This window comes from Scatophagus argus, chromosome 3 (genome assembly GCF_020382885.2).
Source record: "Scatophagus argus isolate fScaArg1 chromosome 3, fScaArg1.pri, whole genome shotgun sequence".
NCBI lineage: Eukaryota > Metazoa > Chordata > Actinopteri > Scatophagidae > Scatophagus > Scatophagus argus.
In genome coordinates, this window is record NC_058495.1 from 3,290,424 (window position 1) to 3,413,838 (window position 123,415).

At 39.8% G+C, this 123,415-nt stretch overlaps 1 protein-coding gene across 3 annotated transcripts; it reads left to right on the forward strand.

Annotated features, from left to right (window-relative positions):
* Positions 1–9,099: 9,099 nt before the first annotated feature.
* fbln2 (fibulin 2) lies at positions 9,100–68,868 on the forward strand. 3 transcript variants are annotated; one of them, XM_046381656.1, is made up of 17 exons: positions 9,100–9,182; positions 11,291–13,057; positions 35,788–35,911; positions 38,747–38,876; positions 39,849–40,035; positions 44,066–44,275; positions 46,984–47,109; positions 48,480–48,581; positions 55,756–55,890; positions 57,701–57,838; positions 59,036–59,179; positions 60,054–60,182; positions 61,771–61,896; positions 63,076–63,192; positions 64,089–64,217; positions 65,813–65,936; positions 67,224–68,868. In XM_046381656.1, exons 2-17 carry the CDS (start codon positions 11,398–11,400, stop codon positions 67,582–67,584), a joined length of 3,942 nt encoding a protein of 1,313 aa, XP_046237612.1. In that variant the 5' UTR covers positions 9,100–9,182; positions 11,291–11,397; the 3' UTR covers positions 67,585–68,868. The 3 variants fall into 3 exon arrangements, with proteins under 3 accessions (XP_046237612.1, XP_046237606.1, XP_046237621.1); XM_046381650.1 differs by having other exon boundaries at positions 9,128–9,290; XM_046381665.1 differs by lacking the exon at positions 55,756–55,890 and having other exon boundaries at positions 9,128–9,290.
* Positions 68,869–123,415: the final 54,547 nt, after the last annotated feature.

Consider the following 123,415-nt stretch of genomic DNA (forward strand, 5'->3'; position numbering starts at 1 on the left):
CATGATCAACTTCAAATCTAAACACATAGAAATGACGATGATATAATGTTCATACATTTGCTCAGTGGCCATAGAAACATTACGCTCCTTCCAACTCTAGAAGCTGAAAATGATCGAGTTGAGTGAAGTTTTCAGACAAGATATACATTATGTATCCAAAGCATTATGGGAGCTGTAGTTCCAACACTATGAGTATGATCATCCTCCAAATAAAAGACAAGTCTTGGTTATTACGAGGATTGTTCCAATTTTTTTTGTTCCTTCAATAGCATTATTAACAACTTATGACTTCTGGTGTCTGTGAATGAACTCAACAATGTCTTTTTCTTTTTTAGTACAAATTTTAACATTTAAATGTTTTACATTTAGTGTTCATGTGGCTGACTGGAGTTGTGTTACGTCTTCTAAAACCATTTTTATCATCATGTTTGAGTGTCCTGATGCAAATAAGTCAGATTAACATTTGTTGAAATCACATTTACAGTCAACAGTTCTAAATGTTATGTAATTATTACACTGAGATATTTTTGTGCAGGTTCTGCTTTAACAGTGTGTAAATTTTGCATATCATTAAGCTGAACACAAACTTAGGATGGGTTATGGGACTGCTCAGGCAGAGCTGAGCCAACCCATTGGGTTACACTGTTACTTACTAAACTTTACATCATGTGTTCTGAAACAGTCTTAGAAAAAGGATATGCAGAATACCAAGTAAATACTTCTCTGGGGACTTGGTGTTGTGCTGCCTGGAAGAAAAAGGTGATGCAACATGGTCCTCACATGCTGGTGTAACAACATGACTCTGGATGAGAACAACAGCAGTTTTAAGAGGATTTGTTATTATTTCTCCCTGTAGTTCCTCTGTAGCAGACTGAGGTATAGCCCTTGAGGCTGGTTCATGTGGATCTGCCGACCATATGGGAAGAGATCTGTTGTCCTATTTTATAAACAATCACTGCTTTTTCAAAAGGCTTTCAGGGCTGCACAGAACAATGGCGCGCTGTTGACACTCAGTGTAACTGCTGATTGGGTTGACATTTGTCGAGTTCAAGGGCGACTCATTTGAATATCAGTTATAGTGTTTTAAATTATGGGAGAAAAACACGCATCCTGGCAAAGCAAAGAAACAGTTCTTTACAGCTGAGCCAAAATGGCCCCGCTTTGTGTTTTAGTTTCAGTAACATAACAAGAAGGATTCAAAGGGCTTTTAGCAAATCAATATTACTGTATTATCTGTACAGATTAAAATAATTTGATGAGGATTCTGAAGACTGCGGGGAGGAATTTTCCAAACTAAACAGGATAATATCTAGCATTTACAGAGCACTAACTTTTTTTTTTTTTTTTCACTAATCTTAATCTTTCTTTTCATTCGAGGTAAAGGTCAGGGTATTTGGACAAGATGAACTTTTCCACGTGGCAGTGGTGTTGTTTTTCTACAGCCAGAAACCTTGCTGAGCGAAGGAACAGCTGACTCTACTTCAGGTGTTGTTTATTTTCATGTTTAAAGGCTGGCTTTGTCCACTGGCTTAGCGTTGACTTCCATCACCATAAAGGGAGATGACAACAGAGACTGTGAATGTTCATGTCACCTGAGGGTCCATTCATCAGCTCGTGATAGGAATGCATCTTCCTGTCAACACATGGGGTTGAATTCTTCAGCCTTCAGAGCCACTCGGGTTAAAAGGGTGAAGGAACATGTGAGGTAACATGTAGGACTTTCAGAGTTTCAGGGTCTGAAACTTTTGAGCTGTAAAGCCATGACTGAGTTTTTGCTGCAGTTTAGAACACTGAAGACACAGGGAGCCAATTTGGAGCAATGCATAATTTGGATGCCTCCTTCGTATCGAGCAGCATCCCTTGGAAACCAAAGCTCCCTGCTGAGCACCTGCCGGTAGTCCATGCATATTTCATGAAATCAGCAGCTGATTAACTGAATGGGTGCGAATAGTTGCATTCAACAAAACAATGACTGATGGAGAGAAACATCTTTTTTAGTTAAAATCCAAATCGAACAAAGTTTTAAAAAAGACATAGCCACACACTCCATGACCTCTGCTTTTCAGACATACAAGATGCCTTAAACTTATTTTAGAGCATGATACAGAGGTAAATGTTGAAGCTGAAGCTGACCTGAAGCTTAACTCTTTTGCAGTTTAGGGGAAAAATGTGCACGTAGTTGTGTATGCATTATAACACATTCTGCAAGGAAATTTATCTACAATTTAAGGTAATGCAAAAAGTCAAGGCATATATAGAATGTTTAAACTGCAGCTACATTTGCCAAGTAATTCCTTTAAGCTGCACTAATGAACATTTCTGTTAAGAATGGATCAGACAACTGTGTAATGGGAAATGGATCGCAGGTTCCAACCCCACAAAGACTGTGATCAACCACATCTGCAGTTTCTCTCAGTTCCAGGCAAAATAACATAGATTGCTGTTATTATTATTCAAAAAAAGACCGATAATAATTAATCAAATTACCAAAAAGTAATTGTATGGTCCTGACAGGCCACAGGAGGCATTAGAGCAACATAAGGGTCTGTAGCCTCAGGGCAGTTGTTCACAGTTGCCCCTGTTGGTAATCTAACCTTGGAACTATGGAGCATTTTAGCAACTTTGTTGGACATCCTTCACGTTTTCTCAGCTATACAACCCATTGCACACTACCTGCCCAACACCAAACATTACCAACTAGCTAGAAACGCTGTGATAGTTACTGACAAACAGTAATTAGCCTCAGTTACTAGTTAACTCATGAGAGCTTTAATGCAACACTATGTTTTGTTCATAGCCTCTCACAATTTTTATGGCCACTGTGTTTGCAAATAGTTGCCTATACACCCAAAACACAAGGAGCAACCTTAGTTATGATGGCTTCTATGACCTTGATGACTCCAATACTTAATTTACTTTTTCGTTCTTTTTGAACTTCCTGGGCGCCTGAGAAAAACATGTTCCTTTAGGAGCTAGATACTCCACATTTGTCATAGCAACACCCCCATTAATTAGTATGTTTCTATCAAAGCCTTCAGAGCTGGAGCCAGTGAATATGCATGACAACTGCACAGTCATTTGACCACTACTGATGTACCACTGTACTCTTTTCCTCTGAAGACAAAAGCCAGATGTTAGCGGGTGGTTTTTTTTGTCCAGTGTAAAAGGGATATAATCATTCCTATGAATCTCACTAAATATGAATACTTTATATACTCCTATTATATGTTGCATGCATGACCACATAAACCTCAAGTTCAGTAAAAGTCTTTTCTCTTTTTGACTATTTTGTTCAGCTCCAAACAAAGACACATCATCTGGCCGGTTTTAATCTTGCTTTTAATCCTTAAAAGTTGAATTTCCTTCACAGTTGTTAATTCCTCAAAAGTCAACAACGTGCTATTAATCTCAATCAGTGCAGGAAAGATAAAAGTGTCTAGCATCCTGCTGACTGGCAGAGGCAGCAGGCAGGGCACATGTCAATGTCCTACTCTTTGCTCACCCTGCTCTGTCCAAACACACTGTGCTGCCCAACAAGACAGGTCAGCCAGTAACTAAGAGAAGCTGACACACTGGCAAGTACAGGCGAGGCATTAGGACGTCTGTTTGCCCATTTGGCAAGTTTTATTCAGACAAATTAGTTTAGATTTGGTTTGGTGAGTCACTGTTAATTAATTTAAGTGGAAAGTTTCATTCCATTTTGTACAGCACAACAGCCTGAGGGAGCAACAGGTGATCAAGGCATTAAGCTTTTGTTTATCCTGCCAGGGTAACAGTTTTGTTTTAGTCAGGCCTTAAAAGAGTTCACTCAGAAATTAAATGTGTGGGAGTAGATAATGACTGAATTTTCATTTGATGATGAACTTCCTTTAATGATCTTGCATGTGCAGCCTATTTTCAGATCGAGATTAAACGTGTACAGATGCAAATACAGATGGAACACAGTATGGGTTAGGTCAGTAAAAAGTCTTTTAAAGTCTTGCTTTCAGCACATATTATTCTTATAAAACAGTCTACTGACCGTGTGCTTTGCATTTGCTTTTAAAAAGGCCCTTGGTTACCTTCCTCTCCGTGCTAAGAGGGCAGGGCTGTTCTGACCCCTACAGTGCTTAGCTAATGGAGATTCCAGAGCATGACACCACCCCTTCCTTCTCCAGAGTTCACTTTTGTCCTGCAAACCACTGTGCTGGAGCTCTCAGATAACCCTGTATATTGAGGCCCATGTGGAGGTCTCTGCTTCAAGCCCTGGGAACACTGAAGAAGACACAGTATTTTCTTATTTTGCACAAGCAGGTAAGTTTCTGTGCTGTTGGCAGAAAAAAATCAGTGATACTTTGATGCTTTGACCAGGTATTCACGTCTCCTGTATATAATACACTGGAGGATATGCAGCGTTCTTTGTTCTGTAGGAAACATGAATATGCACTTGAACTGGTGCCAGAAGTTAATTGCAACATGCTGCACATTTCATAGTCCTTCACAGAGAGGCAGTTTTTTCCAAAACTTATAATCTCCAAGTCAGTCTGTGATGGGGAAAAGCATTCCCAAAATATTCTATTTGTGCTTTCAATACATGTTACTGTCTGACTATAGTGAGCCTGGAAGTAATTTGATGCATTTATTCACAAAAATATTTTAGCCAGCGACAGACTGACTGAATAAAGAACATTCCAGAAATTAAAAATCTCCATTTTGTTTCACTGTAGTTAATTTCCCATCACAATTATATCGTGTCACTCAAGGACAAATCAAAATTCATATGCTGAGATATTATCAGAACTGTATACTACATTATGATACAGCTACATAACACAGTGCATTAAAGACAGTGTTTTTGCAGATCATTTGCATAATAATCATTTCTGTTGAAGCCAAACAGGATAGGCTGTAGGATACTGTGTGTGAGCTCCTCAGCAGATGGAGATGGTATGTTGTATGTGTAATGAAGTGCCTGCATCATTAGGTGGCTAATGTGCTTCATCCTGCCTTTTGTGTGTTGTCCTGGCAAAGGGTCTGAATTTACGGTCCAAAAAACCCCAAACAAAACAAGGATACACTGTACCATGAGTAGACAATAGCTAGTTAGTCCCCTAATCACCGGAGGCACACAAACACACAGCATGACAGGGCAAAGATGTTATGAGTATTGCAGTAAAAGTCTCAGTATATTTCAAACAAAGTACTTACAGCTTCATCATGTAGTGTATGACATGCCGTGTCCTTGTCCCTGCACCTTTCTGGGTCAGAGTTAGGGACACTGCTGCCTGATGTTACACCAAAGTGTCCCAGCACCATAGGAAAGTAACTATAGGTTTTTCTCCTCGTTGGTTCCTGCTCACAGCTTGACATCAGTGTTAGAGGTCTGATGGAATATTAGAAGAGTGTTTTTGAAACACAGTTCTTCAGTTTCTGTAAAGTAACATCACAGAAAGGTCGACTGTAAATCTTTAGTAACATATTTGCTGCTGCAGGATCACTGTTCTTCATTGTGCTTCTTTGAGTTGCTTTTAATATTTGTGGGCCCTGCGATAAGCGGTATAGAAAATGGATGGATGGATGGATGGATGGATGGATTTGTGGGCATGATTGTTAGTGGCACTGTTACGATTGGGACCTTTGTGTGTGTGTGTGTGAGTTTGAGCCTGTATCAAGGAGAGCTTATAGTGTCTCATCAGTCCTGCCTGTGGCTGTTACTGGCTTGCCAAAGAAATTAGAGTATTATGTTACAGTCCAAACAAATCAGCTGAGTAGAGCAACTTGAGGGCCGGACAAGGAGTGCTGTATACATAACGCTCTTAACTTTCACACTCAATGATAAAAAACATACTGTCGCTGTGATGAAAGCTGTGAAGTCTGACCTTAAAATCTGTTTCCTGATACCAACAGTACATTTCTACAGTGCATCAACATACTTCGAAAGACCTAATCCATTATTTGGCCCTTTTGAAATGTGCTCTCTCTCTCTATATATATATATCTATATCTATATATATATATAGAGAGAGAGAGAGATAGATACATATATTTTAATTGATGCGACCTTGAAGCACAATAAACTTTGGGTACATCTCCTGAGAGCTGTGAGAACTCTGAGTACTTTTTATTTTTGAGAAAATGTTCGTTCCAACCGCTCTAATGATATTAGGTGAATATCGTTGAGTACATCTTGTTCATATATAACATGATCTCACTTTCCTCAAGCTCCAGTTGTTTTGGAGAAGTGATAGTGATCTAAATTTTGAGCCAATAAAGGAAACAAAATTTATCTTAATTTATCTATTTTCCTGTAGACTTTCTGTTCTGGTAAATGGACTGAACTAATACCCACTCTGAGCAGTCTTTATACAGGTACAGTATGTGTCACTCGCATGTTATGTATTGATACATGCAGCCAATTTCCAAATGGTACTCAAAAATGGCCCCAGACATGATGTCAAAGCCATTTGGGAGGCCCCTGCCAAGCTTCTCTTTGATAAACCATACATGAGAGAGCCCTGAGCCACATGCTCCCCGCTGACCCCACACATGAAGTCTTCCTCCGTGGTTATTTCAAAGCCTTGTCTGCGTTTGACGGCTTTCCCTGGAGATCACACTGGGATTCCACAAATCTCACCCATGCGTTGTCGAGTCCCACTCCCTGTTTTATAGCAGGCTGAGCCTTATCCTGTTATGCGCATGCAAAATCCATGTTTGCTCACTACACTATGGCAACCCCTCTCTGATCTTGTTATCCTACACTGTGTCATCTGTGTGACTTCAGACAATACTGCACTTAACTCCAGGGAGCCATGCTGTCACAGCCAAGCCTATTTTTATATGTGAAAAATAAGGCAGCTGGGTCACAGTAGATTACATTTTTGAAAAAAAGTAGGCCTACAAGCAAGTTTTGACATGTCCTTCCACTGACCCAGCCGGCATTGTGAGTCCTCTCTATTGTTTTACCTCATCTCTCATCTCTAGTTGAAAGCCTGCCCACTCCCCTGACAGTGGTCTTATCTGTGATCAGAACTGATCTGTTTATCTCAGCACCAACCACCACTTCTCCCCAGGCCCTGATAGACCCTCATTAGGAACTTCATATGGTCCAGACTCCTGATCAGGTCACTGTGCTCGAACATGATGAGTGAGTCCATTCAAACCTGAATGCCAAATCTTACTCCAAACAACAGTCACACTCCCTACACTCTTTGAACTCGTTCTGAATTTACGATGCTCTCCAAGGGGGCTAATTCAGATAAAGGAAGGGGTGTCGTGGAAGTGAGACACAAGAATGGTCTGAAGTTGTAAAGTTACGCACACTCCTGCCATTTGCTTTTGCGGGGTCGTGCTCCCTCCAAAAGGTAAAGGTATGCCACAATGAGAAAAGATGAATTATTTCTTTACCACATGTGAATTCAAAGACATGCTCACTTGGATGACATAAATCTTTATCCCTCCAGGGAGTAGAGCTCAGTATCAGATCAAACAGGTAATTAAAAATAAGCCTGTGTTTGAAGGATATGTGTTCTTTTGCTCCGAGTAGCTGAGATAGCCTATGGCCTTGTGTGATGTATGGACTGCAACTGGCAGGACACTGACAGACAGCCGCATGAGTAATGATGTGAACGTAAGGCTCTTGTTTAACCAAGGTTATGGCCTTCCTTTTAAAAAGTACATGCAATATCCTAAGAACACAGCAGTGGACAGCAGCTTAAGTTTACCCTGGGGGCCAACAACATGGCTCTAAAGGAAATATAAGAGAATGCAGCAGCACAGTAACTCTTATAATATGACTATATGCTACAATAAGCTAAATGTGAGAGGACATATAAAGTGGAATAATAACCTCAGCGCAGCTTATTTTACTTTCCGGGCTGGTATGAACCTCATGTGAATTCAAATTGTCCACAGTGCAGTTTTAGGAATATTAAGAAGAAAAACACAGATTTTTGTACCTGAAAGTCACAGATTTCTGGGAAGGAGCAGTTCAAAATGTAGGGGAATGTGTTTATTCACTTTCTTGCAGAGGCTTAAATGAGAAGGTGCCTCTCTCAGGTCTGTGTATTGTGTACAGAGCTGGAGCTGGGAATCAATGAGCCTAACTTAGCATAAAGAGGGAAACAGTGACCCTGACTGGCACAAATTTACTATTAGCACATTTCTTGGCTGTTTAATGTTCAATAACATGTAAAATGTAAAAATGTTTCTTGAGGAGTTTCATGATGTAACCAGACTTGTGAAAGAAGAGAGTTGAGACATATAATCTAGCTGCCACATCGTGTGTTAAAACGGCAAAATCAACTTAAGATAAAGCAAATACCAGAATCACTGAACGTGAAAGAATTTCAGTGCTGTAATTCTGACATTGTAACTACTGGTTGCCCCATGACATTGTTTTCCATCTCTTCTGATTACAACAGCAGTCTGTGGACATGTCACAACTCTCTTTGTCAGATTTGACAGTAAACAGCAGGCAAGACTTTAACAGGCAACCAGCGGTGACTGCACTAGTTAGTTACAACACATAACTTCAAGTAAACCACAACTTGTCTTTCTCACACTTCTGTTTGTGAGTAAAGAGTGGACAACTGACAGCCCCGTCAATTAATATGGTTTAAATGTGCATGTAGGCAGGCATGTTTTTGACTTTGTAAGTCAAACTTGATACTATTCTATCAATATACTGTAAAGTATAAAAAAATAATAAATAGCATAGTAAGTAAAATAAATGCAAAGTATATTTATATGCAAAGTTATATTTTGAAATGTTTTGACAGACCAAGGACGGCTGCTAACTGTCTTTAAGCTGTCCTATAGGGTAATCTAAATGCTTGCTGGTTCTAGCTTCATAATTAATTAATGAACAGATATGAAATTGGTATCAATCTGTTTTTCTATATAATAAACTTCAATTTACCAGCTAGTGAAGTTCTGTTAACAATTCTTCATTTTGTCTTCCTTTATTACAAATGACATTTTTCCATTACATTTAACTTGTTCCAATTCTGTCCAAGCTTAACAAAACTCCCTTTTTGTACCTGTTGTATTGTGTGGGCTGGCCCTGGGATCTCCTCCGGAATATCCAGCAGGAGAAAACTTTTTGGACCTCCCCCTCCGCCCGCCTGCCTGCCCGCAGCGCTGCGAGGTTCACACTTGAGGCGCTCAGAGGACCGGCAGCCCATCAGTCCGTACGTGACGTGAAGGTAACACTGACCGGTGTTCACAAACTGCGTCACTCGCTAAATCGTCCGAAGTGTCCGCAGACTCTGTTCGCCTGTTTCAAACATGCAGCTTAGTCCATGGATGTTGTGGTAAGAACTTTTGACTTTTTGAAGAAACTTTACTCTCATTGGGGACCCTGCTGGACGCTTGGACGGCAGTCTTGCACTCAGTGTTCGGACTTTTCCCAGTTATCAGGTGGAAAGAATAAGTAACAGGTTGCAGCGCGGTTTGTGCTCCGGGTCACTGAAGAACATACAAAGTCTGTATTTATTGTTTATTTTAGTCGAATTTATTGTAAACAGTGGCAGTTTACTTGAGTAAATATTTGTTATTTTGCTGATAGCATATATTAGTGACAAATGTGCCACAACGGCAGTTAAAGTTCATCAGACTTGTTGAAGGTTTCTGTAACATTCGTACTGTTACAGAGTGTGTGTTACGGAAGATAATCACAAGTTTAAAGCTACATAACGCTGTATGTCTAATATGTCACTGTATATTGGCTAATAATTTACACGAAAGATTCCTTTTCGCGAGGTACATGACATCTTCCTGAGAAGAAGTTATTCTTAACTTGAAAAGAATCGCCTTACTTTAGTCCAAGCTGGCAGAGCTGCATGACATCAGGGATTGTTTAGAGATCAGCTGAGTGTGTGTGTGTGTGTGTGTGTGTGTGTCAGGAAGAGAGAAAACAGAGGAATCCCCCATCCCTCACTACTCTGGGAAACACTGCGCTGTATAGACCACTCTGTTTAATTTATTTTGCATTTTATTATATTTTATTTTGTCATCTTTTATTATGTGACACTGGCAGAGCTGCTGTGATGCCCACTTCTCAGTTCAGTGACAAAGAGGCTTTGGGGCGGGCTGGGGCTAGTTATCACCCCCAGAAATCAACTCTGAAAGCAAGAAATGACAGTTAGAAAATATATGTTAGGAAATATCAAAACCAGCCTTAGTCATATGGTCAGGAAAGCTTCAAAACAAAAAGCCTTATGATAGAGCTTGTGAAGGCTTTTATAGCAAAACAGAGTGCTTTTACATTTAATTTTGCATGAGGAAACTGATAACAAACAAAGATTTTTTTTTTTTTGGTTCCTAAATGAAGTGCTTTAAAATAAAAGTCATTACCCCATAAATTGAACAATTTAGCTGCACTTCCATTGTGTCACAATATTCTCAAAAGGCAAGTGTCAAATTGTTGATGTGTTTGTATTACATTAAGCATGGCAAAGGTAAAAAAATCAGTTGATATAATAATTAATATGTGATTAATATAATTCACGGCTGAGTAAAATGCATCAACTCCCAAGCTGTTGAGGTGATTCTCTGCTTGCCTCTTTAATTGTGTAGCTCATGACTGAGATCACAGATGACAATGTGAATAACTGTCCTCATTCAGAGCACATTTACTGACTTCTGACTGCACCATTTGGGACAAATCAGCACTTCATAGATACTTCACGAATATCAGGCCAGGAAATTTTCTCAAACTTGGAAAAAGATAGCAGAGCCCTGTTGATTTGCTTTTAAAAAATTAACAAAAAAATAATAATAATAATATTATCTTTGATTGAAATTAACTAATGAACTGTGTCTAGAGCAGCACAGTGTCTGAAACTCTTATCAGACACATCATTTACAGCAAAAATCATTAGTCAAAGAAAACTTTACATTTTGCGCTCTACTCCACTAATTACTTAGGAGAATGTACTTTCCTTAAAGTATAATCAGTTTCCATCACAATCAACTGCTAAAGCACTATAAAGTCTCTGTGTTCAGCAGTTAGCCTTTAGGATTGATTGCAACACAAGATTATCTCCATTTTTCCAGTGGAGATAATCAGGGACAGAGTAGAAATGCGAGACTTGGGCAGGTTCCAGGTTCCATCATGACATCTTGCATAATGATTTTGAATGTTGTACTGCAGCTGATGTTAATGAGGAGTATGTAGCCTTAATGTTAGGACAGCTATGAGGCTGTAAAATTTGGACTCTTGTGAGCTCAGCTATGAGGCCAGATGTTGCTCTGTTTTCATTTTCAGAAATAAGCATCTGTGTGCCTGTCTGTCTGTCTGTCTCTCTTGCAGAGCAGAATTGGTTCACGTGGGCAGAATGTGCCAGAGTCCTTGAAGACACACTAAAGGCTGAGGACGACACCTGATCTCCTGCGATTGCCGTACATACACCTGGTGCCATGGCTGGTCTTTTCATAGCTGAAGTAACACTGCTGAGGTGTACATTTTTCGTTCTTTACTTGACTGTCTGCTTGTGCCAGCGTGACTGCACTGGTGTGGACTGTCCCCAGCTGGACAACTGTATCGAAGAAGTGCTGGAGAGTGGTGCCTGTTGTGCTTCATGCCTGCAAAAAGGATGCACATGTGAGGGTTATCAATACTATGATTGCATCAATGCTGGATTCAAGAATGGCAAGGTGCCCGAGGGAGACTCTTACTTTGTTGACTATGGCAGTACTGAGTGCTCCTGCCCTGCAGGAGGGGGCCGAATCAGCTGCAATTTCATCAGCTGTCCTGATATCCCGCCAAACTGCATTGAGGTTTCAGAGCCTGCAGATGGTTGCATGCAATGCGAGCGTGTAGGATGCGTTTATGATGGGCATAAATATGATGCCGGACACTCCTTCCATATTAACTCCTGCCAGGTCTGCCATTGCCCCAATGAAGGGGGGAAGCTAATGTGCTACCCTGTGCCAGACTGTGATCCGCTTAAAGTCCAGAAACCAATGTTAGGTTCACCAACAGTGGAGGGCAACAGGGGCAACAAATACCCTTATAGGTTTGACCAACAAGGGAATCTTAGACTTTTCAAATTGTCACCTTTGGACAAGGAAGAGTCTGAGGATTATGATTATGACCCTACAGACTTTCCGGAGACCTACCCTCTGCTCTTCCCCACCCAGTCCTCCACCTCTAGCAAGGTCATCCCTCTATCCCAAGGCTCCGACAGACCTGACAGAAACATTGCTCTTCAGAGCTTTGGCCAACATGACAAGCTAGAGTTAAAAGAGCGATATGGAGTTCATGACCATCCTACAGACCAAGAAGTGACAGGAACCCCCCTGAGAGCAGAACAGAGTACTGTCAGGCCACATATACCCAAGGACGGCACTGCTTCTTGGCTGCCCTCACAGGATCTAAGAAGTGTCACATTCAGTGATCCTACCACACAGACAGATTTTGAAAATTCGGCAGATGCACAAAAAAGTTCAGATGGTGTTATATTTCCACTAAGCCAAGGATTAGGGAGTGAAAAAGACCCTGTGTATCCGCCTTTGGTCTCAGAGAGTGCAGTTCATCATCAGAGAAGCTCTGAATCTGAGACACATCACCCAAATTTACCAGATGTACCAGAAAGCCCATTCCATCCCCAGGCAAGTTCACCCGATCACAAATCGGGAACAGTCACACCAGGCCTTAAGGAAAGGGTGGAACAAGAGGAAAAGGAAGAGGAGGAGGAGGAGGAAGAAATCGTAACACTTCACAGTGTCACTCCCTCTCAAGGGAGGGATGTACCCTACAAGATAAAGTCAGCACAACAGGAGAGAAGCCATGAGGACTCAGAAAGCAGTGATCCAACCAGCAGCTATGAAAAGACCACACCTGAGCCCAGCACGAGCTCCCCCATTAGGTCTGAGTACCTGACAACCCCCATGGTCCGTTTCATTACCACGACCACCACCCAGCTGCCAGTGAGGTTCACGCTGGATGAGCGCGAGGCCAGCAGAGAGCCAGGTCAGAGGCTGCTTAACCTTCACAGTGAAGACAAGGAAGAGGTGAAGGAAGAGAACGACGATGAGAGGAAAGGTCGTCGTGTTGTCCTGGTCAAACCTGATGCAGGTAAGTCAAAAGATGCCTTCACGGCACAGAGCATCATGCTATTTCACAGCGTAAACTGTATCAGTTACCGACATTTACTGGCTACGGGTTAGTTTACAACTTGACCGTATTAGTGGTTTTTTTTTCTTTTTTTGTCCAACTGCTGATGCAGTGGCTCTGAAACAGTATAATCACGCTCTGATCTCACTCAATGTCTCGCCCACAGCATTATCCGAGTAGTCACAAGTAATGACCTGTCAGCACTGAATAATCTGAGTCCACATCCTCAGAGTCACTACAAAATAATGTTATTATAAATGTAAAGAAGCAAAAAGTAGTATTATTAGTATTGTTAGTAGTATTGGTCCCCCGAAATGTAGAGGAGTGGAATTATAATGTAGCATAAAATGAAAATACTCAAGTAAAGTACATGTGCCGTAAATCTGCATGTACATTGATTACAAATGATCAGAATTGGTTTCAGGACCGAAAAAAAAAACATACTGGTTGTTCCAGAAATTTGGAAAAACAAAATATAAAAAAAAAGATTTTATGTTTGGCTGTGAGGCAATACATTTTCAGTACTTTCACATTACATTACCTGTAATGTAACATGTTTCCCTTTTATTTGTGCTATATTAGAAATTGCAATACAGAAATGTCAAACTAGGTTAGAGGTAATTAACAAACAGAGTTATGTCAACCATGACATGGTTTGTCCAACAGACAGCACTGATAAGATGGGTTTTTCCACTGTAATGCTCAACTCAGTATGGATACTGGCCACAAGATATCAAGATCATAATTTATCTCATGAGTCCCGAATATCAATGTTGGTCTGGTTATACTTTTTAGTTTACTGTTCTGATTGTATTCACTGCCAATCTGACACGAACAGTTATTGTGGCTGTGCTACTGGGATCTTAAAATGGTTAAAACGGGTTCCTTTGTTGTACGTCACCCACCTCTCTAGCACCACGGCGGCGCTACTACCTTCAGTAGGAAGCAGCTGTGAAACGCCGTGATGGATCACAGTTACAGCTACTTGGGCATGTAATCTTGTCACCTCTTCTTGCATGTGTTCGTATAAAGGTAGAATGTTAATGAAAGCAGTGGGGCTGGGAAGAAACAATACATTTTTGTGACTTCTGTAGCACTTCATCTTAATTATATTGCTTCAGTTCTGAGAATTACTTCTGCAGTCCTGCGTTTAACGCCCCATTTTGAATCTATTTAACATAAATCATTTAGAACTTAGTCTTCCTAATGTTTAACTATCCAACATTGACATAACAGAACAATACTCTCTCTGTCCTGTGCTAAAAACCAAGCCAAGTCGTATGTCATGACTGCATGGAGACACTCGCTGGTCCCCCAGGTATCTGAACAGGAACATAAATAGTTAGCCCAGGGTCTGTCTGGAGCAGGGAGTCAAACTCTCTTCCTGTGGCGAACATCCTCTCATAACAGTCACCACCATCCCTCACCCAGCACACAAGGCCTGGCCACTGCTTTAATGCATGTTGCCTAAGCTCTCCCACAGGAGGCAGACACAGGAGCTTGGCAACCTGGATTTGGTAATAAATTCTCTCTGGCCTCTTGCCTTGAAATGCTTTTATTTCAGAGGTGTGTCTTAGACTTGAAATTTTTCATTTTAAACATCCAGAAACTGTATATCAGTGTATTTTTAGTATCCTGATGCTTGAGGTGTTTGTGGTATGAATCAAACATTGCGAGCGGTTATGCTTCTTGGATTTTCTTTGTTAAAGAAAGCGGAGAAGTGAAACACATCTGTTCCTGTACACTTTCTTCATAACAGCAAATCTAAAAGCTCTCATGAAGTGGCTATAGATTGGATCACAGAGTGTGTTATATAAACTGATGGTGTAGAGAGCATGATGGAAACGTCATGGAATAGTATTTAAACATTTGCTTGAAACAGTTTAGCAGGTCAATACACTTTATGTGGAATAGCTGAAGTATTTGATCTGTTGCTGACTGACATGAAATGGCTTTTTAAAAGGTGGCAGTAGCAGATCCAGATGTTGCTGCCTTGAGGGTTACTCAGACTCTACACTGTAGATACATAAACCAATAAACAAAAATCGTTCAGTAAACAATAGTTTCTGGGGACAAAATAAAGGCATTTTTGTTGTGTAAATTATCAGCTGATTTATTTATTCAAACATTTTTATCCCTTGAAAACAGCTGTTACTATTTGCGTCAGTGTATTTTTGTATTAAATGTAAAGATTTTCTGCTTTTCTGTTTTATTTTTCATTTTTTAAATTGACACCTGTCTGTCTCGAGCCGCAGATGTAGATTGTTTTCATTACTGGTTAATCTGCTAATTATTGTTGCAAATAATCATCATATTGTTTCCTCTTTATATATAAAATATAATATGAATGATCCCAGAATGATCCCAAAGCCCAAGGTCTTCAAATTGCTTGCTTCGCTCTAATATTTAGTTAATATATGACATTCTTTGACAAAGAAAAGCAACAGATCCTTGCATTTCAATAGCTGGAACAGGTGACTGTTTTTTTGAAAATACAAAGTGAAATGTTTACTTAATTTTCAAAATGGTTGCTGATGAATTTCAAAGCCATTTTCACATCAGCAGTGTAAGAAAGCACCTCACACTGTATTCTCCATAGACCTCAGAGCTGAACTGACTCCTCTCTAAGGTCTACAAATACACTTTGTAAATTAGTATAGTGAACTGTATTGGGGTGCATTGTACAGGTGTTGCTTGACTGTGTGTAAAGCCCCCCTCCAAAACAACACCATGTGACACATAATGTATACACTTAACACATTTACTCAAAGTGCTCTTTAAATAGAGCATGAGCATGATAAAATGGTCCAGTCGTTCATCTATTAGAGACTGGTCTGAATCAATTAATCCTTTGATGAGATAATGTAATTACATAATCACTGCATGCCACATTTGATTTATTCTCAGGCCATTTGTGTATTGATTCACAGTAGCAAGGAGGAATGTGTGCTGTGTGGACTGAGGAATGTGGACTGGCTAGTGGATCAGGCCCTGATCCCAAAGTTTCTTCCTAAAAATGACACAGTGCTGTGTCCTCTGTACCGTATGCACGAGGAGAAAGCCAAGGAGGAGTTATCTGTCAGGGTGGCAGGGTGCTCTTATTCCAGATAAACTGCTTCCTCCAGATAGAAACGCCCTGGACCAAAGACAACTGTCTGCTCACAATCTTATGTAGAGATAGGGGGAAGGGCCTCTCTATGGGCCGCTGATAATGAAGTTTATCATCTCAGGATAGCGTCAGTAAGGCACACAGCATTTCAAGTCTTTAACACCTGACACATGAGGCCCGATTTTCTTTTTTGTCTTGTCTTTTTTGAAGATGAAAAGTTAGTCCTGCACGTTATCTGCTAGAAATACGGTAAAAATACTAGTTAGCTTTGGCATTTGTGACTCTTTCTGAAGTATATTGCTGAACGTCATACTGAAGTAAATAAACAAAAATGACTTTTGCCTTTAAACCTTGGTGTATTAACAGTCAGTGTCAGTGAATTAGTGATAGTGATGCACTATGTGACACATCACTTTGAGACTGAGGAAAGATGATGCAGCTGAACAAGACGATGAAGTTAGTCAACTTATTCAGCATTGGCAGCAAACTGACACATGTTAAAGAAAAAAGTCGATTTTGTCAAGACAGCAAAAAATCTACTCAGAAAAGGTTTTTCTTTTTGTTTTTCTTCAGTGCAGTTCTTCACCTAGACCCTGCCTACAGTGAGTTATAGAAATGATGCTCAGCCAGTCAGACATCTTAAACAGCAGTGTCAGGGTGATAGAGCAGCTGGTCAGTCAAACAAGAATGATTTATCTGTCAGATAGCTGTTTCACACTCTGTTCCTCGACTCAGGTGAGTCAAACATGAGGTGGCTTTTCAAAGGTTACTGTTATGATAAATCAGTCTTGATAACAGCAGCCATCTGTGGTGTATGTGTGGTCTACGTTTCCGTCTTTGGACTTTTTGCTTTTTTCCTTTAAACACAATTTAAAAAATAAACTTAAAAAGTACAGTTTTTGTGGTTTAATTTCTGGTGTATCGATTGCATTTATTTGAATAAATTAAAGAGACATTATGTCATTTAATATTAGTTGCAGCTCACTTATAAAGTTGGGAGATTTACCACTCAGGTGTGTTAAAGCAGGCTTTTTTTTATTAAATATTAGCTGAATACATGAGGGGATTTGTTCATTTGTAACCATCTAGAGAATGTTACAGATACAAGACAAATCTGACATAAGGGTGGGATTCAGAGAGAGAAAAAAAAATTCAAATAGGTTCACTTTGAGAAAATTTTCTCAAGCAAACGTCCAGAAGATTTGCCATTTAGTGTTACATAAAATATTTTATTTTCTGTGCCCTCAGTTTGGATTTGAGTGGATACGTTTGCTTAAAAGATGCACTGTGCTTTGCCATCTGGTAATGGACCACATAAAGCAATCGCCACAGACTCAGATATGACACACACTGTTTTTGAACTGGAAGAATGAATATATGAGTGTCTGTCACTTCTTGACCAAAAGCTGTTTTTACTCATTTATTTCTCCAACTGTTGTCTCTTGTCACCTCTCTCCTGTGTGTGTGTGTTTCTGTGTATCTGTCTCATTGACAGACTCAAATTGCAGTTCTTATCAGAATATCAGTGGCTGAGAAGCATCATGTGAGATGATTTACAATGCATGCAGTTTGTCTGTGAGTTTCCTGGGCTGCTGGTCTCATAAAGGTTATAAAAGCAGCCTGGATTAAAATGGAAACACTACATCAAAACTGAATAATTCTCAAAAATGAGGAGATACAGTTTGGTCATTTTGCTAAGTAGGTGAATGGGGTTCCTCTTCATCGCCCTTAAATTGTCTGCTGGTTGAAGACCATCAGTTTTGCCTACTAAAATGGCTGTTTCTCACAATTTTTTTTATCAGCTTTAGCTATCTATAGAGTATAGACTACTGTTGGCAGGATAGGCTTGTTAGATCCACTCCATATCTACATACATGATGTTAGCTACAAGGCTAAAGCTACAGTACACATCAGTCATGTAGTAACATGCACACCTGTCTCCTGAATGGAGCTTTTTAGAACATAATCACAAAATAACACAGTTGTAAGCATTGTGTTAGCATTATCACTGTAGCTGTTAAGTTTATTATAGTATGGAGAGGTCCTCAGCTCATATTTAAACTGAAAAACAGAAAGTTTAATCCAGTCCTGTAACTTATACTGTTGTTTTTTTAGATTTGGAAAAAAAACCTTACAAACTATTTATATAGAATATATATTGCTTTGTACAGACCTGCTGGTTCTGCCAAGTTTGTTTGAACATTCACAAGGCAGGTTTAGCAAACAGCCTGTCACAACTAAGATCTAAACCATGATCTAACATAGAAACATGCCAAAATAGTGCAATAACAACAGTGGTTTTTCAATTACTGTTTTTACCAGAGAAAAGAAATGTCCCTCTCTTCAGTTTGTTTTGCAGCATTAGTCCTCCTGGGAGAGTCTTGACTCTCCAATAGCTGGTGACTATTTGTTCAATGCAAGCAGGTAAAGTGTGCTAAAAAAAAGGCCTGGAATATCAGCTCTTAGTCATTAGTATAGATAAACAGCCACAACATATTTATGTTACTTATCTGCTATGGAGCAGGGAAGCATTAGTTATTACACCTTCAAAAACAACAATAATAATTCTCCCTAGCTGAAAACAGTTTTTTCCTTAAGACAAGCCCCCACTGGACCAACCAACCACTGTGTGTGATCCAGATTCAAGGTCCTAGACAGTCCCCTGAGAAAAACTGCAATCAGAATGCCAGTCACACTCTCAGGCTCTGATAGATAGGATGGTCATGCAATATGCTTCACACAATCTGGACTGCTTTTGGCTGTCCATTCTGCCACCCTGCAAAGACAAAGAGAGAGTTTTCACTTCTTCATTTCCACAGAATCTCTTTCAGCTATATGAACTGAGCTCATCTATCTGATGAATAGCCTTAATGTGCTCAGTGAATACCAGACAAAAGTTTCCATCTGTCCATCCTATAATCGCCCTGCTTCCTCTGGGATATACTATAGCAAACACTGAGCTTGTGAGTTTTGGAAATATTTGACTTTGATCTGAAATCTGGACTGTATCCAAGCAGCAGAGTATATGCACAAAGCTTTAAGGACACATGTCTGTATGTCTAGATTAGTGACAGTAATTTTTCACCACTTTGAAGGAATTAACCCCATAAGCTGTTCAAACTAAACAATGTATAACATATGATTGATGAAATGCCATACCGCTTGTGATTTTGACTGAAGTGACATGTATCTTTTTCATACATTAAGCGTTTGAATGTGATTTTAATCCGCATGGAAAGTGAGGAGTTTGTGCAGTTTGTCGTCGTATTATTTCATCTTGTCTCGTCTTGTCTGGTCTTCCTCCGCTTATCCAAGTCTGGGTCTGGCCCATACTGTCCTCTGTCTGGCCACTTCCAACAGCTCGTCCGGGGGGACACCAATGCATTCCCAGGCCGGAGGAGAGATACATACTTTGTGTCCTGGGTCTGGTTCTCCTGGATGGACATGCCCAAAACAACTCCCTAGGGAGATGCTAATAGGACCACATCATCTGCAAAAAGCAGAGATGGAATCCTAAGGCCACCAAACCTGACACCCTCCTCCACTTGGCTGCCCCTAGAAATTCTGTCCATAAAGATTATGAGTTGGAAAAGCCACATTTAGAGTACTGGCCAGAGTGCCTACCTATCATACTATTGTATTCTTATTTCTCGTCATTTTTAAAAGGTCCCAAGTGCATGTTAATATTTAAAGTGTGCGGAGGACAGTGTCGCCAACGAGATGAATTACATGTTAGATCTGGTGATTTAAAAGACCTTTGCTATAAAAGTGACAAATCTAGTTACTTTTCCTTTAAGCTGAAATTAAAATTTCCGTGCCTACATAATATGACGTTCCACCATTAGAGGGTACATACATAACCTTTGCAGACATCTTCATGCATCCACTCTTTTATTTATTTTTACAGAATGCATCTTGTGAATGCGTGTAACACGTCCTCCAGGTGGACTACAAAAGCAGTATAAACTGCAACATCTCACATCCATTTGCAAGTATATTCAGACCTTTAAAGAAAGTTGCCAATATTGTTTAGTGAATGCGTTCTGATGTGGCCATGCTTCTCTGGACTGTAAAGTCTGCATATTTAACCTGACCAATCACTGATTCTTAGTGTTTGTCTACGGAACTTATTCTCTTTTGTTGTTATTGTAAATGAATGAGTTACTCCATTACAGGGTCTGGATTATCTGTATTTGTGATACATCAGTTCCACACAAAAGGTTTCGAAATTAGCGTACGACTTAGGTTCAGCTGGTGGCATGTGTAAAAATAGCTAGTGCTGGAGTTAATCCTTTATATTTAGCTTGACTTCATTTTTACAAAATCTTAATAATTACATTGTACCCTCACAAATACACACATTACCAGGTGGCCTCAAGACGCGACACAGTGACGCCAACTTGCGTCCTCACTGTCACTGACAGGTGAAAGATGAAAAACGGCGTTAGCCCGAATAAAATTACAGATTTCTCTGGATTTTAACATTGTTGGAAACATTTAAGACAACTCAACAAAATAAATAACAAAAGTCAAACTAGTCATTTTACATATTTTAATGCAGAGCTCTTGCGTATTATATATCTTTAATGTTTATAGGAAGAATAAATACACATTCATAGACATCTGTCACATTCCTTTAGTTTCAGTGAGGACACTGGCTGTAAAACATGTAACTTGTCCCATTAACGTATTAATTTTTTTCAAAATCAAACCATCAAACCCTTTTAAGATAAATTATTGTATATGTTCACATGGCAACATCAAATAGATCCAACAAATAGATCCAACAAACACAAGCAGCATTATCAAATCGGTAAATCGGTAACCACTTTACAGTACATGCAACCATGGCGATATGTTGAGGCAGAGTTGAACCAGGAAGTCAGTCTGTAAACCGTGATGCTTTGTTTATCTTCTTGATGCAACCATTTAACTGTAAGTGTGTTAATACCAATGTGAATGGTCAGCTGCAAAATCGACAACTTGTGATAAAGTATTGTTTTATTTAGCAAGTGCTGCTGTTGGGACTTACTATGATTTTCTTATGTGATGTTACACAAAATGAAATTCGAATATGTGTGTTCATCAGAGTTTTTCATTTCCTGTTTCTTCAGCTCAGCAGTCTTTCACCTTGCTAACAGATCAATCATAGCAAAAGGCAGAGGGAAGAGATTTCTTTGTGACACAAACCAAAGACTTAATCACTATTAGGGTTCTCAGAGATACAGTGATTGTTTTTTGGACCAGCTCCATGTCGTTAAGGTGAACTCATCCTGTCTGTAAGTCCTGTCCCAGTATGGCCCTGGCACCTGATTCTGTACGCCTCTGCTTCCAGTTTCTTTATCACACCAAGGTCACTCTAAAAAAACTTGCAAAGGACTATTTTTACATTACAAAAATCAACAAATAGAGGAGAATTTGTGTCTCTAGAGCCATGTGCAGTTTGTCTTTGGCTCTGTTGCCTGCAATTTATGTCATGGCTGGTTTTATTACCTAAATGTTTCCTTCAACACCAGTATTCATTAGGGCCATTCATACAAGATTATTTATAATTACTTCCTCAAAATGGAAAATTAATTAGTATTGGAGGTTGAGAGGGAGAAGGGTTATTTTGAGACAGGCACAGTATTTGAATGGTTTTCAATCAGAGGCAATTAAAGTCTGTGACATTTTTCTACAACTGAAAGTCAGTTTGTTAGTTCATGTAAAACAAAGAAATGTTAGGTGCTTGGAAGCTTTTTTTGTTTTGCTTGAGTTAGGTTTTCTTGGAATAAGCCTGTTGTGCACAGAAGTTGATGAGTTATATGTTGTTAGGTTGGAATAATTGGGTAGCTAGCATGAGTAGCATGAACTAAAAAGAAAAAAATGCAGGGATCCACTTACAGCTTCAACTGTAGTCATCTCCAAAGCTCCTATTTGATTTCTTCAGACAAAAAAGTAGTCAAAAAAGCAGCTTCCCTCTGTGCTCAGATGTCTGTCTCTGCGCTGTCCGGAATTTCCCAGTATGGCAGCTTTCCAGCTTGATGTCATGCTGCTTGCACCTCATACAAAAGAAATGGGCTGGAGTCCTTCAGCAAGTTTGTGGTGTTCAATTTACCAATCTATGATATAGTATGTATATATATATGTACACATTGCATGGAAGAGGGTGCTGTTAGTTTTTGCTAATTACATAATTTTATGCACTCTAAAGTGCTCTGGGTTTCATATACCAATTTTTTTAAAGTCAGACAAGACATGTAAAATGAGAAAAAGTCTGATAAGGACATTCTGTGTACTCATCATTATATCAGTATGTTAGGCTCAATCAGTTATGGCTGCTTTTCCAGGACCAGTATTGGTCATTCAAACACAGCTCAAAAGGCAGATTTGATTCCACAATATTTGATTACATGCTGAACATATTCAATTTATACCCACATGATAATTAGGTATAGGGTGGAAAAACAAATCTGACCCCATAATTGGACTGGCATTAGGAAATTCAAATGAATGACACAGAAATAGAGATTCTGTGTGTGTTTGTGTGGGAGCCAAAGTATTTAACTCAGGTGGCATTTAGAGGAAAACAGCAGTTGGTGCCTGCTGAAGTGATAAATTCTAAACTCAGCCGAAACAAACTTTGACAAACACATCCAAAACAAACACACTGGTTTCTTCCAGATGGTCATGTAATCATCTTCCATTACCTGAAATGATTTGTGCAATTTCAAAGCAAGGCAGCTTTCTTGTTTTCAGATTCATTGTGTCTACCTATATTCACATGACTTTGGGGATTTTCAGTTCCATTTCAATTATTTAAGAAATAAATCAATTAAATAAAATTCAAAAACCTATCATCACATCTGAGCTATGGTTTTGTAACTCAGTGCAGTATCTCAGGTTTTCTTATCTGATCCATTGTAATGCTCTAGCATGATATTCTAAAAAGTTATAGAATGATCACACAAAGAGGTGTGGAGGGGATGAAAAGTTTAAGCTAACACCGGGCCACACTGCCTCAGTGCATCTTTGACAAGGTTTATTATAGACCTTGTACTGCTGTCTCTAATAGTCAGTCCAGGTTAATTATGAATATGTTATAGTTGTCTTCATGAACATTTCTTTTATTCATTCTACTCTGAGAATATGCAGGTTGCAATCTGTTGTGACAAAGGCCAACAACATCTGACAATTGTCTAATTTTTTCCAAATTATACTCGGAAATTTGACTAACATATCTGGTAATGTTCCTGCTTTACTGAAAACATAGACTGCAACCCTAAAACAAAGGTATGTTATGATCTATGAATTTCTTTTCCCATCCTCCATTGTCATTAATTTACTAGTGTTTCTCACTTATCCATGATGTCTGCCCTCACTTAGTTGTCATTTTTTCAGCTTTTTCTTGTTATCTACATTGCTGCCCCCCCCCCAATCCCCCCAATCCATTCTCACAGCTCATAAACAAAATATTTTAAGAGGCTGACCTTGGAATGTGAATCTGTCTTGGGCTTGTGGGAAATGGTGCTGGTTTTAGGCTGCTAAAACCAGAAATATTATATCATTTTTCAGAATATTTTACCCCGCCAGACAAAGGGAGTGAACTATAAGACAAACTGTTGAGTAACACTGTAGCTTAGTTTTTTTTTTTTTAAGACAATATATGCAGAATTTGTTGCTGTTTATACACTTCACAACACACATTTCAATTTAAATATTGACGTTTTGGGCTGTCAGCGATTTGATGACCCAGGAATGAAACTCAAGAATCGACTATCTTTCTTTCTGAGAAAATAGGAAACCAACATCAGTCTCTGCAGATACAGACACCGCTGTACATTTCTAGCGGGTCATAAGTGATAAATGAGAGGGATTATATTGTAATAGTCTATACATTGTTTTTTAGGATGTTCCCACATATTATAGCTTGAGGTATTTGTCATTAGGGATGCACTGATTGTGAAATTCTGAGCCCTAGCCAATGCTGACACTGATACATTTTCGTTTTTTTTTCTTCACTCTTTTGTGGCAGGAACACAGAAATATCCTCTGTATAAAAAAGTAACCAAATTGTTTCAGTCATTCACTTCTTCATTACACTGTCTTTGAAAAATAAGAATAAAAACACAAAGTAGATCCAACAAATTTATGAAAGAAGCTTTAATATAACCTTCGTTCAGATGAAATCAGTTTCTCATGAATGGTGTGGGACACCAGATCAGCGCGATAGTGGTTGTCATTTTATATTCCAGTAACAGTAAACAAGATAAATACCTGCAAATACGGATGTTCAACTGGTAAAACAGAAATCATTTATGGTTATTTTGGTTTTATTCTCCTGGTTGCCATTTCTTAGTTGGAGTATGCTTTTGTCCTTCAGTGGACTCCAAATAAGTAGGGTCTGCTCTTGGTAAATTGACCTTTGCCAGATCCAGCTATTGAGGTCAGAAGGTCAAGAGGAAAACCTTAAATGAAGTCACCCAGGCTCAGCAGCAGGTACAAATCATCAGGCACTCTAATCGTGTTGCCATCAGTGTAGACTTCACCAAGGCAGGGTGTCAGTAACTTGAAGGTAGAGGGAGGACAGACAGGGCCACAATCCCAATTATTTACGATGTCAGTGGAAGCTTTGTCTGATTATCAGCTCCACAGTGGAGGACCCTTAGGTGTCGTTTGTCTAGGAGCTCTCAAATCCTCCACTGAGCACAAGAGCTTCAAGTAGCCTGAGCTTGTGTGGTTTGTTTTAATGTTTTGTGTTGTGTGGTGTATGGGTGTGAATGCAGAGTTACATGTGATAGATGGGAAGCTTGTGTTATTGCTTTGGCCCCAAAGGGGAGCCAGTATGATCCCCTGGAGCCTCAACAGTTCTTGCGTCATGCTGTTCCATCATAATAACGCTGTTATGAAGGTCCACTCCTCTGCACGTTCCCGCCCTAGTGTTAGCCCAACCTACTGTATGACCCCAATCACCAAAACAACGCTGCATTCTCTGCAGCTCAGCACAAGACTACGCAGATGACTGCCTAGAAATATGGCCCCAGAAGATTTCACATTGCAGTATCCAGTACATATGCCAAAAGGGTGTGCCAGTGTATACATAGAAGCCCCCAAAAAATACTGATCCTGACTTAGACTGATCCCATTTGTGTCACTGTATCATACTGTCTGAGCAGAATGTACGACTCCAGTGTTTTTCCTTGGCTGTGAATGGAATAACGCTCAGCTCTTTGCTGAACGACTGGGTGGAAAATCAGAGACGGATTTATTTTTTATGATGTTATTGTTATCCTCAACAATGGAGAGAGCGTCTCTTAAGATGTTGGCATTAAAAGCAACAGGCATAGATATTGTGAATAATGGACGATGCTGATTCTCATCTCCTTTTATATTTCTTGCATGTAATGCTGCTTGATGGCTTTCTTTTACATATCTTAAATGGATCTGTGAAGGCTTTCACCTCTTAGCCTGTTATCTTTCACTTTGTTCTCAGACAGTATCAGAACCATTTTGCTTATGGGGTTCAGCGGCAAGCATCTAAATAAAAGTGAATGACGATGTAGAATGGTCCCCTCATCTCTCACTGATGTCATGCTCCTTATCTCTGAATGTGGAGATATAGTTTGGTCATGAGCATGGGCTGCCTACTTTTGTTATGACCCCAGTCATTGTGTTTTCAGCGTCGCCTGCCAGGGCAAAAATGGAGCATCAAGCAGCTAATCATGCAAAAATTTCATTAGTTTCTGTGTTTGTGGGACTCGTAGGCATGAGACAAAGTCAACAAACACTTGAATCTGCTTTGGGTACAGAAAAAATCTTTGTTTCTTTTTTAGGAGGAGTGGATGTAATTAGAGAAACAGAAAGTTGTTATTTTTGCAACTAATCAAGGCATCAAGCGCTCTTGTAATAACACAGTTTTGTGAGAAGAGCCTTTGAAACAGAAACAAGAACCAGAGCAGACAGGTTTTTTTTTTCCTGCCAAAGGAGTCAGAACTGAAGGGGGAAGAAACAATGAGACAGTGTTCATTTTCTTTTTCAAACAATCTCATGTATTACATGTCAGCTTTAAAGGGTCAATCCACCCAAATAACAAAAAAAAAAAACTTCCGTCTAGTGCAGCTAAGCAGATATCCTTTGTTTTATATCAGCCTTCATTCAGTATAATGGAGGGGGAAAGAATTGCGTTTGGATTTTGCTTGGTTTTCACGGTACTGGAAAATCCCCTGAAAAAAGACATCATCAACATGTCTTTAAAGAAATAGCGCTCTTATTGCACAAAAGACACAAACAGTTTTCATAGGGACTATTTATTCAGTATAAAGTATACTTTATAGAGGAAAAGGTTCACAACAAGATGTTCTGTGAAGATGTTCTTTCATCCACCTCCTTTATACCATTATTTTAGAGGGTTGTAGAAATTTTGGCAAAATTAAACCCAAACTACCATAACCAGTACTTTAAATCTTCATTAACAAGAGCAGACAATTTAGTTGTACCTCACCGTACCTATTGAAAAGTGCTATCTATTATGTATGTAACCTGTGTAATCTGATTTCACAAACCAAGTGAATCAAGCCTAATGAGTCCTGAAGAATACCATACTGTGCAGTGAACTTACTTAACATACAGAACTTAAAAAACATTTAGAGCCTAGAGAGGATTTCACAGTCACAGGTGGAAACCTTGTATGTGCCAGTTTTCCTGAACAAATCTCTCTTGTTTTGTTACCTGTTTCAGAAAATTATATTCTGACCTTGAAGTCTGGATTTTGTTCTTTTATATGCCAGGATATGTGTCCTTTGACTGCTAAAACATTTCTTGGGTTTTATTCACATTTTCAACACTGGGACCAAAACTGGCAGGTGTGAGAGGTAATTTTAAAAGAGGACGTGGCATTATGCTGCCAGGAGGGCAGCTCTTTCAAACACTTTCAAGGCTGGTCTGGTCCACTGCTCAAATCTAATCCAGATTGCTGCTTCTGGTGGATTCCTAGCAGAATGATCTTGCCTGATGCTGGCACCATTGAGCATAAGGAAGTCTGACAGAGAGAGAATATCCCAGAATATAAAGGAAATTCACAAGTCATTACTCACTTTGGGTGTAAATAAGTCTTTATGAACCAGCGTAACGTGTTTATAAACCATGTTAGCACACTGGCAATGTAGCATTTTATTCATACTTTTAAAAGCTAAATCAGATGTAGACTCTATTAAACTTCCCTGCTTATCAAAAAGTGAAATAAAGGTATGAGCTCAAGTTTGGAACGTTGACTTAGATTTTGTGTTTGAGCTGCCCTGCTGTCTCACATTTAGAGAAAAGCAGCAGCAGACATTTCTCACGAGGCGGCTGGAACTGGTCCCAGGGTGCCGCTGTGGACGAGCTGCCGTTGACGGGTGTCTGGGCCTGATATATTGCCAGTTGTGAATAGGACTGACTGGTGGTGGGAGGCCGGATAGGCACGCTGGGCATTGCAGGAGATTAACATTTTTAGGCAAAGAGGAATAACTGTTGAGAACAACAACATGCCACTAACTCTATTGTTTAATAAACAAGAGGCAAAGGATGAGTGGAAAATACTGTATTTCTGGCTTTGTCCCTGAGGAAAGCAGAGTGTGAGACAAAGAGAATGCAGGGATGTACTGTACAGGCTTCTCTTTTTCTATTTTAGTGAAACCATATATTTCAAAGACAGCTCTGACTCAGTGTAAGGACAGTGCTTTCAAGTCTACAGTCCATTATATTCTCATCTGCTTTACAGATGAGACCCTGGGGGGAGGGGGTCGCAGAGTGAGAAGAAAGGCAGAGAAAAAATGGAGATGATACTTGGATATTGCAGGGGTCATATTCAAACTTCAAACCTCATTTCGATTTGGGAAATTCAAGAATCCTTGAGCTGACCTTAAAAAGTGTGACTAAAAACAAGGCTGTTGCTCACCAGGTGACATTGTAGAGATACAGAAATTTCACTGGAGACCACAATACACCGACCGACTGTTTATACAGGAAGCGGCTGTTTCTAAAGCAATGTGCAATTTTTATGTAAAAATACAACTGGCTTTCCAAGCAAACTTAAAATGTGACCAAATTGAAATTACTGCAATGGATGTGAGCTCTAGCTGGAAAGGTATTCCTCTCACAGGAGGCAGCAAATTAAAACTTAGTGAGTTAAATACACATACTGCACAAACATACAGAAACAGCTGAACTAAGCAGCTTGTTTTTCTTCTGGTTGGAATAAAGACAAACACAAGCATTTGTACAGTTTATTACTTTGCAATTTCAACAGAGGCTAAACAGGGACCTGAAACCGAGTCAACCTAGCTAGACCCAAACCCCAGGCTATGCATTACTGTAACTTAACTGGATAAAATGAGACCTTCCTCAAATGATTTCCAGTCACAGCCAGTGGATTGATTTCCATTTTTGTAATCACTCACATCACATGTACACACAGAGTCAAAGTTACCAATTTAATGAACACTTTTTAAGCTGAAAACTTCTACTGATTATTTGAAAAAATGAGCAGCCTGACTGTGAGGACATGAAAACTGCCTTCCGGCTGGTGCTCAGTCTTGCCAAATTGGACTGACCAAAAGTAGCCCAGTAGGAGCCATAACCCACTAAATCAACATAAAAGTAGCCCAATTTTTAAATTTCATGAAGGAAAGACTTTGGATTTTGGAAATTCTATTATCACAGAGATATAACAGAATAATTGGATTGGAATAAAAATTATTTTTAACCTTGTTTAACTTGTTTGTAATAAACTGAAGTGATTTGATTTAGATGGTCATCATCAGTCAGTGCATACTGAGCTCAGATAATGAATTCTCAGTATCAATCATACTACTCAAATGAGAGGAGGGGCAGATTTATTGGAATACAGTCCAACTTTAAGTTGGTTGAAAAAGCCCCTGTTTTTTATGTGCAAAATACATTAAAAGGAGCCCAGCTGGTGGAAAATCACCACTGTTGCTGCCAATATGTGTGACTGGGGCTGAGCAACAAGAGTGCACAGGGAAAGGAAGGGACTTTGTTCTTTGTTCCATTCAAACATTGAAACCACAAAGATTCCTGTGAAGATCTGGGTTTAGTACAACAAATTTCACATGTGATGAACAGAAAGACTCATACTGCCCATACAAAACACAATGAGTGAGAGGTATAACAGACATTAAAGACTCAAAAATTAACATCTTACAATAGTTGGATCTCCTAACATGTCATATGTTAATGGAAGAACAATCAGATTAAAAAAACAAACCAAAGACTAAAAAACAAATTAAAACAAAGAACAACTTGAATAAAACCAGGGAGCTAATGCCAAAACACAAGGATAAATGTAAATGCAATCCTCACACTCAGGAACTCAGGAAGAGAAAGGAAGAATAAAAAAGGCTAAAAAAGAAGAGAAATAAAAAAGAGAAAAAGACATGTATGTGTGTGTGTTTGTGTGTGGGAATGTGTATGAACAGAAAGAATTAATGATTAATACTAAACCAAACCCGTACTGCAAAATATCTGCTGAAATGCATCCAAACCCACACTGATCACGCCCTGCTTGAATTTAGTTTTATTTCTTAACTCCCTCTTGATTTTCTCTTCGTCTTCTCTTTTTCTTCTGCTTTATGTTTCATTGGGATTTTGTCTTTGTGTTTTCCTTTCACTTGTAGACATTTATGTAAGTCAGTGTCATCTTTTGTTGCCTTTGTATCTGTTAGCATGTCTGTACTCTCTATATTGCGTAAAGATTGCATGTTTTTTGGGTTTTTCACACACCTCACATAACGATACTCTGCACCTCCAGACTGTGGTCAGACTAGACTTAAAAGGTCAAAGTCACAATACTTTGAAACTGTTTCTAGTCCTTTAGTAAAACTTTGTATTCCGGTGCCTTTAGACTTAAAGTACCACTGAATATTGAAGAATATTCCTGCCAGTCTGCTGCATTGTATGCAGTGTATAATTTCGACAGGGTGCTCACATTGTTGTCGAGAAGGAGTAAGTTGGTTCCTCTCTGCTTGGCTCATTTGTTTGGGAAACATATTGATGAATGACCGTCACTATGTGTTTCAAGGGGGCAGGGGGTGGGGGGGGGGAGGACTCATGACTGTGTTAGAGCAGCATCCTTGCATTGTTCTAAGCCATTACCCGCTCTGGCCTACTTGTATTATTACATCGTAAAAACAACACTCCTTGAAGGCCTTGAGTGCTCCAGCAGCATATTCATACCAGTTGCACAAATAAACACACTGAAAGAGCGAGCACTCAGAGGCGGGAAAGATAGAATCCATCATGTTTTACATCTGAGAAAGTTTAACAAGAATGAAAGGGGTTTTTCTTTTCAAAAAGTAAGTGGTTGTCTTAGTCCGGCTGGTTTGTTTGCATATGCATTTCCCCTTCACTCTCAACTGTTACTCCCCTCCCTTTTGGAACTCAATTTTAACAACTTATGAATACATCAGGATTCTTTGTAAAAAGTTAGCTTACAATGCATATTTTCTCATCCATTAAAAGCGCCTTAATATTGCAGTGCAGTCTCTACGACAAACTGATTTTAGTGAAAAAGCAATGATAGCAAACAGCAGACAGACGCAGTTAGAGACTAACTCGCAAACATAGTGATACTTTTAGCAGCTAAAGACAAACCCACCTTTATCCAGGGTTAGCCAGAGACACGATTCCAAAAAAATACTAATATTACACCGTGCCTATAAACTGTCAATTGTTTGCATATTAGCCGATCATGTTTACCGCTTGTTGTGCTGTAAACACAACATATGTAGCAATGGTGACAAGCGTAATTAAATAATTCATCTGGTCATTCCAGCAAATTAGAGCTCTACCACAAGCTGGAAGTGCAAAATTATGGCAGATGTGTGGGCAAAATTTTTGGTGAAATACTTATTAGCTAAAGTTTAGTAATTATTCTAAATTTCTTTGTTTTTTCTTGCTAAACCCAAGATGTCTCCTGCTTCACTGTGGAGTTCATTCTCAGTGTTTGCACACTGGAGGCTTCAAGTTTCCACATCACACTCGTGTAAGCTGAATACTGGGCCAGGATTGGCTTCCAAACTGTGATGTCACAAATCAAGACTCGTAGGCTCCGCCTCTTAAAAGTCAGATTTTCAGTGAGCACAGGAAATTTACGCTTGCAGTAATGAATGTGAAAACTGCATTGTAGTGTCAGAGTGGACAGACTTCATTCTACACAGTGAAACTCAAACATTGCACTGTTTTCAGAATTTATTGCGGTATAATGACAATAAAGCATATTCTGATTCTAATTCTAATTTTGGAACTGTTAAGTGCAGTTTTCGCAGGCTGGTTCTGTTTATTTTAAGGTCATCATTCATAGAGGAACCTCCATCATATCAGTACTGGTTAACACTTACCATACTACAGAGACATTAGTGACTGCAAACATTAATTACATTACATGCTGTGGTTGGTGTCATACATTGTCAGACAGCACAGATGTGTGTGACATGTGTCTCAGTGTGGTGTGAGACAGGATTGTGTTTGACCAGACAGAATAATGATGTGCGAGCAGTGTGAGGCCAGGCTAATCAGTCCTGACAAACCCCATGGGAGCTCCTGAACCGAACAGGAGTCTCTTCCTTTTGGTCTGTCTGCTACACGACAGGCCAGTTTGGAGCAGAGGCTGTGCTGTCTTTCTAGCAAACCTGCTGGCTGTTTCAGCAATAAAAATGTGTTTGTCTCTATTGTTTCTTTGGTAATTAGTAGGCAACTCCTAGTCCTAGGCTGCATCTCACCTTCCTGTTGAACCTCATGTTTGGCCAATGACAAGCGCTCTTGGAACATCATGTAACAGTGGGAAATTGCACTTTAGTGTTGACTGTGACAAATACAGTCCCACGGTCTGTTAAGCCTCTGTGCAAAATCCTACAGGGATGATGTTTTTGTTTCTTGAAAACATTCAGAAAATCTAAGAAAAGCACATCAGTAGAGATGTTGCGTGAATGATTTTTTCCTGTTGTATTTGTTTGTCTATCCTCAGAGCTGATGTGATAATAAAAGGAAACATACCTCAATTAGCAATGTTCTTTGTTGGGATTATCAATAGATTTCATAGATTGAGACTCTTTTATAAAACATGGATACGTCAGCTTCAGACATTGATGTGTCTGAGATAAGTCTTTTTAAAGTAGGCTGTCTACAACAACATAAATTCTACAATAATAACGCTTTACATTGTGAAAACACAAATGTTTTAGGGGGAAAATAATTGCTTTAATTTTCAAGCATTTTCCTCTCTGAGCTTGATACTATTTTCTGAAGACAGTGCTTATAAAATATGCAAAATAAGCTGCAGACAGCATTTGCTTTAAATAATTGTTTACTGAGCTTTAAAGGAGGCTGGGACTGAATGCAGCGAAGGAAAATAAGAGGAGTTTCAAAGTGAAGCTCAAAGTAGGGGATATTTGAGGCATTTCTGGCTTTATGGTTCTTAGAGTAGAGACTGTGCCGTATGGGATTAGCATAGTTTAGATGTATTACACTTCAAGGTGAATACAATAGATCTTGCATCAAGGAGACAATGCATTCAGGAAACTGCTAAATCTGATCACAGTGCTTTATTTGACACCCTGCAGAGCAAAATTCTCTGATGTAGCTTAATTATAAGAAATAAGCTTCTTGTTTCAACTGGAACTCTCACAATGCCTAAAGAACTCTGCTATGTGTGTATGTGTATAGCACAAGTGTAGTCGGGATGCTTTTAAACATTACAACAGTATGAGAGTTATTAATTTTTTGTTGTTGTTGTTATGCTTTTTTTTTTAGTTTTTACATAAATTAGGTTCATGTCCTCAAAGTCATAAAACAAAGCTTCATTTCATGGCAGCGTGAAAATGAAGAATATGCAAATGTACTGTACTGTATATAAGCCAGCGAAGGTTTATTGAGTTCAGAAACAAAAGCTCTTTGTCAGTGGCTTTTCTTCAAAGGGCACAGAGAGAAGTTTGGTGTGTGCGTGTAGGTGTGTGTACTTGCGCGTTCATGCTAATACGTGGATAAAAGCAGCAGGGTGAGACAGCTTTGGGTGTGACGTTGATGCGATAGGGAGGCTGTCGAGCTCTCGGTGCTCCACATTGCCAAGAAACAGCAGCTCTCGGTGTGTTCATCCACCGACTGTACTCCATGCAGAGCAGCTGGGCTCGCTGCTACACACTCAGCAGTGGGGGGACATTTCAGTCTCTGTGGGACCCCGCAGTGCGGGGAAGAATGTCACTGATCACCATGACGGCTGCCACGTCAACAGCTTCTTGACGTAGGCAAGGTTTGCTGCACATCAGCTAATTGGAAGCAAAAAAAGTGCGACTGCATCAACAGAAATGTGAGGTTTAGAACTATGAAATGCTTTGATTTAATTATGGGGATTTAATGGGTTCCTGGTTTAACACATGTTTTATGCTCATTTCCTTCAGTTGCTGATATTGAAATGATGCCAATTTTCCTCTGTTGAAGTGAACTGCAAAATGCAGATGGTTTTAAAGAGAAGCCATTACTGGAATTTGATTTTTGCTATTCTTTAACCGAATGACTAAAATGGCCAGTTAATAATGACAACTGATTTAATTTATGAAGCTATTCATAAAGCCATTTAATGTCAGCTTCATTAACCAATATTACTTTCATAGCGATGAACAATTAGCTTTGTGTCAGTGAATAGAACAGTGCCTCCACTCCAGATAACATTTTTTCTCAAACCTCTTCTTCCAACTCATCTAAGCGCAGAAGCCTCTGATTCTGGAAATATTTTTCCCGTTATAGATTCCCATTTCAAAGTTTTCTTTCTTTGATAGTGTTGTTATGGTTCATAAACATAGTAAGACAGATGTTTCTTGGATAATCCTACAATACTGCAGGTCTCTGATATGCCTCTCAGTGTTTTTCACCCACCTTCCTGAAAAACTGAAACTCAGTTTCATATTTCCAGTGTTTTAACAACAATACATGGCTGATAAAGTTTTTATTAGGCTTTTACAAAGTTCAGATATTAGTTTCCACCTGCTGTTAGTGCCATAAAAAAATTGTATGATCAAATATTGAAAGATTAAGATATTAATTTTAAGCTCAGTGAAAACATTTTTTTTCTCTGAGATGATCTTTGGGAATAGCTGCCAAGGTAGGAAGTCTTACTCATTCGGTCGTTCCACCACTAGTCCAGACTGAAAAATCTTGGGAAACATTGGATGGATTGCAATTAAATTTTGGTCTAGTGTTTCCAGGGGATGGATCTTCCCAGTGAAATATCACACCTACTACCACCTACTAGAATATTATTTAGTACAGGCATCTTAAACTGACGAACAGCTTAAGTTCCCCCTCATCATGTCATCTAACACAATTACTGCAGATAGCTCACATGTTTCAGCACACACTGACTGCAGGACTAAACTCTGTATGCCTGTTGTAAGCATATGCCTCAGCCAGAACCTATGCTCTTACACATAAAACCATACATCAATAAGGGCGCCAAGAGGGCACATGGTCGTTCCAAAAGACACACACAACCAAGCTTAACAAATTATTTATTTAAAAAAGGAATAGCATAAGAGGGGAATTTAACATTGGCATGTGTAGTGCGTGAGATTAGCACTGTGGGTGAGTGGTGAAGTGTATGATTACAATGTTGCATGTTGCAGTCAACACAACCCAAAACCAAATTAGTGTCTCAGGAAGGAGAGCACGAACCAACAGACCTCCAACAGAGTATGTTAGGGGAGTACTACCACACGGGGCTCAGGTGTTGTCAGTGTTCTATCATGCCCACCCCCAGCACCTGCAGATAAAGCAAATACACATAACAGGCCCACAGGGTAGTCCCACCATCTTCATGATCTGAATTTTTTATTTATGATCCAATACCTGCAAAAATAATGATATCCCCATCAGCCTGTCTGTACTTTGTACATATTGCTAATTAGCAAATATTAGTATGCTAGCATGCTAAACTAAGATAATTAAAGATTAAGCCCGCAAAATCCAAAGCCATGCTGTGGGTGAGTACAGTCTCACAGACATGCTAATGTGTTTGTGAACCAAATGCTTTCTGATACTCTTCTTCATTTTTTGTACTGAAGATTGGACCTTGACAGTTTTTTGTCCATCTTAAACTTGGAAGTGCTACAGCTGCCTGCTAGCAGACATGCAGAAAATGACTGACCTCCTGCTCCCTTGTTGCTCCGCTGTGGCTTGTGGCAGTCCATATGTTCATAAATACCGACTGTACATCACACTTGTTGTTAACCATCTGTGGACTGCCATTCCACACAGATTGAAGATCGACATTCCCCAAACCTGAATAAAAAACGTTTCCAATCATAAAATGGGCTACTGTATTCTGGTAACGTGATTGCACCTCTTAGCCAGCTGCAGAAATCTTAAAGGCGCCTTAGAGACCTGGTGTAGTCTACCATATGTCCGACTGCTCACTGGATTCACTACACTCATCAGACTTCTGTCTGTTCCATGCAGCGTAGCTTTGCAGACACAGAGGATTTACTGCAGAACTGTTTTTATTCCATCAGTCTTATGTGTGCTGATGTATGCATACCTGCATGTCTCTTGGCTGCAGGTCCAGGTGCCTCTGCTGAAGACCTTCTGCAGAGCTGCTGTGCTGCTGGCCAGAAATGGGCCACAGAAAATCATCAGTGCAACCACATGCCGCTGCTGAACACTGACAAGGACTCCATGTGCAGGTAAGTGACCTGGCCTGAGGTGTGAGATTGTAATTTTAGGTTTTTTAGAAGCTACTTCAGAGGAAGAAATTGATTGATGAACCATCAGTCATGGAGCAACTGAGCAACAACCACAATTCCTGTTGTTAGGTCTATTTCCTTTTTCACAGAACTGCAGCGTAAAATTACAACTATTTTAAAGGGCACACATCAGTTTTACTCATGAAGATCAGTTACTTAAATGATCAATTGGAGTATGACACTGAAAACTGTTGTAGTTTTCTGCAGCGCTGAAGAGAGCTAGGAGAATAAGCAAGATATTCTCCACCGGACCATCAAAAGCATACTCCCAATGGCAGGGCAATAACGTGAGAATAGAGCCACCCAGAGATGAGACTGAACAGTACTGGAAGAACTTATGGGAGGAGGAGACATTGCATAACATCAATGCTCAGTGGTTTGTGGATCTAAGAGCAGACCACAGCAGTCTCCCAGAACAAGACCCAGTAACCATCACAATGACAGACATCCAACAAAAAGTATCAGGCATGAAGAGATGGACGGCACCAAGCCCTGACATGATCCATGCCTACTGGCTAAAGAAGCTAACTGCACTCTACGAATGCCAAGCAGCACAAATGAACAAGCTGCTGTTAAAGGGACTCAGCTAAGATAAGTAGGCACATAGATCCATACAAGATTGGGGCCCGCAAGGGAATTAGTAGCAATACCAAGGGAGCCAAGCACCAGTTACTGGTCGACAGAGCAGTCACTCGGGACTGCAAGATCAGGCAGAGCAACCTGTGTACCACCTGGATTGACTACAAGAAAGCCTACAACTCCATGCCAAACACATGGATACTAGAATGTTTGGAAATGCACAAAATCAACAGGACACTAAGATCCTTCATAAAGAACTCAATGGGGCTGTGGAACACAACTCTAGAGGTCAACTCAAAGCCAACTGCACAAGTTACCATCAAGTACAACATAAACCAAGTTGATGTACTAGTCCCACTGCTGTTCTGCATAGGCCTGAACCCCCTTAGCCAGATCATCACAATGAGTGGTTACAGATACTGGTTCCAAAGTGGGGCAACCATCAGCCACCTCCTCTACATGGTTGACATCAAGCTGTATGCCAAGAGTGAGCAAGACATTGACCAGGATCTACATCAGTGACATCAGAACGTCATTTGGACGAGTGTCAAAGTGTCAAGTCAAAGTCAACATTATTGTCAATTCGGCCATATGTGCAGCACATATAGAGCATTGCAACTGCGTTACTCTACTACCCATGGTGCAGTACTAGAACACCTTTGGTATAAAAATGTAAACATATAAAATATAATAAAGCTAAGTTCATGCAACATAAACTAAGTAGGGTAATAGTCAAGAAATACAAATGCAGCAGACTGAAGAAGCTGTGATGGGTGGGAGGGATCACCCGCAATACAGAAGGCTTTGCAGGTCAGGCGGGTGCTGTAGATGTCCTGAAGTGAGGGGAGACAGGTGCAGACAATGTTCTCAGCTGCCCTCCTATGCATTGGAGGGTCTTGTGGAAGGATGCAGTGCAAGTGCACATGATAGGTGCCAGGGCTCAGGCTCTTCTCCATTTGTGGAGGAAGCAGAGAGGCTGGTGAGCTTTCTTGGCCCTTGGTTGTTGGCCCAGTAGAGGTCCTCTGTCACATGCACACCCAGGAACCTGGTGCTGCTCTGGTCCAGTTTGTGAATGAGCTACTGGGGGTTGATTGTGTTGAACACTGAACTGAAATCTTTAAACAGCATTCTAACGTATGAGTCGATGTGTGGTCAGATTGTGGTCGGATGGTAACAAAGATAGGGAAGATGACATGATCAAAAATGAGGGGGCTGAACTACCAGAAGGTGACATCACAGATGTTCACGACAGCAACAAAATGAAAACCATAATGAGGCCACAAGGAAGTCAGCTGCAGTCAAATACCTAAGCAGGGAGAGTCATCTGAATGGTAAGAACAAGATGCGGACTATCAACACGTATGCCCTGTCAGTTATCATATACCCCACTGGCATAATAAATTGACCAAAGGAGGAGATAAAGGCCACTGACATCAAGACAAGGAAGCTCCTCACGATGCATGGAGGGTTCCACCCCAAGTCCAACACCCTGAGACTGTACACTTAGCGGAGGCCAAGGACCAGTGAGGGTCAGAGCCACTGTCCAGGGCGAAATAACAAAGATCCAGGAATACATCATGAAGATAGTCCCCAGTGATGAACTGCTAAGTGAATACCTCTGGCAACAGAAGGCAATGATGATGAGGAAGAGGATGAACTATCATAGACGGGCAAGCCCCTGCATGGCATGTGCCACCGACAGATAGAAGAAGTGGGTAATATCAAGAAATCCTACCAATGGCTAGAGAAGGCTGGACTGAAGGACAGCACATAAGCACTAATCATGGCAGCACAAGAACAGTCACTCAGTACAAGATCAATAGAGGCTGGAGTCTACCACACCAGGTGCAGGCTGTGCAAAGATGTCCCTGAGATATACAGCTTGCATGGAGTGCCATAACCAAGTGGCTGGCATAGTATAGGAACATCTGTAGTGAGTATGGGCTGGAAGTCTCAAAATCAAGATATTAAATGACAGCTGATCAGTGACTGTAGCATGAAATATTAAACCAATTAGCCCAATGAGTACAATACAGATGCAGGATAAAATGATATGTTCAATCACTTAACTTCACTTATCTTTATTGTTAGATCTCTTGTTCCTCACTGAAGTCACCACTGAGCAGAATGTCTCCTCCGTCAGTTCATGTTTGCCACTTGTCTATCTTGCTCTTTATGTGCGTGTGTTTGTGTCAGTGTTGCGCAGAAGCAGTGCTGCCTCAGCTCTGTAAAGGAGAGCCAGTGTGAATCTGGTATGATTTCTGCCAGAGGAGGGGTCACCTGTGAAGGGGCTGAGGGGAAGCAGTGCATGGATGACTTCCACCAGGTACATTACTGTCTCAAAACCATATGACAACTCTTACAGCGGTGTTGTTTTCAAAAAGTCAAAGCATCCACCAAAGATGTTCTTTATTAAACGGCACGTAGTGGAAAGGGACATGAAACAAAAGGAAGATGGCTGAGTCATGACTGAAAGACATGATGCCATGGCTGGATGGCACACACATTTTCTGGTCACTGAGTTCTCCATTAAACAAACACTGAACTGATTAAATGAAGTTACATTTTCTTGTAGAACACAACATGAGCTCGTTTTGTGAGTTAGGTAGTGTATGACTAGTAGGATATACTGTGAATCTTTTGGAACTGCCATGATAATGGTGAAACGCAAGTGTATTTCAGACTGTTTAAACATCCTCAGGAATGCATCGTTGTTTTGGCCAGAGTGAGATTTCAATTTCAGATACCTGTGCCAGCAGAGAGGCTTTTGTAAAGGTCAGACAATTTATTTGTGTTTATTGGCAAACATCTTGAAGTATGTTAGTGAAGAACGGCCAACGTCTCCCATTTCTGTATGCATCCTTCAAACCTGTGAATACTTCCATATGGAAATGGGAATCATGCCTCTGCTCACAGTCAGATCAAATAGCACTGCCTGTTTCTCCAAGAGGAAACCCAGTGGTTTGGCCCTCGAGCCAACTGTTCATGTGTTGAGGCAGCTGAGCCGAACCATTGTGCCAAGTCATTGTTTTACAGGAAGGTATAAAAAAGGTGAAAGTCTGGTTTTCTTTGCATGGCATGTGTTTCAGCTTGAGGCAGCAGCTGAAATCCTTTGCAGTGTGTTTGCGGGGATGAACTGGCCTACTTGCCTGTTTAACTATTATGTCTCCCCCTCCCCTGCTGTTTACTGAACAGGGCTAAAAGTGAAGGATTGTATAAAGAGGTGGTGATTAGAGATGTGAAAGGCACCCCAGTGACACACTCCTAATAAGTTCTGCTGTTTTGTCTGGATGGGCAGGTGTGCTGCAGCTGCTGTGCCCTTGGCTTAAGAGTGCGCAGTGAAGGACGGGGTTGTGTTGCCCACCAATACCTGGGCTATCCATGTGGTCATGTCTTCCTCACCTGCTGCGAGGAAGAGGAAGGTCCAAGCCAGATGCCTCTGAGGAGAAAGCAGATGCCCAGTCCAACATCTGTGCCCAGAAAAGGTATCTGTTCCCCACTGCACAGCAATGTTTAACTGCCATGGAGCTTTCAACATGGAAAACACATTCATCATGCATATTGGTAGGGTTAGGATTTACTGTATGCTTCAAACAGCCCTTGGAGCCAAAGCTGCTCTGGAGAAAAGGGCAAGAGAAGAAGGAGCTCATAAGCTCACCTAACAAAAAATATAGAACTCATTGTCCATCTAGCAGGCAATCAACCACATGATCACTTGATCGCATGATCTTCATAAGCAAATGGAATTTGCCTACTTGTCATAAAACAAAACCCCAAAAAGTTAACTTTTAAGCCACATAGATGAGAAGTCCTGAAAGTGCTGGAAAATTTGATTTTTAGGCAAAGGATGAACTTTGAGGTGTGTAATTTAGCAGGATTAGCTATGTGGGCTTGAGATTGATCCCTGTTCCATACAGCACATTAATTGTATTAAGTATGTACTATCCTAATTGTCATAGTATATTGTTTTCTAAGTAGAAATCAACAGTTGGCTGGAGAACTGAGAAAAAGTGCTGTCACATTGGATAGTTTCCAGCAGACTTTCCAGTCTATGCAGGATAAACCTTAACTGGATCCTGACTGAATCATTTATTTAACTTAGTCCTTAGTCACAGATACTTGTTCCTTAATGGCTATAGAATAATGACACCATCGATGTTTAGAATGGTCCCCCCCACCCAAACCTCACTTTCACTATGTAATTCTATCAGCCACATGTCACAGAATCTTCTAGGAAACTGAAGGCTGATTGATGGTGATCAGGTTGGCAGTGCTATTTCTACCTGGTCTCCATTTTAGACTAAATGAATGAATAAACTTGCTGTTTTCCGGTGAGATTGGTAGCACTCCAGTTGTCTTTGCAACATTGCAAGCAACAAAAGTGGAGAACAAATACAAGACATAGGTTATGTTTCCTTAACTGATATGTCATAAGTCAGCATATGTGGTATGCTTCATAATATGGGCGAGAATTAAATACAAATGAGACTCTTTTGTTATATATTATATTTGGAATTCATTTATTCAGTCTCTTTAGACTCATTAGAAATGATCAACTTCACTACATTTATTCTTTTGTCGACTTCTCTGGTATACTATCATAAGACTTGAAATGCATCATTGTTCCCATCAAGCACTGAGGTCTTGCTGTTGGTGGAGAAATCATACAAGCTGAGAGCAGTATCAGATAGGCACCTGATACAGCCTAAAATGCTAGATCGGTACACAAGTCTATGTACCAATCTGATAGTTCCTAATTTATTTATTAGTAACAAGATCTTGCGTCTTCCCAAAAGCACCTTGTACACCTGTATGCAACTTAAGATGTTTTTTTTTACTGTGCAAGCAGCCAATACTTCAAGCACATTCCTAGCATTCATACATGGTTAACAGCTGTTTAGAAACTTAATAATTTATACCTCTTTTTGAAACACAGTGGTAATGGCTCAGTACTCAATACTGGCAGATAAACAAAGTTCAGGTATTCGAATTGGTATTGTGAAAGAAAAAACTGTGTAGGAACATCTCTCCTTCACAATATTGATCTGACTGGATGGGATGTTGTATCAGTTAAATGACTGGAATGTTACTGCCAGTCAAAGTTTCTTTAAAAAAATGCCAAGAAGTAAAAGATTTAATATTTTGCTTTCGGAGATCATTCTTAAGAGGACGTAACCGCAACCTGCCATTTGTGTAATGTTTTGCAGCTGTGAATAGTTTCTTCTATTTCTCCACAGGAATCTTTGAACCAGTTGTACTATTATAGTGCTATTAAGGGAAACCAGTTAGGACATTTTCTCACACTCACAAAAACAATTCTGCCTCTTTACTTACAAAATATATTTACTGTAACTAGCTTCGACAAACTGTGCACTGTACTGGGTCATCAGTACTTTGTTCTTATTGAAGTTTGTGTCAAGGGTAGCGTGTGGGCCGAGTTTGAGCTTCCCAAAAGACAGATGCTCATGGCTGATTGGTCAGGAGTCACGTTACCATTCAGAGTAATGGGGAAAGATTTATGCAAGCTGCGATGAATCAGGAACAGATGGCAGCTCAGGCTGTTGTCTCTTTACTTGTGCCAGCAAAGTTTTCCTCTGTCTCTGATCCATCAAGTACCTAATGCCAGTGACATTTACATCAATGAGTTTTCAAGCAGCTGAGGTTCAGGATAAACATGCCTCAATGCAAAAAACTTTCCAACACCCATTTGTATCTTCCTATCCCTACAACACCGTGGCTGAACCAGTTTGTGAGCACTTCTGCTTCTGTTCAGTGCACTGCCCTCTGAACATGACCCACATATCTTGTTTGCAGCTGTAAGCTCCATGAGAAAGGATCCACATGTTTTCCATTAATGACATCAGAGGTGTGATGGGTGAAATAAGATTTAAAAAGATTACAGCATTACAATGCATTTGTTAGTATGTTTGTACTCCCCTGTAGAATTAGAGCATTAAATCCCCCTCACGAAAGCACAGGAAGTTCAAGAGCAAAGTGTTTTCACCAAAATCATTGATTAGAGCCTTGCTAGACTTGTTCAGCTATCTAGATTGTGTAGTGGGACCAGACGCACAGTGTGGAGTTGCAGTTTCTTATTAGTCAACCTTCGTGGTTGTCCTCTAATGGTAGTTGTGTCCAAGTATGATGATGAGGTAAGGTCAGCCTCCTCACTGCTTTCCTTAACCTGTTATTTCATTCACAACATCAGAGGAATTCCTCCTAATCCTGCCCTTTAATAGGCTCTGTTCTAACCATTGACTGCAGCTCATTTCCTTGAGCTATAAAGGGGAAATTTGAATGATGTCATCCTGAAGTGGGAATAAATTAACCTGCTGAAAGCTGTGAAAGGTTTAGGAGCTGCAAAAACTGTTCAAGCTCTCAGTTACTGTGTGTGTATAACTCTCTCTCTTTCTCTCTCTCTCTCTCTCATACACACACACAAACACACACACATACACACACAAACACATGCACACATTTTCTCTCTCTGTCTCTCTCTCTGAAAGGATGCATGAAGGATGCATTTACTTTGAGTGTTTTATGGATGAAAATATGGATGAGATGCACTGTAATTATTTCCATGAGGGATATTTTTTCAGTCTTATGACTCACCGCTTTTTAATTAAAACAGGAAACATTTTATCGCCTTGCTCCTCTGAATTTAAACCCCAGGTAAGGACTGTGAGAAATATTTACTTAAATACCACAACTGGACCCATCACCCCTTCCCGTATGTATACTGAAGTGACATGTTCATGTGCAGTGTGTTTTGAGTGTTTTGAGGCAGTATGGATCAGACAATATTCCCACTGCACCAATTTGACACATGAAGATCAGTTTACTAGTCATAGTTACCTCCTCATTAACATGAGGAAGGTCAAGTCTGAGGATGGCAGGATGGCTGAAATAACACTGCTTGAATTACTTCTTCTTGGGCTCAGAGATTACAGGTTTGTAAGAGAAGGTCTGCACAGCAAACTGTGGACGTCAAGTTTGAAAGATGTGTGTATGTACGACCCTAGCAGTCAGAGAAAACCTCATGGAAATTGTTTAAGCACAGAAGTTGTATATTTTGGACATGCAGTGATTAAATTGTGATAGAAGCAGTAAGCTAAAAAACATATTTTCAGTAAGTGCCTCGTGTCATTCCCATAAATGATTATCCCTCTCTACTCACTCTAATTGCTCTCTAAAAGTGCTTAGCATTTCACGCATTTCTTTTCCCAGCACTTCACTCTCACATTAGTGTCCTGCTGTCATAACAGTTCCACTACATCCCTGACCATTGCACTTGTTAGTGGTGGTGGTTTCTTGTAATGATAGTAATTTAGGAATAGAAGCATCACTTAAATGCTCTGAATGTAAATGCAAAGCAGGAGCAGATGTTATTTTGTGTCTTCAAGTCAGTTTCATGAGGTAAGTGTGCAGGATAAATTCTACAGCCAATCTGGTGCTGTATCTAATTGGAGACCCCACCACCACCACCACTTCCTTTTTTTCTCTCACTCCTTCAAGTCTTAGATAGCAAGTTCCCCAAGGAGGCCTTCTCCATCAGTGCTACAGATGAAACTGCTAATGCAGTGGAGGAGCATGAGGATGTGGATGAGTGTCAGCTCTACCTGGGCCAGCTATGCCAGCACACATGCACCAACATCTGGGGCTCCTACCGCTGTGGTTGTCACCAGGGCTACATCCTGCAGCAAGATGGACACTCTTGTGCACCAGGTACTGTAACTCACCATGCAAGGTTTCAAACGGGTACTCTCTGACCTGAGTCATCTGGTTTTGCTTGTACAATCAAGAATTTGGTGAAAATAAATAAATAAATGAACCAGGTATGCTCCGTCCTGCAAAAACTCATAGAAGAAGCCTGGTTTATTCCAAGAAAAAAATGGATTTTGTGACATGTAAACATTGCTCTCTAAAATTCTGGTTTGCACAAACTCATCATTGATGCGTTTAGATGTCATCAAAACATGGCAGTGAGCAATGCTTCTCTTTAGTATTTTTTGGACTGGTTACACAGCAGACTTTTTGAGAAGTCGTGGCAGGAATCTCACAGTATTAACCATTATGATATTCCTCTTAGAGGAAGGCTTGCTGTTGTACATGCTGGTTCACTGTTACTGGGACCATTAAAGGACCTGCACCATCATTATTGTCATCGAGTCCACTTGTGTTTTTCCTGTTGTGACAATTAAGTTAAAAATATTAGTGCAACCAGTCCAGTGGGATTACACTAACTGAAAGAGTACAAGTACCTGGTGACTGTACACTTTAAATATTTTCCCACTGAACCAGTAAGAGGTACCCAAGGGATTTACTATTGGACTTCCATTAAGTTTGGGGTCCCCCCTTGAGACGGTGAAGATTATCAAAATTCAAACTGAGGTGTCCTTGTCCAAAAACACTGGCTGTTACATAATACAACCAGATATCTGGAAGTCTAATCTGAAAATAATGCCAGGGTAACACTACCCTGTACCTCTGATGACAAACTAATCTGTTTTTATCTCTATAGATGGATTTCAGAAGGAATTACTTAAGTAACTTGTACTTAGTTATTGTATACTGTATTCCATCATATGTTATTCTAAACATTGATGATGAGATTATTATTTTATATTTTACTGCAACTTTTAGTCTGTTCCAAACGCCAACAAGTAATCAGTCCTGTATACTAGGGCTAACCTTGTGCTTGAACCATGTATCATTAAAGTTATCCTATTTGTAAGTCACTTGTTGTCTATTTTAGAAAAGTATGATTCTAAAAAAAGAAAAGAAAAAGTGAAATTAAATGATAATGAATAGTCAGGTTACACCGTGACACCTGAAGCATGTAAGATTTGTACATGTCACATGAGCTATGGTGGCAAGTAATTTAATAGGTTCTTACTTAATATTTTGGTATAACATTACTCAAACTTAGGGATGTGCACCTTTGTGTTTTGAAATGGTGGAATTAATTAAAGGCTGCAAGTGTAGGTGTGATGCTGTCCATAGTACTGAAAATCAATTCAATTCAATTTGCTCAGTGGGAGAAAAGTTTACTTATAGACAAACTGACCAGCAATTCAGTTTCAGCTCAGTTTATTTATATAGCGCCAGTTTACAACAAATGTTATCTCCTGACACTTTCCAATTAGAGCAGGTCTAGACCAAACTCTTTACTTAAATTGTAATATAGAGAACCCAAAATTCCCCCTTGAGCAAGCACTTGGCGATAGCGTCAAGGAAAAACTGCCTTTTAGAAGGCAGAAACCTCAGAGCAGACCCCGGCTCTGTATGGGCGGCCATTTGCCTTGACAGACATCACTGCGTTCTTTTCTTTTGCCTGCTGATGCTCTGCCATCAGTATGTATTTAACGTTGACTTGAGTGCAGGTGACGCAGAAGACTTTGAAATCCAAGTCTTTGAGCATCCAGACTGAGGCCCATATGCAGAAAACCAGCCTGTAACCCATTTCAAAACTCCAAATGTTTATCACAAACAAAAATCACATTTCAGGCTGTTTTTTGCTCTCCAAACTTTCTGAAATCAATTTGGACACAATGTAAATATGCCAAAAGTGAATTTGAGCTGGCAGTATGAACAGGGCTATAGAGTTTGTTCTGTTACTGTTGTGTTCAAACTGTTTGGGTAGTCTTTTTCACATTTTCTGAAATGGTGTCTCCTGTTTGACCTTTACTAAAATACAAATGTCTGAATGGAATTTTATGACAGAAGATGAGGGAACTGCCAAACAATAAAAGTTGTGATTATTATACCGTGATTACGCTGTGGTTAAGCTAACAACAGATTTCATCATCATACTTATGGCGTTGAGCATAAGCCATTTAACCAGGCTCATTAAAATTCCACACAACCTCAAATGAAAGACCATTTATTCACAGACCTCTCTGCTTTATATAAAGTTTAATGACAAAAACATTCAACGTGTGGCAAATTATATGTTGTCATTAGGAAATAGATGTTATGTGGAATATTCCTCTTTTACATAATTGCCGTCATCAGGAACATGTGAGTTGAACTGCTTTCATTCATTGTGCAGTGTCCTCTGTGGGTTTTTAAGTATGCCACCACCATCACCATCAACCCAGTATCACAGCAGCTCAGTAAGATTCATTCTGAGCATTTTTTTTATGGGACAGTCAGTACAACAAGTGCAAGAATCCTTAAGATTAAATATTATCAGTACTTCATGAGCTCACTACTAACATCACTATCTATCTAAATGCAAAAAAGAGGCACAAAAGAGGGTCGTGATGAGTCAACGCAAAATGGAATTTGTGTCCATATAGACTATCCTGTATTTTGTTTTGACCCACAGTAAAACTGTGTTGGACGTATTTATTCCTTTAGCACTTTTGCATGTTAACTCTTCAGTCAGGTGGAGTGCCTCACATGGTCTCTGCTGTGTTTCTGATGTGCAGTGAGCCCCGATGAGGACAATGCAGTCAGAGAGGACAGACCTGATGTGGTCCCAACACAAACCACAACTACCACTACCACAACCAGTAGAGCCACCACAAACCCTGGGCACCTCAGTCCTTGTGCAGGTAATGGCAACCTTACACTGCAATGCAGGTGACATCAGTGTATGCAGCAGTTGTCACAGTGATGTCACCCTGAATGATAAATGCTCACTTTTCTGCATTCATATTAAATTTACATATTAGATCATAGCTGATTTCAGAAAGGTTCAGGCTCATGTTTTACAGACTGCTTAACACAAAAAAGAGAAGAGAGCCACCTCAGGTAAAATCATACTGTGTAGTAGTGTACGCCATGAAAAATTCATTTGCCCTTTCTGGTGTATATGCCTTTAGGATTTGTTTAGTACAGCATTTTTCCCAGGTTTGGAAATATGGTTCATATATGTCAGAGTATGGATTATTTATTGTGATGGTCCCTAGTCTTCCACTCCTCCTTCCCTGTTTTTGTTTATTTTGGTTCTCAACCAAGGTTTGAGGTGAATATATTCAACTATACATATTTAACTAGAGTTACAAATGCCGACGTTGTTTCTGAAAGAATGTCTAGAGTTAACTTTTTTAATATTAAAGTCATTATTTATATAAAAAATATCACAGCATGTTCCAAGTTTGACTAGAACAATAGTCACTTGTTTTGTAGCTCCACCACTGCAGTGTTTCTTAAAGCTAATATCCATACATTTTGTTGATATATAGCACTTCTTATGCTTGTTCAGTTTTGTGCGCTAAATGAAATAGGTATAACTGAGAATGGCTGACATGATGTGTCCAAGTGCCGTCTAACTGCCCCAAACTACTGCCTTATCAACAGAAATAAAAACTGGGACAGTTTCTTGTCTGCATGCTCTTTCACTGATAATCTGCTCAGTCATAGTTGATCTGCTGTGTTGCTTCTTCATAAGCTGAATTTTGATCAAGTCAGAGAGATCAGAAGTGTAAACTAAGTGTAAACTCTGCTAGAGTCTTTACTAGAGGCTCCAACAAAAGCCCAGCTCCTTCAGTGGCTCTGATTGTTAGTTATAAGAATGTCCTGATCAATGTATCGAACGGCCTTCCGACACTTCACCACCGCAGAGCTTTAGTGGGGAATGTATTGGTGAGAAATTGTGGGGAAACAGTTCCTGGCCCATGCCTCTTTGTGACAGGACCATCGAGCTGTTAAATAGAGAGAATTGATTCTGTTGTGTTGAATGTGATAGCTCATGAGAGGCTCCTTCCTGCAGGGAGTGATGATCAGTGTGAGGGTGTGAAGGCGGGGTTCGTGAGAGCCTCAGGGAGCAAGACAACAGAGAAATGAATTATCAGGACAGCAGAGAAACAGCACAGGGATGAGGAATTTAAGACATAATGAGTGAATGACTGTCCTGGAGGCGTAGCTGTGTGGAATCCGGAGATGATTGTGCTCATGCTGCTCATATTTTTGTCCCTTGCAGAAAATGGCCCTTGCAGTCAGCAGTGTACTGAGATGACAGGCCAGGCTCACTGCTCCTGCTTCCCAGGGTTCTCACTGATGACAGATGGACACACGTGTGAAGGTAAGAGCTGCCCTTCTGTTTGCTGTGGTACCATTGGCAGTAATTGGAGCAATTCACATTGCTCATATGTATCCCTTAAGCTGTGTCCCTCAAGCAGGGTTTGAATAAGGTAACAAACAACCCAACACCATCAACTTTACCATTCTCTGCTATAAAACAACAAAAGTGCAATGGAGCAGGTTGCCCAAAGACTGTGGAACCTTTTAATTGGAGGCAGTCACTCATGAAGGAGGAAAATGCAGGTCTTGTGATACTAAACAATGCATCCACTGATTGGGCTTCCACTTCCTGGTAGTTGAGACCGTTGCCTGGAGCATTAGTCAACCATAGCCAATTACTCTGTGGCAGCTGTAGGTGCAATAACAAACACTGCTGATAGCATCTGTGTACTTAGCTACCTTCTTTCATACAGCTCCATGTGATTACTTTGCACAACTTTGGCACCTCTGACAGGTAAAGGTCACAATTCACAGCTGTGGTTTGTTGTAGTTTAAATGACAATAATTGAGTGTGTGCTTCCAGACATGTGAAGAACCACATGGTAACACAACTGATATTATAATATCTTCAGAAATAAAAAGTCAGCTGGGATAGGCTCCAACTCCCCCGCGACCCTGACGGATAAGCGGTATAGAAAATGGATGGATGGATGGACTAAGTGCCCTGACACACCAAGCCATCAGCCAATGTCGTAGAGCAGTCGTAGTTTCTGGCACTAGTCGGCCCTTGTTGGTGGCTTTTGAAAAGCCCACCAGTGAGAGAAATTACTCTGACTGACTGTTCAGCTAGGAAGAATCTAGAATATCACCAGACTTATCATTTAAGCACAGTTCCAGTGTTCTCATACTTCCCTTTCTCCACTTTCTACACTACTGCATTTATGGTATGTAGTTTGTATAGGTATTATATATTCCATAGATTAAAGCTGCACAACTCAGTAATTTTTAAATAAACACTGAGGTAATTGGTGTGTGTAATGTGGAAAGGATTGCTCATAGTGGCAAAGCATGACAGAATTATCACCCAACTCTGAAGCTTTACAGTTTTTTTTGCCTTTTTTTGGGTTGATGTTTGTCTTTTCTGCCTTGGAAACACAGTTATAGTCATTTTGGAAGCTGTAGTTTGTGCTGTTGTTGAATTTATTACATAATACTGAGAGGTGTGTCTGGCATTTCAGCTACCCTCACAGATACTAATTACAGGCTGATATATCATATTGCTGCTCTCCAAGATACAGTCAATACAAAGAGGCAACTCTCGTTAAGCTAAATGCTTCTTTACAACTTGAAGTCTACATTGCTCACCACGGCTCACCAAGCAATGTTGTCTTGGGGTCATTGAAGCTGGTAATCAATATAAAATGACATGATTAAACATTTGCACACAAGTTAACATTTTATCGTGGGAAAATTCATCACAAAAATACATCATCAACTCCCCAGAAGAAAATGCTATTGTTACCATGCCAAAGACCATTTTCCACGAGTGGCCTTACAGTAACATATTTGCTGCAGTAGTTAATAAATGGATTCATGAATTTGAAACAGGGTGAAAACTTGTCAGCAATTTGTCTTTGTGAAAAAAAGTGATATATGGTCCACCTCTGGAATTCAATATACACCAGCTCGATGAGTGTTGTTTGTGTGTATCTCACATTAGAGTGCATGTACTTTTGAGCGTACAATCCAGTAATAGAAAGGCAGTGATGTGAACAGTTAAATTAAACAGTTTGATTGTATGAATGCTTTTTCTCAGATCATCTGCTGCTTAAATTGTGAAGGCTTGAATGTACACATTGGAAGTGCATTCCTGGCTCAGTTTATTTAATCTGTCTGTCAGCAGATGGGATAATACCTCAGGATGCATAAGAACTGCATAAGAGTTAGAGTTCCCCCTCCTATCGCTGCATTCAGTGAGCAGAGTGAGGACTTCACTCCCCAAAAGTGTTCCCACATGTGAAGACGTGGGTGGGCAACTTTAGGGTTTAGACTGGAATGAAACAAAGCAAGATTTGAGTGTGAGCGGGATATTTAAGGATTTAAGGTATAAGTAAACTATGGAGGACTGTATATCATACAGCCTGTGAAAACATTGTGAAGGACCTAGAATGTTTGCAGTAGAGTAATCTGACATTTGTTGAGCAAATGGAAGCATTTCAATGGGATGCGGATGTGATTAATCCAATATCATGACTGTGATTCTTTGATTCACAGGGCTTCAGAGTAAATAAAGCTGCTCCTTTCTCTTTTCAGCTACATGTGAATGCACATGAATGTAAGATTTTAACAAACAACTGTTCCCATGGTGATAAGTGTGAATAAGTGAGAGTTTTTCCATTGTATCAACCAGGACATGATGTGCAGGTTCAATACCCAACATTACACACTTGATCAGTGCTCTGACATTAACTCTGCTCATCATTAGGTTGTGAAGTGATATTCTTTCCCAGGCAAACACACGCACTCACACACACACAAAAGTCCACTGACAACGTAGAGTCAAACATCATGGTGGTTTCTTCCTTCAACAGATATGGTTGCCACCTTCACCTGTTTATGAAATTCCCTCAGAGGACAAAAACAAACTGTTGCAGACAGGGCTAGATTTGTTTTGTATTCCTCAAAATAGTGCATGCAGTTCATATTGCCTGGATGAGATCCTGTACTAAGGCCAGGTTCTTTTTGTAGACACATTACAAAGACATTTAGGTTTGGGATGCTGGAAAAAATTTTACCCTGCTCCACCAAACCTTGTGGAGGATGTTACAGTTTTTTTGTCTGTCGCTAACAAGCATCAATCAGCGCTAAAGACCAGTGGCGGGATCAGGGCCAGCAAGGCCTTCTCTGCTGGCCTAAACACATTTACAACCTAAATTCTAATATTTGTTCCATGAAATTATATTAATTTATTCCCAACAGTTTATTCTCCTCACTTCGTAGCATTTCTCTCGGCTGCACCGCTTCCTGTACGTGTATGTGGATGTTCGATTTTTGTCCAATCAGATTTCAGCCTCTATGTGTTGCCGTGTCCGTCTAATCTGCCCAGGGCCATCAGAATCAGTAGTGCTGGCCCACGCAATTTAAACTATATTAGCCATTGACCATTTCTTTAACCAATCAGATCAGAATCCTCACTGTGATGCTTCCCAGGGCTCAGCTAGCTGGCTCTGTGAAGCGTCAGCATTCTTCCGTCATGTGATTGGTCGGTTATAATTGGGTTGTGAAGAGGTGGACTAAGTCAGGTATGTCCCCACTGAAGGCCCAGGCACCAAATGCACGCCGTGCCACTGCTAGAGACTCTCTTCATACAGTGTGCATTACTGACATTACTGTGCACAAAGAAGGGGAGGGGGTTTATCTATGTGGGATCATTGTTAATAATGGCTGAAAGGTGCTGCTGGGATTCACGCACTCTGAGACACTGAGACTCATAACACAATGATCTAAAAGCACTAACAACACAGAGTATTACATAAATGATGAACTGATAAAATTCAGTTCTTTCACATAAGTCAGTGTTTCATTATAGAGCATGTTTTCACGTTCACTCTGCAGCAGTTTGTTTCAGTATTCTTTTCTGTATGTTCTGCATATAGTAAGACAGACAGACAGACAGCTGTTTCAAGAAACTGATAAACCCCCCCCCCCCCCCCCCCCCCCCCCCCCCCCCCAATAGCTTGACAATAGTTTGTTCATGTCTGGTATAACAACTTAATACAGTGGTAATATGTCAGTGGTTTGTTTACAGGTTATTCCACATCCATTAAAGGTGCTATAATAACATAGCATTTAGCATCTAAACTGGATGGCACTGCCTTGGTCAGGTAGCTGCACAATGCCGTACCTGGACACAAATACAGCTGGAAAAATTTTACAGTACATTTATTGTTGTTTTGTGAATGTGAAATGATAAAACATAACTGTGACTCAGCTGTTAAAAGATATGAGATGGAAAATGTGAATGGTAGGGAGGATGATAATTAATCACCACACCCTCTGGTTTGTATCTGGCCTCATCCAGCCCTTTTGGGCATTCTGCATGTGTATGAATGAAAGTTGCAGGTGTTGGACCTTCAGTGACCTTGTGGACTTGTGCTTTGTGCTGGTCTCTGGGATTAATTTAGAGCCCTGAGTCTTTTTTATGGATAAACCATAAAAAACAGTTGTTCACATGTTTACCTGTGTTTATCTACACCCTTTGTAGGAAACATTCTTCTGACTTCTCCTGTCACTGATGATTGAGAAATCATGTTTCCAGTACGTGATCCTCACCCCTCCTCCAATCTGCATCTGTGTAACCCTAACCCTCCTATCTCAAACCAAAGCTGGAAATCAGCCAAGGCTGACTTCTTCCACCTCAGCTTCAACTTATCAAAAAATCTCATAGTCTGTGGGTCCAATGTGAAAAATTAAGAGGGTGTGTGTTTGTTTCTTTGTCTAATGGTGTTGCCTCTCAGTGCGTCACCTCTTCTGGCCTCTAATGGAATTCTTCTCAAACTTCTATTTCTCCTCTCCATTCGACTGAACATTTGTATTTTTCAAAAAACTGAGTCTTTATTTCCACTTTGTTTTGGATCACTTCACTCCTCACTACTGTGTAATGTGGCTGCTTCTGGGGACCAGACGAAGGTAGGGACCTTGAGGCAATAGGCACTTTTTCCTTGCATTTCTCCACCCCCCCACCCCCTTTTCAAATGACGCACTGGAAATAATGCTGGCCACCAGAGTAGAAGGAGAAGGCGACTTTCTGCACCACTGGCAATACGCAAACATTGGAAACATTCCCGTCCATCCCTAGGCTTGGCGGAGAGCAGGGCCCAGAGGACGAGGCGGTCCTCAGTGTGATTTGCCCCTGGAAATATCCTCCCAACGAAGACAACAGATGTCTCTCGGTTGGGGAACAAACAGGGACATTTGCATAGGCAGGCCCTAAAACAAAAACATGTCACCACTGCAATTACAGCACGAGTCCTGTAGACACTACAGTGTTACACAGAAGGGGAAATTGTTAATTTTAGTGAGTAAAATGAATGTTTTTTTTGCTGCAGCTCCACAGAGACTTTATATACTACAATAATAAAAAATAAATAAATTAAAAATGTATGTCCTGTGCTTTTAGAGCTGATACTTATGTAGTTGTATGAGGTGAAAAACCTTGCGGGAAAAGAGCTGCAGGATGTTCCTCATGCAGCAGGCAAAACCTCAGATCAGTGTTTTTCCTCACCCTGCTCTCTGTGGAAAGGTGTTGTAAGGCACACTGTTCATTCAAATTCCCTGTAGCAAATGCTTTGAAATCCGAAAAAGACATTTCAGCAAGGGACTGCCAATAGATACACGGGCAACACAGGAGAATATGTTCCCCTCTTGTTCCTGACTTTTGTTTTATAGCCTTGGCTCCTTCATGCAGATTTGTACAAGACCTTTCATCAGGTTCCCTGTGGAATGCACCATATTTCGGAGTGATCTTCAAATCTGGATGACTGCCACACTCCTGCACACACACACACGCACACACGCATACACAATAATCCCAGTCCAGTACTATCAGAGCATCCAGCTAATCGGCCATGCACTGCAATGCATGATAAGAGAATGCATTAGTTTGATAAAGATGAGCCACAACAGAGCAACGATCCACTGGCTCGTCATGAGCCCACCAGTGTCATAAATCAACAGTGCCTGTTTACTGGCTTCACTGCTGTTCCACTGATAAAGATTTAAAGGTTTGCAACTGTGTATTCTATTTCATCCTAATAGGCATAACAAGCAAAATTTTATCTAGCTTTTGCCAGGATCTGTTATTTTAAATGTGCTTTGGGATTTACAAAACAGTCATTGTCCAAAGTTGGTATAATGGCTCATCAAACAGCACTCCAGGGCACATTTTCTGAAAGTAATGTGTGCAGTGTCAGTGGGAATAAGAACAAACCTCATTTAGTCCAGACAGAACTGCCATTTTTTTCTGCCTGTACTCTGTTTGGAGAAAAAATATGGAACAGGAGAAACCTGAATTTCAACCACTTTGGTGGCACATCCTGTCTGTGGACCAGAAAACCATTGTTTCTTTGCCCTTGGCCAATCAAATCAATTCATTTTGTCATTTTGAACATATCTAAATTAAGTGGAAGAGCATCTGTGTTACTATCATTGCTGATATTTTGCTCATACTAGGAACCTCTGCCCATGTTAACTCTTGAGGTCATGCAGCTACTGGAGACTGTGTTGAGGAATGAGCTAACAAATAGTATTTGCAGTGTGTGTGCGTATGTGTGTGTGTGTAGACTAGATCATCTACTATTTAGCTGTATCATTGTGCAGCTACCTGACCAAGGCAGTGCCATCCAGTTTAGATGCGAAATGCTATGTTATTATAGCACCTTTAATGGATGTGGAATAACCTGTAAACAAACCACTGACATATTATCACTGCATTAAGTTGTTATAACAGACATGAACAAACTATTGTCAAACTATGGGGGGGGGGGGGGGTTTATCAGTTTCTTGAAACAGCTGTCTGTCTGTATATGGATAAGAGACCGAACATCTGAACCAAATCTGAGCCAAGACATTAAATTTGCAGGGTTATGAGGGGTGATTGAGTGTGTCAGTGACCCTTTTAACTGTATACATTACATAGCAATTTGATCCATAAAATTATTGATTAGTGCAGCTTTAATCTTCAGAATTACTACTAGAACTTGTTTTGTACATGCAAGTTCCCAGTGCTCTGTTCTCCTGCCGATCAGCTCCTTTAGAGATTCGTTTTTTCTTCATTTTACTAGTAAAGAAAATATTCACCATGAATTTGAAATCCATTTTCCTGAGTTTGCTGCACAAATGGCTGTGTTTTCAGCTGAATTTTAGTGCAAGTGTCTCAGGCTGAGGGTGTCATGACAAACTTTCAGCTAGTGATTGTCACACAGGCACAAGCAAAACATGCAATTTCCTGGTATGTCTCTAACTGCTAGATGTAAAAATGGCTTCCTTTGTTCGCTTTTTTATTTTGCTGACGTCCATCCGCTGCTGACTCATTGAGCTTTGTCATGGGTGACAGTCAGAGCCTGTCCATCAACAACGTCTGAGCGTCTGCTTCACCTCCACCTCATGGTCATACACCCCTCTGTGCCCCCCTCCCTGACATTTCACACACAGTCACCCTTGTTCCTTCTCTGCAGATGTGGACGAGTGTGCGACCAACACCCACAGTTGTCAGCCCAGAGAGCAATGTATGAACACAGTAGGTTCATTTGTATGCGAGCTGCAAGTCACTTGTCCTGCAGGCTACCAGCTGAGGAACAGTGTTTGTGAGGGTGAGTTCATTGTTTCTGATGTATTTCATTAAGCCAATTTACCCAGCAGTCATTTCCAGAGCCACTAAAGTCGTAGTCAGTAACGCTGATGATGTCTTGTTCAGTATGCAGCACAGGAATTTTTACTTCTTTTTAGTGGTAAGAGAAAAGAAATAAGACGGAAAGGACAGTAAAGCAAAACCTCAGCACTTCTGACAGACAGTAGCGTCAATTTTGAACAATTCTGAAAATGCCTGGATTGTTTTCTGCATTTTCCAATACCGATGTTTCTTAAAAAGACAAGATTTTTTTTATAGAAAGAAAATGTGGTTACAACAGATATGACAGGTCTGTGATGATCTCCAGTCTCTTGCATGAAAACATAAGGGCTACTACACATGCACATCCATATTCATCACCTCACTACATGAAGGCCACTGCCTTCACTGGTATTGGACACGATGACTTCTGCTGCAACCAGCTGAAACCCAAAATAGTCATTCATATGTAGCTGCAGCCTTCACATTGTGAGGTTCTCAACTTTACCTTCATTGTATTTACACCTCATAACACAACTTGGCACTTATGTTTGGCCGAGGCTCATGATGGAGTGTGTTACTTAGTGTTGCCAGAGGATCCAGCAACCAGCAGCACAAAAGTCCAACAGCCCTGGTTCAAACTGAAGCACTGTGTAATAGATGCTCATGCACGCACACACAAGCTATTCTGGCCCTAAAGTTTGTCATCACATCCCCCCTATTGCTCTTCCTAATTGTACCAACGGAAACCACGAATAATATGTCATTAAAGGGCCCCTTGGGCACCTGCAAATCCCTGAGTACAAGAGCAGTGTAGTGTAGTGCATCATGGTGTTGGGGTTATTTAAGTGTCCTGGCATTACTGATGGTGTTATTGAGGCTTTTTAACAGAAGTAGGATATGTTTACACAGCTTAGGTTCAGTTTAGATTAATACAGTCAACAAAAATCTGCACAAGTCCTGTAGAAACCAGAGAGCTGTATGGATTGTTTGCATTCTAAGGTTCCATATTGTTCTGTGACGTTGTGTCTGAGGTCATCATTTCAGCACAGCTCAGTCAGAAAGGCTGCTTTAAGATTTATGATTAAGTTTTTTGGCCCTACTATGATATTTGTGTTTCAGCAGATGCCCAGGTTCAGTATGTGATAAGATAATCACACAGAGAGGCAGCATTGCACTGGTGTAAAAGCTTTTTAAAGCTCTGTGACTCGTGTCATCAACACTTGGCACCAGGGAGGACTAATCAGTGTGGCTAGATAATGAAGGTAATATTTAGTCGACCATCCAACAGGGGAAAAACTAATTAGCTGCATGAAAGAAAGGAGGGATATGCGCATCTGATGATGATTGCTAGAGAAAAACCCAAATTAAGACCTTCCGCCTATGTGCCACAGGACGTGTCTCAGATGAGCCAATATAATGTGAACCCCTGAGAAATTTACTTGCTGTGCAACAGAACAGTTCTTCCATTTAAACTCCACCAATCGCTCATGAGATTCAATAACTGTCATTTATCAAGTTTTGTTCAACTTCTGTTAATTTCAGAGTTGAAACAAGTGATGTTTTAACAAGAGCGGAATTCTTCCCCGATCTAAACACTGTCAGAGTGAAAGTTTGAATTCCTGGGATGCTGCACATGATCATTCTGTGCTTGGGTCACAGTGCCACCTTCTGTTTTGGGACTGAACCTCAGACAGTTGGCAGCACATTTAAACCCTTCACAGTTTAATAAAATGTAGATTAATTTGTCAAGATGACACATTGAATGTGTGTTTATCTGTTCTGTCTTCCAGACATCGATGAATGTGTTCTGCGGGCCCATAACTGTGGTACGGGCTTTGTGTGTGAGAACACAGTGGGCTCTTTCCTGTGTAATCCCAAAAATAAGTGTGTCAGCGGCTTCACACAGGACTCCCATGGCAATTGTATTGGTAAGAGACTATCAGTGCTGCTCTCCGCTGGCTAACAGAAACTCAAGAGATGAATGATAGCCAGGAGGCTCAAGTTGCTGGCTAAGAGGTAGCTAGCGTCAGTGAAAGAGCCCCCACATGTGAGAAAGGGGATCAGGTGAATAACAGTGAAGACGGTCATGTGTTTATGTTGGAGAGCATGCATGTGCATCCATATGGACCTTCGCACAAGCCCATTCATTTTATATGGAGGGCCTGGCTGGGGAGCTAAACAATGAGTTTCATCTCAAAGCTCTGTAAAGATTCAACTGCTAGTTCTCTTCTGGTTTACTACCAGAGACACATTTCCCATTGTTTTTTGGTACGTTGTTTGGTACGTAACTATAGTCGCTTTAAATCAAAAGTTCAGGGCAGCCTGGTGCTCTAATCATAATGCATACTTAGAGATATCAGGCATATCTATCAATTAAACATGAAATTACTTCAACTACTGAAGACTCTAGGCAAGGGGAAACAAACAAACAGTGTAAAAACAAAGAAGTTATGGACTTGTCTGTCTCTGTCTGTCTCTTTCTTTGGCTGGTAACCTCACAACGAGAGGACAATTCAGGAAATAGTCTAGCACATAATCCCCAATAACAGCCACAAATGAAACACTTGACATCTTGCTTTTCATTAAATTACTTTGAGTTTGTTTAGCAGTGCATAGGGAAACATCATATCATGATGCTCACCCCTGAGTGCTTCTGACATCTTAAAAGTGTGTCATACTTCAGCTGATGTAAAGTAATTACCAAGCCTAATGTCTCCCAGTAGATGATTGCACATTGTACTTTACACATCTATCATTGAGAATGGAAGGCTCCAAATGTAAACTTTGTGTTTTGGAAACGTGTTATTAGTTTTCAGACTAACCCCTCTCTCTAACCCCATGATTTTGCAAATTTTGTGACTTATGCATCTGCTATTCAAGCACTGTTTGGCGTTCGTTCCTTGAGGATGTGAACCACTAGACATTAGGGAGACATGATTACTGTCAGGTAAATGCACAGTTACATAATTGTTCTGTTAAAATGACTGGACGGGAAGTGGACATAGTTAGGTCTGTCAATCAGGATTAAACCTGGTAACAATCATTCTCCAGTGGAAATGTCATTGTTTTGTCTTGAGGCTTCATTCTGTGTGTGTGTGTGTGTGTGTGTGTGTGTGTGTCTGCAGACATAAATGAGTGCAGCAGCCTGAGTGAAGCGTGCAGCTCGGGTTTTAACTGTATCAACACAGTGGGCTCTTACACATGCAAGAAGAAAGTCATAATGTGCAGCCACGGCTACCAAACCAGCCCTGATGGAGCCAAGTGTGTCGGTGAGATTTACCTCTTAACACACACAACACAACAGCAAGGAAGAGGCAGGCTGGTAACTATGGAAAGATGTGAATGAAACCACTGATGATGTTTTTGATTTGACAAAGACACAAGAGCTCAATAACATAATTACAAAATGCCAGGGATGAATAAGCCTAAATATTAACCAGCTAGGGTCAGATATATAGAGACCAAATTCTAGAAAGTATATAAATATACACATACATAATACATGACAAAATAAGTAAAAATTGGAATAAACACTGAAACTGAAAAAAGAAATTCTAAAAATTCTAAGTACCAAGAGTGTTCAGTGTTAAAAAAGTAAAAATAAAGTTAGTATTGTAATGAAATTACATTTTTTAATAACTGAATTTCACTCAGTATCATCATGATTTCATTATAAAATGTCCCTCCTGGCATCAAAGGGAAGAGCCATTGTTGGCATTGTCAGCTAGTTCCCGTTGGCTTGAGAAACAATGCCAAAGGTGTATTCTGGAGCTTTTGGACTCAGTCCCATTATATTAATCAGCAGATAAAATCCTTAAAGTTCTCAGGATAAACTAATCTGTGACAACTGGGTAAATGCCAGCTTTACATTACTTCAGTCTTTTAGTTTTCTGATAATCAGTCTATTGATTAATCACGTTAGAACTAGTTGATATGTTATGCAGTTTGTTTAGTACACAGTAGTCTTCCAAGTGTCAAGTAAAAACCTGAAGGACAAAAGTTGTGACACAGAGAGTGAGCATGAGCAAGAAACGTGTATTTCGGGGTGTATGTTTGTTCTATGTCTGGTGGTGTAAGCTAGACTCAGTCAGGTGCAGAGTGGGGCATTGCTGAAGTGCTTTATCTTCCTCTCTGCCTGTCCAGACATTGATGAGTGTCAGATGGGTACTCACCGCTGTGGAGTGGGCCAGATCTGTCACAACCTTCCTGGCAGCTACCGCTGTGACTGTCAGACGGGCTACCAGTACGATGCCCTCCGCAAAGTCTGCACTGGTACGTATCGCTGTGTCATGTCTATGAGATGATGACGAACAGATTGGGGGTTTGGTCATCCAAACAGCTTTTGAAGCCAGAGCTGCTCCGGTCTCACCTGCTCAGAGAGTGTCTCAGTGTGAAGATCCAAAGTGTGAGCACTAAGGTTAGTCATTTGACTAAATAGGATGGGGTCAGGGCACTTCCTGTCAGCCTTTCACTTTTAATTATGTGAGGATTTGAAGAATTTTTGAGACTGCAACACTAATAAAAATCTAATTGATGCCAAAGCACTGACACAGAAAGGTTCTTCTGCTGTTTATTGTGGTTTCATATTTACGCATTCAAAGAAGTTTGGAAATGGTTTAGATTAGATTTCCCATTACATTTTTTTCTTCATTCAACACATAACAAACAAACTAAAAAAGATTAGTCAAAAACCTAGTGAAAAAGGAGTAAAAATCTAAGGCAGATAAAAACATCACAAACAGACACAAATGCCATATTTCTGTCACGTTTTCGGCATTATTTTCAATTTAAGGCTTGACTGGCACTCTTTTAATTACATCCTCATATTTTGCAATGGTTATATGGCACAGCAGCACAGGTGACTGGTAAAGGTGGGAACACACTGAGGACATGGAGACTGACTGACAGAGTTTGGATAGGTACATGAAAACACAGGGCCTAGGGGAGCACACTGGTAGGAGGACAGAAAGGGGAAGAAAGGGAGGATTCCTCGTGACAGGACATTTCACCTCTTTCCTGTAGTTCTGTTTATGCATCTAGATTGTTTTGATCAGTAACTGCTATACTTATGATTTATTAGAAACTATTCACAGCTTCAGATAAATGTTTTTGATGGCAAGAGTAAGTGAACTATTCACAGAACCAGTTTTTTTTATAAACTTGTGATGAATGAATGAATAAACTTCAGTCAGCTATGAGGATTTTCCTTCATCACGAGCACTGATATTGGACCATTTTACTCTGTTGATAGTTGAGTAATCACTCAGCTATTATTTTATGTACGCTGACATGTTTTTCTGCACTCTTAAGCTGTATTACATGTTAACGATTGGGGACCTACCAACAGTTCATTCTTCATTAGTTAGAGCAACTTATGTGGGGAAAATAGGTTTCAAACAAATTCACCTCTTAAAATAGACTATATAGACAAATGTATTGGGGCATACCTGGGTGTGGTATGTGGCTACTTTTCATGCTTCAGCATACCAAGACAATTTGGACAAGATTGGAGCTTCATTTCTACCGATTGGTGTAGAAGAACTTAACTGGCCTGTACACACAGAGTCCTGACCTCAACCCCATCCAACACCTTTGGGATGAAGTGGACCAGAGACAGTGAGCCAGGCCTTTTGGTCCAACATCGGTGCCTGACCTCAATTGAGTGACATTTAAATTGAAAAACCTGTGAACGTTTTTGGCTTATTTTTAAATAGATACTCATAGTGTTATGGAAAATTAGTAAACAGGGTGGAAAAGTCAAAGTCAGTTTGCACATCATTGGGTGAGAACAGGTGTCATGTCCTTAGTGGCCCGGAGGTATCCGTCCATTGTCTAATGGCTTCCACTCGTGCACTGACAGATGTAAATGAGTGCTGGCGCTATCCTGGCAGGCTGTGTGCCCAGACCTGTGAAAACACCCCAGGCTCCTACCACTGCTCGTGCACAGCCGGCTTCTCCCTAGCATTTGATGGCAAGAACTGTGAAGGTAGGCTTGACTGTTTTCACTCTAACATATTGAGAATTTAAATGCCACCTTGTTTAGATGGATTGTCTTGTTTTTCGTGATGAACTTAAGGTGTGGAGGTGAGCCTCTGGGGAAAGTGCTGGCATCAAAAGTTAAATGTGTCCTTGGAGATTCTATATTGATAGAAAATGGTTTAAGTCTTTTATAGGTATTTGTTATCAGCAAAAAAAAGTGTTTTCTCTGGAATTTAATTTAGCCTCCATCTCTCAGATGCGGGGGTGTCTGACGTGCATTCGTAATGGTTTCCAGGCTCAGGTGCCGTCAGTCATCAGTGTGTTGAAGATGTGGCTGTGCTTTAAAGAGCAAAGCTGACGGGAAGTGTGATTCACATTACCTTCAGCTTGTCACAGTCATTATTCAGGGAACCTAATCAAGTTGAGAACGTTTCTGTTCACGATTCAAAGGTGAAGCCTTGCATTTATCAGGGCGTTTTATAAAAGCTTGTCTCAGCGACATGATTAAATTTTGATTAGTGCTTTTCAGATTAATTTGTTCCACTTGAAGCTTGTCTTTCTTGGAAGGAAAGCAGTTTCATAACAAATAGCATTAGAAACTATCATTGTTGTTTTTCCATATCGCACTTCCCTGGAAACACTACATTAACTCTTTTTAATCTAGATTCTCAACATATACAAAATGCATTTTTCAGAGCAATCTTAACAACATGGAAAACAAGACAAAGCAAAGCAAAGCACACACATTTCCCACACTCATCAGACAAACAATCTCAAATTCACTATCTTCATATCTGATCATACAGCACACAACTGTGAGGAGGTAGTTCTGGTTTATCTACTCAATACTCGTAATATTTCTCCCTGTGTGATTTCAGATTGAGTCCGTGTGTTCTTTCCGGTGTTGTTTCTATGCTCAAACAGTGATATGTTTCTTTTTTTCCAGTGTGGAGGGTGTGTAGATCCAGTGTTGGAGTAGCAGTTTCATTAATACAGTTGCAGATGAAAAAAGAATAATCCGACTAATCCACAACTGTATCATTATAATACTGTAATGCATTTTTAATTTTTCCCATTTCATAGGATTTGTCGACAGTGAGAAAAATGCAGAATAAAGCCACCCTTTCTTTTACGAAGATAACAACTAAGAAGAATTCTAACCATGTTTTTTCTTTTCTGTGTCCAGATGTCAATGAATGTGACAACAACCCCTGTAGTCAAGAATGTGCCAACATCTACGGCTCATATCAATGTTACTGCCGCCAAGGCTACTACCTGAAAGAGGATGGACACACCTGTGAAGGTACTTTCCACAAAGGTCACTGGGTCGAACCAAAACAAGCCTGAAAGGAGAGTAAATATTCGGCTAGACACCACTATTACAAACACATTTGATATAATGCACTCCAGTACAACACCAACACTATACCCCCTCAGTACTGAACATACAGCTCAATTAACTGACCATTATAAAGGCCAGACACACAATGTAGATGAAAGCAGTTTTAAAATTGTAGACTCTGGTGTCCCATAGTGTAAAAGAACACAAGCACACATCAATCTTGTCATTAGATTGAATTAGCCTTCAACAGTAGTTAATACTGTTTCAGTATCAAACCACCAATATCGACCAAAGCTGGAAGTGTTATTGAAATGTCAGTTTTAATGTCTTGTTTGTAAAACTAATGTATGTAAGGCAGTGAGGTTATGCACCTTCAGCTTTCCACATTTTTAAAGACACAAAGCATTTTGCACAAAACTGGTTTATGTAAGTCACATCAGTAACTATCTGCATTTCAGATCGTGATCATTATCATCTCCGCAGGGCTTAGAACATATGAACGTGCATGGTGTGCCAGAGGTGTGAAGGGACAGAACAGCTGTGCAGCACTCTCTTGCTTCAGCACCCAGTAAATTCTCTGGCAGAGTGTGTAGTTGTTGTGTGTGCAGCAGTATAAGCTGAATGATTTTCAACACTGAAGCTCTTTAAGGATGGAGAGGGAAACACAGGATGGGAAATACAATGGACAATTTCAAGACAGGACTGAATGTGGTCACACTCGCACACGTGCACATACACACACACAATAACCCACAATAACACAGATAAAGAGGAAAAGGTTCTATTTAAACCTGCCTTTGACATCCACGCAGGGCTCTAATCTGACTGATGAGATGTGTGTGTCTTTTATTTAACAGATATTGATGAGTGCTCCCAGAGCATTGGGAACCTTTGTGCCTTCCAGTGCATCAATGTTGCTGGTAGCTACCAGTGTTCCTGTCCTCCTCATGGATATGTTATGTCAGCCAATGGACGCACCTGTAGAGGTGAGTGTTCAGTGAAAAGACAAGATGTGATCTCTGGAGCAGGAAGTTGCTCAAGTTCTTATTTCTACATGTTATACTTGTGTGTGTTTTCCCCATTTAGAATTGAATTATTTCAAAAGAAAAATATTCTTTTAAAGCAGTTTGGATTCCCGTCATTTAAGGCATCTTTGCAAAAATTAGAAACTGCAGGCACATAAAGAGACATGCTGTTTAGATATGGAATTCAAAACAATTTTAATTGGCCTTAACTAAATTAAGTATTAACTATGTTGATGTAGATAGTGTGCAGCTGAATTTGTTGGTGCATTCATGTATGATATTAGCTGCTCTGCAATATGCCATTCCTCTTTAATCTCACATTTCTTTTTATAGAAGATTTTAAAGGGAATAAAAAAAAATCTGAAAAGGATCTTGTTAAAAATGCATAAAGTGGCTGCACTCTGACAATTTCCAGTCCGTTTCATGTCTCTGGTGCTTGTTTAAAAAAATTAAAAACAAGATTTAAGACTGTTTTGCAGAATAAATAGAGCTAAGAAGAGAAACAGCACAATAGGTTCCTAAAATTAGCATTTTGTGGTCACATAACATTCTCAGTTGGGAAAAGGATCAAACACAAGTACAAATAACAAAGTTTATCTCTATTTCTGTAGAAATCCAGTTAAAAAAATGACTGTCACCACTCATCATCTATAGAAAGAGGTCTGATACAGTGTGAGAAGACTGTTTCAACTCAAAGTCAGCTTTTTCTGCTACTAAGCTAGGGAACACTTCAGCTTTTTGGGAAAAAAACATGTTTTTCCCTTGTTGCTGAAAGCTACGTGAGAAGATTGATAACTCTCTCAAGTCTGTATGGCTAAACTGAAGCTACAAACAGGTAGCCATTAGCTTAGCTTAGACTGGAAGCTGAAGGAAATAGCTAGCCTGAAAAAAAGAAAAAAGTTTTAAAAAATGAACTAATTATCAGGTTGTACCTAATTTTGTCTAAAAACAGCTATTTGTGGTTTTAAAAGGAGCTTCATGCTGTACGCTAACTATGTCTTGGCTGGGTGCTGAGTTCTTAGGAGCCTCTTTTACCTTTAACCTGAAAGTGTAGTCCGGCATTTTTAAACTTGGGCCTTATGTTTACATCTTTTGGTGAAAGCCCAGTAGATCGGCTCAGCTGGGATTTTTACACTGTTCAAACATTGGCTAATTCTATTTTGGTCAAAATAAACTGCATCGTAAGATGTGATGAATTCTGCTGCTTCTGTGACATTTTCATGTCAAATGCAATGAATTAAGTGTTTATTTTGACCAATCCAGAGTTGGAAAAGTGGAAAGACATACAAGATGGTTTTGTTGAGTTTTGTTTTGTTTCTGTTGAGTGTTTGGCAATCAAAGTTGCAGCTATTACAGGCATTGCAGGAAAGCTCCTGGACCAATGACAGCAGTCACATGTAAACACAGGGCTCAGTTTTAAAAAGAGCAGAGTTCCCTTTAATTTCAACATAGACAAGAATAGTTACATTCAACATGATAAGATTTGATTTTCAACCACAGACAACCCATTTTTGCCTGTAAGAGTGGTTATCTCTTTTATTTATCATGTTTTCTAGATATTGATGAATGCACAGCTGGCACCCACAACTGTTCATATGGGCAGACCTGCTATAACCTCCAGGGAGGCTTCAGATGCCTCTCCTTCAACTGCCCTCACAACTACAAGAAGGTGTCAGACACGTGAGTCACATTTTTCCTCTTGTTATCTTTAGACTCTTAAAATGTTTTGCTGTGATGTTGCTTCTTGTTATTTGACAGTCAAGTTAAACCTTTGGAGAGCATTTTCGGAGTTTTAAAGGTAATCAGGAACATTGCCCCTTTTAGCATTGACCTGTATCTGTAGGATTTTTCTATCGGTTTCCCCTCAGTTTGTCTGGCTATGCTCCTGTAATGAGAAGTTCTGTACATCCATGAATGTGCAGTGCAGCGTGCTGTACCGATGGGCCTTGTTAGCTGTTAACCTGTGGTAGCTAGGTGGAGACTGGCTGCTACCTGAACATGACTCCCATCGAGCGGTACAATGAAGTCAGATGACTGATCAGCTTGGTGCTTCCCGGTGCCGTCTCTACAGCTCTCCCTGTTCTGCGCTCCAGTGGACAGAAACAGCACACACACCCTCCACACAGCCCACAGGAGGCATCTTATCAATGCTATCAAAGAGACCTTATTAACCTCAGAGTGACGTGGCCTGGACAAATACATGGAGAGACATCTTGGCAGCCACAGACACACAGCCGAGATTAAAATGTCTCCAGGGCTGTGTTTAGTGCCACCCTATGATTCATTGGAACAGGTTCCACCATGAGCTGTGCAAATTTTATTGTGCACTACATCAAGTTTTTCTCCAGGCTGTAAAGTGTGATATGTGATGGAAAAATGGTCACAGAGCATCAGAATGAAAGACTGAGAAAACGCTGTGAGTGGCCACTGGAGGACGCTCACTTCCTATCTCTTCCTGTGTTGTTCTGCGCTCCTTTCTTCTAGTTCTAGTAATATTTATTAATTCTAAATAATATTGGTAAATTATTAAGGCTGGGAAATTGTTAAAGCTGATGCAGAAAAATTGAGTGTTTGGGAGCTAAATTAAAGGCAGATGGCCTTTAAATGACCTTTAAATGACCTTATGGTGACTTTTTTCAAAAATCTACAAGCTACAGTGTGAACACATTAAGAGTAATTAAATCACCACAGTGAACAACAAACCTGACTGCTGAATCTCAAGTATGGTCTCAATATGGAATATGTTAACACACAGGCTGTGCTCACAAAGGTTGGTAAGGAGCAAATAAAGCATAGATGTAGTCTGGGGCCAGGCTTACGAGCAAGCTCAACAGAAGGAAGATTCTGAACATGGACCATTTTACCGATGCAACACACTTAGCCTTTTAATACATTTCGTGTAGCAGGCCTCCAAATATTGTGGTGTTCATCCTTTCTCTCTCTTTCTTGACTCCTTGTCCTCTTCAGGCGCTGTGAGCGGATCAGCTGTCCCAGTAACTCCTTGGACTGTCAGAACTCCCCCGTCCGCATCACGTACTACCAACTCAGCTTCCAGACCAACATCATCATTCCAGCCCAGATCTTCAGAATCGGACCATCCCCTGCCTATTCCGGTGATCACATCTTCATCGGCATCATCAAGGGCAATGAGGAGGGCTACTTCAGCACCAGGAAGCTGAACAGTTTCACGGGCGCAGTCTACCTTCAGAGACAAGTCCGCGAACCCAAAGACTTCCTCATCGATGTGGAGATGAAGCTGCTGAGGCAGGGTTCATTCACTTCATTCCTTGCCAGGATCTATGTCTTTATCACGTCCAGCACCATGTAAAATCAGAGAGAGACAGAGAGAGGGCAGGACTGGATATTTCATGTGGTGCTATACTTTTATATGTGCAGACTTTTTGTGATGCTTCCCCACATTCAAGCATCATTCAATAATCTTGTAATATGTTGCCAAAAATCTTATTGTTTCCTTTTTTTTTGTTAGCTGCTTGTTTCTGCAGGTGTTCTACGACAATCATATTTTCAGAAAAAATATAATACGTATTTACCAAAGTAGTCAGTTTGACTCTTCATCTTTCAAGGTGCTGCACAGGCCACTGCACAAGTCTGGGTGGGTGGTTTGTGCTCCACTCTTTAAAAAATGCTGTTTGACCTCCCTATGTAAATTTTCATTTTTATGGCATTTAATTGCATAAGTCTGAAGGAGCTAATAAACCTTTGCAGCACTAGAACTCAAGGGCACTTGTCACAATGTAGGACCAAAGCTAATAAAATGTACTTCGTTAAGCCTAATGAGTCAAAAACTAACTGAATACATACAATATATTTAATTTCCTTATTTATTTAAGTTTTAAAAATTCCTTATTATTTTTTATATCTCATGCTAATATGATAATTAATTAATTATGTACGTCCAGGTCACGGTCTGGCCCAGTGTCGGAGTCTGTGTGTGCTAAAAATAACTGATTTAAAATTAAGTTTAATTTTTTTTGAGTAAATAAATAAGATAAATATATGTTTATATATCTTTACAGGTTTGTAAATTATACAGCAAACATTATCATTTATTGATGTGTTCAGTTATATTTTTGATTTACTTTTTGTCAGCTTTGGGCCTCCACAGCCACCACCCAAATTTGTTAATGTGGTTAGAAGGTAGCAGAAACTTTAAATAGTACCTTTTGTTCAGCATTTGGTGTATATTATTTTTTTAAAGATGTGATCTGATGAAATGTAAGTGTTGAAATTCAGTGCAAACCACATTATATAACATTACCGAGTCGTGTATGGTAAATTACAGCACTGAAAATATTAATGAAGCTTTACTGTTGATCATTTTGACTGTCATATTATTTCCTTTATTACTGCACATATCTTTCTATGTTACTGTGTTGCAATTATCTCAGGGTAAAATTCATGTATTTTTTTTTTTATACACTTGACAAATTCTTGTATGGTTTGCAGGAATGAATCAGTCTGCTTGTTGTAACTAGAGACTGGCATCGCACAGCCTGTACAGGTTCATCTGCTACATGATACCCATAAACCAATCAATAGATGATGATCAAACTGTTGTCAGTTGCTCAATAAAAGTACAGATCAAATTCAAGAGCGTCAGGGGAGGTTTTTCCACGTCAGTGCTGGTGCTGTGATATCAGTATCAGTGTGAGTGAATAGTGTGCCAACATCTCCATCTACTGGTGAAAGAGTGAACAGACTAAAGCCTCACAAACACTAATAGCACTTTATTAACAGCAAGGCAAGTTCATTTGTACATCACTTTTCAACAAGAACCTTCAAAGTGTTTTACACAAGACAGACTTACAAAAAATAAAATGACTTTTAAAGCCAGTGAATGTTCACTTAATGAACTCTGTGTTGCTACATTTTAATTTAGAGTAGCCTTATCTTAACTGTTTTTATCACATATTCCACTGCTCCACAAGGAACATTTACTGTGTGTTACACCCTCTAAAATTCCCACCCGGAAAGTGTGTGTGCGCAAATGGAAAGTAGGAAGGGTGAATCGTTTTCAGGTCGCCATATAAACAAACACCACAGTGTGACTGATACGGGGCTACAGAGGATCATATCAATGCTGATGCTTCTGGTGAAGTTACTGGGTGACAAAGTAAGAGACAAATAACAAAGTGCCTTAATAAAGTGTTGTCCCACAAACTCCAGAGCAGCATAGTACAGAGTCTTCCACTGGAGGGATTAACAGCTTGGTGTTTCAATGATGTTGGTGGAGAGCTCTGTGTAACACGTCTCTCCCAAACCTCCCATAGGTTTTCAGTTGCGTTGAGACTGTGAAAGTCACCGCATATGATTTACGTCAGTTTCATCCTCATCAGACCTTGTTCCGGTATTTCCTGATCTATACATTTATCAGCCCTTAGAACAAGTCAAGCTTTAATGTACCTTCAAAATACTGGACAACGAAAAAGCACTGAAATGAAAAAATGGCAAAAAACTTAAAACCTATGTAAGGTTTTTATTTCCCCCTCAAATTAAAAGTCTTGTTTTGATCCTCACCAGGTCATCAGGGGAATATCTGTCGCTTTAGCTGTTTTAGCACTTTTTAAAAGGGGTATTTCACTGTTTTGATTATGTCTCCATGCTTGGTGCTCAGAGCTTGTTGCTGTGGCGCTTTTGCACAGCAGATCAACTGTCAGTCAGTGTGTCCAGAACTGTAAACTTTCAGCTGGAGGTTTCTGCTGGCATATCCCCAGGAATGTGATAATGTTGCACATCTTAATTCATCTCAAGAAGTAAAAAAAAATGGTCCTTAAGCTCCTCTTTGTTTTGCGAGATGGGACAGTTTGGTCAGGAAACTGCTCAGCCAGTACAGCAGCGACACTGGTCTGCACTGGGCGGCCTCTTTCCTCCCCAAACACATCCGGCCATTGAGGTGGCGTCCCACACGTTAGGGTGTGATCTCTGATTATCTGTCTCAACTCCAAAGGGTTATCAAGACAACTAAATATATGTGGTGAGGTCCCACCATGTTACTGTACCCTGACAACAACCAGACCTCTGGTAACACATCCAGCTTTACTTCACATTTGCAATGTATACAGTATATACTGTATATTATAAGAACAAAGATTCTCTAAAAAGACAGCTGTCAAGCTTTTGGTTTGACTTCACTGGGTGGAGGTGTTAGGAAACAACAGCTAATGAATACCAGTTGTACCAGCTGACTTCTCAGCTCGATGAAGAAGGTTTAGATCTGCTAATTGTGCTAGAAAGAAACTGCTGAAAAGTAAGGAAGTGCAACTACTTAATGTCTGGATGTCAGTGCATTTAAGAGTTACTTTGCTTATTTCTGTCTTTCTTTTTTTGTTGTTCTTGCTGTCGTCTTGACTATCTGACTCAACTTGGAGTGATATCAGTCTTCTACTGCTACTCTCAGGAAGAAAGCAAATAAGTGTGTCTTCCAAAATGTCAAGCTGTTTCTAGAAGATCTTAGTCAATGAAATCACCCACATAATTATAGATTCAGCTGCATAACAACAGATGAATTAGTTCAAATTAACAGACCTTTTTCATAGCAGACAGGAAAAGCATTACTTAAGGCATTACTTAAAGTTAACTGCAGTCCACTTAGGTGAGCTGGTTCCACTGTCACATGCTGGCTCACTGAGACACTTTGCCAAGTCGTTGTTAACAGCATTAAAATTTAAATCGAAATGTCTACTGTCTATTGACCGGCTGCAACAGTAAAACACACTTTGTATCCTAATGCATTTTAAAAAAAAATAATCAAATGTGTCACTGGTCGACCCTGTCTCCTAGAAATTCTGTCTACACACGACTGATTTGCAACAGCAAGCCCTTGCAGGCTGATGTGACTGCTGAAAATGTCTCCTATTGTATTTTATGCATTGGTTTTATAATAAATGTCTGGTTTGTCTGTCTTAAATGTGCTGACATTTAATCTTGAAAATGACTGAGGTACCAAAAACAGCTGGATTTGATCTCCTCTATTAGATGGTCAGATTTGCTACTTGTAATTTTTGAACAGAAAAAAAACGGTTATATAAAGGGTGATATAAAGCATATGTTAGCTGATATTGCTAAGCTAATTCTTATCAACCAATCTGTTCCATACTAACAGGAATAAAATGCAGTCAACAATAAAATTTTATGTGGCATTTGCATTTGATTCCAGTTGTTAAGTAATCTATATTAATTCTAGATTTTCCCATGAGAGGGTATGGTAGTTTATCCTCTCTACAGAGGTGCCAGCTTTTCAAACGAGTTTAATCAGCCTTGTTTCACTGGATGGTTTCACTGCTGTATACAGTCCATAAATGTTGATTGAGAGGATTTGATAGCTTGTGAGAATAAAATACATAGAGGCTGGCTCCTTGCAGAATTGTGGCAGCTCCATTACAAAACTACCAAAGGAACGTTCAGAAACACATCAGTAAAACTCTAACAAAAGCACATCAGAGCTTAGGCAATGAAATGAAAGTGATCAGTGAGCCTGATGTTGAGCACTGAGGCTGACCAGCTTTGATCTTGAATGGAGATGTGAAGAACTTGGCTCTTTGGAGTTGATGGTGAAGAGCTTAAGCACTGTGCTGTGGAGACATCCAGCAGATTTTACTTCAAACAGCCTCAGGCTGCCAGGCAGTTTACCAAAGGAGTTCAAAATGCACAGACTGCTTCAGAGTGGATGCGAGCCAGTACCTGCTGAATGCATAGTGCCTACTAAAAAGTCTGATGGAGGAGGGCTAATGATGTGGGGCTATTTTTCGGGGTTTAGGTTAGGCCCTTCCACTGATGGGTCTTCTAAACGTTATGGGATCCAAGGACATTTTAGCCAATTACATGCTCTCAACTTTGTGGCAACATTTTGTGGAAGGTCCGTTGATCTCCCAGCATGACTGTGCTCCTGTGCACAAAATGTGGTCCATAAAGATGTGCTTAGATGAGCTTGGTGTGGCTGAACAGGTGCACAGCATTGACCTCAAGCTCACTGAACCTTTGGGAGGAATTGGAATACTGATTGCAAACCAGACCTTCTCATCCAACATCAATGTCTGACACAAATGTTATACAGCTGAAGGGACACACATTTCCACAGATAAACTCTGGTGAGAAGTTTTTCCAGAGGACTCATATTAATGGCTGTGGTTTTAGAATGGTATGGCCAATGAGCTCATATTTGTGCGATGATCACTTGTGTCAGTTTATGTCACCCTAATAACTTTAACAATGGTTCTGTTCAATCCAAATGACCCATAGCAGGGGTCAATGTGTACAACACTAGAATCCTGAAAATAGCTGAAGTGAATACTGTTCATGTGCATGTGTGTGTTCTTTATTATATATATATCCATATAGATATATATGTATTTATTTATCTTATTTTATCTTTTCCTTCCAGTTAAAATGTCTTCACATATATAAAACTGAGCAATGATCTGGTTCAGGAGGCTCTGGGCTAAATGTAAATTTAGCCTGTAAATCATTTACAGCAGCAGTCTCTCCATTAATCACACAATACCTACCTCATAGATAAACTAGTCCTAACTTAAATAATTAGCCTGAACCCTAAGAATTGCCTTTGAATTTCATTTTCATGTTTGAGACCATGTGTGCAATACTTACACCCTCAGCTTGTAGTAACCTCTGTGAGAACCAGTTTGACAATAGAGGGCAGCAGACTGTACTAATCTGACAGCCATAGCATGTTGCTGAAAGAATGTTAACTTGCACAATACACTTGCGTAACCTGTCTGAGCGTCAGCACAGTGTGAAATGTAGGCATGCATTTGAGCGTGCCTGCTTTTTCCATTCTGGCACATGTGAGCACAAACATATCCTTCACAGAGGCTTCCTCACTAAAACACTACTGATTCCATTTACTGTTGTGTTCAATCACATTCCCATGTAATAAAGCGTCAGTCCAGTCTATTAGTGGATGGTTATCATACAGACGCTGTGTGAAATCATGAGTCAGCTTTTCCATGGATAGATGTGAGGTGTTTCTTCCAAAGCACAGAACTCCCCCTGTGACAGCAACACCAGCTTTTGTCAGGGGTTACAGTTAAATGATGCGTTTGATTCTCTGATTATACACTATTCATCTTCCACTCTGGCTAATCACAGAGACACCATCATCCTCTTTCATCATCCTGTACCAGTCTGTGAGGCCTAAATGTGCCGAACAAAAACCCACAGAGAAATCAAAGAGCTTCTGTTTGTGTATGATCCTTGTTTTGTTAACCAGGCCGCGTAATTCACTCAAGATTAGTCATTCTTATCTGAATTTTCCTGACATTACAGGTGTCTTTGTCATAACTGCGGTGATGATGAGTGCAGTTTCAGGTGAGTATTTTCTTGGATAGGCTCGCTATGGAAAATTCCCTTTCATGCTCACGCCATCTGAGCAGTACGCATACGTATTTGATTTATTTATTTCATTTCTTTAGATGACCTGTTTTTTTAAAACAAGTCACGTTTAGGAGAAGAGTTTTCCTCCCTGCAGCACTGTTTAGCTGTGAAACTGCAGCAATATTTTGTGGACCTAGAAACATCACAAACAACGCTTAGCTTATAATTTAGCTTATAAATAATTACAGAAGCTTCATTTCTGGGTAAAAAGAGCCCATAAGGCTTATGTAAGCGCATTTGTTGCATTATTACAACAACGGATGTATATATTATAAAAAATGGATTCCAGACACCAAGACAGAGCAGATTCTCCTGAACCAGCCAGTAAAGTTTTGCTTCACTTTATTTCAGTTCCATGTAGTATGATCTGCACATTAGTGTCACTTTCCCAAATCTGCCTCTACTCTAGGGCAATTAAAACTGCTCTTCTAGTCTCTGGGAAGGTTGATTCTTCATGATTTATACTTTCATAGAAAGCAGGTCTAAAAGCAAGAGTGCAAACATGTCTTTTAAAATGGTGGTCTCAGGAAAAAATGCTTGTTGCGCATCATGGGACCATTAGCACAAACTGGTCTTAGGACAACCAAGGCTGTGCTTTTCAGACTCCGTAGCACCTACGTACCTTGTGGCCCTAATGTAAATGTGGAAATGGAAGGCTTTTTAAGTGTGTTTTGTGCAGTTGGAAAATTGGAGCATTCCCAGTAAAAACACAGCTTGTCCGTCTATGCCTCTAGAAAGCTTAATATTATAGCAGAAATAGAGGAAGCAGACGAGTGATAACAATCAGCAACAGTTGCAAAATCCTGCAGTCCTACAAATTATGGTTATTTTCTGCTAAGAAACCAATAAAATGTTACTGACTTCACCTTCAGAATTAAAACATTCAGAGGGATTTGCGCTCCATGAAAATTTCATGCTGAAACAAGTCAGATATGTAAAACCCAATCTGTTGACTGGACTATTATCATGTGAACTAACAGAACTGAGTGCAAATACATTATCTATGTGAATATATGGCCAGAGGAAGGGAGGGAGAGACTTTCCCTGACATACCAAGTACTCACTTTCCCTTCGGCGCTGACAGTAACGAGAGGGAAAAACGACTTGAAAGCTCACTTCATCATTCCATAACATATAGTTTCCGGCCTTCGGGGAGCCTGCCTGACATGTAACTTATCATGTTTGGTTCAGTTTCATGTTTTTTTTTACAATGTTTAAAGGAACAGTCTATCTTAAAACTTTGCAGACATTGAAACATGCATACAGATAAAAACTAAATCATCTTATACCACAATTGCGGTTTTTGTTTGAGGCTTAAATAGATTCTTAAGTATTATTTATAGAATTCTTTAACTTTAATTGATTTTCTTTAATTCTTTAGAATTTTTTAAGTTAAGCTAACGTTAAGTTCATTTTAACAAAAAAACTTGTACTTATGTTTTATTTTTTTTCAGTTATCAACTTAATCAATGTTTTTGTGATTTTAATTTTTTATTTATTTTTTTGTAATTTATTCTTTTTGTAAATGACTATGTATAATACTTAATGGGTCACTGAGTTCAGTTCTATGGGGCAGTTTTTACTACATGTCTACTACCAGAACAGCTGACAGACAAAGTTTACAGCTAACTGCTAAAGTTGCTTATCCAACATTTGCAGAGCCAGATATTTTTCTCAGGAGTTTGTGGAGACCAAAACAGTGAAAACCAGAGTGAACATTAGACATTTATTTTATTAATTTATCAGGTGAAAAAACATGCTAATGCTAATGCTACTTTGTGTCTGCTGCATGTAATAGACAACTGCTAGCTAACACATTTTCCACATCAATTTTCAATGTCAGTGTTGAGTTTACAACTAGTCTCCCCCCAAGTTTCCAAAAGATCAATTGTTACTGCTTTCAGACTTTTCAACAATATAATGAGTAAAAAGCTAAAATTATCTTAGTTTTAGCAGGAGGCTTGTGGTTCTCAGGCAACTGAAGAGTTAAATTAACAAATCAAACGCTATATTAGTTTGCCTTTGTAAGCATACAAAAACCAAAAAATGTAGTGTCTGTAAAGGCCACGTATCGTATCTATAGCACTGGGAAAGGTGAATTCCATTAACCGAAAATAGCGGTTTGACAAGTCATTTTCAAACCCCCATTCTTCTTCACACAGCCCTGCACTGCTCCCCTTGGCTAAATGAGAAAAATTACCTTCCCCCGACTAAAATGTTTTGTTTCACAAGATCACTGAAGAGTAACTGCTTTGTAGGAGAAACATTAGGAGATGAACTCCTTCACTCATATCCCCAGTGGTGTGTGATGGGGACACTACCTGTGTCACATAACTCTATAAGAGCTTCACCATCATAGGCCCCAAAGAAATTTCTATGAAAAGAGCAAAAGGTCATTTTTCTACAGATCTTAAGGAAATTGTGTCTTACTGCACGTTCATTTTGGTCATGTTGTGTCAATGTCAAGACAGACATGAGCCTGTTTGTTGAGAACCAAACCAGCAGTGTGCCCATATACTTCAGTGAATTTCATCAAACAAAATGTCCGGCTCAAATGAAAGATGAATCTTTGTCTTTCATGTGAGCTAATGAAGTTCAGAGCTGAGTGCTGTGTTTGAAGTTGTCCAGCAGTGTTTTTGTTGAGGCTGGGTGGGTTCATGTCTGAGTCGGCTTGGGCGCTGCAGGTCAGCTACATGGAGGGTCGGCCTGACAGCACAGGCCTTTGTACTTAACAAGAGATGTTCGCACAGGTACGGCGCACCGCTTTGATCCTCGGGTCAGCTGAATCACTCACAGGTCACTCCAGAGCTGTGATTATGAAGCTCAAAGCTGCACTTTGGAAGATATGTTTCGTTTTCTAAGAACAAAGCATCTACAATTACAAAGAACTTGTCTTTTTGAATGTTCTTGCGTTTCTGTTTCAAGATTTCATCATTTTCACTTCTAGTGAATTGGGATCAGTACACCTTGATATATTTACTGTAACACAAGCACATAGCACAGCAAATGCCCTCGTTCTTCCTCTAAAGACCATAGTTAACTCATAGTGGTTGTAATGTAATAATCTTTATTAATTTAAAATCTATGACATAGTGGAACTCTGTATATTTTTTTGTTTTCAATCATTTACTCCCAACGTCCTATCCAACATGTTCTCACTCACAACTCACCAAATACAGCAGCTTGGTCAGAGGCCATTAGATCTCTAATCTTTGATGCTCTAGGTGCCCTTCTGACATCAGTTTTGAACATGCAGGGCGCTGCAGTTAGTTAGTTAGCAATATATATAATATATATATTAATTATATATTAATATCATGAATTACAGAGTTTTATCAATGTGGTGAAAGAGTTGCACAAATTTTTAAATTACTACATTAGCCATGAAAGTTCAGTCACATCATTTGTGTAACATAGATTAAAAGCAAACCGGCTGTTGTGTTTGGTCATACAGCATTTGAACCCCAGTGTCCTGAGGGAAGGTCCTGTGTGTGTGTGTGTGTGTGTGTGTGTGTGTGTGTGTGTGTGTGAGCCATCCAACCAACCAAGCTGCATCCAGTCTCTCTTACCACACTAGAGTGTCGCCTCCAGAAATGACACAAAGGGGAAATGATAGCATCCCAACTACAGGGCCACTGGCCAGGCTACCATATTTGATGTGTTGGCAGTGAAAACGAGCTTGTTCCAGTTCGGTATTAAAATAATTCTTGCATGTTTTGTTTGTTTTGACAAGACAATTGTAGTGACCATTTGTGTAATCTGTTTTGCATAAATTAGTTTTGTTTTTTTTTAACATTCCAATTGGTGTATTGTTGGCTACTTTTTTTACCTCCTTTTTTTTTTTACCACTAAAGAGTTATTAAAGTGAGAAATTGGAAACAGAAAAACTTCACTGACTGATGTTTAAGACCACACAGGGCACATATATAATTGCCTTATAAAGTTGTTTTGTCCGTCGTGTGCACATTTACACATCCGACAGACTGGGATCTATATTAGCATTCATTTGGAGAATGATGCATACGATGCTGGCTTCCCTTTTTATCTGAGTTTTGCTCTTAATTAACTCCTGAGGGAAATAGCTTTAGCTGTTAAATGTCGGTATGTCAGTCTTCCGTTTGGTGCTGAGCAGTGCACGATTTTATGACAGAAAATGGAAAACAGTTACTCACCTTGACCTTCAGAGCTGGTCACATGTGTTACAGCAAGAAACTACAGGTAGCTTTTTAATTACTTACTGCATGCCATGATGAGTGCAGTACAGCTATTATCAGCTCTGTCTCAGCCCCTGAGGCACTGCGGTAATTCCCTCTGCTCTTCTTCTCAAAGCTCTAAGTTTACAGGACATACCCGTGATGAGTTTACCGTGGGTTTTTTTTTAACATCTCCGTCAATCTTTCAGGGTTTCAAACCCTCTTATCATCACATCTAAAGAGTGCATTTGTTTGTCCACAAATTTTCAGAATGTCTACAGTGTGCTTTGTTGAATTTCGTGGAATACTGCTTGTTAAGCAGAATTCCACGAAATTCAACAAAACACATTTAACACAGTGTCAGTGATCTTTAAACTCTGTGCTGTCATTTGATTATGAACACAAATACGGCATGCGCGTCTTTCTTCCATCTGCTGTGATGAATGATCTGTTTTTGTCTACTGAGGAACTCATTTTGTCTGTGCCCTTATAATGTGTAAATATCAATCAGTGTCCATCAATGACAGACCAGCAAATATGTGGTCTGTGCCTCAGGGCTCACGAGTGGCTCTCTAGAAAATAATAGATCAATAATGTTCTGGTCAGTGCAGTGACTTTTCTATGTGTCGTTCTCCAGCGCTTTCAGTGCAGACTGGACGTCGTAAGTTTTGGGTTTGTTTATTCAGTTGATCAGCTCAGCAGGTTAATAATCAAGTGTCAGTGGTTAGACACTGACACTTGAGACTGAACAACAAACTGCTGCAGAGCAACAAACTGCTGGTTTTTGGTTTTAATCGAAACGTGTATGTTTACACGTGTGTATGTTCATTAACAGGGTTAATGAGCTCTGGCAGTCTGATGTCTATCTTATTAACAGGCAGTCTGATGTGTGTGGCTACGTTTTTTGTAGTGATTAGAATCATGAAAGAATCTTTCTTTTTGAATGATTCTCAAAGAGAAAAGAGAGAACTCTATTCACAAGCAGAAAGAAAAACCTGCTTCTGTATGGTGCATGCACAGTTGAGCATAAGATCCATTTTAACTTCTGACCCAAAGGGACTCTGGGTCAGAAGTTGACTTCTTCGTTCTGCACGCACCAACTGAGCAGAAGAACAAGTGAGAGCCGCTGCTCACCAACACATTCTCGACATGTCAGTGAGCTAACCCAGCAGCACAAAGCACACACCCACAGAGAAGTGAGCAGTAACTGCTAAGCCAATTAAAGCAGAGATTTTCAAAAGATGTCTCAGTACAAAGTGTAAGAAACATTTTCCACCAAAAATGCACAACTTTCATACCTAACACAAATCATTTTATCCCCATTCAGTTTGGTGAAGGCCAGAGGCTAGCAACTAATCAGAAGATCCAGGTAATTTTATACCCAGGAAGTCGAATACGTGCATGCTAGCTGTCACTTTTTGCTTTATTAACATCCCAGATGCACAAAGGACTTGTGAAACCTGCCTCATTTCAGGTGATTTTTCACATTTTCTGTCATGACACTGCAGGCTAGGAATGGCGCTTATTTTTTCCACAAGAGAATTTTTCAGTAAAACTGCAAATTTCTCAGTCAGTAACAGAACAGTATAGCCAAAAGTATAATGCTGCTGGAGTGCATCGGAAGGATGCTGCACCATCTTTTATCCCCAAGTGAAGAAATAAAATATTTGTACTTCTGGTTGAATACTACTTAGCTAGATGACCTCCACATAACATGATGAAACTATTCATATTCAATGTTTTGTTTATTGTACATAACCTTCAAAAAGAGCAGCAACTTAACCATAGGCATGCATGTGTGCATGTTCATTATGCTCTATTATCTGACATACATAGAGGAGAAGAGCTGGAAGGTAGATAGCTTTGTTCTCTGTGGAAACCACTGACTGTATATAGAGATGGATGACAGGGTAGCTCCCCAAAAGCAAAGCTTAAACATGTTGATTGCCTCCTGGTGGCTGGCTCCAGTACAGGTCATAAACCCCTCACCCTCCACGTTAACGGAGGGGACACATGTCACACTTAAAACTCAAAGTACACGTCAAATCAATTTTTCCCAAAGATGGTTTCTTTCATTTTAGGTCTTATCGTGCTAATATATGTCCAAATGTTTTTTAGTAAGTTTGGTTTAAATTAATTATTTAATTGTCAATAAATTGTTTAATTGTTAATAAAAACAAGCTGAAATACCATGATCAATAGCTGAGTGCTGCTTGTGACTGAATCAGGCGGGTGTATGGGCGGAATGTCAATAACATGGCTCCTCCACATGATCACTGCGATCCCGATTTTGGCTCCAAATTATGTCACCAGTGCAAGATGGCAACGCTCATATCCAGGATATTTTGGCTCCATTTTTGTATGGCGGGGGAGAGTGTAGGCGCATCGTCCATCTGCTCTGCCAAACTGACTGATTGTTTTCATTCAACATTCTTAAGTGGTTGTGAAATACTGTGCAAGTGAGGTGTATGCTTGAGTTGCAATGTGACACAAAGGTAGGGGTCCAATCATGAAAGGAACTCTGCTGTGTGATGGGGGATAAACAGGTACTAAGCTCCAGACCATAAAAAATTTAGCGTTATTGATTCATGGAGTAAGCCTGAAGTGTCAGGGAATTCCCGGTGCTCATGGTTGCATTGATGCAAAGCATAAGCTTTAGATCACTATCTTGTGGTACAGAAAAGATGAAAGGCTGAATCGTGTAAGTCTGTGTTTCTGCTTGTGCTTGTTGGTGTTAGTGTGTAAATAACACACCTGGATTTGGAACTATTTACTGAGGTGAAGCACTTTGTAACTGTTACATGTTTCAGATTAACCTGATTTCACTTTTAGATTTATTACTTGGTGACCCTAAATCTAGCCTGCTGTAGGCAGGGGCAAAAATAAGAAGTTTGGTCTGCATGGTGCTGAAAGTCAGATGCTTTTAGCTAAAGTTAAAAGTTTAATCCTGTTTGTTGATGATTGTAGACCATATGAACCTTCAGGTTCAGGTATCACAATCAATTAACTTTCATTATCTGGACTTTGTCACCCTCCCCTGCGCTTAGGCTCACATGTACTTTCATCTGAATACTGATGTTAGAATAACATCAGGGTTGGAGTGAGATTTGTAGAGATAAGCTGAACTTTTTTTGACATTAACTACAATGCAGACATAGTCAGAGCCAAAAAACTAGACAAAAGAAAACCCACCAAAACACCTTTATTTGATGTGGATATGACTGAAATTATTTCAACCACAAATGATCCTCTTCAGGTACAGGTCTAAAGAAGTGAAGATACACATGTATTTATTTGTAATGACACAGAAATTCATTATCTCCTAATTAGATAACATGCCACATATACATCAAGACAATATTCACAGGGTGTATCCCTCAAGTTTGATCACAAAAGATTGCTTGATTAAGTACACCAATAAGTAAAGATTTTTCAAAATTACACCCATTCCCCTTTATTATATAATGATTTAGTTAAAAAAAAAAAACAAGAAAGCATGTTGCTATATCATAGACCTTTCATGTCAAAATAAAAAGTGTAAACATGTTACAGTGTCCTTAAACTTTGACAAATCCAGTATAGATGTCTCAAGTTCCATTTCCCAGCACTGACAGCCTTCCACATCCTGGTCTCTGTGATCATGTGAAGACAGTAAGATTAGACAATGGAATGTCTTATCTTTCTGAAAACGTCTCATATTAGATGACTCAGCTGGGGTAGAATAGGATCATTTTCAACATTGGATACCCACGTATGTTAACTTCTTCACTTTTACCTTTTACCACTTGTGACCTAATTTCAATTGTATAATCAATTCTGATGGCTTATTGACTTACATAAGCTTTCAGCTTTGGTTATGATTTTAAGAATATGAAGCATTTAAAGATACTTAACATGACATAAAAGCTAAATTACAGGTGCACTTGCAAACCATTTCTGTTGCAGATTTCAGAGGGTATCGATTGAATTACATCAGCACTTCTGAGTACTGATTCGTGTTAAATCAATCTGTGCCAGATTTCAGTACAGGTGAGCACTTCTGGGTGACAGTGTAGCGTATAGAGAGAAAACTGCTTCACCTCTGTAAGTGTGGCTACACTTTTCAAAAGTCAACACAGACAACACTCGCAGTAATATCTGTGATGTGAAATGCAGAACCTACCAGGACAACACGTCTAACCTGAAGAAACACAAAATACCTGATCTCAACTCCAGTGAACACCTCTGAAATGATCCGGAATAGAAAATGCGAGCTAAGTGCCCCCCATCCCATCGTACACCAGCGCCATCCCCACAAATGCTCCACTGCATGAATGCCCCCCCCCCCACACAGAAACTCCAAACTCTTTTCTCTCCTTTCCAGAAGAGCAGAAGCTGCCACAGTCCCAAAGAGTGGACCAACTCCTCACCAATGTCCATGTGCTTGCGATGCGATGAATGTCACCAGTCCCCATTGGTGTAACGGTCAGGTGTCCCAAGATCTGTAGATCTGAAAGCTGCATCCCCTGCAGTGGCCTCAGCTAAGATTAGCATGTCTGCAGTAGCACTGTGCTTGTTCTTGAAAAACTGCTGAAATGCTTCCATAATGATTTAGCAATCCTAAACCTTCCATGAACAAGACAACATCTCCATGTAAATGAACTAGGTGGTTGGTTAAGTGGTTGTTAGAGACAGCTGGTTGGCTGTCTGTTTTACTAGCATTAGCCAACACTCAGCATCAACACACAGCCAGCCACTGACTGCTTCAAAAATTTTTAACCAACATGCTTTTTAACACATTAAAATGATATGAGGGATTTTTAGTGTGTCCAAAACTTAAACGTGAGTATAAAACTAATAGGTAAATAGCACACTACTTACCAGGAACTATTACATCAAGCAAGCACTGTAGTAGTGAAGACAACAACAACATAAACTCCTTTGGAAAAGGCAGGCTAGATGCTAAAATAGCATGTTGTTGTCCATTTATTTTAGTCCAAAACTGTGCTGATAGCAACTTCTGGGTACCTGAACCAGTGTCAATTCAGAAGTGAACAGTAATCAACCCTTTGTTGATAATCATTTTGCTTTTATGAGTCAATTAGCTAATAACCGTTATAAAACATCACAGGGAGAGTTCAGCACCAGCAGCACGACAGGGAATTCCCACTTTCCCCATTTACAAAACCTCAGCTTGCTGGTCATGAAGTGTTTGTCTGATCCTGCACATTCTCAGGAGGTGAGACTATAAACAACAGTATTAAGCTTGAATCCTCCGGCAAAGTAGAGATAATCACTGTGAAGGAATACACAAACACCAAAGACAGTCATGAGTGATGATTGCCACAGGAGACGGGATTGTCAGATTTACAGAAGTGCTATGCACTTTAACTAGAACAGCAGTCCAGTGTTTCATTCCATACTGTATTTTTCACAACATTGTATCTCACTATTTTGTACTACTTTTTTGCAAAAGTAAAAATTCTGAAGTAAAATCACCTAATAATCCTTTAACATTCCTGCAGGGATTTATGTTTTTTGTGTGGTACTTACTGAAATTGATCCAAGACAGTTATATAATTCATAGACTCATTATATATGTATTCAAATGTGACGTCTTTAAAGCAAATTGTAGTAACTCATGAGAGGACACTAAAACTTAAAAAGTCTTCACTGAAACCCTAAAACCACTGAAATGTATTTAAAGCTGTCTGGTGACGTTTTTTTTTTTAATTCTTTTTGAAAACAAACTGAAATTATGTTTACATTCAGTGAAACCCATCAAAACACATTGTGTGCATTCTTGATATCTTGCAAACATCTTGAAATGAGCAAAGCTCACTTAAATCATGTGAAACAAGCATTGTTTGTATCCATATTTGTTTCCAGGCAGTTTTATTCTTTAGGGTCCTTTACTGACAGATTGCCTTGCTACATTACTGCTACCAACTGCTGATGTGAATTACTCAGACTGCATGCTCCTGTGCATGCATGTGAGTCCTCATGCACAATACAGACACAATGTAGTCCCACTGGTAAACCCATAAATCCATTTCTCCATAACACTGACGTACCAACAATGGCAAAAATATTTTGACAACTACAGTAGCACAACATGCTTTCATACCACTTTGCTTTACACATAGTCACCCCCACACACTGCCATCACACACACAAAAGCCTTTGCTTTGAACTGTTGTGTCTGTTGATTGAATTCAATGATAAGGCAAATAAAGTATAATATATATGTGTGTACAGCAGAGAATAACTGATGGTGAATTGAAAGTGGAAAGCTCCACAGCACCTACAGGTGTAGCTAGTCAGGCAGCTGGCTAGTGACACTCACAGACCTGTCTCCACACTCACACACACCACTGCAAGACATCTTCTGCATTGAGATTTTTTAATGTTCTCACTGTTTCCCTCTGTTATTCTATATGGTCATTAATATTAATTTTACATTGTTTCATTCTGAAACATTTTAACTTATATCAAGGGGGCATATAAGGAAGCCTGAGCGTTTATTGAATAGTGTACCGCCAATGAGACCTGCTTTACTGGTGGGAGAAATTCCTCCAAAATGGATAAGAATGAGTATGTGTGTTCATGTGACAGGGTTGCTGGTTGATTGGTGTGTTTGGTTGTGTCAAATAGGTGACATATGATGTTGTTATGGTATGACAATGCAGAAAGTGGAAATAAAAGCAGCAGTGCCCTTGAGTGTGCTTGGCAATACCTGCATACGGGGAGTATTTGACCTGAGTTATAAAAATAAGTTATTATTATTATTATTTGACATACATTTTACAATAACTGCTGTATAACTTGAAGTGAATGTAAGCAAATACGTTACTTTTTTTTGGACTTATGGATCCTCCAACTGGGAAAGGGTTGGAGATGAGTGGGGTGACTGTTGCGTCACTGAGGCCGGACTCAGTAAGTCCACCTCTGGCAGCAAATCTAACTGCTACTACAGGTGGTGATGTCACCTTTAATGCACCATATAGACAAAAGTATTGGGCCATCTGACCATTACACCAACATGGACTTTAATGAGATTTCATTTTAAATAAAAAGACAGCTTTGCACGTTCCACAAGATTTTCGATTGTTTCTGTAGGAATTTTTGCCCATTCATGCAGTAGAACATTTGTGGGGTCAGGTACTGATGATGGACAAACAGGCCTGGCTCACAATCTCTATTCCAGTTCATCTCAAAGGTGTTCTAAGGGGTTGAGGTCAGGGTTCTGTGCAGGCAAATCAAGTTATTCCACACCAAACTCATCCAACCATGGACCAGGATTTCATTGTTGATAAACATCAACAACAAAATGTTCAAAGCTCAATAAGCTGCATTTTTAGATAATATCTTAATAGTGGTATGAGTTGGGTTTGTGTCCAGTGCTTTAAGAGCATGTTTAAATACAGTTTATAGAATGGTTACATTGTTGTTGTACAGGCCTGTGACCAGGACAGGGCACAGTGTGATGGATTTATATTGTATTTAAGTAATTACTGATTCATTTAATGGTTATTAATAATAGCAGTCAGAACAACGCCTACATAGCTTGAATGCTTTTGATCTCTTCTTGCTTACTACTTCATGTCATTCTCAACATTTTCATTTAATTCATTTCACACTGCTCATTGGACATTAAACCTCGGAGTTCGCTTTCTCAAACATGCAGGCAGCTCTCCAGGAACAGACAAATGAGGAGTAAGTCTGGCATTATTTCCTGAGGGTGAGGGCCCCTGGACAAACATCAACGGGAATATTGCCCCAATTCTTCTTTGATCTCCACATGTTCAGGCAGTATGCTGCAATTATTTTTGCAGCAAATAGAACCTGAATTTCCAAAGCCCAGTGGGGTTTGAGCCTGCCAGAGGTGTACTTGATCAGAGTTTACATTCAGTGTCACACTTCTTTTGTGGTTCAGTTGATTGGGAGTGCATGGATGTGGTACTCATTTATTTCACCAGCCAGGTGAGTAATGCCCTCACCTCCCCTATCTCCTCTGATGGAAAATCTTGGAATACTTCTTGGAAAATCAATAATACTGTGAAGGATGACCATCATTACATCTCTACCACTGAACTGTGGACTGTTCTGCCAACTATGGCTTGCAGCGTGGCAAAGGTGTGTTCTGGCCATCATGGCAATATCTGGATCAGAACACTGATAGTTCCTAAAAGCTGGTTTCAGATCAGCTGCTGAAAAGAACGTCAGAAAAACATGTTCAGATAGAATATGATAGGACTGGCCTATTACGGGCCTGTGAGTGCCATAGTCTGCTGATGTTTACTTTTTGTTGCCAGATCGTTTGATTTATTGATTGCTGTTGGGATATTTCAAGAGATTTTCTACATATATATAAAAAAATGCTTCCATAATGATTCACCAACCCTAATTGAAACCCTAAGTTGAAAGTAGCTCCAATAAAACTATTCACAGCAAAGGGACAGCTTAGAATACAAAACTGCCTTTACAATAAAGATTCAAATACAGAACCTTGAATAATAAACTGTGTGCAGAAAATACAGTTTACTTTCATGTGCAATGTTGCCAAAGTAAAAGCACCACCTCCATCATCAGGTAAAAATAATGGATCACTCAAAATTAAGTAGAATTATTCTAAAAAAAAATCTGGATTGCTTTAGCTGTTCCAGATGGAAGGTATGTTTGCTGTCTGAAAGCTCTGACTTACGCTGGGGTCAGAGGAGAGGTGACACCTGACCAGCAAACAAAGCAAAGCTCTGCTTCCGTTCCATCAGTTGTCTTTCGACACACGACTTTGTGTTTCCCCGTTAATTCCCCCCCTCAAGAATGGCAAGACGGTCTTTCCCCCTCTGAAGTGGCAGATATTTTACCAAGCTCTGTTTGATAAACAGAAAGGGTTCAAGGATCTGTTTCATCTGTTCAACATGTAGGACACCAGAGGTGTTAATGAATTTAATGGTTTCGTATGTGCACAGACAGTTCAAAACACAGATTGATGAAGAATGTGGGTTAGGGTCATATATGACATTTTGGAAGGCTGAAATATTTCAGTTTTAACTGTTAACCTTTCACATGTTAAGTGCTGTAGACTACTGCAAAATGAGTCTGAAAGTAATTTTCCAGTTGGTCTCTTAATACCCTTTAGAAACAATGCATCAGGGTGATTCACAGGTTTCAACTGATCCCTGGACCAGATTTCTGGAACACTCCAAGAAAAGGATTTTTACCCCTGGGGTGGCAAGCCCACAGTTGAGGACCTGGAACATTAGCTGGGGTGTGGCAGATTTAAAAGAGGAAATGTTGACCAACTGCTTTGCATACTCCAGCAGTATTTACAGTGTAAACTAGGAGGCTGGCAGAGGAGCGTGTTCTTATTTATCTTGGCTCTGGGCTTATCAGTGGAGATGGGAGCTGTTATGAGAAACATTTTTGTGGGTGGCCTCTCCTGTGTTTGTGGTTTGCCTGTGAGGCTTGGAGGGAATTAACTGCAGTCTTGTTTGAATCTGTATCCTGCCGTTGTCCTTCTGCACACTTGATCAATGATTTTGCACCTCATCTCCAAATCTCTCTGCTCTGGAAAAGTGAAGTTATGAGCAGAATGACACAAAACCATAGGAGGTAAAACAGACATCAATCTTTTTTTGAAACAACTGAACAATCAGCAAAAAGATTTCCATCCAGATAATGTGTTTGCATGTTACTATGTAAAAGTGATGATAGAAAAAGAAATCACCAGATAGTCGTCAGGGATGCCAACAGAGTATTGGACTCCCCCATTTTATTTTAACTTTTCTTTGTGCCTTATCTCATTAATTTAATTCTTTATTCTTTAAACACTTTAAAATAAGGGAGTAGCTACCAAGGAACAGATGAGGAACTAACTGCTAGTTAACCATAAGTTAATGAGTAACTCCTAATCAAATTATAGTGTAGTTTAGTTCATGATTAGATAATTAATTAACAAGTGATCAGGAACAACTTGATGACTAGCTAATAAGTACATGTTTAATAACTCCTAATGGGGGGGTTACGCGTGATGAGTTAATGGAGAACAGACTGGGATTTTCTATTTCTAAACTAATACTGATTCATTTATTAGTGTAGTGATACAAATACTGAGCAGTTACTAAGTAGTCCCTCATTATTTCATCATTATGTAATGATTACTTACTCTCTTTGTGTTCCCTCAAGTAAAGCAGTGCATGAGTGATTAGTGAGTGCTAGTAATAAGACATAATTAATGAGGAAAATATAAATTACACATCCTGCAGCGATCCCTCAGCACCACAAAGTATACATGCTTCTCCCAAATAAGAGACACCTTTATGCACAACAGCTTAATTTCATTGATTGTGAAGCAGGCAGGATTGGTCAGGATGTAATGTTAACTAATGTTAATGAGCAGAGCAGCAGTCCTCCTGATAAATCCTGGGCTCCATCAATGGTGTCTAAAAATATTTATTTCAGAGGTTAAATGTTTATTCCATTTCTTCTTGCCATTTAAATGTCCCACGATCTTTGCTGCAGTGATATGATCCTGGCAGATGGAAACACTTAAAATTATTGGAAGCAGCCTCTCTAATCATTAAATTAAATCCTTAAAGAACTCACAATGAAGAAATCACCTGGAAAGCTCACACTGCACAATACAATTTAAAAGTCAATAAAGCCTACAGGGACCAACAGAGATGCAGTGAAATATTCATGCAGCTGTAGGTCTTTCAGTCAGACAAGTGGATGATTTATGTATACATGCAGATCCTGATGAACTCAGAGTTGATCAGCACATACTGTATATAGAGGTCTCTGTTGAGACAAGTTTAAGATCTGACAAGGCATCTCTCTCTCTCTCTCTCTCTAAGACCAGACTTATTTTTAGTTCTATTCTTCTTTTTCTTTTTTTTTGAACACAGTTTTTTACAGGATGTATATTGATATTGATAGATATAATGTGATGATGATGAAAAGTTTATTTCAGTATGGTTCATACACCTAAGTTATATGCAAGCCGAGAACTAACAGGTGGTAATAGGCACCAGGATAAATTCATTGCTTATATTGAGCTAAAATGTAATGTATTTCATAACTAAAATAATCATTTCACATATGTGTCAGAGAGGAAGGGAGACAATTCAGGTTCAGTTTTGAATCGTTTCAGATCCTGCCAGCAGGGTAACAAGGATACAGTGATTTCATAATCAAAACCAAGTGTACAAAGGCTGACTGAATTGTGTGGCAGCTGAGGGTCAACATCAGAAGAGGCAGTCCAAACAGGCGCATAAATCCACAAAGTAGCAGGCAAAAACTAAAAAAATTCACTGACAGGCAAGGTCAGCTAGATGCTTGACATACAAGGTACAAAGACAGCTAGCAAACTGAGAAGGGAGCAGGAAGACAAAACCAAAAAAACAAGACAAAGACATGAAGCAAAACCATGTGACACATCGGATAAGTACTTATGAAACAAGAAACAAATAAACTTAAACCCCAAACCGTGAATGAACCAGGGATTTTTTTCTCTTTGAGCAATAATTTTCTTTTTCCTTTTTCTGACCCTGCCCTAATATCAGCCATAACCACAAAGTATAATGTTAAAAATGTCTAAAAACATGCCCTTCTGCTTCCTTTTAACTTAGTGAACTACTCACTGCAAAACATTGCAAAGGAAAATGTAGACATTTCTTGTGAGCCTGCCTTAAATTGATTACTGATCTGATTACACACAGAATCACACATGGGCACAGTCACTGAGAATACCTACGTAAGAATAGTTCATCTTCTCTCTGATGGTCTTGTTTGCTAAGGTAGGTCATAGAAAGTTATCAGTGTTAAACTTTGACTGTTTCACAACCAATTAAAAACTTCTTGTGGCTGTTCTTGAAAGCCACTCAGTTACAAAGTCCTCCAGTGGATGCAAACATTTCCGTCCTATTACTTCAGATTAATTTGGTTATTTGAGACAGCATTGAGTGGAGGGCTTTTTTCAGCCAAGTGCACTTTAACCTGAACTTTCATCGCCTGACGTAGGTGGGTCTGGCTACAACAAAGGATAATGGTTCTGATGACGGATCCCAGTGCCGTCTCACTGTGTGGCATGCAACCTGCTTGTGTGCGACTGCCGTGACACACACCTACACACACACCCTCACACACACATTGAGACTGTGACATTGCTTTGTGCTTCAATCAAAGCTACTTGTTAAGCTCTGCCAAGATCAGCTCAGTGATTTATTATTAAAATTTCTACCGGGCTCCACTGGATACAGGTGAATCATGCTTGCAGGGTTTCACCAAGTGCTTACAAGAAAAACCAGCAAGCAAAGGCAAGCAAGGTTACTCATAGTCCCAGAATGCATGTTTGGGTCTTTGAATTATAATAGAGAGATTTCTGTGTGATTTCTCAAAGTTTCCAGGTCAGGTATGGAGGTTTCGGCATAGAAAAAATGTTTAGGGATTTCAAGACATACAAACATGCTAATATAATATTTTTATGTAGATCATAGTCATCACATTTACTGTGGTTGTCATTTGGCTGTCTGTATCTCTGTCTCCCTTGTTGAATTTCAATGTTTGAATAGTGTTGAGGTTTAATAAAAAATAACACACTTCATATTTTTACTCAGAGAACTTATATGAAGGGAGGAGAGGGCCTCAGCGTTGTAACCTACGTCACTGCTTTTTGCTAATGTCTGAATCTTAAAAAGGACATATTATGCTTCTTCTCAGATTCATATTTTTATTTTACGGGTCTACTAGAACAGATTTACTTGCTTTCATTTTCAGAACAAAGCTTCTTTTTCTCATACTGGCATCGCTGCAGCCCCATAGTAACAGTCTGAAACACTTCAATTTAGCCCAGTTCTCCTGAAGGCCCCCTTCCAAAATGTCCAGTCTACTCTGAGGGTTCAGCCACATAGGCCTGAGCCAGCACCGCGCACCATGCCTCCAGTCACCTCTGTCTGTGTTTTTAGCTTCCCGTTAGATGGAAATCTACTGTGAATATCACCACGCAAACCTGCTTAGCTCGTGGCTTTGTACAGGTCCTTGTCTGGTGGAAAAACACTTGTAAAGGTTGAAATGTGGTCCCTGTGGTTCACGCTAGCAAATACTGCAACGGCAGCGCCCCTCAAAATATCCAACTGCCTCTGTTTGCCATGTACCCTCCATGTCTTCATATAGCAATAGCAGACAGCGAAGTGGGTGTGACTCACCTGGGTCAAGGATGATCCTAAGTTGGAGGTGTTGCTGTGTTACATGGTGATGTGGACAGGTTACAGAAGTAAAGGGAGAAATTACCTTACTTTGTGGTGAGTTTTGGGTTTTGCAACTTTCCAGCTTTTAAGATATGTAACACACTAAAAGACACAGACAAAAACATAATGCATTTTATAGCCACTTTAAAAACCTGGAAAAGAAGGTAGATGCAGTCGGCCATTAAAACCTTTCTGATCATCTCATCGCTTACGTTTCTTGTCCCAGTTCTTTTTTGCTAATGTCACCACACTACCAGATCTGTAGTTATACATTATGTATTATATAATATTATTATATTCTAATTGTTGCTTTGAGTAAGAAATCATTTCTGGCATGTGTTTTATCTTTTGCAAATAGATTTATGGCTTATAAATTTCCCAAAGCCAAGTAATGGACAGTGTTTCTTAATGATGAGGAGTTCTAGTTCGAATTAAGATAAACATTGTTTCTGGAGTATTAACTTCTCTTAGAGTATTTGTTATTACAACAGACATGTTGCCTTTCAGGTGTGGAGTCTTGACTGGGACTTGGGCTGTGCAGAGCCCTGACTCCTTGGGAATTAGAGCAGGGAGACCCTCTCAGATTTATACTTCACCCACTCCCAGTGACTGTGTGGCAGACAAACCCTGCTAGATGAACAGTTACTGCAGCTAAATGTGGCCTAACACAGTGCTGAGCAGTAAGGTTTCTGCCCGCAGTCGACCACACCACAAAGGCCAGATGCTTTCTGCTCCTACGTTTCACACTGGAAATGGCACCCGTCCACAGCTAATGAACATCCTTTCACTGGATGACAAATTGCGGAGAGAAAATGTGTGTGTCAGGTCATCATAAAGTATTCTCCCACAGAGTGGTGCCGAGTGCTGCCTGTGGATGTGGGGAATGTGAATCTGCTCTGTTGTGCAGCAGTCAGGCAGACAAAGAACCGGGCCAGGGCCGTCAGCAACTGTGGGACACACTAAGCATCTGGTGACAGATCCGTCGGGATGCATGACCACTTTACACTGGGCTGCCTGTGTGTGGGAGCCCTGGATAGATACATGGAGTGTTTTTACTGCAGACTTAGTGCACACCTCAGGAATTCCAGCACGGTCCTGTCCTCACTAGTAAAACCTGCTTGTGTGCTCTACTCCAAACAGCCATATGTTTAATTGTCTGTGGTAGGGGCCTGCTAAGCACAAGTGCCTGCGTTTTTCTCCACCTGTCATATGAACACATCAGTAGGTGTTCTTCCCCAGGCTGAATAAATGAGGACAATTGGCAACACCCTGCTGCTTTCATGCAACGGCTGGAGTTGTTTATGAGAAGAGTTTGATGATTCAGTGGTGATGATTCAGCAGAATGATAATGAAATGTTACTCTTAAAGGGCAGACTTTGTAAAAAGACCATTTACTTTGAAAGATTCCAAGTTACAAGATTGTTTTGGATGTCAGTGTTGTTCATTTAATCTCCACCTCCTGTTATTGATATGAAACTACTCAGCCTAGATAGTGTTGTCTTGAAGAACGGATGTGATCTTGCAGGAAAATTACCCATTTGATCATTTGTGGGGATTATTAAAAAAAAAACACAATAGTGCTTCTTTCATTCTCATGCCACCCCGCCTGACAAAACATAATGAATTCTGTCATTGTGTGTGGCACGCTGGGTAACAGTGTCACATCTGTAACCCTGCACTTTATGGTCTCAGCCAGCTCTGAGCAATTTAAACCTGTACTCCATACAGATATGTGTAACAATGGGTCTATGTGAAAGACTCCTTATGCGAGTGCCAAGAGTGTGGAACTGTGTGTGCAGTATTTCTGTGCTGGTGTTTTTTTGTCAGTCAGATCAAGTGCAGACATTATCATACACTGTACTTTCATTCAGCATCATATATGTACAGTTTAGCAGCTTTAACTTGTAAGGGATGATGTCTTAACAGTCTATACAACAGTGAAGTTGTTTATAAATGCAAAATCCTAATCCAGTGATAATTCTTAATATCCAACATGTGTTTAATGAAAGTACTTGCAGATCCAGTAACGTAAACCAAAATCTGGTTCTTGCATGAGGCAAAGTATAATACACTGAATGTGCAAGCATGCACTCGCAAGGACTGCACTAATGGAGGAACCTTGAAAATGTAAAAATACATCCTGGTTTCTACTGTGCCTCTATGTAATTAACCCAAATGTTTAGCACAGCAAGGGCACATTTTGGGTTTGCCTTTTGATGCTTTGGGTTTTTATTTTTCTTTGTATTAAAAAATAAATGAAAGCCTCAGAGCTTTATTCTCAGTATGAGCAGTGAGGTCAAGTGGCATACTGAAATTAAAGCAGAAAATTCATAACACCTCACTGTCTCAGTATCATATGTCTACAAAAAGGAGCTGTGTGTTCATTTTAATCTGCTAATGTCCTTCTTCACTTTTAGCAGTTCTGTGAATAGAAAATGACAGTATGTGTTCCTGGAGAGTAATTACACAGATATTGTTTATTCCTTAGGTCTAGGCTAGATCATATCTCTTATTGTATTAAAGTGTGCATTGTACTGTGGCTTTACGCTGTGAACTTCAGTCTTAACTGAAATGCTAAGTGTTGTGTATGCTAAAATATTGGTGTGGAGCATTAACTGGATGATATGATCACTGATTAAAGGGGTACTTCAGCAATTTAGCAATGCACTGCCATAAATACGGTGGAGTAGCCAGGAAGATTTCAACAAGAACCCTCATCACCATCACCAAATACTTTGTACCCAATTCTTCTCATAATGCAAATCAAAAGGTTTTTCCTGAGTATTAGATTGCTGAGTAGTAGTGCTGTGATCACATCATATGCGATGGATGAAAGCAATTGTAAAGATTCCCATGTTAGCCACCATTCTGATTACATGTGATATGAACACAGCATAAACACTCATGTCTTTGGAATTCAGTGCTCCGAATTTATAAGGCAGACTTTGTCAGTTTGTCATCTGCAAGCCCAATCTTTAATAAGTATTTATGACATCACCATGACATAATCACAGAGTTATTTTCAGACTCAACAACAAGGTTGACAGAGCCACAGAAAACGTTGGAGAACTTCCACATTATGAGTAGTTCTCACCATGATGGGCAAACTGATCTCGACATGTAAAATCAGTGGAGTGGTGGTGAAGTGAAAGAAAAAAACTTCCATATATCTCACACTATATAAACGTGAAGGAGTAAATAAATTTTATAGACTTGGCTCAGCTGCCAACGTCTGGTCAATCCTCAGACTCCTCCATGACTCCTCTCCTCCAGCTCCTCCACTGGAATCCAGCAGCAACTTTCTGCAGCATCACAGCATAGCCTGCAACTGATAGTCCTGCAGATCTGCCTTACACACTGTAAGGTACAGACATACCGTAGTTTTAAATTGTCCCCATGCAAAAACAGAAGTGTTTAGATGTTTGTCTGAAGGTGAGGGACATTCCGTTCCTGAAATCCCAATCAAAGAACAATCAGGCAAACCAGGTTTCAGGGGCCTCAGAGTTGGCAGAAGCTGGTATAATCCTGCCTTGTGTTTATACTCCTGTACTGTACTTATCTGTACTTATTTCTCTCCTTGTACTGCTGCAACAACTGAATGCCCCTTCCTAGGACCAGCAAAGGCTCAATTATCTTAGCACACTTATGCTGTGGCCACTAAATTATTTAACTTATGGCTGGCCTAGGTTAGCCATGATACCCTGAGCTTTTCTGTCCTCCTCTCCTTCAACTTTTGTAAACGTTCATGTCCCATGATTGCATGTTACTAACTTGGCTTCTTCCAAGGAGTCTATCTGACAACACTGAAATACTGAAAGTTTGAAGCCAGGGACTTCAAGGATCATACAACAAGTTGCTCCAACAAATAATATGACTGGTCCGTTAGACATTTAGATCATAAACAGCTTGAAAGCACACCATGGTCATCACTGAAAACTTCTCATTAAAAACGTCTCTGCCAATATGGTGCTGTTAAGGCAGACTGGCTCAAAGAGGACTAAAAATTGTGTTCCCAGGTTGTTGTAAGAGCCAACCTATTGAGTCTATTGATGTGACTGATTATTTTCCTGTTTTCACTTGAAGAGAGTTTTTGAATCTGTGAGAAAATTGCCCCATAATATGAAAACATTTTGATTACTGCAGGGAGGTCAGGACCGCTTGCACTGGGGTCCATATACATCACTGAAAGCACCCTCTCTAGTGTAATATCGCTTAAACATCTACAAATCTACATTTTTATGGCTTAAAATTAGCACTCAGTGCTATAGTGATTGTTTCTAAACATTTTATTTGAAAAAAAAAAAAAGCTAAGACGACTGCTCCAGTTGTGGAAAATGGCAGAAGGAACCCTGAACTGAAATTATCCTTCAGAACAAAATATGTCAGTGTCATTTTAAGCAGGGAAATGTTCTGACAACATTGCTACATGATCCTTTTTAAGATATGAGCTTTAGCAGAGGAATGAAACCAAATCCCTTTTTTCTGTTATTCTGTGTAAAAACATATTAGGGCTATGTGTGGTGTGAAAGTATCTCAGCCTGAGGGCATGAACCTGGAATTCACCGTTCACTTAGTGGATAAGAGAGCACTGCAGGTGCTGCCGGCTACAACAGGAGATAGCGCAGAGTTCAGCTGCAGGTAAAACGTACCTGACAGACTGACCTGTAGCTGTCTGACTGCTGGGAAACCAAAATGGGAGGGAGGATGAATGGGGGAGCTGACAAATGATCACAGAAGGGGACATATAAAGGAAACATTGTTCAAAATAGGCCTTGTCTAAATAGGCCATTCATATTGCATATTTATGTTAACAAATTAACTGTTGACAGTAGAAAACAAGATAATCTGAGCTTCTATAAAACACCTTAAATGAATTGAGATGTTATGCAGTGATATAATTTCTCTCTGAAACATGCAGAAAATCCAAAATCCCACATTTTGAATTGCCTGTCACAGACAGGTCACACATGCCGAGAGCTTCAAATTCCTCAACTGATGACCCCTCAAAACCCTCACAGACACACACATCCAGGAAAGCAGTACTTTGATAGATTTGTTTCACTTCCACTGCTGCACAGCAGTACACAGGCTTTCTACCACATGTAACCTCCAAAACCAAAGAAATACTGTGTTTTTCCAAATTAAAAAAAAACTTTTTCTTCATGACCCCAGAGGCTGTTGACATGAATGGATCAGCTTGATCTGCAGGACTGGTGCTTATCCGTCTTCCAGAAGATTGGGATCTCACTTCAAAGAGAAGCTCAGTTCTTCCTATCATTACTGGTAAGTTATAGACCTGTAATTAAGTTCAAATTATTTCTATTAATAACCTGTGTGGAAGAGGTTTAGAACTTAATGACTTAATATGGAGGTAGGATCAGTGAGGGGACGTCTATGAAGACATGATAATTTAAGGAGACAGCCTGCATGCTCTCACTGTGACAATGGAAAGCATGGTCCAGGTGTTGAACTTCCTGAATACAGATACTGAGCATGCTTGTGAAAGGGCTGTCACCCTCCCTCTCATTAACCACAAATACCACCTCCAGGTTACCTCTGTCCAGCCAAAACTAGAACTTTGACTGACAGTATGAACACCTACTTTTAAGCTGCAGTAAACATTCGTATGTAAACATTAGACTTAACTCCTTAAAACAACAAAAAATGTTGTTAAGCAGTGCTTCCCAATGGCATGTTGCAAAGAAATCTCTGCAGGGTTAGTGACAATAATGAAACATGTAGTTTATGAGGCAAATTTTCATAAATGTATAAAGGAGACAAACCTAGTGAGCAGCTGATTCCCGACCAATCTCTCAAATAATTCCATTACCAGGAGAGTTCATTTAATAGGCCTGAAGTTGCTGAGCTCGTTCCGTGACATTTTCTTTGCTACTGGTGCATTAATTGACTCCTTTTATGTTCTGCGGTAGGTATTTTGGTGATCCCAGAACAGGTCAAACAGATGGCAGCAGAGAAATATAACAGCAGAAAAGTGCAGTGCATTTGTTTGATCCAGCCACCATCTCTACCTCCTCCACGTGCTGTCATTATCACCCTTTAAACCACATCCCTTTACATTATTTTTCTCTTTGACATTTGTGCCTAAAATGTGTTAAGGCCCTCTATCAACTTGGCTTCGGTTGTCATTTCATTTGTATTGTTGCGCTATACAACATTGCACCCATACATTTCTCACTCAAGCATACACTCACACTCCTGATTTTACTAATTACAAGCCACCTTTAATTTAACTTCCTTTTGTGGGTTCATTTCCGTTTATTTAAAACAATAAATTATTTAATTGGCTTTGTTGTGTGCATCTCTGGTTTGTTTTGTCATCATCTTGTGGCTCCGTTGTCACAAATAACACATGAAAGGAAAAGTTCTGTTCACCTGAAAATTAAAATTCAGTCATAATTCAGTCCTGCACGAGCAGGAATGCACATACATGCACTGGAGACATGATCGTCACTAACATAACCCCAGGTCCTATGAGTATAGAACATCCTACAGAACATCTTGAGCCGAGCTCTCCTTATTGTTTGTGACACAAGCTTCAGGGTAGCAGGTAAACACAGACACATGTTCGAGTTTGTGCACCCATTTCGTCATCACCATGAGGTGTATGGTAAGCCTTAGCTGTTACATGACATGAAAAACAAATATATTGTTGTGATAACTCAAGACATTATTGTTTTATTAATAATCCAATTTCATAAGACCAGACTGAGCATTATACCTATTTAATTGTAACAGATATTCAAATTTATCAAGTCGTGGATCTGCATTATTTCCCTATTTACAGAAAATCAACTTTTTGGCAACAACAAAACCAGCTGCTTACACTGTCATGGGACATAAACGTATTTAATGTCATACTACTGCTTCTTGGAGCCATTGGGATTTGTAATATCAACATAGGATTGTCGGTCTCAACGCTTCCCAACACAAACACACCTGTTTTGATGGTAATTTGTGGTAAACCGCTACTTGGTGTGATGCCAGGTATCTTATTCCACCCTAATTATTTATTACTCTTCAGCGTCCTCTCATTAGTAGTTCTGTTTTCATGTCTCAGCTCAACCTGCCTCTAAATGTCTGATGATTGAGATCAGCCCCTGGCCCCCTGTTCCCTCTGCTGTCTGTGTGAACAGTAATGCAGCTGTGGTGCAGAACTGGGCACCATCGGACTCTGTTGTCCTGTCCTTGTGATCACTTATCTCTCACCCACTGTGCTACCACAGGCTTCAGGAAAGTGACAGTTCTTTCATCGGCCCTCTGGCAGGAAACAGGAGGAGGGCCTCTGCTTCACATCTATCTCAGTTTGCCATGATGTAGCATTCCTCCCCAGACGGGCTGTTTGACTGATGGGGACAGCTCAGTAATTTTCCTGCTGTCTTAGTCACCAGAGTATGTGAAGACATAATTAGCTTTCAGACAAAGGGCAAGCTTTGGTTCAGACTGTAATACTCATCATGAACATTTCCCTTTTTTAACATGAAGAGACTTAAGGATTCCCTTTGAAAAACAGGTGTGGAGACATATCTTATTGTTGTAGATTGGATGATTGGAAGTACTTTATTCATTGCAGCAGTCCTTTGTAAGTGTGTTCACCTGCAAGGTTATTTCGCTCAGCACATTCAATATAAAGACATTCATTTAGCTCCAAAGTGCAGCTATATGCAGGTGATGATAGCCGAGATAAAACATTTGCCCTGTAATTCGGATCATTTATGTCGTTACAGCCACCAGGTGCAGATGTGAACTGTGACCTTGATCTTTCATAACAGTCTTCTACCAGCTACACTCCCATGCCCATCCAGCCCAAGGTTTGTAGCCAGATAGAAGGTGTTTGTTGTAAATGCAATATTTGCTTTGACTTTCTGATGATATTCTGTTGTTATTCTGTGTACCAAACAACAGCTTCATAGCATTTTTTGTTCAATTTTCAAAATAATTTTAAACAGCCTATGATTCTGATTGCTGGCTGTGTGCAAATTCCAAAGGATTTGAAGTAATAACATTGTCAGGAACAGCAATTCATTCTCAAGCAAAAACCAGTGAACTCCAATCCTGTTAGTTTTGAAATACTTTGATATTGAACTTCTGCAGTGCAGAATATACTCCTTTCATGAACAAAGAAGTCACCGAAATTAATGATTGGTGCTGGTAACTCCACCTCCTCAAACCCACCTTAGTGGGGTATCCCAATTAAGCTACATTTAATGATGTGTATATGACCTGCATGTTTGATTTAATATTAGCTGTAACAAACTCTGAACCTTCAGCTTGGTGCTCTGTCAAAGCTCTTTCCCCTTTCTCTCTGTTTCCTTGCTCAAGGACATTACCGCATGTAGGGGTGTTTATTATCATTGACTGTTGGAATGTGTGGAAGAACACATTAATTAACATAACATTTTGACCAGTCCTGTCAATGTGTGGTGAGATTTAAATAGTGAAATGAAGACTCTGTACTTCATGGGTGTGTAGCTGTGTGTAACTGCAGAGTATCATACTGCAGGAGTATCATTGCTGGTCACATAATTAATATTTTCCCCATTAAACTTCAGAATCAGAATCAGAATCAGAATTCCTTTATTTATCCCTGGAGGGAAATTCTTGTTCTTACAGACATTGCACATGCAGTATTCCCGACCAAGAAAGGAGAAAAATGCAGAGTATAAAAATAGGATAAACTATAAAGATAGGATAAACAAAAAACTAAAATCTCAAAGTACAGGTATTTACAAACTTTGTGTGGGGTTCGGGTCTGTGGGACCCATTTTTATTTTTTATCACCAGAAAAATGATACTATTAATTATTTTTTCAAACTCAGACTCATCGGCCTTGGCTCTTTTTCTGTAAAGAACTTAAATCAGAACACATTTTCAATGACCACACACTGTATACCCTCCCTACATAGTTATATTATATACAGGATGTTCAGATATGCTGGTTGATTTTGGAAGAGAGAGAAGATTTTGATGATGATGTAGAGGAAGAGGTTCCAGAATGTGAGGATCACATTTCTGAAAATTCAGAGTCCGACAGTGACTTTGAAGAAGAGGATGAGATTGAGCATCAGCTGGTTTCAAAATGAAGACGAGCCACAGGACCAGCCTGTCAGCAGCCAGTGCTTGGACCAGCCCCATCAGCAGTCAGCTCCAGGACCAGAACAAGCCCATCAGCAGCCAGCAAGTGAAATTGGTCTTTTTGCCCAAGAAATGAGCCACCCCACATGGCTGCCAATGTGATAAGGATGCAACCAGAGCGAACACGGATGGCAGTTAGTCATATGCATGACATCAAGTCTTCTTTTGAGTTTTTTCTTCTCCTTACTGAAGTTTTCATGTCCAGAGGGGAATCCACAGAATCCCTGTGGGATGCAAAAACTGGCAGAGAACTTTTCAAGGCAACAATGTCTCTGGAAAAATTCCACATAATTTCCAGAATTATCTGCTTTTAGACCAGCTAGACTGCAGAGAGACAAGCTAGCTGCCATCAGGACAGTGTGGGACAAGTGGGTGCACAGCCTCCCCCTGTTTTACAACCCTAATAATGTCATCATTGGTGTGCAGCTGATGCCTTTCAGGGACCGTGCGAAGTGACCTGAATGGGTTAAATTTCTAATGAAGTTTAAAGAAATAAAAATCAATAGTTATGAAAAACCTTGCTTCTTGCTTGCTTATAATTGATTTTGCTTTACATTTTGCTTACATTTTATTAAAAAAACAAAAAAAGGAGTAGCACTTCATAAATGTGGTCTAACAAAGGTAAAGTTCAAATATTAACCATAAATTCTGTTAATATTGCTTGTAATTTAGATAAAGTAAACATCTATTGAGTATTTTAACATAAAATGTTTGATGGTGTTGAAATAAAAATCCCAAAATGCAAAACCTCAAACCTCAGTATGTGTACATGTGGATTATGATGCTTCTGAAGAAAAAGCGAACCAAACCTGTATGTCAGGCTGTCAGTCCTGCTTTTGTATTTTTACAGTATCATTTGTGAAGCGAATGTATGTGAAACTATTTTTGCATATACTGCTGAAAGATACCATGGAAATCATCAGGTTGTAAGCTTGATAGAAGAATCACTATATGCAACTTTGGGTTTCCACATGTAGTCCACCTGACGGCAGCTGGAGAATAGATCAAAACTGCAAATGTTTATTTGGGGAATATACTCCTCAACACGAACCTCAAAGAGAAATCCACAACATTCAAACGTTCTGTCTATCCCAACCGACTGCAGCCATCCCAGACCAAAATAGCAAAGAAAATTGTTCTTTCAGAAAAAGTCTCTATGATGTCAAAGGTAGTGTCCTAGGAGATCCTTAGGTGTGGACGGATACACTGCACAAGTGTCCAAGTGTCTATCCCCTCGCAGAGTCCACTGAGCAGCCACTTTTGCACATTTCGAATTCTTTCTTATGGACGAGTCTGTCTATAATTTTGCACAATTTAACCCTTTATGTGGCAGAAAATGTCTCTCTCCAGGGTGCTGAAACTGATTTTGTCGTTTTGTTCTCCTTTCAGAGCAACTAAAGCTCGAAAATTCACTGCCGCTTGGTGCTAAAAGCCTTTGGCCATTTGTCAGCCCTTTGTGGCTTCGATCTATGACCACCACCCTGGCAGGTGAGGAAGGAAGGCCATGTAAGCAGTGACTGTGATGTGTTATTACAATGCTTGGATTATCAGTGTTTCATCTGACAGGGAGGAGTGTCTGTCTTTTTTCAGTGCATCACAGATTGGATAATGAAATGTCTTAAATGGTGATGATTTAACATGAATACTGGTAATCGCTGACAGAGCTGCCCGTACCATCTTACCGTGGGGCACTAACACTCTGTTCTGATGATTTGGAAAACAGCATCAAAAGTGCAGTGTTTTTAAGGAACCTTCTGTGTTTTTCAAACAGAGAAACCCATGATCACATCAGTGACCAGAACGTATGCTAATACATAAGAGACACATACTGGGGCTAACTTTGAACATAATTTCTTCCACTGAAATTTAACCAGGGCAGGGATAAGGATAAGACAGCATAATATAAAAATTCAGACAGAGCTTTGGGAGGAACCAGCTGTCTTCATAGATCTGAGGAGTGACTGTGAATGGCAGATTTAGGGGTTTGGGGAGGCTTGTCATCTTTGTCTGCCGCTGTGCCTGCCAGCTCCTGTACTTCCACTGTGCCTCTCACATGCCAGTGTGGAGCCTCGGGGGCCTGGAAATTAGTGTAAAGACAGAAAACCCGTCCAACAGGCTCTGGGCAGGGAAAAAAAATACACATCTTTTTTCCCCTCACTGTGAGGATTTTCAGCTGCCTTTGCATGTTTTTTAAGTGCCTATTAAACATTTTTAAACATTTATCAAAGAAATGTCAGGGAACTAAGACAAGAGATCTAGTGTGACATAAATTACATGTGCCAGCTGATCCACAGGTGAGCATGACAAAAACAGCTTGATTAGTTCAAGATTCTGTGTAATGAGCTGTTGTTTTGTTCCTGTCTAAAGAGTGAGTTTATAGGAGTTTACCATTTTAGTAGTGTTTACTTGGTAGAATGTAAGTTGACATTCACACCACTGCAGCAAAACAACTGTGATGCTTCTATAATACGTGGTGTGGAGGGAAAACACTTTTTTTTTTTCATATTAGATAGAAACATAAGCATACATATCACAAGCTACAAAGTACTTTTCCTATTAAAGAATATTAATGAATTCAGTGTGCATCATCAACATCACTTACTAGTAAAAGTCCATCCACAGAGTGATTGTCAGTTAACTTTCCAATCTCAAGCTCAAGCTCTATGCTGTATTTCATGTTGATTCTTTTCCAGAATCACATTATTCTCCATCTTCTTCCTCTCTACTCAGTAGACTCACCATCAAAGCACCAGGCTCCCAGTCTGACCATTCATTGGAGCTGACAGCACTTGGGTTCATTGTACTGAGTCTCAAACTAATATTTTGGTTTGCTTCCTGAGCTCCTGATGTGGAGTTTATGTTGAGATAAGGTCTCATTCATGAGTTGAACTGTCCATTCACTGAGCACTGACTGCCTCCTCAGAGAAGGTCTGTCAGCATTTTCTGTTGTCTAGTGTCTAGTTATCATAGTAAGTTTCCCATAATGAGTTTATTCATACTGATATACTTAGAAAGACTAAATATTAAACAATAATAGACAATAATAGCTTACAATAAAATTTATCAGACCTAAATAAATATAAATGAAATGGGCGAAACCCTCCCCTGCCTGTCCTGCTGCAGTGACAATTCTTCAAGCTTAGCAATACTGTGGGAAAGCTGTGGGAAGATTATGACAAGGAGGATGAGAAGTGCATCTATGGAGAGGTAGGCCTAGTCCTCTCTTTCAGGTTTCATTTCCCTCCCTCCACCCCTGCTATTAAAGATCCTGGACTTCACTAATGAACCTGTCACAAAGCTGTACGCCAATCAGAGAAATGCCTTCAACAATTTCTTCATTATATGAAGAAGGAGTGGGACACACTGCTGGTGGCCAAACAGCCTGCCGCCAGAGACGGATCGTGCTGGACTGTCAACAGCTGGTAGCTGGCTAATGGTGTCCCTTTCAATTCAATTCAATTCAATTCAATTCAATTCAGTTTATTTATATAACGCCAATTCACAACAAATATTATCTCATGACACTTCCCAATTAGAGCAGGTCTAGACCAAACTCTTTAATTAAACTGTAATATAGAGAACCCAACATTCCCCCTTGAGCAAGCACTTGGCCACAGTGGTGAGGAAAAACTGCCTTTTAGAAGGCAGAAACCTCAGAGCAGACCCCGGCTCAAGATGGACGGCCATCTGCCTTGACCGGATGGGTTGAGAGAGAGAGAGAGAGGGAGGGAGGGAGAGACAGAGAGAGAGAGAGAGAGAGAGAGTAGGAGAGGGAGAGCTCAGCTTACGCTCCCATGTTTACCAGTGACATCACAAATGTGTTGTATTTTCAGCTGCTGACAGGTGTCCAACACTAACCACGACACTAACACACCGAAATTAATTTTTCCCACAACAAAGCTATATAACAAAGTTATATTCTTCAAAAGCATATTAAGCACACTGGTTATTATTGTAATGTTTTATTAGATGTCGGATTTTGCAAGAGAAACTTCAAAGATGAGGACTAATTGGCTGGTTTGTACATCTAATAATTTCCCTCCTCCATCAAACAGCAGTACACAGCTGAACCTTTTGAACTTTTCAGTGAACCCTTCTGGGACTGTCTCCCATGAACAGAGAATTCATATAACTATTTTGTTAATATAACTTTTACTCCATTTAACTCCTTGATTTTCCTATTTTTCATTTTCTATTATGATCCTTTAAGATAATGTTATGAAAATAGCAGCTTGGTATCAGTGAATAAAATTGTGTTAGCTAGTGAACTTTGTAAGCATTAGCTTACCAGCTAAAATATTTTAGTTAATACTGTTCTAGGAGATTAAACAGGTTAATGCATCATGGATACATCATGGATTATTATCATTTGGTGCTCTGGATGATGAAGTTTTGTAACAGAAGTTAGCTTCAGTTAAGGAAGCTTGTGTCTTAATTGCTTAAGTGCTTGTGTTTTTAGTCAAGTATACGCTATTATGATGAAATATGACATTAATATGACCTTCTGAAAGACACTCACAATGTCTGAAGGCATTATGCATTTTCCTAAAAGACTCCATTTCAGGAGGTTTGTTTTCTTCTGTGGGAGTGAATGTGTTTTCTAGCTGATTGCAAACATATAGTCAATGCATCTTCATTTTGGGGAACTAGTTTTCAAATTTCATGCTCCAAAGAAGTGAAACAATTTATAGAATCATGCAAGTTTGGACACGCCGAGCCCTGTTCAATTTAAGGTTCTCTAAGCTGCCCTGGAACAGTGTGATTGTGGGCCTATGTGCTTTCATTAAGTGTTTATGGTGGGGTTTGTCTATATTGTATACATATTATGTATGTACTATACTGCTGTTATAGGACCATCCTCTAATAAAAGTTGAACAACATTTTATTAGAGTGCTATTAAAAGTAATAATTAAGCTTAATTTCGTCTATTGTCTTTTAAATCGTATCTGTGAAAAAGAGGGGAACAGCTGAAATACTTTGGTGGTATGTGTGTGCGTGCGTGCGGGTGTGTGTGTATGTCTGAGGTGTGGACAGGTAATGTGTGAGTGATGACACATGATACACACAGCTGCCTAGCTGGTGGTTTGACACTTCAGCTTTGAGGTGACATCTGTTGTCTGAAGCTCTTCAAAGAGCTCACACATTGAATCACATCAGTGTGATCAGGCCTTGAGGTTTAATGCCACCTGCTCATCCAGCTCTGATCATTAATACCACAAATGATCACTTTTTCATGACCCTTATGTATTTGTTGCCAGGTACACAAAAGCCCTAAACCATATTTAATTAGCGTGGTGAATCATCATCAAAAAGACAATAAAGTTCCAAATCTGGTTTAACATGAATTATTTAAGCACCTATGAAATTTGATGTCAGTTGATTTATGAAATAGATTTTTCTGTCTTTATCCTGTAAGAGAAAATGTTAATAGTCTATTTACTGCATCAGTGCTTCTCACATACTAAATATAGTACATCTCTGTGTGTGAATGAATAAGATATGAATAGCTATGAATAACAGCCTGCAGATGGCGCCCCAGGTCCTGAGCCCTCTGATAATCAGCCCAAGTATTGAGGAGACTGTGTGCACAAACATACCTGAGATATAAAGCTATGATTTATCCATATTCAATCAATCATCTAATCAGACATTTTGATGATATTTTGGCTCACGCTGCCATTAAATAAACCCTGACATTGTTAAACTCATCATAGTGTCATCCAGTACTCAGCGTTATAAAAAAAAAAAATCATTATTGGCCTCAAACGAAAAATCATGAACATGTGGCGATGTGAACTTCTGTCCCATAGCATGTAAATGGAACTGCGTTTGCTTGTTTTTAAATAGACGCATCCTGTGTCTTGCAGTGGATTAAGCCAATGTCAACAGAGAGCTGAGCTTTAAACAAACTGTGCTTTAGGGACAGTCAACTAGTTGTAATCTGGGGCCAACAACCAGAGAGTAGGGGTCCATTGGAAAATAAACACTTCAATACAGCATGGCATACAGGGAGAGAAACATCTCTCACTCAGAAACACACTACCTAAAAATAGCTTTCTTAAACTGAAAAACATGAGAGAGATCTGGATTCTAAAGGTATTACGGCAAGAACGAATCTATGTGTTTTTTACAATCTCCTCTCTTACAGAAAACACTAAATACGCACTAAACATTCACGCAGATTTTTGGGACTGGTAACGAGCTAAGAGCTTATCCATTTGATTTATATTTTATTTATCACCTAATGTTAGCTTGAAACTAGTCAGTTCTTCCATGTTCTAACTTTCCATTGATTTTTAACATGCTTGGTGATATTAATGCAATGCATTAGACACACCGGAGTTGTACGGTGCCAAAGTGAGCTTTTTCCTGTCACCTAACAACAGACCCAAAGGTGTGCAGTTCATAAAACTGTCAGTGTCCTGATGTCTGTCCTACTGCTCGTTTCCCTCCTCTTCTCGAGGCCACAGACTATCGTTAGCCTGTTACTGCAGCTCTCACAAATGGTTGTAACGATTCTCAATAAGACTACCTCTGCTGCCATTATTTAAATGCATTTAACTGCACTTGAATCCTAACTTGCTACCAAATCCGCACATCTTCAGTCAAATGTTGCCTTTCTTCTACCCTTAGAGCTGGAGACGGTTTGCACCCTGGCATTGGGAGGAGACTGTGCTGAATGACTAACCTTGTCTGTGAGCAGGTCACCATGGCTGGCTAGCTGCCATTGGGAACACTGCAAGTGTGAAAGGGATAGCAAAGCCCTTCAATTGGCTTCCAAAGCTGAGCTTAGTGAGGCCTCTTTTCTTCCTTGGTGTGACTAGCCGCTGAGGCAGGATCCCCAAGAAGCCTGTCGCTTTGACCTAATCCGTTTTCTGCCCAGCTGTGGGGGAAAGTCACCTCTTAGTTTTATCACATTTGAATGCAAACAAGGCCGGAAGGGTGCTTGTGTGTCACATTGGAGGGTCTGAGAGCTCCTCTGAAAGGGAGCCCCTGTAGTCAGGGAGAAAAATGTGACAGGCAGCTCTATCATTGCTCACCAGCCAGACAATTTGAAAAATATTGCCCCTTTCAAGGCGCACTCCTCTTTCTGGGGGCCTAACCCAACACACCAGGCAGTTTAACATCTCCACAGCCATGAGATTGCTCCCGATAGCCACATTATGGGGCCTCATTGTCAGTGTTAAACACTGCGTTGGAACTAAGAGGATTAACTTTAACAATCCAGCAGTTAACAGCCGCATACATTCATTCATATAGAACCCTTTAACCATAAAACAGTAGATTGTCTTCTTTGAGAAAAAAAAAAAGTTATAAACTCTTTGATATAAACGTCTTTTTAATTTTCTGTAACCTGATCAGACTATATAAAAATAGCTTGATATGCTGTACATTTTGACGTGTGTCTTTTTCTCCATTTTTGCATCATAGGTTGGGTGGAAAGGAAAAGCCTGAGTTTGTTGTTCAGACAATGACCATGTGCCCATCCATCTGCTTCCTCCCAGCTGCCTAAAGAACAAAGTCGCTGGGTAGCTGGGAGTCAAGGTCCAGATGTGGACCTTATAAATGTATGTGTTTGTGTATATGTATATGTACAGTAGATAGACAGATAGACAGATAGATAGACAGATAGATAGATAGATAGATAGATAGAATACACTGAAGTCCATACTAAAGATAAGATAAAGATAAGATATATCTATTTTCTATCTATTTCTCTGTCTCTTGCTCTCTCTCTCTCTTTTTCTTTACACACACACACACACACACACACATTAATATATATGTACCTTTTCCCCAGAGCCCGGGAAAAGGTCATGTATGCAAGCAGTTTATGGAGAGAAGTCAGCAAAATGACCTAAAAGTTCAGCCGAATCAAAAGGGAATAAAGCAAAAGGTAAACAAATCCTGATTGTTCCAAACCACATACTGTGTTTGTTCTGTCCTCCAGCTACTACACTGCTGTGACAGTCTACGCTGGGTGAAATGATGAACGGGTTTAATAAGTCTGTAGCTCACGGTTACACCACAGGCAGATGAGTCGAAACAAACCTGTGTGTGTTTTTGTGTGTTCTAAGGGCCATGCAGAATACATGCATGTACAGACTAGCTTTATGGCTCTCCGGGACACCTTCTTGTAGACATCTGAATGATCTCAAGTTTGTGCATTCAGACGAGTTTTCACACAAAGTTAAAGGGTTGATTCACCGAAGGAATCTTTTGGCACACTTGATAGCAACAGCACCAAGTTTCTTTGTCAGCACGAACAGCCAGTAGGGATGTTCCTAACGACTAATTTCCTTGACATTTGAATGGAACTTTAAAAGTTTGACGTAGACTACTCGATTGATCCAAAAGTAAGAAACCACTCAGAACACATTCAAAAGTACATTAATTAGGTTTAACACTGCCAGTTAGCCAGTTAAAGTGTTAGTCAGTGTTGTAAACATTGGTATCAGATGTAATTTAAATGGGTGCTCCTACAGGTGAGTCTAAACTTCAAACTACTAAGGAGCAACATACAGGCCAATGACTGACATGCTCACTGTAGCACCCCTTAGTGTCTAGTGCTGTTATGTCCTGACAATCCACGGCTTGTTGGCAAAGCGGATGCTCAGAGTGCATTATAGCATTATTTCACCTTCACAGTCAACGGTCACAGAAAGCAAAGTCCGTCTGACCAAAGCTCTGAATTTGGCAAAGCTTCTTGTCAACAGACATGCTGACATGTTTCAGGGATTCAAAGAGTGGCGTGTTAGTTAAGTTGAAGGGTTACATAATTACATACCCTCAAATTTAAGTCAAATGAGTAGTTTGACAATGTACTGACACGTTAATTCTGACTGACATGTTAATTCTGGGAAGCTCTCAGCATCAAACATACAAGACAAACTTTAAGTACATTTACAGCTAATCTGGTCAAACTCCATCTAGATTTCCAATCTCATTTCTTTCTACATTCTACATTCTAATGGACTTTGTAAATGTCTTGTATAATAGCAACTAAAAGGATTGGTTGTTGTAATACAATACAAGCTCGAGGTTGGATTCTGGATAATTTTTCCTGATGGACACATGAAGGATTTTCGACTGGGGACAAGCCTTTGTTGCACCTGCCACTGTAACCAGATAATCACTGGACTTCAGGAACTTCAATTTATGGCAGTTGTGATCACACAAGTATCGTCTGACAGTGCCTTGCCACATTTTATTTCAAAGAAGTACTGTAGCTGTGTCAGTGGCCCTACTGGTAATAATAGTATAGCTTTCCCCTCTGGGAGAAAAGTGAATGCAATCTCACCACACCATCTCTCTGCTTTAAAGTCTTGCGCACACTGCTGACATATCACACAAATGCTTCTTTTATTACCTGCCACTGATTGTTTGCTGAATGGGGAATGGCCTTCAGGAACCTCCTAAGCATTCCAGAGGAGTGCTACATTATTCCACCGCAGGAACAGCCATTGTGTCTCTGCTGGGTCAGCCTATCATGTGGCGCAGAAATTAAGGACGACTCTGTAAATAGCTGGATTTGATCTGATTTTCTCTTTCAAGTCAGGTGCACAATGGGAGTACAGTCTTACAAGTGTGCAATTTTGTTTGATTCATCTGCGCACTGCACTTTTATTCTTCCAAAGCCCTCTTTGTGCAGAGGTGTGTTTTTAAGACAACTTTGATTAGTTAGCATTGCTGCAGCAGCATTATAATGTACTGTATCCAGCAACAACTCACCCAGTTACTCTTGTGTTATCTAGTCAAAGACATAGCTATAACACACAGACCTCAATGTGAAACGTCTTCACTGGAACTACTTTCCTCTTTTTCAGGGCTAGCAGTACCATATCAAAGTGGTATCTACATGCCTGTATACCACGAGGTAATTGTTGTGCATCCTTTGATCCAGACATATTAAAGATTAAAGCAACTCTGTTCATATTTTTATATTAACAGTGGGTCAAACTGTAATTTGAAAGGAGTTGTGCTAATGACATACTTAGTGCGATATCCCCTTCACTCTGCAAATCCCTTCAGCTTTACAAAGTGTTTTAGTATCTTTTACATTGTTTTGGTGGTACAGTCTGCCTAGCCTGGTCCACTCACACTTCTTACTCATAACGCTTGTTTGTCTATAACCAAAAGCCAGTTATAGACTACCTGCTGCTTGTACCGCTAAGCAGGACTTTTGGTTATCAAGGTATGTTCGGGTTTAACACTGGTTTTCAGCATTACCATGGTGGTTCACTAAAACTGTAAAACATGCACCATAAGAAAACATCCAAACAATAAAATTGATTTAATGGAACATACAAATATAATTAGATATATTATTAATATCACCATCATACTGAGTTTGCGGGTCTCAGGTTTAGCGAAGCCAGATAATGAAATGAAATCTTGGATACCTTGCTTTAAAGTTACAGGTCTCTGCCCTGAACTGAAGTCATTCAAAGTTAGTGAGTGAACATACTGAAGCACAACATATTTCTATTGGTGACGGCAAAAACAGAACTAAAAGACTGAGTGACTTCCATTTGTCAGCTGGCCAAGAACACAACTCCAAAAGTCCAAAATTACTACTACTGTTCAGGTGTGCTGCACGTGTAAATAGGCAATGGTTTGCTAACATATCCCCATGCCTCTATAATGGCCAAAAAGTATTACCTTTAAATATAGTGTCTGCGGTAATTTGGCAAAATTGTTGACTCGTTTGCAATCCGTCAGATGTGTTCCTGGATCTCAGCACTTGCTTTGATGAGTACAAGCTTATTATAAGCGAAAATTGCAGCAAAAACTATGACCAAAAAAAAAAACCACTCAGCTTCCATTCAACATAAATAACCTTTTACAAGGCCTAAGCGCAGCTAACAGAGGAGTTAGAGCAATGGAGCTAGATTTAATAAATTGATGATAAATTTGGTATCTGTGATTGCAACCAGTGCACTGTGGTGCTGTTATTGTACATTTCTTCATGCTCATCATCACTGTCCTTACACCATATTAGCTCCTTGTCAATCTGCCTGGCCGGCATCAGCTATTTAATTATCATCCTCCACTGACATCACTGGTCAGGCCAGCTGTGTTTTTCTGGTCGGGGGATGACACTGACAGGCACCTCTGACCTCATGCTGAACTACAGTCTCAGCCAATCAGGCAGCAGCAGGGATTCGCTCCTGCAGTTAGCGATCACTGGAACCGACACAAGGGATAAATGGAATTGGAACATCTTTCTAGATCAATTGAAAAAAAAAAAAAAATAGGAGCATCAAGTGGAGTTCTGTGGAAAGTGTGTGTTAGTGGAGTGTTTGGTGACGCAGCCTGCCAGTGCTTGTGGGATACAAAAGAGACAGCCTCACCTGTCTTAGAGCCACTGTCTGAACCTGTCCGTTTTTCCCAAAGTACTATGAATAAAAGTTTGTATCAGTGGCAGGCTGCCTGGGTCTGGGCAAAAGCTCCTCCTGCAAAAGCCTCAACATAAATATCAACTTTCCCTTCTTGAGGAGGCCTCAAGCTGTCTAAACAATGATAGAGGGGGGACAGCAACAAGCAACATGAGGCAGCCATGGGAAAGCAGAATACACATCTTAGGAAGCAGAAGGAAGAAATAGCCTTTATTTTTCTTATTCTGAGAAATATGTGCTTCCATCCCACATGTGTTTGTTTAACTCTTTGCCAGGTGCAGAGCTGCACTGCTTCACTACTTTGTCTTATTTATACGCACACACTATCACAACCAACTCAACTTCAACATCATGCTTTCATATATTCAACTGTTAAAGGCTATAGCCAGCAGCTGGTTAGCTTAGCTTAGCATACAGACTGGTAACCAGTCTACAATTCACACGACGGATAAATCGTGAAAACGATTCAGAATTTTTCAAGGCTGTTATGTGCTGTGTGCTAAGCTAAGCTAAATGACTGCTGGTTGTAGCCTTACATTTATAGTACACATCTCACTCTTCTAGAAAGAGTATTATAGTATTTCCTAAAATGTCAAACTTTAGCTGTCAGATTAGGTAAAGCAGTTCATGGTATAAAACATATTGTTATTGTGGGTCCGTAACAGCAGGTAAACTCCACTCACGCACTTGAAAGCCAGACATGGTATACCTTCATTCACTAACTGACCTCCACACATTTACTGTCCCATCTTGACACATGAAGGATGCATAGCACTGGCACTAAAAATGGATGCAAATTGTGACTTACACAATCTTCCAATGTGAATGTCACTTCGAGACATAAAAGACTGAAAAATGTGATGCTTCAGCTTCCTGTTCTCCTCAAAATATTTAGGCAACTGTCCTTTAGATAATAGCAAGCAGTAAACCCATACCACTACACGCAAAAAACATGAAACAGCACTTTTGTTTCGGCTCCCATTTTTCAAGTTGAAGTAAAAGACATTTTTATGCATATGAATGATTTCATTCTCAGATTTTAAGCACAAATTTGTGTTAGTGAGTACTTCACCTTTATCAAGAAAATCCATCTGACAGGCGTGTCATATCAAGATGCTGATTACAACACATGATTATAACACAGGTGTGACTTGGGCTGGTCACAATTAAAGGTCGCCGTAAAGTGTTCAGAGGATCATTCAATAACTGGTGAGGCTGCCTCATGCAGTCTGACACATCTGTTGATCAGGGTGTTGATCCAGAGAATCCCAAACATGCTCAATGGGTGAGCCGTCTGGTGAGTATGCAGGTCACGCAGGAGGTGGGATGCTTTCCGCTTCTAAGACTTGTGTACACATCCTCGCAACATGCGGCTGAGCATTATCATGCTGCAACATGATGTGATGGCTGTGGATGAATGACGTGGGCCTCAGAATCTCATCACAGTATCTGTGCATTCAGTCGCCATCAGTGCATCCATGTTTGTTGTCTGTAGCTTATGCCTTCCCAGGCCATAATCCCACTGCTTGCCCACACAACACCATACATGCTGTCTGCCTTCTGTCTGGTGCAGCATAAACCAGGATTCATCTTTGAAGAGGACACTTGTTCAAAGCGCCAAACGCCAGTCAGTTAAAATACTGTGACACTATTCTAAGCATCTTAAACAATACTGAGACTATACTATTACATTATTAGACTATTGCTCACCCTGAGGTTTCTCCCATTAATTTCCTATCAAAGGTTTTTCCTGGGAGTTTTTCCTTAGTCGATGTGAGGGTCGAAGGACAGAGGATGTTGCTATGATGTCATATAAAGCCTTTTGAGACAAACCGCTTGTAAAAATGCACTATACAAAAAAAAGTTGTCTTGTCTTGTCTTATACTACACTATTTAACTTGTGCATAGAACCATATAAGAAAATTCTTAGACACTACATATATAGTTGCAGCTTTCAAAGACAAACAAACCCCATACAAAGTACAAGGGAATCTCTTTCAGCCTAAAAAAAAAAAAAAAAGAAGAAAAGAGTATAATTGCATTATAGATCATCAGAGGGTTTTGATCTCTGTCTCCCTTTTTACCTCTGCCAGACTTTGTCTGAACATCAGAGGCTGCAGTGAGATGAAAGGTCACCATACCCACAGGTACAGTAATGTTGTTGTTGCTATTGTTTTCTCTGCAGTATCATTACCCTGACAGCTGACATGCAATCCGGCTTTTAATATGTCACAGACCTACAAAGGATGTGCATAATGTTCACAGACAACTAGTAGTCAGGGCAGCCTCGGCTTCTGAAGCATGACATTTGGCAGACGAGAGAGCTGAGGTCTTTTTTTCCCTTTCGACTCCATGTCTTGCCACTTGTTAAAACTTGTTGATTTAAAGGAACACAGCAGAGAATGCACCGATCCAATCCTGGACTAAAGCTGCCAGCGTGAATGACTAAGCCTTGCAGTCATCATTATTATACTAATCTCCTAGTTTCCATAGTTTATAAGGCTGTGCCATTGTAGTGACCTTACTATGAACCTCTAAACTGGCAAATCAAAAGAGTTTTTCTATGCAGATTCTGAATGTGAAAAGAGTTTACTTCTGCAATCAACTTTGGGCTGAAAGAATGACTTCCCTCCACTGTGTTTGAGAACTCTATCACAGAGGCTGTTGAAGCATGCCATTTTGGTGCAAACTCCACAGTCATGCACATTTACAATATGAGCGTGTCTTATCTCAGTAATTCCTCATAAAGATATGGGCTTGATGAATGTGAGCAGAATAGTTTCCTACCTGAAGCAATGCATACGTGAAAAGGACGGGTGATTGGACGTTAAGATAACGTGTGGCGAGGTCCTGCACAGGTAGTGTAAGCACACTCAGAACAGAGGAAAACAAAGCTCGGGTTTCCTGCTTGCTCCTGACTCTCAGGAGCAGACGTCAGAGAGGTGACTGGTGCACTGAGGCCTTGCAGGTTTAAAGATCAGTTACATGTCATCTGTAGTCCGGTCTGGTGCCTGTGGCTGGAGAATTGAACACTTGATTCTGGGATTCAACACTTCTTCCACGATCACCGTGGAGCAGCAGCCAGCAGCTGAAGAGACGGATACAGCAACAAGCTACGACACTGACATGCAACTTTCATATCACGTGATATGGTGAACATGTTATTAACATGCAAAATGTTTCCTTCGTATGTATCCAACAGACACAGCACAACAATTTAAGTTATGTCAAATATTAGTCCATTATGCACTCTTCTTTTAGCTCTGCTTCTGTCTTTTGTCTATTTGGTAGGAAACATACTGTGTTATTGTTTTACATTTTAAATGTAGACATTTTTTACACAATTCGGCAGCTTCAAAGAATGAAAAGCAAAGTATAATTTGCAGTACATCAGTTATACTATTTTTGTAAATATGGGGTATAATAAAAGAAATGTTTTAGGCTAAGTGGAAAGTGTCCATCAAATCTGAAACCAAGTAGCTGTTGCTTTGAACATTCTCATAATAAAACTTGATGTAAAATACATCTCTAATTGTACGCCAACAGATTTTGGACATCTTTCAGACACATCAAGCTTTAATGAACTGAAAGATAAAATCAGTATTATGTTTTACATAAACCCCACAGATAACAGCAACTTGGACATGGATTGAGACATCGCAGGTTACTGCTTTAATGCAAGCTCTGTGATTGTGCAATAATAGTTCCTATAAATGTTACTCATTCATCATTCTGAGAATTTTGGCCAAAGCCAAAATTTGAAGAGAGGAAGAGAGAAGAGAATTGTTTAAGGATATATTGATATAGCATTAGTCTGTCATCAGGCTGTTCATTACTCAGACTTATTTTAGTATGACTGTCACAACTGTTCTCAGCTCCCTCGGGTTCAGCTGCCCTCTCTGCTGCCGGATGATCCACCACATTCCTCGGCCTAAATCAACTGTGAATGGTGTAAGGTGATGAAACCATCAAGAATGAGCAAATTCTACGCAGGAATTTATGCACCACTTAAAGCGTACCTGCTCTCTCTCTATGAAGAATGGTCTCTGCTATGATTAATCAGAGCAGTTCATGCGGCAGACTAAAACAGGATACAGGATTTGTATTAGTTGTTGATTCAACCTCTCCGCCCACACTGTGCTTCAGGCTTCATACATCACAGTTTTCTCATCATTTAATTGCTCAAAATGCTCCAAGAACTTTTCACATCCTTTTATTTGGAGAAAAATTATAGCTTGCTGGGCGTAAAGCAGGAAGTCGTTTGGGTAGCTGATGCTTGCTTATTTGGTTTTCATGTCAGCATGGCCACAGGGACATACCTCCCATGTGCTGTCAGTACAGCAGTTCATACGGTGCACACCGTGTGTCATTACTGCATTCTTCACACATTTTTACAGTCAAAGTAGAAGAGGGTGCAGGGTCTGATGTAAACCTTTGTAGGGACAACGCATAATTTAGTTTGCCTGCACTGTAAGCACTAATAACAACATGATGCTTTTCTATACACTCCATAAATTGGTATGAACTGCAAGCTAACACAAGCACGAGAATCACTTCTAATCCTTTTCATACGTGGAGTGTAATTTCAGATACACGCCACACATGTGGTAGAAAGGCCTTCTGGAGAAAAAAAGTGTAATTAAGTGCATCTTCATGTTATTTCCTTTGGCTTCCCTGGGATTAAGCTGCCTGTCAATCACTGCAGGAAACAAAGGGGGTCTGGGACCTCCTGCATGGCTTCGTGCCTCAGAGCGTAACCGCAGTACAAGTACATGACGCCTCAGTGCCGATGGCAGGAGTTCTCTACCTGCTCCAAACACTGAGCTCTGTTTGGACTGAGGTGGAAAAAGCAGGTAGCCTGGTTGGCATGACTGCAACATTAGAAACCTGTATAATCCCTTAAATACAGTGTTCAATGTAGTATTTACAAATTGTCACGAATATCATGAGAACACTATGCCCACGCTGTGACACCTTCACTCAGGTAAGATTAGCAGTGAAATGAACTGTAAGGCCAATGTTCAGGACACTTTTCAAGTCTATGTTAACACAATATCCACATGCCACATGTTACTGGTTAGCTACTGGCAACTGTGATCAACTCCTGTTCAGACTAGCCATAATGTGATTGTGCTGAAACTGTAAAAGATGGACAGAAATCACTGAGCAAAATGCATTCCAGAGTTAAGCCAAAGCTAATATGAGTCGGCAGCAGTCTCACGTAACAAAATCAAAAGGGTATTTTCTTGTTTAGTTATGGGCTGTTTGGTGCCTCTTTTCTCCACATCCCCTTGTCACTATGTTTCCATCCACCTGTATTTTCATGTTAATTTTGTACATTTAAAAAAACAAGGTGAGAATGTTGAAAAGAAAAAACAGTTGAAATATTGCTAAAAAGTTTGATGCTTGACTGAGTTGAAGAAGTTGTTTTATTCAGTAAATAAAATGTGACAAAGAGCAATTGAAACTGACTGAAAGGTCCAAGTTCCAAGCTTGCATTTCTTTAGATGGACCAGAAAATATCAGATCTATTTGAAGCAACAAGGAGTCTGTAACATTCCTCAAATTCATATATGAAACAAAGAGAAAGAGTTTCCATCTTCTCTGTCATGGCCGAGTGGCACCTGACCGGACGGTTTGTTCTTCAAGCTGTTTATCTCCAGCACGCTCGACAGTAATGCTTAGAAACATGACTTTGTTGCCATAATGTGGGTTTTTCTTCTCATTTGGGCTAATTTTTATTCCCTTGATTAAAAGTATGCACACTGTTAGAACAATAATGTTTGAGCATTGCCGTGACATTACTGCAACCAAGCGTGTGTCAACAACACATAACTATGTTGCACTTAGACTAAACAAAAAAAGTTTTATTTTTGTTTTCAGTATATACTTTGAATGGACAAAAAAAGCCCTCCTCTGAAGAGAAATAGCTATTTTCGTAATTATTTTTGTGTTAGTTCTCTGACTGGACTATTTGTTCACAATCAAATCTGCCGGCAGTTTCTCATCTGTGCATATTAAGGGACTATCCTTTTTGGAAGTTTAGGAAGAAAGATGAAACGAGGACATTCCATCTATGTACTAAAGTATGGAAATAAAGCTCAAAGAGTTACATGTCTGGAGTCCATTTTTACTGTCTGTCTACTACAGCTCAACAAGACACCACTGAGGAACTTTTGTTTTCAAAAGATTCTAACTCTTTTCAAATATCCACTTAGCTTTGCATTTAGAATTTCATTTGAATGACAGAGCGCAGTGGATTTTGTCCTGAATCTTACCGGACAATGGACAGAAGGAAATTACCGCTACTCTTTCAGCATACATATGAGCAAGTGAGTTTTGGTTTTAAAGTACGGTGGCCTTGAGAGCTCAGTGCCCCGCTACTTAACCAAACACATGCAAATAGAAAAAGCTCAAGCAAATGAAGAAAAAGACTTTGTTAATTTGACAACACATGCACAGAATTTAAAAAACGTGCCACAAACAAACACAACACAAGATGCACATTTGCTTTCTGAAGTTCCAGCGTTCTCAGCCACCTTATTCAAATCTTGATACATCCAAATTACAAGAAGGCATTTAAACTACTTTCAACCAGGAAACTAATTCTGAAAAATTTTCATGTTATTTTAAAGTGCTGTGAGCACCTCAGACAAAATTCCGTTCACCTCCATTATGAAGGGCTGGAGGCATAATTCTCATACACTGGTTATATAAAAATCTGATAGAATAAAAACAAAACTATGCATGACTTAGGGGCGCAAGAGGTACATGAGAAAATGCTATTGTTCCCCCTGCAATTTGTTGAAGCTACCATTAAATCAAAATATCAAGAGTAAGGCCATAACTCCTAAAATCAACTGTGTCACAATTTATGCACCTATTGCATATATACACTATTTTATTGTATTTGCTTTAACAGTAAGGTCATTTCTGCACTAAAAAGATTTTACAACCAGACAGCAGAAGTTCAGCTCAGGGCTGCAGATTTATCATTATCTGGCGTGCCCCAACCATTGCCCATTTTAACCAACAAATAGCACATCACTCATTATTCTAGTCACTTCTGAGCCAAACTGTGATTTATTGCAGACGCAGTCTTTAAAGTGCATTATATGAAATGTTTGATTTATGCATTCCTCAATTAAAATCTTCATAACAGCCTTTGGTTTTCCAAAGTATGCGTACCTTGTTTCTGGTTCATTCCTCAGTTGCGATGTCATTGTTGGAAGAGAAGATTTCTGTTTGGACCCTGATTGGCCCTCGCTCTCAAGGTACTGCTATAATGATAGTTATTAAGCAGCCTCTGTCTTAAATAATCAACGTTCTGGCAAAGCAAAGCACGACAGTTTCCAGCCCCATTTGCAGTAGAGCGCTAGGCTGTTAGCCCTTCATGCTAAAAGACCCTGATATGAAAACATCAAACAAATTCTGCGTTAAAGAATTAAGTTCTCACATAAGCAGCTTCAGGAGCAGGCACAGAGGTGAAGTAAGCACATCAGCATAGCAGCCAGCAGACAACTGGCAGTCATAAATTTTGGACTATCACATCAATGCAGGTGTTCACAGGTGCAAGGTATGCAGACAAACATGGCAAGGCTAGCACCAGCAGCCCTAGAACCCCTGAACAAGCAGAGGTATTAAACACCGGGGACCTTGGCAGTGACGCACTTGTGTTTATAGGAAAAACACCATGAAGCAGTTCATTAGTGCTTCAATGATCCCCTTTGGGTGTGTGGTTTTTGACAGAGTGAGGCCCGTGGAGGATGAGTCAGTGCTGTGCTTGTTGTCAGTTTCTGCCTATCTTAGGAAGTGCGTGGTTTAATTTGATATATGATTAAAGAGCACACATGACAAAAAATTACTTGGAACAGAAATAAGAGACATAAGAGGCATTTGGCACACAACATGGAAGACATCCACTGATTTGTACTGTGGCAGCTAACAAATGGCATCGGCTGCTGATGTCGGTGCTCACGTTATCACAAATTGAAAAGATTATTACGACATAGTTAAATTACAAGGCAGTGGGGGGACACATCATGCCCAGTTTTTAACACTCAAAATGCCCCCCCAAATCAGACAGCCAAATACTGCTGTCCAAAATAATCATGAGCAAATGTAATCATTAAGAAATCGTCATTAATATTGTGTTATTTTGAAATTGCATTGCATTACAGACAGAGGGTTCGAGAAACATCGTGCTTACATTGCATCTCAAATGTATTAAAAAGCAAATTAGTATGGCATATGAAGCTAGTTAGACTTTGCCACCCCACCCCACCCCCAATGTTGATGCTATGTTTATTGCCTTGGATGATTATTGCTTTATTTACAGAATATTAAGTGACATTAAATGAATTATCAAAAAAAAAAAAAAAATTGTCAGCTACAGATTTCCTGCTTTTTCTGTTGAAGTCGAAAAGATCTTGTTTTGTACTACTGGTCAGACTAAAGAAACAAACTGAATATGTCACCTGGGGCTTAGAAAAATATTAACTGCCACAATATTGTGACATGTTATTGACATTTTGATTAGTCAAAAATGCACTCATGGCTTAGTCACTTTCCAATAAGTCATCAGAAAAGATTAGCGATTATACATGTTAATCATTAATTAAGGGTTCTCACAATAATCTGCAATTGAAAATATTAAAAAGTATACATGATATGGGTCTAGATGATCTGCAGCTCTTTTCCAGGGTTATTGATCCTGCGGAGACAATTCAGTGTGATATTCATTTGAAAATGTCTCCCTGTGGATCTGCAGAGGTAGCTAACAAGTCAAAGCAAGTGTGACGCTGGAGGAGGATTAACACCAGCCAGGCACTGTTGACAAAACACTCTTACCAAGGTCCATTTCATAGCTGATCTGGAGCTTTCAAATCATATCACATGATCTTCCTCAGCAGAGTATGTCCAACTGTCACTGAACTGTAAATGTTTAAAGTTTCATCCTGAGCACTTTAAACATGTCTCCTCCATGTAGGCTTAAAACTGAGACTGAAAGTTTATTTTATACCTTAGACATAGAAGTTGACTGTTACCATGTGCACTATGCATAGTACTGTAAACTGTATCGCCTTGGGATAGCATACTGCAGTAATACCATCATGCTTCTGACACTATCATTCTAGGTACTGTGACAGATAGTATGACATGACAGGACAATTATTATGAAAAGGTAATATTACTCAGAGACGAAGAAGAAGAGCCACATTCAGTTCATAGTCATTCTGATACTGAAAGGTAAACTATTTTGTAACTGTTGTTTGTTGTGTGTAATATGTACAATACATTAATCTCCACAAGATTAAATGGAGATTAGATGAGACTGTCAACTACTGTTTCCAAACAATTCAATCAGATCCAGCCAGATTTTTTTTCGTAACACTTTTCCATTTAATTGCGCAGAACTGAACTAAAACATTACTAAAATGCATGAACAGCAGACCTTTATGAGGTGTCCATTATAAGGAAGTGGAACCAATTTACAAACATATGAGGGGAGATTTATGAGTGAAAAGAAGAGGTGGTCATAAGATAACTATATTCATAGATAATAAGCATGTTTGTGCATCAGTTGTCCATCTGCAATTGTGTCTGATTCCTTCATGTTGACATTTAGTTAGAAGCCACATTATTAGAGATGTGAACAGAAAGTGTAACAAGTCACTGGTATAATGGTGAGTTCTCAGTGGCAGAGCCTCGGTGTTACTCTAAGCGAGGGTGTTTGGCCAGCTGTCTTTAGAAAGCATCACTCTCTATTGAGGTAAAGTTTAGCTGAGGAATGTTTTGTGCTGATTATTCCCAGAGTTAAGACCTTTTCTGTTGCTCAGATTGAAATCCCTCTTGACATCATCCCCTCGTAATTGTAAAGCCCCCTCCCCACTTGCATCCCATTTGCCATTTCCACAAAATAAATAGCATCCAAATTTTATCTGGGTTTTGCATGGTTACCATTTTGTTAATGGGCAGTCTGGCCTCTCGATGTAGACGAGAAGCATTTTTGGGAGGCACAGCGTGGTCGTTGTAGCAACGTTGTTGAGGAGTGAATGAAGCAGATGTCAGAGTAATCCATCAGCCGGCAGCTCCACACTCCCACTGCTCACTGAGGCACACACTGCTGTGACACCCTCTGCACCACAACCCTCAATCACACCTACTTCACTCTGATCGGTCTTCATGTGTCTGAAAAATGTGTATTAAATACAAAATGACCTCCTTCTGTTAATTCTGAGAAAACATTTATTAAACAACAACAAATAGAAAGACATTGTGGTTTTACATGAAATAGGACAATATCGACCTCTGATTTAAGAGCACTCCAGGGATTGAGTGATATAATTTCATTAGTTCAGTGACATACGTGAACAAACTTTAATGAGTACTGTGCCATTATTGACTAGCACTTCACTAGAAATTCTCCTTATAATAACCAAAATAAAAAAACAGCATGGTTTTGTTAACCGTATCCATGTGCCGAACCGTCCTGTGAAGGCATGTTACAGTTCTATCTATAATCAACCTGTCACAATACTGTACTATCACAGCCGGTTACTAGTGTCCCTGTTGAGGCATGATACTGTTGAGCTGATACCCAGCTTTAGTTGGTGTTAGTGAGAGATGACAAAAGTGCAAACTGCAAATCTGTGGATCGCTTAACCTTGTAGAGAGCAGAAGGGAAATCATAGTTCCCAGGCTCTGCACCTTAAGAAGTAAAAATCCTGCCTTGGCACACAACCATGGTCAACAGTATGTCATATTGATCCATATGTCTGGGTAGATGTAAAGAAAAGTAAAGGATGGAATTTTTTATCGAATATTTATTTATATATATTATTATTTCTGTTTTTTATCTGCCTTTAAGGACCACCACTGAAGACCTTAAACAGTATCACCTGAAAACGTTAATAGCTAACAGAAGAGGACAGCTGAGTGGCTGCTAGGGTTGATTGATGTTCACATTTGAATTGATATCAGTACCTGATACTGAGCAGTACCTTTTTTTCTGTATTTTAAGTTCTCTGCAATAACAAAAACATAATTTTTGTTGTTAAAAAAAAGTGCTACATATGTTATAGCACCGGCATTGCTTCAAAGGAGGAATCTGTTCAGAGACACGGGAGCAGCTGGAGAAACAGCTTCTACTGTGTCTCACTTTACTCAACCTGGATAACTCAACTGAAATGAAGAAAGTGAATGAATATGAACACACTATTGGACTAAATAAAACAGATCTCCTTCCTTCCACACTAAGATCCTTAATAACAAACAGTAGAGGGCAGCAATACATGTAGCATGTAGCATGTACCAAAGAAGAAAAAGCAACATTGCCGGTTATGTTGTTGTCACTACCAGAGTACTTACATACTGCAATATTTCCTTGTAAAGAACATGCAGTTCATGTAGCCCACTATAGGTTTCATACGAAGGTTTCAGACATAATAAAAATCGCACATATTGTGAGTGTTGGCTAATGATAGTAAAAGTGTTACACTAATGTCATTTAAAATGGTAAAAAAAAAAACCCCAATCTCATTTATGTCCAACATGACTAATCCAACTGGCTAATTAATTCCATAATGAATCTGTCCATGCCTCACTCACTCTTTAGTCTTCCAGCAACAAGTGCAGCACTGGCTGCAGACATGCTAACATTAGCTGCTGCCGTTCCCAGGGATGTGGGTTTCAGGCTATGGCACACAGTAAATTCTTAAGCCTTTAGATATTTTATGTTATTCTAGGTGTTTCTACAAGTTATGCATATTGCA

Coding starts and splice junctions, on each gene's coding strand:
- fbln2 (XM_046381656.1), top strand. CDS start 11,398: ATGGCTGGTCTTTTCATAGCTGAAGTAACACTGCTGAGGTGTACATTT. Junction 44,276..46,983: donor TGGACACTCTTGTGCACCAG/GTACTGTAACTC, acceptor TCTGATGTGCAG/TGAGCCCCGATGAGGACAAT. Junction 47,110..48,479: donor GCACCTCAGTCCTTGTGCAG/GTAATGGCAACC, acceptor TGTCCCTTGCAG/AAAATGGCCCTTGCAGTCAG.